The sequence below is a fragment of the Talpa occidentalis genome, unplaced genomic scaffold, assembly GCF_014898055.3.
Source record: "Talpa occidentalis isolate TD23 unplaced genomic scaffold, MPIMG_talOcc4v2.1 talOcc4.17, whole genome shotgun sequence".
Lineage (NCBI taxonomy): Eukaryota > Metazoa > Chordata > Mammalia > Eulipotyphla > Talpidae > Talpa > Talpa occidentalis.
This window is the reverse complement of record NW_023601754.1, coordinates 45,762,115-45,899,225: the sequence shown is the minus strand read 5'-3', so window position 1 is coordinate 45,899,225 and position 137,111 is coordinate 45,762,115. Positions and strand designations below refer to the sequence as shown.

Here is a 137,111-nt window from a genome sequence, read left to right as displayed (position 1 = left end):
GTGGCAGGAGAGGTCTGCTCACCATGTGGGACCCTCACCCGGCGGCTGGGGATCGAACTGGCGCTGCAGAGGCTGCGGGCAGCTTCGCAACCCAGCGCTCAACCACTATGCCACCAGGGAGGTCCTCTAGTTTCTAAAAAATGTTTTACATTATCAAATTGCCTGCTATGTAAATGTTCATTATTTCTCATTCTGACTTATTTTGTTGCGCATAATTCTCTCAAATTTCCTCCATGTTTTTGAAAATGACTGCATCACATCCCTTCTTATGACTGCAAAGCACTCCACAATGTGGATATCCCACATCTTGATCCAATAGTTAGTTGGTGGCTGAACGTGTAGGCAGCACCCAGGCCCCAGCTATGGTGAGTTATATGGCCATGTGTCAGCTTCATGTTCTGTGGACTGATGCCCAAAAGCGGGTTGCAAGGTCATTCAGTATTCCCATTTTTAGTATTTTGAAGCTCAATTAGGAATGTTTGGAAAGCCTATAGGTGCCTCTTTCTTGTTTCTCTTAACAGTGATAATAATCAAACCCACTTCTAACTTGGTGCTCACAAGACCCTATGTCTGTGCCTGGCACACAGTAAACCTCTGAATGTCAGCTGTTTTTTACCATTCACTCTCACTGTGACAATAAAAATGATAATAATAGTATACTATAATATTATTTTCAAATAAAAGCAACATGGATTACAGAAGACACAGAACATTCTGTACCAGACATTGTCAAGTTTTATTCCTTGGATGCTAATGTTATGACATGTGTGATTGACCCTTAAAAACAAAACAATTTCAGATTATTGACAAGTCCTGAATGTGTGAATTAAAAGAAATGCAGGATGAGTTTGATCCCCTGCCAGCCAGGGAGCTGACCTACATGGCGCAGCAGACTTCTCCTGTCTCCCCGCTGCTCCCCTCAGCAGTGGATTTCAGTACATCAACCTGTTCTGCTCCCCACTCTGTCTCTCGTGAATCCTCTCACCCCCTACACTTCTGGCCTGTTCTTGTATGCATAAGAACTGGGAGGCCCCTGTCTTATTTCCTTTTGAGTGACGTGGCTTTTATATCTCCACCTTTGCTCTAAGTGGGTCCATTGAACTGCACCTTTGGGTTACAGCTAACACAAACCAGACTCTCTTGACATGACTCTAGCAAGAGTATATGGTAAATCTTGTAAATGTTTACTAAAGACAACAAAAGATATGGAAGACAAAGACTTACTGCAGTTAGTTACAGGACATCCTGCCCACTGTGTTTTTGATCCGGCACAAAGACCTGGTTCTCAGGAATAAACACAACATTGTTCTTCCTTCTTAAGGACACCCTGTTGGCGTTCACCACTGTGAATGGATCCACGTATAACACAATTCTATGACTCAAGACACAGGGGGTCATGTTAGCCTTAATCTTCCACCGATCAAACTCCTGGGTTCATTTCCAAGCATTGAAAAGATTAGCTCATGATGGTGGCTTCAGCAGAGTTATGTATGAATTCAGGACAATCCATGTGGATGTCTTGCATGAAGTCAGAATTTATCAACCAGTATTTTCTTTTGGTTTCAAGGACTGAATTATCTCTGGTACATTTGAGGCATTATTAACTATTTATCTACACAGAGTTCTGACTTTCTACCTCCATTTTAAGTTTTATTTGAATAAAAGGAAATTTTCTCCCTTATATAGACAGAAAATCAAGATTGAATGGGTTTTATCCCACATTGTCAGTTTATATGGAAAAGTAAGTCTATTTCTATTTTGCTGTCAAGAAGTAAGTTTTGCATGTGGGGTTGGATTTTCCAGAACCATTTACTGAAGAGACTTTTCTTGTTTGCTATATATTCTTTATATACATACACAAATGCATGTAATAATACATGTATTTGTATATATTACATATACATATTAAATGTATATATCTTAAAAATTTTTTTTAAAGATTTATTTATTTTTATACAAGAACCGGGGTACAGGCCAGATGTACGGGAGGGTGAGAAGATTCACCAGAGACAGAGTGGGGAACAGAACAGGCAGACTGAAGAAATACACTGCTGAGGGGAGCAGCGGGCTAGACAGGAGAGGTCTGCTGTGCCATGTGGGACTCTCCACAGCTATCCGGGATCAAACCTGCACTGCAGAGGCTGCAGACAGCTTCACAGTGCAGCGCTCAACTGCCTGTACCATCAGGGAGGCCCCTAAATGTATATGACTTTTTGGCCACATGTAAGGTAAATTTCCTCCAACATTTTCCAACATTTACTGGGCACTGTGTTATGTTTTGGCTACATAAAAGTTGAGTAAGAAGTACTTAGTTGAGCAAATAATAGTAGCAGTGGAAATCTGACGTGTGCTCTTACAGACAATTACTGTGACTATACAAAAGAAATATCACCCATTTATTCCAAGAAGGAAAGGAGTATTTGGCACATTAGTGGGCACTAAAATTGGTTTTAAGAATGAATAAAAATGATCCTTATGGAGATGATGAAGAACGAGATATTAATGAGTTCTGTATGTGAAAAACAAGATATGGGAACACCTCACCTAGACAACTCACCCCCTGAAGGAGTGTTAGGTCAAGTGCAGGTGATTCTCAGCTGCAGAGAAACATCTAAATTTGTGTTTTACAAACTGTTATTTAGTAACTAGAATGATTGTTTGAAATGAAATCCTAGAACCCGGAAACAACTGGGTTCAATAGCAACACCTTCAGGTGGGTTTGAACCAGAGCAGTGAAAATGAGGATGGAAAGCTCTGAGGGAGTGGTGCTGAATTCAGAGATAAGCCACACATCAGAAAGCTCCAGGCATTCTGTGTACAATAGAACCTGAACTGGGGACAGCTTCCAGCTTTGCAAAACAACTAAATATGCTAAGAGTTCATAGTTTGAAGGTTGACACTCCATCCTAAAAAAAAATCACTGACTTTTCTGTACCGGGCAAAGAGCTCATCCTACAAACATATCTCTGGGCACTCAAGGAGCATGGCTTTTTTTTTCCTTAACAAGCTTTTATTGGATATTAAAAATACCACAAATAGCTTCGAGGAAGCATTCAGTATGTAATTGGGTCTGCAGCTTTTCAAGTTCACCATCTTACAAAAACACCTGATGAATGGTTCCTTTAATCAGACACAAATACTATAGGCAAACTCATGATCTTATTTTGAATTGAGGAGACATGAATTTGGGTACAATATTTCTGAGTTAGAGGTTTAGATTCGGCATGATCGGAGCAGAAAAGTCTTTTGAAAAATTTGTTTCAGAGATGAAAGTGTATACAAATAAAATCAAAGAGAAACTTTGGGAGAACGATATTTAATAGGTGAAGTCTATACTCAGAAAAATATGATGAAAATGTCTTTTACCAATGATTTTTCATCATAAAAAGATTTATATACAGCAAAATATGACAACAATGTCCTTCAAGACATATTTTCAGAAAGGAAAAGATTATATAGAGCAAAATCTAAGACAAATATCACTAGGGACATTTATTCTGAGGTAGAAAGACTATAAAAAACAAAACATGAGGAGAAAAGCTTTTGGAAATGCTTTTCAAGGGTAAAGGGTTTATGTAGAGAATAATCTTAGGAAAAAAATTATTAGCAGATAGCTTTCCCTGATGACAGTCTACATAAAGCAAAATAAGAAGGAAAAAGTTACATGAGGTTGCTTTGAGCGCATTTTCTATACGGAAGAAAATGAAACGGGAAATAACACTGGATAGATTCACGGAGACGAAAAATCAATAAAGGGTAAAATCAGAGGAGAAATGTCTTTTGGGAAAGCCGTTTTAGGGTGAAAAGCTCAAGGAGAGGGACTCCCCGGTGGCGCAGCGGTTGAGCGCTGGGTTGCGAGGCTGCCCGCGGCCTCTGCAGTGCCGGTTCGATCCCCGGCTGCTCCCCGGCCACCAGAGGAGGGTCCCACATGGTGCGCAGACCTCCCCTGCCGCCCGCTGCTCCCCTCGGCAGTGTACTTCAGTCCTTCTGCCTGCTCTGCTCCCTGCTCTGGCACTGGTGAATTCTCTCACCCTCCCGCGCTTCTGACTGTACCCAGTGCTTGTATAAGTAAATAAATAAATAAAACAAAATAGATCTTTAAAAAAAAAAAAAAAAGCTCAAGGAGAAAAATCAGTGTAGAAAGGTCTTTTGGATGTCTTGACTAAGGTGAAGAGTGTTTACAGAGCAAATCTGAAGAAAAAGTCTTTTGGAATGTTTTTTTCTGAGGTGAAAACACCAACAGCACAAAATCTCGGGAGAAATGTATTTTCGGGAAGTGTTTCTGAGGAGAAATGTCTTTTGGAGATGTATTGCTAAGGAGAAAACTCCATATACAACATAACCTGAGGCGAAATATCTTTGGAAAAGGTTTGTCTGAGGTGAAGATTCCATATAGAATAAAATCTAAGGTGAAATGTCTTTGGAGAAGAGTTTCTGAGGAGTAATGCCCTTATAGAACAAAATCTGAGGAAAATATCCACTGCAGAAGTTTTGTCTGAGGGGAAAGTTCAACATAACAAAAATCTGAAGAGAAATATCTTTAGTGGATATATTTCTGAGGAGAAATCTCAATATAGAACAAAAAAATGAAGTAAAATGTTTTTTCAGGAAGATACGTCTGAGGTGAAAATTATACATTGCAAAATAATCGAAGGAGAAATGTCTTTGGGGATGTATGTTTGAGGAGAAATCTCCATATACAACAAAACTCAAGGAGAAATGACTTTTGGGGAAATGTTATCTGAACGAAAATTCTATACAGCACAAAATCTTTGAATAAATGTACTTAGAGGATGTATTATGGAGGAGAAATCTCATTATTGAACAATATCAAAGTAGAAACGTCTTTTGGAGAAGGTTTTCAGAAGTAAAATTTCGATATAGCACAAAACCTGAGGAGAAAAGTCTTTGGGGGATGTTTATCACAGAAAAATCTCCATATAGACAAAAATGGAGAATAAATGTCTTTGGGGGAAGCTTCGTCTGAAGTGAATTCAATATAGCAAAAAATCTGAGGAGATACGTCTTCAGGGAATGTAATTCTGAGGAGAAATCATCAATTTGAACAAAAGCTGAGGAGAAATGTCTTTAGGGAATGTATTTCTAAGGAAAAGTTTCCAAAGAGCCCAAAATCTGAGGAGAAATGACTTTGGGGGATGTCTTTCTGAGGAGAAATCTCCACGTGGAACAAAATCTGAGGAGAAATGTCTTTGGGGGAAGTCTTTCAGAGGAGAAATCTCCACGTGGAACAAAATCTGAGGAGAAATGTCTTTGGGGGATGATTTGTCTGAGGTAAAAATTCTATATAGCACAAAATCTGAGGAGGAATGTCTTTGGGAGATGTCTTTCTTTTTTTTTTTTTTTTTTTTTTTTTATATATATAGAGGCATGCTTTATTTATTTGTTTGCTGGTTTCTTTGTTTGTTTTGTTTATACATGCACTGGGTACAGTCAGAAGCGCGGGAGGGCGAGAGAATTCACGAGAGCCAGAGCGGGGAGCTGAGCAGGCAGAAGGACCGAAGTACACTGCTGAGGGGAGCAGCGGGCGGCAGGAGAGGTCTGCGCGCCATGTGGGACCCTCCTCCAGTGGCCGGGGAGCAGCCGGGGATCGAACCGGCGCCGCAGAGGCCGCGCGCAGCTTCGCAACCCAGCGCTCAACCGCTGCGCCACGGGGGAGGCCCGGGAGATGTCTTTCTGAGGAAAATTTCCACGTGGAACAAAATCTGAGGAGAAATGTCTTTGGGGGATGTTTTCTCTGAGGTGAAAATGCTATATAGCACAAAATCTGAGGAGAAATGTTGTTGGGGGATGTTTTCATTGAGGTGAATATTCTATATAGCACAAATTCTGAGGAGAAATGTCTTTGGTGGATGTCTTTCTGAGGAGAAATCTCCACATGGAACAAAATCGGAGGAGAAATGTGTTTGGGGGATGTCTTTCTGAGGAGAAAGCTCCACGTGGAACAAAATCGGAGGAGAAATGTCTTTGGGGGATGCTTTCTCTGAGGTGAAAATGCTATATGGCACAACATCTGAGGAGAAATGTCTTTGGCGGATGTCTCTCTGAGGAGAAAGCTCCACGTGGAACCAAATCGGAGGAGAAATGTTTTTGGGGGATGTCTTTCTGAGGAGAAATCTCCACATGGAACCAAATCGGAGGAGAAATGTTTTTGGGGGATGTCTTTCTGAGGAGAAAGCTCCACGTGGAACAAAATCTGAGGAGAAATGTCTTTGGGGATGTTTTCTCTGAGGTGAATATGCTATATAGCACAACATCGGAGGAGAAATGTCTTTGGGGGATGTCTTTCTGAGGAGAAATCTCCACATGGAACCAAATCAGAGGAGAAATGTCTTTGGGGGATGTCTTTCTGAGGAGAAATCTCCACATGGAACCAAATCGGAGGAGAAATGTCTTTGGGAGATGTTTTCTCTGAGGTGAAAATGCTATATGGCACAACATCTGAGGAGAAATGTCTTTGGGCGATGTCTTTCTGAGAAGAAAGCTCCACGTGGAACAAATCTGAGGAGAAATGTCTTTGGGGGATGTTTTCTCTGAGGTGAAAAGGCTATATGGCACAACATCGGAGGAGAAATGTCTTTGGGGGATGTCTTTCAGAGGAGAAAGCTCCACGTGGAACAAAATCTGAGGAGAAATGTGTTTCTGAGGAGAAATGTCTTTGGGGGATGTTTTCTCTGAAGTGAAAAGGCTATATAGCACAACATCGGAGGAGAAATGTCTTTGGGGGATGTCTTTCGGAGGAGAAAGCTCCACGTGGAACAAAATTGAGGAGAAATGTCTTTGGGGGTGTCTTTCTGAGGAGAAAGCTCCACGTGGAACAAAATCTGAAGAGAAATGTTTGTGGGGGATGTCTCTCTGAGGAGAAAGCCCCACGTGGAACAAAATCTGAAGAGAAATGTCTTTGGGGGATGTTTTCTCTGAGGTGAAAATGCTATATAGCACAACATCGGAGGAGAAATGTCTTTGGGGGATGTCTTTCTGAGGAGAAAGCTCCACGTGGAACAAAATTGAGGAGAAATGTCTTTGGGGTGTCTTTCTGAGGAGAAAGCTCCACGTGGAACAAAATCTGAGGAGAAATGTCTTTGGGGGATGTTTTCTCTGAGGTGAAAATGCTATATAGCACAACATCAGAGGAGAAATGTCTTTGGGGGATGTCTTTCTGAGGAGAAAGCTCCACGTGGAACAAAATCTGAGGAGAAATAGCTTTTGGGGGATGTTTTCTCTGAGGTGAAAATGGTATATAGCACAAAATCTCAGGAGAAATGTCTTTGGGGGATGTCTTTCGGAGGAGAAAGCTCCACGTGGAATAAAATCTGAGGAGAAATGTCTTTGGGGGATGTCTCTCTGAGGAGAAATTTCCACATGGAACCAAATCTGAGGAGAAATGTCTTTGGGGGATGTCTTTCTGAGGAGAAAGTTCCACGTGGAACAAAATCTGAGGAAAAATGTCTTTGGGGGATGTCTCTCTGAGGAGAAATCTCCACGTGGAACCAAAGCTGAGGAGAAATGTCTTTGGGGGATGTCTTTCTGAGGAGAAAGCTCCACGTGGAACCAAAGCTGAGGAGAAATATCTTTGGGGGATGTCTTTCTGAGGAGAAATCTCCACGTGGAACAAAATCTGAGGAGAAATGTCTTTGGGGGATGTCTTTCTGAGGAGAAAGCTCCACGTGGAACTAAATCTGAGGAGAAATGTCTTAGGGGGATGTCTTTCTGAGGAGAAAGCTCCACGTGGAACCAAAGCTGAGGAGAAATGTCTTTGGGGGATGTTTTCTCTGAGGTGAAAATGCTATATGGCACAAAATCTGAGGAGAAATGTCTTTGGGCGATGTCTTTCTGAGGAGAAAGCTCCACGTGGAACAAATCTGAGGAAAAATGTCTTTGGGGGATGTTTTCTCTGAGGTGAAAATGCTATATGGCACAAAATCTGAGGAGAAATGTCTTTGGGGGATGTCTTTCTGAGGAGAAAGCTCCACGTGGAACCCAAGCTGAGGAGAAATGTCTTTGGGGGATGTCTTTCTGAGGAGAAAGCTCCACGTGGAACCAAATCTGAGGAGAAATGTCTTTGGGGGATGTCTTTCTGAGGAGAAAGCTCCACGTGGAACCAAATCTGAGGAGAAATGTCTTTGGGGGATGTCTTTCTGAGGAGAAAGCGCCACGTGGACCAAATCTGAGGAGAAATGTCTTTGGGGGATGTTTTCTCTGAGGTGAAAATGGTATATAGCCAAAATCTGAGGAGAAATGTCTTTGGGGATGTCTTTCTGAGGAGAAATCTCCACATGGAACAAAATCTGAGGAGAAATGTCTTTGGGGGATGTTTTCTGTGAGGAGAAATCTCTACATGGAACAAAATCTGAGGTGAAATATCTTTGGGGGATGTCTTTCTGAGGAGAAATCTCCATACAGAACAAAATCTGAGACTTGTCTTTGGGCCATTCTCCTCTTGGTGAAAATTCTATGTAGCACAAAATCTGAGGAGAAATGTCTTTGGAGGATATCTTTCTGAGGAGAAATCTCCACGTGGAACAAAATCTGAGGAGAAATGTCTTTGGAGGATATCTTTCTGAGGAGAAATCTCCACGTGGAACAAAATCTGAGGAGAAATGTCTTTGGGGGATGTCTTTCTGAGGAGAAAGCTCCACGTGGAACCAAATCTCAGGAGAAATGTCTTTGGGGGATGTCTTTCTGAGGAGAAAGCTCCACGTGGAACCAAATCTGCGGAGAAATGTCTTTGGGGGATGTCTTTCTGCGGAGAAAGCGCCACGTGGACCAAATCTGAGGAGAAATGTCTTTGGGGGATGTTTTCTGTGAGGAGAAATCTCTACACGGAACAAAATCTGAGGTGAAATATCTTTGGGGGATGTCTTTCTGAGGAGAAATCTCCATACAGAACAAAATCTGAGACTTGTCTTTGGGCCATTCTCCTCTTGGTGAAAATTCTATGTAGCACAAAATCTGAGGAGAAATGTCTTTGGAGGATATCTTTCTGAGGAGAAATCTCCACGTGGAACAAAATCTGAGGAGAAATGTCTTTGGGGATGTCTTTCTGAGGAGAAAGCTCCACGTGGAACTAAATCTGAGGAGAAATGTCTTTGGGGGATGTTTTCTCTGAGGTGAAAATGGTATATAGCCAAAATCTGAGGAGAAATGTCTTTGGGGGATGTCTTTCTGAGGAGAAAGCTCCACGTGGAACCAAAGCTGAGGAGAAATGTCTTTGGGGGATGTCTTTCTGAGGAGAAATCTCCACGTGGAACAAAATCTGAGGAGAAATGTCTTTGGGGGATGTCTTTCTGAAGAGAAAGCTCCACATGCAACAAAATCTGAGGAGAAATGTCTTTGGGGGATGTCTTTCTGAGGAGAAAGCTCCACGTGGAACAAAATCTGAGGAGAAATGTCTTTGGGGGATGTCTTTCTGAGGAGAAAGCTCCACGTGGAACAAAATCTGAGGAGTAATGCTTTTGGGGGATGTTTTCTATGAGGTGAAAATGCTATATGGCACAACATCTGAGGAGAAATGTCTTTGGACGATGTCTTTCTGAGAAGAAAGCTCTACGTGGAACAAATCTGAGGAGAAATGTCTTTGGGGGATGTTTTCTCTGAGGTGAAAAGGCTATATGGCACAACATCGGAGGAGAAATGTCTTTGGGGGATGTCTTTCTGAGGAGAAAAGCTCCACGTGGAACAAAATTGAGGAGAAATGTCTTTGGGGGTGTCTTTCTGAGGAGAAAGCTCCACGTGGAACAAAATCTGAGGAGAAATGTTTTTGGGGGATGTCTCTCTGAGGAGAAAGCCCCACGTGGAACAAAATCTGAAGAGAAATGTCTTTGGGGGATGTTTTCTCTGAGGTGAAAAGGCTATATAGCACAACATCGGAGGAGAAATGTCTTTGGGGGATGTCTTTCTGAGGAGAAAGCTCCACGTGGAACAAAATCTGAGGAGAAATAGCTTTGGGGGATGTTTTCTCTGAGGTGAAAATGGTATATAGCACAAAATCTGAGGAGAAATGTCTTTGGGGGATGTCTTTCTGAGGAGAAATCTCCACGTGGAACAAAATCTGAGGAGAAATGTCTTTGGGGGATGTCTCTCTGAGGAGAAATCTCCACGTGGAACCAAAGCTGAGGAGAAATGTCTTTTTTGGGGGATGTCTTTCTGAGGAGAAAGCTCCACGTGGAACCAAAGCTGAGGAGAAATGTCTTTGGGGGATGTCTTTCTGAGGAGAAATCTCCACGTGGAACATAATCTGAGGAGAAATGTCTTTGGGGGATGTTTTCTCTGAGGTGAAAATGCTATATAGCACAACATCGGAGGAGAAATGTCTTTGGGGGATGTCTTTCTGAGGAGAAAGCTCCACGTGGAACCAAAGCTGAGGAGAAATAGCTTTTGGGGGATGTTTTCTCTGAGGTGAAAATGGTATATAGCACAAAATCTGAGGAGAAATGTCTTTGGGGATGTCTTTCTGAGGAGAAAGCTCCACGTGGAACTAAATCTGAGGAGAAATGTCTTTGGGGGATGTTTTCTCTGAGGTGAAAATGGTATATAGCCAAATTCTGAGGAGAAATGTCTTTGGGGGATGTCTTTCTGAGGAGAAAGCTCCACGTGGAACCAAAGCTGAGGAGAAATGTCTTTGGGGGATGTTTTCTCTGAGGTGAAAATGCTATATGGCACAAAATCTGAGGAGAAATGTCTTTGGGGGATGTCTTTCTGAGGAGAAAGCTCCATGTGGAACCAAATCTCAGGAGAAATGTCTTTGGGGGATGTCTCTCTGAGGAGAAAGCTCCACGTGGAACCAAAGCTGAGGAGAAATGTCTTTGGGGATGTTTTCTCTGAGGTGAAAATGCTATGTGGCACAAAATCTGAGGAGAAATGTCTTTGGGCGCTGTCTTTCTGAGGAGAAAGCTCCACGTGGAACAAATCTGAGGAAAAATGTCTTTGGGGGATGTTTTCTCTGAGGTGAAAATGCTATATGGCACAAAATCTGAGGAGAAATGTCTTTGGGGGATGTCTTTCTGAGGAGAAAGCTCCACGTGGAACCAAATCTGAGGAGAAATGTCTTTGGGGGATGTCTTTCTGCGGAGAAAGCGCCACGTGGACCAAATCTGAGGAGAAATGTCTTTGGGGGATGTTTTCTCTGAGGTGAAAATGGTATATAGCCAAAATCTGAGGAGAAATGTCTTTGGGGATGTCTCGCTGAGGAGAAATCTCCACGTGGAACAAAATCTGAGGAGAAATGTCTTTGGGGGATGTCTTTCTGAGGAGAAATCTCCACATGGAACCAAATCTGAGGAGAAATGTCTTTGGGGGATGTTTTCTGTGAGGAGAAATCTCCACATGGAACCAAATCTGAGGAGAAATGTCTTTGGGGATGTCTTTTCTGAGGAGAAATCTCCACATGGAACAAAATCTGAGGAGAAATGTCTTTGGGGGATGTTTTCTGTGAGGAGAAATCTCTACATGGAACAAAATCTGAGGTGAAATATCTTTGGGGGATGTCTTTCTGAGGAGAAATCTCCATACAGAACAAAATCTGAGACTTGTCTTTGGGCCATTCTCCTCTTGGTGAAAATTCTATGTAGCACAAAATCTGAGGAGAAATGTCTTTGGAGGATATCTTTCTGAGGAGAAATCTCCACGTGGAACAAAATCTGAGGAGAAATGTCTTTGGGGGATATCTTTCTGAGGAGAAATCTCCACGTGGAACAAAATCTGAGGAGAAATGTCTTTGGGGGATGTCTTTCTGAGGAGAAAGCTCCACGTGGAACTAAATCTGAGGAGAAATGTCTTTGGGGGATGTTTTCTCTGAGGTGAAAATGGTATATAGCCAAAATCTGAGGAGAAATGTCTTTGGGGGATGTCTTTCTGAGGAGAAAGCTCCACGTGGAACCAAAGCTGAGGAGAAATGTCTTTGGGGGATGTCTCTCTGAGGAGAAAGCTCCACGTGGAACCAAAGCTGCGGAGAAATGTCTTTGGGGGATGTTTTCTCTGAGGTGAAAATGCTATATGGCACAAAATCTGAGGAGAAATGTCTTTGGGCGATGTCTTTCTGAAGAGAAAGCTCCACGTGGAACAAATCTGAGGAAAAATGTCTTTGGGGGATGTTTTCTCTGAGGTGAAAATGCTATATGGCACAAAATCTGAGGAGAAATGTCTTTGGGGGATGTCTTTCTGCGGAGAAAGCGCCACGTGGACCAAATCTGAGGAGAAATGTCTTTGGGGGATGTTTTCTCTGAGGTGAAAATGGTATATAGCCAAAATCTGAGGAGAAATGTCTTTGGGGGATGTCTCGCTGAGGAGAAATCTCCACGTGGAACAAAATCTGAGGAGAAATGTCTTTGGGGGATGTCTTTCTGAGGAGAAATCTCCACATGGAACCAAATCTGAGGAGAAATGTCTTTGGGGGATGTTTTCTGTGAGGAGAAATCTCCACATGGAACCAAATCTGAGGAGAAATGTCTTTGGGGATGTCTTTCTGAGGAGAAATCTCCACATGGAACAAAATCTGAGGAGAAATGTCTTTGGGGGATGTTTTCTGTGAGGAGAAATCTCTACATGGAACAAAATCTGAGGTGAAATATCTTTGGGGGATGTCTTTCTGAGGAGAAATCTCCATACAGAACAAAATCTGAGACTTGTCTTTGGGCCATTCTCCTCTTGGTGAAAATTCTATGTAGCACAAAATCTGAGGAGAAATGTCTTTGGAGGATATCTTTCTGAGGAGAAATCTCCACGTGGAACAAAATCTGAGGAGAAATGCCTTTGGGGGATATCTTTCTGAGGAGAAATCTCCACGTGGAACAAAATCTGAGGAGAAATGTCTTTGGGGGATGTCTTTCTGAGGAGAAAGCTCCACGTGGAACCAAATCTCAGGAGAAATGTCTTTGGGGGATGTCTTTCTGAGGAGAAAGCTCCACGTGGAACCAAATCTGCGGAGAAATGTCTTTGGGGGATGTCTTTCTGCGGAGAAAGCGCCACGTGGACCAAATCTGAGGAGAAATGTCTTTGGGGGATGTTTTCTGTGAGGAGAAATCTCTACACGGAACAAAATCTGAGGTGAAATGTCTTTGGGGGATGTCTTTCTGAGGAGAAATCTCCATACAGAACAAAATCTGAGACTTGTCTTTGGGCCATTCTCCTCTTGGTGAAAATTCTATGTAGCACAAAATCTGAGGAGAAATGTCTTTGGAGGATATCTTTCTGAGGAGAAATCTCCACGTGGAACAAAATCTGAGGAGAAATGTCTTTGGGGGATGTCTTTCTGAGGAGAAAGCTCCACGTGGAACTAAATCTGAGGAGAAATGTCTTTGGGGGATGTTTTCTCTGAGGTGAAAATGGTATATAGCCAAAATCTAAGGAGAAATGTCTTTGGGGGATGTCTTTCTGAGGAGAAAGCTCCACGTGGAACCAAAGCTGAGGAGAAATGTCTTTGGGGGATGTCTTTCTGAGGAGAAATCTCCACGTGGAACAAAATCTGAGGAGAAATGTCTTTGGGGGATGTCTTTCTGAAGAGAAAGCTCCACATGCAACAAAATCTGAGGAGAAATGTCTTTGGGGGATGTCTTTCTGAGGAGAAAGCTCCACGTGGAACAAAATCTGAGGAGAAATGTCTTTGGGGGATGTCTTTCTGAGGAGAAAGCTCCACGTGGAACAAAATCTGAGGAGTAATGCTTTTGGGGGATGTTTTCTATGAGGTGAAAATGCTATATGGCACAACATCTGAGGAGAAATGTCTTTGGACAATGTCTTTCTGAGAAGAAAGCTCCACGTGGAACAAATCTGAGGAGAAATGTCTTTGGGGGATGTTTTCTCTGAGGTGAAAAGGCTATATGGCACAACATCGGAGGAGAAATGTCTTTGGGGATGTCTTTCTGAGGAGAAAAGCTCCACGTGGAACAAAATTGAGGAGAAATGTCTTTGGGGGTGTCTTTCTGAGGAGAAAGCTCCACGTGGAACAAAATCTGAGGAGAAATGTTTTTGGGGGATGTCTCTCTGAGGAGAAAGCCCCACGTGGAACAAAATCTGAAGAGAAATGTCTTTGGGGGATGTTTTCTCTGAGGTGAAAATGCTATATAGCACAACATCGGAGGAGAAATGTCTTTGGGGGATGTCTTTCTGAGGAGAAAGCTCCACGTGGAACAAAATCTGAGGAGAAATAGCTTTGGGGGATGTTTTCTCTGAGGTGAAAATGGTATATAGCACAAAATCTGAGGAGAAATGTCTTTGGGGGATGTCTTTCTGAGGAGAAATCTCCACGTGGAACAAAATCTGAGGAGAAATGTCTTTGGGGATGTCTCTCTGAGGAGAAATCTCCACGTGGAACCAAAGCTGAGGAGAAATGTCTTTTTGGGGGATGTCTTTCTGAGGAGAAAGCTCCACGTGGAACCAAAGCTGAGGAGAAATGTCTTTGGGGGATGTCTTTCTGAGGAGAAATCTCCACGTGGAACATAATCTGAGGAGAAATGTCTTTGGGGGATGTTTTCTCTGAGGTGAAAATGCTATATAGCACAACATCGGAGGAGAAATGTCTTTGGGGGATGTCTTTCTGAGGAGAAAGCTCCACGTGGAACCAAAGCTGAGGAGAAATAGCTTTTGGGGGATGTTTTCTCTGAGGTGAAAATGGTATATAGCACAAAATCTGAGGAGAAATGTCTTTGGGGGATGTCTTTCTGAGGAGAAAGCTCCACGTGGAACTAAATCTGAGGAGAAATGTCTTTGGGGGATGTTTTCTCTGAGGTGAAAATGGTATATAGCCAAATTCTGAGGAGAAATGTCTTTGGGGGATGTCTTTCTGAGGAGAAAGCTCCATGTGGAACCAAATCTCAGGAGAAATGTCTTTGGGGGATGTCTCTCTGAGGAGAAAGCTCCACGTGGAACCAAAGCTGAGGAGAAATGTCTTTGGGGGATGTTTTCTCTGAGGTGAAAATGCTATGTGGCACAAAATCTGAGGAGAAATGTCTTTGGGCGATGTCTTTCTGAGGAGAAAGCTCCACGTGGAACAAATCTGAGGAAAAATGTCTTTGGGGGATGTTTTCTCTGAGGTGAAAATGCTATATGGCACAAAATCTGAGGAGAAATGTCTTTGGGGATGTCTTTCTGAGGAGAAAGCTCCACGTGGAACCAAATCTGAGGAGAAATGTCTTTGGGGGATGTCTTTCTGCGGAGAAAGCGCCACGTGGACCAAATCTGAGGAGAAATGTCTTGGGGGATGTTTTCTCTGAGGTGAAAATGGTATATAGCCAAAATCTGAGGAGAAATGTCTTTGGGGGATGTCTCGCTGAGGAGAAATCTCCACGTGGAACAAAATCTGAGGAGAAATGTCTTTGGGGGATGTCTTTCTGAGGAGAAATCTCCACATGGAACCAAATCTGAGGAGAAATGTCTTTGGGGGATGTTTTCTGTGAGGAGAAATCTCCACATGGAACAAAATCTGAGGAGAAATGTCTTTGGGGGATGTTTTCTGTGAGGAGAAATCTCTACATGGAACAAAATCTGAGGTGAAATATCTTTGGGGGATGTCTTTCTGAGGAGAAATCTCCATACAGAACAAAATCTGAGACTTGTCTTTGGGCCATTCTCCTCTTGGTGAAAATTCTATGTAGCACAAAATCTGAGGAGAAATGTCTTTGGAGGATATCTTTCTGAGGAGAAATCTCCACGTGGAACAAAATCTGAGGAGAAATGTCTTTGGGGGATGTCTTTCTGAGGAGAAATCTCCACGTGGAACAAAATCTGAGGAGAAATGTCTTTGGGGGATGTCTTTCTGAGGAGAAAGCTCCACGTGGAACTAAATCTGAGGAGAAATGTCTTTGGGGGATGTTTTCTCTGAGGTGAAAATGGTATATAGCCAAAATCTGAGGAGAAATGTCTTTGGGGGATGTCTTTCTGAGGAGAAAGCTCCACGTGGAACCAAAGCTGAGGAGAAATGTCTTTGGGGGATGTCTCTCTGTGGAGAAAGCTCCACGTGGAACCAAAGCTGAGGAGAAATGTCTTTGGGGGATGTTTTCTCTGAGGTGAAAATGCTATATGGCACAAAATCTGAGGAGAAATGTCTTTGGGCGATGTCTTTCTGAAGAGAAAGCTCCACGTGGAACAAATCTGAGGAAAAATGTCTTTGGGGGATGTTTTCTCTGAGGTGAAAATGCTATATGGCACAAAATCTGAGGAGAAATGTCTTTGGGGGATGTCTTTCTGCGGAGAAAGTGCCACGTGGACCAAATCTGAGGAGAAATGTCTTTGGGGGATGTTTTCTCTGAGGTGAAAATGGTATATAGCCAAAATCTGAGGAGAAATGTCTTTGGGGGATGTCTCGCTGAGGAGAAATCTCCACGTGGAACAAAATCTGAGGAGAAATGTCTTTGGGGGATGTCTTTCTGAGGAGAAATCTCCACATGGAACCAAATCTGAGGAGAAATGTCTTTGGGGGATGTTTTCTGTGAGGAGAAATCTCCACATGGAACCAAATCTGAGGAGAAATGTCTTTGGGGATGTCTTTTCTGAGGAGAAATCTCCACATGGAACAAAATCTGAGGAGAAATGTCTTTGGGGGATGTTTTCTGTGAGGAGAAATCTCTACATGGAACAAAATCTGAGGTGAAATATCTTTGGGGGATGTCTTTCTGAGGAGAAATCTCCATACAGAACAAAATCTGAGACTTGTCTTTGGGCCATTCTCCTCTTGGTGAAAATTCTATGTAGCACAAAATCTGAGGAGAAATGTCTTTGGAGGATATCTTTCTGAGGAAAAATCTCCATATAGAATAAAAGTTGAGGAGAAATATCTTTGGGGGATGCTTTGTCTGAGGTGAAAATTCTCTATAGCACAAAACGTGAGATTTAATGTCTTTGGTGGATATGTTTCTGAAGAGAAATCTCCACATGGAACAAAATCTGAGGAGAAATGTCTTTGGCGTATGTTTATCTGAGGTAAAATCTCCATATAGAACAAAAACTGTGGAGAAATGTTTTTGACAGACACTTTTTCTCAGGTGAAATTTCCCTGTAGCACTAAATCTGCGCGAGAAATGTCTGTGGTGGATGTATTTCTGAGGAGAAATCTCCATATAGAATAAAATCTAGGAGAAGTGATTTTTCTAAGCCAAAAGTAATATATTGCACATTCTGTTAGGACACATGTTTTTTTTGGATTTTTACAATGTTTAACTGTTCATATAGAAGATTATCTCAGCTGAAATATTCTGAGTTTGTTTTATGTGTTTCTTGTGTTATTTCGTTTCTAATTGTATATACACATCTGATATAAAACATGTTTTCATGTATTTTTTGATGGCGATGTACGGTGTAGTGAACATTTGATTGGATGTATGTTTTGATGTTTTTTTCCTAGGGCCAAAGTTGTATATGGAGTATGCAGCACTACTCAAAATCTTCCTTTTCCATAACTTAAATCATTGAGTGACCTTTTTTCTTGCTGCTCTTGCAGTTGCACCTACCCTCTGCTAGTGGTCTATCATCCAAGAACAGTCTAGAATTTCAGGTCGCACCACTCTCCTACTGAATCCAACTCTGGTTTTCAACGTGCCCTCTGTTTCATGTCCACATTGAATTTTATAAAACTTGGACACTTTGGAAAATTCTGACTTCACCTGGATTTCTGTCCTCAGCCCAAACTGCTATAAATCATTATAATCTTTTCTCGTGCTTAGAAAGCCCCACACCTGGGTAGACTCCAGAGTCAAGTAGTCCAAGTAAGTGTGTGTTTTCCTCATTTCAAATCTGTCATCACCTGTGGCTTCACAGAAAACAGGTCTAGGCCTGCCCATCTCCTTGTGGGGCTTCTCAAGCCTGAAGGAACCTTGACAGAAGCCTCCCACTCTGAGTAAACCCATTGGCCAGCATCAGCTCATACGCCCCTTCTTTATACTAGTCACTGGCAAGTGCTCTTTGATGGGCAAACTACAATGGAGAGTAAACTCCAGTTGTTGGCAAGTTGCCACCATGGCAAATAGGTCCAAAGGAGGGAGGATTAGGCCTGAGCTGCCATGGTTTACTTTTTGGCTCCTCCATTCCTTGTAGCCTACTGACCTTGTTGAGAAAGAATGAAAGAGTCCTGGACCATCTCAAATCCATGTCCCTCCTGATCTAGGCCTCCCACCCTCAACCTGAAGCCAAGAACTCAGCATCGGGACCAAAATAATACTGTTTTATTTCAATATTGAAGAACAGTAGTCCAGATGGTTCCTCCCCAATTCATCTCACCAGACTCAGCACCCCATTTCTTCTGTGAATGACCAACTGGGAGGTGCAGTGGATGCAAGTCTCTGGGACTTAAAGAAACACCCAACATTCCCTCCTCTTCCCATCTCCCATACCTTTCCTTTGTGTTTTTTCTGCTCTTTGGTCTACCTGTGCCTTATCCTCCCTACCCCCTGGTGCTGGCTCCTTTCTGTCTCCCTTGCTGATACTACTCCTTTACCACTCCTGCTCTGGGCTTCTTTCTCCCTAGTTTGTTCTCCTTAGCCCAGCTCTCCCCAGATCCTGGTGTCCGCCCCTTCCCCAGCTTTGTCCCTTTCCTTCTGCCCTAGCCTCACCCTGTCTACCACTTCTCAGTGCACATTTCCTCTGAGGGAAGCCCTCAGGATCCGCTCTGCCTGCCATCATCTTCCACAGCGGTGACTCCAGGGCCTCAGAGACCACTGTCAGCTTCCCGGCAGACCCCGAGAGGCACACTGTCAAGATGAGGACCCTGGATGACTCAGGAAGTGGCCAGAGGGACTGATGTGGCCTTAGCCTTATTATCTTTGGGATCGAAGCATGCCCTTCCATCCTCAGCATGGAGGGTGGTGAGCCAGGCCCCGCAAGGTCAGGGTTCTGGGGCTCTCCCCCAGCAATCCCTGAGCAGGTCCATGTGGAATAAGGCTGCCCCGGTGAGGAGGCGGGCTGCGAAGAGGTGGCGGCAGGGCAGACGATGGGCAGCATGGATGGAGCAGCTGCAGCGTGTCAGGGCACTGTCCAGGAAGAAGTCCGAGGTGCCATCCTTAAGGGCAAAGCCAGCTCCAGTCCAATGGAAACCTCGGGTCCCGTGCTGCCTGGCAAAAGCCAGCTCCTCTGCTACCAGGTCTGCCAACTCTGGCCCGCAGGCTGCTCGGAACTTGGCCAGGGGCTCCCAGTCGACTTCCTCCTGTCCAGATGGGCAGCAAGGCCTCTTTGGTTCCCTGGGGCCGCCTCCTTCACCTCCTTCCTGCAGGCTCTGCCCTGAGGCCAGGTATACTCTCCTTGTCACTGCCCATTCTGGTTCACCCTCCCACACAGGCCCTATGGTGGGGCCACACACGACTTCAGTCCCCAGTCCTAGACACCTCCCTCCAGTGTCCCCACACTCCATCCCTTGCCCTCCTCTGCTCTTGGGGCCCCCAGACTGGGCTCCTCCCCCATCTCCAATCTCCAGATCTGCTCCCCGAGAGTCCCCTAGCTGGACCAAAACCACATCCTCCAGATCCCTTCTTTTGGCTCCCTCTCTCACTGCACCCTCTTCTCTAATCTCTGGTCCTCTCTGCCTCTCCTCTCTCCACTGAGGTCCCTGCTGGTCTCCCTTCTCAGGGACCAACTCCAGGGGCTTCTTCAAGTGCGCCCCCCTCCAGTTTCTGACCTCCATACCCCTCCCCTTCTCTGTTTCCAACAGCGGACCCTTCCAGTCCCTGGTCTTCAGGGTGGTGGCCCTATCACTGTGCACCTGAGCCCCTCTCCGGGCGCTACCCTTCGGACTCCCGGCCCTCTCCTGATCAGACAGGGCCCTGCTCAGTTCGGCGGCCTCCAGCACCCTAGTCCTCCCATCCTCCAGAGGTCCCCCGCTCCGGGTGTACCCTTCCAGCCCTCTTAGCCCCTGCTCCTCCAATTGGGGGCCCCTCCAGTCTCGGATCTCTGGCACTCTCGAGTGCCCCTTTTCCAACTGGGACCCTCTACAGACAATCCCCTCAAGCCCTCTCACCTTCTGCTTTTCCAACTGAACATCTCTCCAAATACTTCCTTCTTTGGGGGCCCCTCCCCATTCTCCGGCCACCCTGTCCTTGTTTTCCACTGGGGCTCCCCTCCCCTCCAGCCAAGGTCCTCCACCGTCTGGGCCATCCGGCACCACCTCTCCCACTGCATCAGCCCACTGCATGGCCACCAGGTCGCGAAGGCACTGCGCCACGCTGCGCGAGGGGCTCAGGCGGCGCAGCAGACGCCGGCGGTGGCTGCGCACCAGGGCGCACGCGTCCAGGTCGCGGGCCACCTCGAAGGCGCGGAATCGCACCCACATGTCGCGGCGCGGCGCCCAATTGCGCTCGAAGTAGTCGACGAAGGCGGCCGGGCCATGGGCGCGCAGCTCGGCCAGCGCCTCGGCGTAGGCAGTGGGGGACGACGCGCCCGCCAGGCGGCACAGGCGTGGCCACAGGCCTGGGTCCTCGAGGCCGGCGCCGCCCAACTCCTGCGCCTTGCTGAACAGAGTCTCCAGGCCCTGGGCCCGACATATCTGCACGCGCGCGCCAGGGAGTAGCTGGCGCACAGCGGGCAGCTGGGCTGCCACCTCGGGCCCCGCGGTGAGGCAGCGCACGCGGCCCTTGACATCCGGGGCGCTCTGCAGCAGCGAGGCCAGCGCGAAGCGCAGAAGGCTCGGAGTGCCGGGGCGTGCCACGCAGCAGGCGGCCTGGCGCGCACGGCCCGCCCCGTCCACACACAGCACAGCCAACAGGTCTAGGGCGCCCTGCAGCCCGGGCAGCCGGTCCACCAGAAGCATGCGCGGAAAGCGCCGCAGCAGTGCCCGGGTGCGCGACGTCAGGAAGAACACGGTCTCCACTACAGCCTGGTCCTCCACAAACACCAGCTTCACCTGCGGTCGGGGACAGGGACGCATGGAAAGTGATTAGGGGGTGCCGGGATCGCTCTGCCCAGCTCCCCATCTCATTTCCCCTCGTTTGCGCATGTGTGCAGTTATTGTCTTGACCGGCAGGAGGCAGTGTAGGGAGGACAGTTAAAACTAGGGCCACAGATAGAGTCAGGTTGCCTAGGTTTGGGATCCTGGCACCACCCCTAGCTATACTGTTGCGCGCTAGACGGCCTCTCTGTGCCTCGGTTTCCCTAATGGGTACTACTCATTCCTTTACGTACAGAGAGGCAGTCTAAGAGAAGGGTTCCCAAAGTGTGGGCCCTACTGCTGCCGAGACCTTAACAGAAATTCATATTCTCAGGTCCACCCCAACCCTCCTGAACAGAAATTCTGGAAGAAGGGCCCAGCAATCTGTTTGGATGTTTAAGTTCAACAGCCACTGTCTAGTACTACAGAAGTGCAGCACAGAGACCGTGGAGCCAATGGCCTAGGGTCCCGGCTCCACTTCTTGCTAACCTGTGCCTTAACCTCTCTGGTTTCCTCCTTAACCGCCTCGTTCCCCCTCTTGAGAACTGAATATTCATTCCCTCGTGCATGGAGAGTCAGGTCCAGCCTCTGGAACCAGGCTGCCAGGTCCCAGATCCAGGAGCCCCCTCTTCCTGGCCAGGTGGCTTCTGGCCACTTCCCTGACTTCCATCTCATTGTAAAATGATAAGGAGGAGGCTTTCTCTCATCAAAGCATTGGAGCATTTAGAATATTGCCGACACAACCACTATCACTGTCACTAAACAATATCCACTTGTCAAGTAGTAGGCTCTCTGAATATGTTCATTATTTCCATAATTATTATCTTTGCTCAAAGACCACGTGCTCCTCAAGGTCTCTGCCCACCCCATCTCAGCCAAATCTCAGCGCCTCCAGCCCTGCTGGCATGGCACTTCTGCCCCCTCCACATCCTATCTTCATTTGCTGACTTGCTAGTCTAGCCTGTTTGCCCTCCCTAAGATATTGTTTCATTCTACTTTTGTGTCCCCCTTTTGTGAGCGTGTGTGTGGCCATGTATCCTGAGTAGAGGTTCGGGATCAAGTCTAGTTCTGAATCTTGACTTTGCCTCTTACTGATTAGTTGTGGGACCTCAGGCAAGTGGATTCCCCTCACTGAGCCTCTGTTTCCTTGTCTGCAAAATGTCTCCATCTCTTTGACAATGTCTATTTGACAGGGGCATGGGGAGGCTAACGTGATCATTCGTGTCCAAAGCTTGGCACCATGCCTGGTGTGTGTCAAATCCCAGCTACGGTACTCTGTCACCTCATAAATGGCTGGCCTGATATAAAAATAGGGCTCACAGCCTAGAGAACACCCCTCTGAGACTCATGGAGAAACAGAAAGGCTGACACTGAGCTGTGACTGCAGCAGAGGGGGAGACGCTAGCCAGGTTCAAACAGGATGGCTCTGGGAAGCCGCAGACACTCAACCCTCTGTCGGCACGGGTCACTGTGGCCAGTGCCCAGGAATCTCCCAGGCTGGGGCCCCTGGCAGGAGGCATTGCTTCACGGCTAGCGGTCAGGCCGGGTCCTTGACAGATCTGGTAATTAGGCGGGATATATTCCCCACCTTCCTGGGTACCTGGGTGACTCAAATGAGCCCCAATGACTCATGGTGGGTGTGGAGTATGAGTAAAGAATGAACTTCATTCGTTCAGTCACTGAGCCCCACTGGCCGTTACTCAGGCCACCCTGGTGAACAGAGTCAAAACATTTACCAGGCACCTCCACTTATTCTCTTCTAGAGAGAAACACGTCGAGACTAGTGTTGGCTTTTCACTTCCTCTTTAAAATGTGTCTGAATGTGCAAAAAGCCACAGGGTCTGAAAGTCAAGTAATACAGTCAAGGCCATTTAGGGACCCTCTGATCCACAATGGATGACATCTACAATGGTGGCACCCAGAGGTTGTACCCTCCAGCCCAGGTGACCCCAGCTTTAACACACCTCTGTTCTGATCATTCTCCTCTACCTGCAATTCTGACACACACACCAGTCTCTCATCCCTAGATTCTCCTTAAGTTTCTTCATGTGGATACAAACAAGCACATTTGTTATTTTCTGTTTGATACTCAGAACAGCCTATTAGGGAAACTGCTTTGCACTTTTTTATTTTATGAAGGTGTCTGAGAGATCTGATGGGGTCAGTGCTGGTATGATCACGCTCATCGAAAAGTGGCCTAGGTCCAGGGCCAGGAGCCTTTTCAGGCTTCTGCTTTCGCAAATGCCATGATCAACCTTGTCTGTGGGAGGTTAGGTCAACAGTGTGTGTATGTGTATGTGTGCCCATCCCATTCAGGTCCAGATGTTCACCTTTCTCAGAAGGCAAAGCAAGCTGACACATAAGAGAAGGTGGCAACATTTCCATGAAGATGCATCTCTGTCCAGAAAGCTAGCCTGCTTGCTGGTTCCCCTGAAGCCTGCCACATATGAGGTAATGAAGACATGACTAGACACCTTCATTCCAGAAGTCACAGCCTCAGGGCATATTATAAAAGAACTTAACACCTCCCTGGTGAAAGCAACTACTCAGTCTTGCCCATAAATGCGGGTCTTGCCCATAAAGGCGGCAGTGGCTTTTGGGTACACCTTTCTTGTCTGATCCCCTTCTAAGACCAAGTAAGCCAGCCCAACTCAAGGCAGTCCCAGGCATTTGGCTTTTCAAAGTAATTACTCCTTCAGCAGACTGCTGGGAAGCAGAGAGAATACCTGATTGTTCCTTAACTTTGTCTTGGAATGAGAATGACGAGTTCTCCATTATTTAAGATAATTATAATGTAGAACCCTTTTAGTATACCTCCTAAGTGAAACAAGTCAGGTGACACACCCATGTAAAGGTGAGGGGCTGAACACACTTATTATGCTCTTCCCTTAGCCTTTCTGTAGAAAAGGGGTGCTGTTTTTGTTTTTAAAGACAGGGGCAACAGGAAAGGAGACAAAAGGAAGCAATCTGGAAACTGGAAAGTTAGATGGACAAACTAGTCACCCCACTCCTTTTCTCCCAAAAAAATAAAGAAATCCCCCAAACTTCCCAAGCCAAAAATTAGGTCTCCAAAGTGGCAGCCTGGGTGGTGTAAGGAGAGTAAAACAGGAGTGTAGGACTGCTGAGCAGCAGCTGCATCTCCAGCTCCTTTCCCTTCACCCCTGAGTGACTGGAGACCATTCCAAAGCAAGAGTCATTGACCCTGGGGAAACGGTGCCCATGTGACAGGGATGGGGGTATGCATCTTGCCAGCTCTTTTCCCACGTGGCTCCCAGAAGAGGCCTGGACTTTATACCCAGGCAGGAGGCAGGAGTTTTTTCAGGAGGATTTGCCCAGCCCCAGAGGAAGACCAAAAGATGCTGACATTTGGCGGGCCCATACATGAAAGCAAAATGCAAAAACCTGTGTATAATATGCTACCTTTGAGGGGTGGATAGTGAGCAAGGGGAAAGAAGGTTAAAAATAAAGATAGGCAAATGAGCTGTGCTGTTCAACACAGAAACCACCAGCTGGGGGCTATTTAAATTTCAATTCATTACATTAAACTCCACATGTGGCTTCTGGGTCGCTCTGATGGCATTTCAAGTGCCCACTAGGCCAAGGGCTCCCATGCTGCACAGTGCAGACACAGATGGCTCCTTGCAGGGCTGTGGACAGAAAGCTACAGAAGATGTACAAGCAACCAGTAACTCGGGTGGCTGCTAAGGAGGGGACCGGAAGGACAAAAAGTGTCAAGGGGACTTTTCGCCAGGTATTCTTTTGAATTTAGGATCACATGCATGTGTCACTGATTCAAAAAGTCAATATTTAATTTTTTTTTAAAAGGAATAACACTCTCCCTGGTCTGCCTCTGGGCTTTCTAGAACTTCTTCCTCATTTTTTAAAAAAGCATTGAGGCAGGCCAAAGTGCAGACCCAAAGTGCCATCTTGGTTTGGCCTGGATTCCAAGATGGCCTCCAAACTAGAAGCTTCAAGGATAATCCCTTTACTGGAAGGCTGTCATTTATGAAGGATTCACTTCTCCTGGGGGCAGCCCTACCTAGTGTGTTCCCAGGGAGGAATAGGTGAGGCTTATATATTCAGTGGTGGACAAGTAATAACCGTAAATAGCTCTATGAAGACCAGTGGTGTGGGGGGCGTATACCCACTGAATTGGGTTAGGCCCTCAACCCCCTGAGGCTAAGTGACCGCAAGGGGTCTGACTTTCATTTCCAAACTAGGGGATAATCAAGCAGTGAAGAGCATGGCCTGTGTGCGGCTGAAGTTCACCTCTGTTACTAAGTAGCTATGTGGCCACAGGCCAGTTACTTGACCTCTCTGTGCTTCAGTTGCTTTGTAAAATGGAGACAAGACAGGTGGGGGACTCCTTCCTTATACTGCTCAGCTGAGATTTAAATGAATCACAATATGTAAAGTACTTAGAGTAGTGCCTGGCACATAGGAAAGCTAATATTATTATTAATATTCTCTGTGGGAAAGGGCTGGCTTGGCCTGGTGGCCAATCGGGGTTATTGCTGGGCATGAATGGAGATGGGAGAATGCTCCGACCTGATTCTGAAAAGTGGGCTCACCTCTGAGGGGAGGCCCCATCCATGCATGAGAGAAAAGCACTGCCCAGAGGGAGAAATCAGTTGTCCTTCCTTCCCTCCACGCTCATTCTTTACTTTTCTATCCCTGAAGTTGGATGAAAGAAGAGAATGACTTTTCCTGGAGGAGCAACATTCTTGCTGTTCATTCAACATCTGGAACTTATTGTAGCCTCTGAGCTTTTGCACTGGCTGTTCCTTCTGCCTAGAACACACTTCTTCCTTTCTAAAGACAGAAAGATGGTCCCCTCTCTCCATTCTCTCTCCTCCATTTCACCAGCATTTCTCCTCTCGGCCCCCCTGAGCACTCAAAAGAAAACAGCACCCGTTCATCTCATCCTATTCTCCTTTATGATTCTCTTCCTCCATCAAATGACCACATGCAACACCTTCCCTGGTGACTCTTGATCTGGGGGCTGGGTACTGGGGTGTTCCCACTTTATGAACAAGCACCAAACTATACACCTATCATTCGTACATTTCCTAGATATGCATTTTGTTTTTTAAAATGTGGATTTTAAAATAGCACCTTCCCTCACTTCCAATTCCTGATTGCCTAGCACAGAACCCTACTGCCCTCCCATCACATCCTCCTCCCACTGGACATGCGAGGCAATTCTGACAGTGACCTGGCCAAGGTAGCCAGTAGACCTAAGTAGCTGCATACATTGCCATGCATCAAGATGATAGAAAAGTTTCAAATTCAGTTCCTCTGCCCATACTGGCCATATTTTCAGAGGTCAACAGCCACATGTAGCTGGAGGCTCCTATCCTGGGGCCTCCAGGATTCCCAGGGGGAATCAGAGAACAGGATAGCTCGGTGCCCCGGAGACCTCGTAAGTCCTCATCAACCACACGCAAGCACTCAGGAAAGAACCATAGCCATGAATGGATGCCAGGGCAGATGAATAGTGACCCCACCCCTCAGTCGACCTCTCCCCAGATCTCACCTTGGCCTCAGGATCAGTGTGGAAAAGCCCCTCCAGCACGTGCAGCGCGTCCAGGACGCCGTGGTCACGGCCCTTGCAGTAGGAGAGAAGGCGGCGGACGTCGGCTGGGGCCACAAACTGCTTGGAGATCCTGTTGGTCGTGCGCACGGGCAGGCAGGCATTGGCCAGTAGGTGGCCTGGGCGGAAGTAGTAGGCGAACTCGAGCGGGCAGGCCGGGTGTGAGTGGGTCAGCTGGCACTCTGTCACCACAAGGCGGTCTCGCAACGGGCTCAGCTTGACGATGATGAAGGCTGGGCAGCCTGTCTGGGGGGGCCTGTGGGAGGAATGACCATCGCCACTGTCATATCACCCTGCCATCCTCTTCCTTCTCACTCAGGAATTTTTGTCTATCTTTTTTACTGCTGTATTCCCAGCACCTAGAACAGGCCCCTGACCCCTGGGAGGGGATAAGAGAGTGAAGGAATAACTGAGTGAAGGAATCCCACTGAATGCATCCCAGGAAGACCTCATCCTATGAAAACAACAATCACCCAGCCCTGCCCAGCTTGCCTTCTAAACTGTACAAACAACCCATGTGTTTTCCAGGTCACAGCCAGTGCCTATTATAAATTCTTATTCCTGAAACATCCATCACTACACATAGCCAGGGTCACCTCATCCAGGAAGCCCTCCTTGACTCTTCCCTTGGGAAGGCAGATTCCATCACATACTGGGGGGATGGTTTGCTTGATCTGTGATGCAGGATCCCCACTGAATGGGGAGTTCCTCTGCTCCAAAACCCTGCCATCTAAATTACCTGCACCCTGCACATAATTGGTGCTCAGAATAAATCTCTAGGATGAATGGGTAAACAAGCATGGTGCTTAGGACCAAAAAATCTTTAGGGTACTATTGTATTCCACTCTCCTATGAATAAAGCATGATGAAATAAAGATGAGAGGAACAGAGAGGAACAGAGATAAATAAGGGAAGGCAGTGATTGAAGGGATGGGCTATAGGTCCAAATTTTCGTTTTTCCCTCTGATCAGCTGTGTGATCTTGGGAAAGTCCTGTAACCTCTCTGTGCCTCTATCTTTTCATCTGGAAATTGCACCTAATACAACACCAGCCTTACAGGTTCACTTCAAGGATTAAACCAGAGGCTTGAATAATGTCAAATGATGAGAAAAGGGGCTGGTAGGTAGGAGACAGCAAATAAAAAGTAGCTGCTGTGTCCAGTTCAGTTTTTTCTTCTACAAGGACCACAGCTATCATTAGCTTTGCACGCCACAGGCCCACTTTTTCTTGGGTCTTTCGGGTTCTCAGATCTTTGTGTTTTCAAAGGCTGGTGTTTTGATGGAAGAAGTGCTGAGCTCAAGGGAGGGTTGGGGAGATGAGGAGCTGCACAGAGGAGAAATGGGGATGGTGATTTAGAGGAGGACAGGAAGAAAGCCTGGATGTGTGTTCTCTAGACCCTCAGCCCTGGCCCCCCACGTATCTCTCTCCTCCAATCCATCCCCAAGAGGCCCCAGATGGATCTTTCTGCTCACAGCCCTCCTGGGGTTCTCCAGCATCCTGGGATAAAGGCCCAGCCCCTGGACTCAGCGCTGGCCCTCTGGACTTGACGAGCCACACCCCTGCCTTTGCCCCCATACTAACTTTGGACACACGCTAACACCTGGCCCAGACCTCGGCCCTTGGGCTGTCCCTTGGCTGTGGCACAACAGAGGCCCTGTCTGAGCAGAAGAGGCTTGGCGGGGGTGGGGGGGTGGATTCAGGGCCTTACAAGTGATGGGCCCCAAGTCATCTCCTCCAACCAGCTCATCAACCACTCCACACCAGTTTTCCCCAGCCAGGAAGCATCTCACTGTCCACTCTCCCCAGCCCCTCCTGCACCTATGCTCCCTCTGATGTCTGTAGATCACTTGGCACAGTGCCTGCACATAGTAAGCGCCACATGTTTGTTCAGTCTGAGCATATATTAACAACTCAACCCTTCAAGATTCTGAACTACTGGTCTCTTGCAGGAAGACTTCTAGAACCACCCTGTAAGCTCTTAAGCAGAGTGGAACATTCCTCTTTTATTCTTCTCCACCTCTCTCTCACTAACATGAGGCCACTATTTCCAACTTATTTTTTTGCCTATGTCTCCTCTGTTAGGCTCTGAGCTGCTCAGAGGCAGAGACCCTGCCCAGCGAGGAATGTGCACAGACTAAGGGCTTCACTACCCATCTGTAACTCTGAATTGGATTCTATTAACAGAGATTCCAGATGGAGCTTCAGCTCCATGCAAGCTCTCATGTTTTAGAGTTCATGGTGACTGTGTGTGTGATGCTGTTCTGTTCCCAGACCTCTATGCCCCTGTTTCTAGAACAAGCAAAGATAATCTACCATCCCACGATAAATGCTTAAGTCACCAGGGGTGAGTCTCACCTGAGAGAGTGCTCACTCTGGGCGGGACACTTCCCAGCGATTTGTAGGGATTGGCTCATTTAATCCTCATAAAACCACGACTTCTCCCATTTCCAAGTGAGGAAACTGAGGCCTAGAGAGGTGAAGGCACTTGCTCAATGTCAGCAGCTAATGGGTGGTAGAGCTGAGGTCTGCACCCAGGCTGCTGGCTCCTGAGTCTGTGTTCCTGACCTCTGTAACCACTGTGGATTCCTCAGCCAGCCTGTGTTCCAGGCTCCACGGAAGTGCCTTCTTGGGCAAGGTCTCATGGCAACCACATCACAGCCCCAGGCGGCAGGAGCTGCCCCATTCCACAGATGAGAAAATTGAGGCTTGGAGGAGAGTCCATTGCCCAAAGACAGGATGTGGTAGAGTTGGTCTCAGGCAGCCTAAAGCCTAAAGGGGCTGTTCTCAACAGCCCCACTCCTGTCTACAGGGTCCCAGATGAAGGTTTCAAATTCACCCACTTAGCGAGGTCAGGTGGACAAAATAAGGAAATGGCAGTGCTAAGTGAGTGGTGCCAGGGAGCTGGGGGTCTGATACCTGAGTGCCAACGTCCTATCTAACTGGGATGGCTGTCTCCTCCTCTGTAAGTTTCCCTCTTTGACTCACCTCTGTGCAAGGTGGATTGAGCTGTTTTAGTGGGCATCCCTCCCTCCAGTTTCTGATTGGAGGGGGGTGATCCCTCCCCCTAACATTCTACCCTACCCCCCAGCACCCAGCAAGGCTTCGGCTTGGGCTCAACGCACCCCACGGCAGGCCGGCTGGGCGCGCGCACATCCTTGCATACAAGGCGAACGTAGCTGTACTTGAGCACATCGATGAGCGTGTAGAGCGGGGGTGCACTGGCCCAGCGGCAGCGTGCCAGGTGCATGGAGCTCTTGACGAAGAAGAGCGCCAGCCGCTGCTGACACCATGCGTCGAAGAAGCGGCTGAACTCAGCCCATGAGAAAAAGGCCCGTTCCCGAAGTTCCTGTTCCTCCTGCCCCACCACTGTGCAGGGTGGGGGCTCTGGCTGCTCCATCCTGGGGCACCTGAGTGAAAGAGGGGAACACGTGGTTATCAGATCCCCTCACCCTAGTTCCTCCCTTCTCTACCTGACTCTTGGGTGAAGGGGCCTATATCCAAGTGGAGTACAGGACCTGATGCAGCTGTCAACCTCTCAGTATGAATCTCCACACCTTTTTTTGGCTTCCTCCTACTCTGTGCATTATTCCTGGGACAGTTGGAGCCTGTCATCCCGGTCCCTAACTCCAACTCTGGTCTCCTCTGTGATGTGACTACCTAGGAAGTACAGTTTGGGGTCCCCTCTCCCAAAATAACCCTTTAGTTCAGTTGTGGACACCTCCTTGAATGTGTTCCCAACTTTCAGCTATCGTCCCTCTGCCAGGAGATGTCTCCTACACTGGGCAGTAACCTCTAGTGCCCGGCTTCATAAGGACGCTTGGTTGCAACCCACGGCCCCCATGCCTCTCCCAACTCAGATCCCCAGAGGTGCTCCATAGACACCCCCTCCTTCGACCCAGTCATATTCTTCATGCACCTGTAGGGCTTCCTTTCCAGATATGCAGCTGTTTCCCCTCTTCCAGATGTGACCCCAACAGGTCGCCACATTCAGCTGTCCCCCCCACATTCAGTATGAGCCCTCTTCCTACAGGTGTGTGCCCCATTCACTTGAGACCAATTCTCACAAGTGTCACCAATCTGTGGCCCCTTCCTCCGGGCAGCCATAATCCGCCTCAGATGTGCGACAGGACCTAGACCCGCCCCCAATCCTCCCATGGTCTTCATCACCCCAGATGCTCCCCCATGTCCAGCTGTGTCTCCCCCTGTCGCGCAGCCCCTCCCAACTCTCTCCTACTTCCCCAACCCCTCCCAGCTCCGCTGGCCGCGGCCACTCCTACTCCCGCTGTCCCAGCCAGCTGTGCTTCTCCCCTCCCCCAGATGTGCACCCTTCCCGCCCCTCCCCACTCACCTACCCGCCCCGGAGCGGCGTCCACCTCCCACAATGCCCTGCGCACCGAGGCCCGGCCCGGCCCTTGCTCCCGGGATGCCCCGCGCCGCCTCCCGCCTCTCTTCCCGCCGTGCCTCGCGCAGCGGCTTCCGGGTCTCCTCCTTTCCCCGCCAGTCACTCCTCCGACCCGCAGCCACACCCGCTCATCCACAGCGAGAGAAGGCGCAAGGCCGTTTCCCAGCGTGCTCTGCGGGTGTTCCCCACCCCCTTCTCCCGCTTTCCTGACGACCTCCGGCTCGGGAGACTCCAACTCCCGGCGTCCCCCGCGCCGCAGCCCCGGCGCAGGAGTCGGCGGGCCCCGCCCCCAGCTCGGCGCCGCCCCCGCCCCCGAAGTCTGCGCGCGAATTCTGTGGCGCGAATTTGGGGCCGTGTCGGGCGCCCAGAGGCTTCGGGTGTGAAGCCCAGGACTGCGGCGCGCGCGGCCTGCGCGAGGCAAGTAGGGCCGGCAGGCGGGGAGGGTGTGCGTGTCGTGCCCCCGGGGCCCGTGACCTCGCCGGGCCCTCGCCTGCAGAGGAGCGGGCGGGGGCCGCGGCGCCGGCCTCGGGCCCCTGGAGGTGCACGGGCGGTGCCGCAGGAGTGTGCGGCTTGCCTGGAGAGGGGACTCGGGGCTGGTTGGACCCGGGAGAGTTTGATTAGAGGCCTGGAGGGGCGGGGACGCGAGGAGAGGGGCTTGGTCGGGGCGGGACGTGAATAATTATGGTGGGCGGGGCTATGGGGAAAAGTTGGCGAGACTCGGTCGGCCTTAAGGGCTGGGCCCAACTGGCCTGGTAGAGGTCCGTGGCTAGGCCTATAGGTGTAGGTGAAGGTTGTATGAAAAGCCGGGAGTCTTCTGGACTGGGAGAAGTCAGCAGAAGAGGGGGCGCGCTAGAAATCCTCGAAGCCGAGACCTGGGCAGGGGTAGGGTCAAGGAGAGGGTAGATGAAAGGTCTGAGCTTCTACTTACTCAGGGGTGGAGAGAGGGTCTGAGGAACTTGGGAAGGGAAGAGAAACTTGATGCCCCTAGGCCAGGGGGAAAAACTTCAAGAGAATGGGAGAAGAACTTGGCGGGAGGGAGGGGCAAGTGGAAATGGGAGCTAGCATCTGAAAGTTAAAGGGAGACTTGACACTTTGGTCTCCATCCCCTTTGGAATCACTGACTCCAGTGGCAGCCTAAGAAAGCAGAGGGAAAGGCTGAGAAGTTGAGTAAGACGGTCTAGATTTCATGGTATCTTAGGATCCCCCTGGAGCTAGGCCTGCAGATATCCCCCTCTGTTCCCAGAACTTCTGATTTAGTAGGTGGGAGTGGTATAGGGAGATCTGAAACTGAATTGTCTTAAGCTGAATCCCAGGTGGTCTCAGAACTTGCATTCTCATCCTCCTAGCTATGGTTGATTGGCTGTGTGGTCCTGATAAGGCCTCTGCGGTCTCAGCTTCCTCGGTTGCCTTTTGAGGGTGCTCAGCTGTTTTAAACCTCAGATGAGGACAGAGAGTAGCAGATTTAGGGGAAAGGTGTAAAGTGTTCCCATAGGTGAGGTGGGGCTGCGGGAGCTTTCATTAAGTCCGCCAGGTTTGGAAAGAACCTGCTTATGAACCCTCAATTCTTTTTTTAAAGATTTATTTATTTTTATGCAAGAGCTGGGATACAGGCCAGAGGCACGGGAAGGTAAGAGGATTCACCAGAGACAGAGTGGGAAGCAGAATAGGCAGACAACAGAAATACACTGCTGAGGGGAGCAGCGGGCGCCACAGGAGAGGTCTGCCACACCATGTGGAACTCTCCCTGGCTGGCCAGCCGGCCAGCCGGGATCAAACCCGCACCGCTGGGGCCTCCCCGGTGGCACAGCGGTTGAGCGCTGGGTTGCGAAGCTGCCTGCAGCCTCTGCAGCTCTGGTTCGATTCCCGGCTGCTCCCCGCCCACCGGAGGAGGGTCCCACATGGCGCGCAGACCTCTCAGGCCGCCCGCTGCTCCCCTCAGCAGTGTGCTTCGGTCCTTCTGCCTGCTTTGCTCCCCGCTCTGGCTCTGGTGAATTCTCTCACCCTCCCGTGCTTCTGACTGTACCCAGTGCTTGTATAAATAAATAAATAAATAAATCTTTAAAAAAAAAACCCGCACCGCAGAGGCTGGAGACAGCCCCACAGCACAGCGCCCAACCCGCTGCGCCACCGTGGAGGCCCGAACCCTCAATTCTTTAGGAATGTTTCCATTATCCTGGTTTTTGTGGAACCGAGCATAAGTATTCTTAGCCATTGCTTTGTCATTTTGTGTGTAACTGCCATTTTAGAATTTCAGGTCTTGCAGGTCTTGCTGTCCCGGGAAAAGACTGCATTCCAGAGATAGTTTGGACCCTCACTCCACCCTTACTCTCTGGTCACCAATGAGGATGAACTTGCTGTAATTGGAGCTGCAGGTTGGAGCTGCATCTTGGCCTGGCCAGTCAGCTTAGAATGATAGCCTGGCAAAGTTGGAGAACGCATCCTTGTAGCCAATGAGTAACTGCCAGCATAATTTAACCTTATTAAAAGACCCCTGCTTCCTTTGTTCGGGGCTCTCGGTATCTGCCACTGCGTTGGTAGGTGCCTTGAACCCGGACTCGAGTCTGAAATAAACTCCCTTTTGTGTTTGCATCAGCTGTCTTTGGGTTCTTGGAGGCTATGCTCGCCGAGTCGGCTGACCTTGGGCACAACAGTTTTCAGTAAACAAAGACTTGTGTATATATTGCTTTTAGGTCCTGCAGTCATTATCACTGAACAAAATAGATAAATTCCATCTAGATGAAACTTACACTTTAGCCCTCACCGCTAAATGCAGTGGCCACTAGTCATGTGTAGCTCATAACATTTAAATAAATTAGAAATACACAAAAAAATTAGCTCTTTGGTTGCACTAGCTGCATTTCAGATGCTCCTGAAGAGGGTTCCTAGACCCAGTGCAATGTGGGTGTGTGGGTGCCCTAGAATTCAAATTGACTCAGACACTGTCTACCAGAAGAGAGCTTCTGATCCCATGATTAAAAGGCTCCATCTCCCAAGACCACCCTCCGCTTCAGAGGCCAGCGGCAAGCCCAGGCTCTCACCTGTGTTTCCAGTGACAGGGTACAGATCCTCCTTAGACTTCAGGTGCCAGTTTGCAGCATTTAGACCAACTAGCTCTAAAGAAGAGGGTTCCCAAAACCCCCTTCTCAGGTTTGACTAAGTCGCTAGAGCGACTGAAGAGAACTCAGGAACAGCCTGCTGAAAGAGGGGCGTAGGGCGGGGCGAGGTATGGAGAAAGACGAGCAGCACCTTGCCCTCTGTAGGTGGATCACTCAGCCAGCACTTCCTCCGTTTACCCGCCCGGAAGCTCTCTGCAGCTCTCTTCTAGGGTTTTTATCAAGGCTTCATCAGTGTCTTGATGGAAGAACTCCTTAGCTATTGGTAATTGATCCAACCTGGAGGTCAGGGTGGGTGGGACTAGAAGGGCAAACTCCTAATCATGTGGTAGGCCACCAGCCCCCATCCCCTTTCAGGTACTTCCCATAATTACCTTACCTTCATTAACATAACAAGAGATGTCTTTACTTAACCACAATTAGGAAATTCCAAGAGAATGGGGGGGGGTCTATGAATTAGAATTGGATGATGATTAGATAAATATACGAGAAATGTGGTTTTTTGTTTGTTGTTTTAATCTGATAGGTTTCTTCCCTTTGGTCTCTGTACAGCCAATCTTCTCACCAAGAATGTGCATTTCTGTTTCAGGTACAGCTAACAGGAGAAGAAAAGACGAGGGGAAGGGAGGGGTCTGACGCCATCATCGCCATCATGCAGCGAAGTATCATGTGAGGACTCCGCCCTCCCATTCACAGCTTCTCTTTCATTTTCTCTGTGCTTGGCGTTTCCAGGAGTTGAGCAGCACATTGAATGTGGGGTGTGGGACATGGAGGAGGGGGAGTATATGAACCAAAGTTTCTCAGCTGCAAGGGGCAAACTCGTAACCCATCAGCAATGGGTTCATCCCCTCAGGGAATATATGGAGTGTCTTGAGAAGTTGGTGATTGTTCCAAGTGGAGGAGAAAGGGGTTTCCCATGAAGCTGTAGTGGATAAAGACCCTGCAAGCATGCTGCCTCAGCCAGAGTAACTCTCCCTCCTACCCCCGCCCCCAGAGAAATAGTGATTGCCTAGATGTTAGTGTGCCAGCCGATGCTAGCTGGCTCCAGGAAGAGAGGAACAGAATGACTTGTGTGGTAGTGAAAACTTTCTGGACTTGGAGGTTGGATCCATTTGCCAAAACTTCGTCCTCGGGAGCCTCTCTCGCCATCATTGAGCTCTACCGTCTTTGCTGCTGTGGCACTTGGGCAGGCTCTTCCTAGAGTTAGCAGTCCCCCAGAGCCTCCCACTTCCCACTGCCCCATCAATAGCAAGAGTCAGATTCCACTGGCCCAGTTCAGGCCCCTGGGATTGTCACCTTAGCCATGGGAATGCAGGACTCTGATGTGCCAAGCCTGGGGCCTCTGCCCACCCTGGGAGTAGCGAAAGCAGGCCTTTAGGGTTGAGATAATTTGGGGAAAGGGGCACCCCAAGAGGACAATGAAGGGACTGCCAGGAAGAGGGAATGCATTCTTGACAAACGCAGACCTGGGCAGACCTGGCTGACAGCCAGAGAGCCCGGGAGATGGGAGGTGGCGCCTGCGGAGACCCCAGGCTGCGTGTTTCTTGAGTGGTGAGAAAACTGTCCAGGTTGAGGGCTTTCCACTCCCCTTGCTTTGCTGTATTTATTTGTTTTTTAAAATTAAGCAAACTTTTTGGGGGTGAAGAGCAAAGGAGGGAGGATTATGGATGCTTTGGTGGTGAGCATGGTGTGTGGTGACCTACACCTGAAGAGGGTGAGCTTTTTTACCCTTAAATCATACACGTGTTTTAAACCAATGTCACTGCTATTTAAAAAAAAGATGGTTAAAATAAAATAAAACATTTATTTGGGAAGAATTTTAAGTGTACAGAAAAGTTGCACGCTTAAGAATGTCAAGCATACAGAAAGGCTAGTACAGGGATTCCTGCAGATCCCCCACCCATCTTCCATCTATGACAACTAGCATGGGTCCATTCCCATGAGCTGGATGCCACACTTCATTTGGATTTCTGTGAGCAACCTCATCTATTCCGGGATCTGATTTGTAGCACCATGCTGCATTTTGTTCTCATGCTGCCTCCTGGTCTCTGGATAGCCTTATCTCAGACTCACTTTGTCCCCCTATCTGGCCTGTCTGGTGCCATAATTGGGCTGGGGTGGTGGGCTATGGTGTGAGGTTCCCTCTCCCTTGGCCAGGGAAGTGCTGGCCAGCTTGCTCTCCCCACTGTCAAGTTGCTATTTTTCCTTCTCGGTTTCGTCTACTCTGAACACAAGCCGGTCTAGCCAGTCTCCTGTGGAGGGCTCTTGCTTTATTTAACCTTTTCAGAACATTTCATGCCTCCTGACATTTTATATTTAGTTACTTGCTCAGTATTTGCCTCCTCCCCTAGTGTATCAGTTGCTTGAAGTCTGGGACTTGGGGTCACCACTAAACCTTCAGGGCCCAGCACAGGCTCCGGTGTATTATAAGTGTTACTTAATACTTGTTGAATGAAAATTGGGATGTGTCTATCTCAGGGGAGTTGAGGCAGACAAACAGCATTGCCTCTGTGTAAGCCCCCTTTTCCTGATCAGTCAAAGGGAGTAGCTTGAAATCCTGTTCCGAGCTGGGATAGGAACAGGCATAGGGAATGGTTGAATGCAGTACAGGTAGGGAATTATTGATGCTGCTATTGTTCCCTTGTCTTCCACCATCTTCTGTTCCTCCAGGTCATTTTTCCAACCCAAGAAAGAGGGCAAAGCGATGAAGCCAGAGAAGGAGACATCCAACAGTACCAGAGAGCCAGAGCCCCCTCCAAAGTATGTAATAGGCACGGGGCCAGGATGTGGGGGGTCTAGTCTGTGAACAACCAGAAGTCTCATGGCTGCCAGTGGTACAAGCCAGCTCAGAATGCCTGGATGCCAAAAGGAAGTTTTTTGGTTTTTTTTTTTAAGATTTATTTATTTATGCATACAAGAGCTGGGGTACAGGCCAGAGATGCAGGGGGTGAGAGGATTCACCAGAGACAGAGTGGGGAACAGAATAGGCAGACTGACTGAAATACACTGTTGAGGGGAGCAGCAGGAGAGACCGGGGAGGTCTGCTGCACCATATGGATTGCTCCCTGGCTGGCCAGGGATCGAACTCGTGCTGCAGAGGCTGCGGATTGCTTCATAGTGCATTGCTTAACCCCTTGCGCCACCAGGAAGGCCCCAGAAGGAAGTTTTTGACTCCAGTAACTGGGACATCTAAAGGTAGGTTCAGCTTCAGGCGCAGCTAGATCTAGGGTCTCAGCATTGACCCAGGACTCTGTTTCTCAGGTCTTGGCTTCATCCTAGAGCAGACTTTGACCCTGAGGCAAAGAAGCTGGTCACTGGCTTCATCTTGATCTGAGTAGACCAAAGCATTGTTCTCTGCTCCAAAGTCCACATCAGGTATTTTCCAGATGATCCTGCTTGGGTCATGTGAACACTCTGGGCCAGTTAGCTTGCCACATTTCCTTCACATCTCTAATTGGGATTCTGGGCAAGGAATGTCCCCTTCCTTGCGTGTCCCAGTATCCTTGCGTGTCACAGGGGTATCGTACTCTCTTTCAGACTTTTGTCTGGGGGTTCGGTAAATCCACATATAGCAGCATGTAGACTGGTGCCTGATTTGTAATAGGTGCTCAGTTAGGTAAGAATCAAGAATTTGCCCAACTCCTGATCTATTTTAATGTAAAAAAAGTTTACAGGCTGTATTATGTATAGTGTGGCTCAACTTAGGTCATGTGACTTAGGTATTTTTCTGTTCATGAGCACAGGGCGCTCGGATCCTTTGTTCCTTCTGCCTTGTATCACACTGTATGGCTAGTCTGTGGAAACTAGTTCGCACTCCCCTTCTAATGGGTCTTTAGCTTATTTTCAACTCATGGCTGACAACAACCTATGTCACCATAAATCATTTCTATGTGTATCTTCTTGGGCATGTGGTTTCTGGCAGAGGTATCGATATTTAGAATTACATGTGGTAATTGTTAAAATACCAGCTCAGAGAAGTAGGTGAAGTAAAAAGGTGAAGTCCTTATAATACTCTCTTCAGCAGAATTACTTTACCCACTTAAGATGTAGCTTTCCAGACCTCTTTTCTGTGCATCTAAACATATGTTCTTATGGTACAGTTATGAACACATAAAAGGTGCTCACTAAATGTTTGTTGAATGGCTAAGTGTTCCCCATAATTATAGATGAGGTAGCAGGTCCTTTGGTCCCTATTACTTCTCAAATCACTGATACATGTCCAACATAATAGCTACTTGGTAGCACATTCCTTAAATTTGTTTTTAGCAAACTAAAGCAGAACATGCAAGTTGCAGAGATCGATGGATGCACTTTTCTCTATATTTTTACATTCATGGAATCATACTATATAGATTCATTTACCCAGCAAATACCTATGATCATCTGCATGCTAAACCCTGTTTTAAGCTCTGTGGGGTTAGCCATGAATAAAATCGATAGCGATACTTTAGTTTCACCCCACAAAAAATGTCCTAGAGCCTCTCCCAGGACACTTCATCTGAACCTGCTTCATTCTTGTGAATGACATTCCGTGGAATGAGTGTCTCTTTGTGAACACATTGGTTTCTTCGTCCAGACTGGGAACTCCGCACATGCGGGTTCCTGTACAAATCAGCATGTCCTCAGTGCCCTAAGTGACTACCATTGGCATGCACATGCTTGCTGTATTTTTGTGGGCTGTGTTCCTCCCCACCACAATGTGGGCTCCTCAGAGCCAGTGCTAGGTAGCAGTTGGGTTGTTGAACCAGCAACCGAAGCCATAGTTACTTGAGGAGATGAAAAGCTGCCATTTCTCACTTGTCAGACTCTGAGGTATTTGGCTGAGGGCAGGTAGGCGGCTCTGTTCTACTATGTCGTCCCAGGCTCTTTCCTGCCCTCTTTCTTCCTCCATCCCCTTCTCTCTGCTCTGCCAGGCCCACTTCTGCATTGTTTAAAGAGGTCTGCGGGTCCAAGTTTCAAGAGTAAGATGGCAGTTAGGACAAGTAGAAACAAGTTGTATGTGTCAGTCATGCCATTTACTCCCCACTGACCAGAACAGCCATGTCTGGCTGCAGGGGAGGCTGGAAAGTGTAGTCCCTAGCTGGGTGGCCATGTATGGAGCTGAAACTGAGGAACTTAAGTGACTGAAGTAAAGAGGGTCTCCAGGTGGATGTTGGAGGCCAGTCTCTACCCGAAGAAGATTCTACCTCTGTGCTTTAGCATCACCTATCACAGGGTGAGCACCTACGAGGCCTCCAGAGTAGTTTGATGAATGGCTGGAGGATTAAGAGTTTATGCCAGGAAAAAAAAAAATAAGAATTTATGCCAGGGAGGCTCCCAGAAAAAGTTCATTGAATGTTTTAAAGGAAACGAAGGGAATGAAACATTGCGAAGGAGCTGGAGTGTAGGCAGCATCCCTACTCTGCCTGCTAGAAAAGTCTTATTTTCCCACCTTTTAGAGTGGCACTGAAGGAGCGGAATGGAGTGGTACCTGAGAATGACTCACCAGTCAAGAGGCCAAGGAGGAAGTTAGCTCGGGTCCTGGGCAGCGAAGGAGAAGACGAGGAGGAAGCCCGCACGCCCCCCAAAGTCCTGGTAGGTCCCTATCAGCCTGCCTGTTTTTACCAGAAGAAACCATAATTCCCTTTAGCCTTTGGAACTGAGAGCCGCAGCTGCTCCAGAGAATTCTGGAGACCTGCCCCAGGAGGTGGAGGAGTTTGTTGGTATGCCCTAGGGCAGACCTGCAGCCTGGTCTCCGATTACCCCACCTGTAAGGTGCAGTGCAATTCCTGATAACAGGGCAGCTGTGAAGATGAGGGGATCAATCCTCACACTGCTCTGAGCACAATGCCCGGTACACACAATAAGGCCTCAGAACCACATCCCGACTCTCCTGCTGTCAGAGGTCTTTTTTCAGTTCTCCAGATACATTGGCTTACTCCTTTCCCTTCCCCTGTTTAAAAGTCAAGTAATGCCCATTCAGCGCTCGGCAGAAAGAAAACTTCAGTGTAGTGCTTTTCATTCTGGGGTGGGGGGGTAAAGGGAGAAGGGAGAGCTTTCTCACTGCTCCAGCCCCCAATGTTGGCAGCTCAGGCCAAAGCCTGTTCTTACAGGGACCCACAAAGTCTCCTGGGCTGCCTCCCCACCTCATCTGCGACTCTTCCTTGGCTCACTCTGTCCTGGTCTCACATGCACCCACTGGGCCTTGTGCTCTTCCCTGCGCTTTGCTCTTCCTCCTGAGTACACATGTGACTCTGTGCCCCCCTCTCTGCGGACTTTGCTCATATGTCACCTCAACAAAGCTTTCCCTCACTACTAGCCTTAGCTGCCATCACATTCACAAATGCACAGGCTTGAATCAACATAATTTTATTTCGGTTGGCTCTGAACAGGGGTCTGACTCTGGCCTGTGGAGGCCAATGTTGAGGTGTGAGCAGACCTGTGTGACTTCTGGACGCTGGGGGGGTGAATCCCTTTTCTGCCTTTTCCAGCCCTTGGAGACCTCTTTCCTCCATTTTCAAAGCTAGCGCCTCTGTGCCTTTCTTGTGTGTCGTAGCTCATCTCTTTTCAGCTCTTCCGCTTTCTAAGCCCCTGTGGTCACATGGGGCCCCCTGCACCGTGCAGGATCATCCCCCCATCTTATGGGCGGCTGATCTGCAAGCGTAATCCCCACTGCAACCTTAACCACCCTGTCTGTGTCACTGAACATGAAAGATGATGAATTGTCAACCGGGTGCAATGTTAGCAACTAGGTAACGGAAGAGACAGAGGGAACTTGAAGGCCTTATGGAGGTAGCAACTGCAGGTGCTACTGTCATGCCTCTGGCCATGGAGCTGAATCTTCATGGTGGGGATGATGGTCAGTGGTTGCTGGGACCTCTGAGCCTGGAGGGAGTACCCTTTGGACCTAGGGCTCAGATCTTTAAGGAAGGGACACTGGGCAGGGGGTGTGGTATGGCTAATGTCTCCATTGGGGCACCACACAGCGGACCCTACAAGTGTCGGGAAGTGTGAAACATTATGTAGTACTGAGGTTCATGGCCACACCCAGCTGCAAGGGAGGCTGGGAAATGTAGTCTTGGACCGCCCTAAGCCTAGCTAAAAATAAAAAATTCTATCACTTGAGGAAAAAGCTTTATTATTGGTGTCCACAATGGGGAGGGTAAGGGACCATGAAACTGTACAGGAGGGTGGCATGATGGCCCTAGTAGGAGAAGCTGAGGAACCGGGACTGGGACCAGGGGACCAAAAAAAGGGTGGGCACTGGGAAAGCGAGCTTCAGAGTCTACTCTACTCTCAACTAGCTGGGAACTGAGATTGCGAAGTGGTCCCACCTTCTCCCCTAACTCTGGAATTGTTTTCTTTCCCAAACTTCCAGAAACTTGCCCCCGACTCCCCGCCAGTGTCCCCTCCCAGTCCTGTCACCTTTCCTGATAGCAACTCTTCCCCCTCGGATACCTCTGCTATGGGCATCTCCCCATCTGGGATCCCTAAGCGTCGCACAGGTAAGATCATGTGGGCCTTACTTAGCCTTTCAGCGGCCCCTCTTCACATTGGGACTTTACCCCAGCGGCCATCCTCTTGCTGGCTCTGCTTTTAGTGTTGTGGTCAAGAGCAGGGCTACAATATCCACTGGCTGTGTGACCTGCAAGTGATTTAACTTTCTTTGAACTTCACTTGCTTCCTCTGTAGAACAGAGGGTGATGATTGCAATACCCACCTCACACAGAGGCGCTGGGAGTATTAAAAGTGAATATATGTAGAGTGCCTGGGACCGAGGCTGGTCCCTAGTAAGTGCCAGAGAAGCCATCTGGTGACCATGTGCCGTGATGGAGGTGGCACAGGTGATGTCTGGCCATAACTCAGGGAGACTTCTCAAGGAGAGATTAACCTAACTGAGCCCTGAAGGTGTAAGAGTAAGCAGGGACCAAGTATGAAGAGAGTTCTAGGCAGGGAGTATAAGAGTTGAGATGGCCTTTGGGCTGCTGATGACCCAGCGTGCCAGTGTGTAGAACACAAGGTCAGGGGCTGTGAACCATGGGACCAGAGATGGCCTGGACACATGGAGATGTAAGAACTTGAAGGGGAGTTTCGGGGGAATGTTCTGAGAGCATCTGCTAGAGTTGGGTACTGGGCCAACCACCTACTGTCCTCACTTATTTTGGGGGATTGTTCCCATTCTGCAGATGTGGAGAATGAGGTGCAAGGCACAGAGAGGTTAAATAACCTTCTCATGGTCACACAGCCAAGAAACTGCAGAGCTCAAAGGATAGGACTTGCGTAGGGGTTAGTGGCTGTGAGCAGGCAGAGAGAGGGAGCAGACCTCAGGAGCCCCATCATCAGTGGACTTGAGCTCTCTGGAGTGGGGGCAGATGGGCCAGTGAAGCAGTTGCCACATTTGCCTTCCCAGCCCGGAAACAACTTCCTAAACGGTCAATTCAAGATGTCCTAGAAGATCAGAGCCAGGACAAGGAGAGAGATGCCAAGAAGAGAAAGGAGGAGGAGAAAGGTGAGACACCAGGAGGAGGAAGGGTGTGTGTGTGTATGTATGTGTTGCCTGTGTCCTCCAGATGCATGTCCCACTTTCTCTTCTATTTCTAGGCCTATTTGATGACAATTGTTTTCCTTTAAGTGATTTCTTTTTCCTTGTGAATTTTACCAGAAATCAGAGTTCCCAACCTTTCCCAGACGCCCCTAGTGACTTAGTAATGTGTTCATGGCATCCCGAGAACCTTAATGGTTTGTTTCTTAATACATAGTTAAGGTCAAGCAGCTAGCTGTCTTCTTGCAACTTGGGCATTTGAGAAAGTAATAGTTATACAATGGAAGGAAAAGTAATATTTTTATTTCATTTTAAAATAAGCAATTAGGCCATCTCAGGGGCGTGCTGCACAGTTTCTCACACTCTGGAATCCAGTTGCAAACTGCTGCTGTCGCTTCCTATTCCACGTTGATTTTTGTGCAACTCTTGCCTTTTATCCCAGCAATCACTGAAAGCCCAGCTTTGTAAGAAATGCCTCATTAGGAATGACAGCGAATGTGATCTAGTATTACAGGAGTGAAATACCCACAGCTGGTAGTTCACACAGTGTCCACCAGATGTCCCAGTTTCCTTGGAAAATGTAACCTCACTTCCTGGCAATCTGAGATTATAATGGTGGCGATTGTTGCTGTTTGTTTTTTTCCATAAGTTGTCCTTAGGAGCCTCACCTTCCCAGAGCAGATTTGAACTTGGTGGAGATTTGATTAGCTGTTGGCAGGTTTTAGCACTATAAAGGGTCTGTCTCAGAGGTGCCCGCCTGGCTGGGGGTTGACAGTGGGCTCCTTACACCTCCCGTCGCACGAAGGAGAGAACAAGCTCGGACAGTGTCCTGGCCTTGAAATGTTCTTGGGGGGTCACAGTGTTTTGTATCTGATGTTTCTCTCTGTCACCAGAAACAGACCCCCCAACAGAAAGCCTCCAGCATCCTGAAGTGACAAGAAAGAAGGGAGCAGAAGAGGAGCACCAGCCCACACCACCCCCTGAGCCCTCAAAGGCCGCCAGTGAGTTTCTGATCACTGCAGGCCCATCTCTCTGGTTTTGAAGTCAGATGTCTTTGGAGGACAATTGCTCTATCTTTTGATTTAATTTTTTAAACCACCATTCCTTTTGTCCCTTGCTTCCTCCCTCCTCCTTTTTTGCCTCATGGCTCTCACCATGTTTATTCATGTTCACTAGTTTTTGTAAATACTTTATCATATCATCTGCTGCTTTATCAAATGTCCAGGATTTGTTTTTACCATTCTGCCTTGTTTAACTACATATAATTCTCTCACGTTCCCTTGTTTTAAACAAGATATAGATCCCCAAATGTCAATTGAGAATTCTAAGGAGACTTGGGTTTTATTGTTGCCATTGTTTTCGCTGTTCTAAAAGTCATCCTGCAATAAAATAGAGCTCTCAGCGATCACAGGTATTAAGCATTAGCCATTGAGCAGTAGTTTTTAAATGAGACAGCCATGCTGAGTTTCAGATTTTGAGTGGTTCATCCTCTGCTGTCTGGCTAGCCCTAAGACTCAGGTCTTATAACCATATGGGGACATTTTTTGGGTTTTGATTCATATCTGATTTTCTGTAATTGTTAAAGTGGGAACATTTACTTCTAGTCTAGTGGCTGGACTTCCTTTCCACAACCATTCAGGCCAGTGGACTTAGTGGTGAAATTCCACAAGTTAGTCCAGCAGTTCACAAGCGACTTCCTTCGTATGATGTCGTTTCATTCAAAGTGGTCTTGTTATAACACTGAGGAGAAAAATGAATCCTGGCCGACATTGAACAAAATGACACTTGAGGCCCTGTGTTTGTTACACATCATTGCACTTCAAGTCACAGTTTCCCAGAACCTAGAATGATGCTAATTAACCGAATAACATCAGGCCTAAGAGGCCCATGACATAGCTGCAGAAGGACAAGGGCAGGGTTGGGAGTTCAGACAGCGCCTCATCCTCTGACCCTTCATGTTAGAAACAGAGCCTCTGGCAGAAAGCATCTCAGAGCCTGAGGTGGCGATGAAGCAAGAACCAAGGGAGGAAGCCCAGGCGCCCCCTGCCTCGAGAGCTCCCAAGACTCTCAGCAGCTTCTTCAGTGAGTTTCTTCCCCTACTTCACCTTCTGCCTGACCTTCTGCCTTATCTCCACCTCATCTCCACCTATCCTCACCTTACTTCACCTCCCACCTCCCCCATCCTCCTACCTCACCTTCACCTGTCCTCCTACCTCCCCTCACCTCCTGCCTCAAACTCCACTTATCTTACCACCTCACTTCCCCTCTCCTCCCACCACATTTCCAGGGTTGTGCAGGAGCAGGTGGTGGGTGGGCCTTTCTCCAGTGAGTGCTACTAGTCCCTCATCGCCATCACCCTCTCCCCAAGAACCTAACATATTGGGCCAGTTGTGAGGGATGACAGAAAAAGGAAGGACCCACAATTTTCTTCATCCCCAGCCCCCCGGAAGCCAGCAGTGAAAAAAGAAGCAAAAGAAGAGGGATCTGGTACGCCAAGAAAGGAGGAAGCCAAGGGGTGAGTCACATACAGTAAGCGTCTCCTGGGCGTGACCCCCTCTCTTCAGTCCACTGCTTGGTGCTTGTGTGGGCGCCCCTGGAGCAGACAGCTGCCCCCTGCCCCGGCCCTCACCAAGCCTATGGGGGTTGCAGGGCACTGAGCAGATTGGGGTAGAGTTAACCACACTGCTATAACTGTGTTCAGTGCTTTGAAGAGAAAACACCTGAGCTTGCTTTGTTTCCATTCACTTCTGGCTTGGAACCAGCACTGGCACATCGTAGGTGCTAAATAAGTACTCTTTGGAGGACTGAGTGTCCCAGTTGACTCTTCCTTCTGCCTCCACAGACCCTTGGACCCAGCCAGCTACAATCCTGCTAAGAACAACTACCACCCTGTGGAGGATGCCTGCTGGCTGCCAGGCCGGAAGTGAGACATTCCCCGATTTGCCCCCAGACTGTCCTCACCCAGCCCTGTTGCCACAGGAGGCCCTCCAACCCAAGCCTTCTCTGGAGGGGACTCTCTCTGTCTCTGTGTTTTGGGGACACAGTTGGCCACACTAGAGGGAAGAGAGAACACTCTGTTCTCCCATGACATGCATCAAGAGGATGGTGTGAGCAGACTGTCCCCAGGGAGGTGTGGGAAGCCTGGGGTCAGTAGGTGGTTAGGACAACATGGCTTGTACATATTCATATCTCTTTCTCCCCAGGGTACCTTACCTGGCCGTGGCCCGGACATTTGAGAAGATCGAGGAGGTTTCTGCTCGGTACTAGATGGGGGCGGGGCTGGCCTTGGCCAGGCGGGTGCCCCTCGGCTCTGTCCTTATCCTATGTCTGGTGTCCCATGCTGGGAGCTTGCTATACCTCTCGAAGCCTGATCCTTCTTTCACTCCCCCATGCACCAGATCACAGCCACCAGAGGGGCCTCTGTGCGCCCAGGCTCAGGAGTCTCTGCTCCTTGTTGTGTTGGTCTGAGCAAGATATGGTGGTAAACCCAGAGTCCTGGTGTGGGAAAACCACTGTAAGCCCGTTGGCTTTTCGCTGTGTGAGCCGGAGGAGTCCCAGGTCTGGGTTATCAGGAGAGCCTCCTACAGGGCTCAGCAACCCTTTTCCCCCCTCCCTATCCCTGGTACCCACTCTTGTATATCAAGTTTATGTCAGTGTTCTCAGGGACTTTTCATTCTGCTCCCCACTTTTACTGTCAGTGTGGTTTGCAGATGATCTCCGTGGGGGTGTAAGCAGACTCCAGTTGTCGCTGCTCCTTGGCCATGACACATCTCACGTGTCACCACTCCCTTCTCGACACAGTGGAGCAGTCATGCTGTTTTCCAGCGCTTTGCTCTAAAAAACCTGTGTCTTTGTGAATAGGGAAGGGTCCTACCCTGGTGTGTGGCCCCGTGGTGGGGCAGGTCACACATGTTAAGGGCACCTGTGGGTGGCTGCAGTGTGCAGGCCAATTCACCAGAGCCTGGTCCAAGAGACAGTGGCTGGCCCAGCTCTGCTGCTTCCTGGTGTGTGACCAAAGGCAGGTGGCCTGACCTCTCTGAACTGAGGCTTCCTCATGAGTAAAATAAAGGTTGTCCATGTCAAGTTTGCAGTGAGAACTGTGATGTCCAGAAGTTCATTTACTTCTCAGGAGTTATCAGACAGCAGGTCAGAAGAACTGTAGGTGACTGTCCAAACCCCGTAATCCAAAGGTGGGGTTTTAAATTTCTTTTGGCTTTTTCATAACAATTTTACACTTACGAAAAACCCTGTAGAAATGGCAGCGTGTCCCCACACACCCATGGCCAGCTCCCCCTCGTGTCAGCGTCACGTCCCAGCACGAGGATCATCTTAAAAAACCGTGTGCCGTCACTGAGCAGGTGCCCTTGGTTCACGTCTCAGCTCAGTAGTTCCTTGCGCTGTGACCTGGGGCAAGTGACTGCATCTTTCGTTGCTGTTTTTCTTCCTCTGGAAAACAGAAACAATGATGGGTCTCCACCAAATAGTGATGAGAATTTGAGAAGTTAAACCCTGCAAAGCTTTCAAAGCCAGCACCTCCTATGTGGGAAATAGTCCAGCCACCATTGCTGTTGTTTCTCTGTAGATAGTTTCCCCCACCCCCAGCCTCTTGGCCATGGTGTAGCAAACCCAGTAACTGAGCTGCCATCGGCCGAGATGTGCTGTGGCTGCACTCACACACCTGATACTTTTTTGAGCCCTTTCCTAGGTCCTTCTTACTCCCCCTGGTGCCCCTGAAGTCCTCAGCAGTCACATCCCTGTCACCTCTTCCAGGCTGCGGATGGTGGAGACACTGAGCAACTTGCTACGCTCGGTGGTGGCCCTCTCCCCTCCGGATCTCCTCCCCATCCTCTATCTCAGCCTCAATCGCCTGGGGCCACCCCAGGAGGGCCTGGAACTTGGTGTGGGGGACGGCGTCCTTCTCAAGGCAGTGGCCCAGGCCACAGGTAAGCAGGGGTATGGGGGAGAGGGCAGGGGGGCAGCCCTCAGGGGAGGGCAGAGGTCCAGTGCACATGGCTTGAGAAGCCCGTTCAGGGAAGGGAGACTTGTAGCCATCTGCCTTCTCAGACTCATCACCCCGTTTCTCTGCACCCCAAGGTCGGCAACTTGACTCAGTCCGGGCAGAGGCTGCAGAGAAGGGTGACGTAGGGCTGGTGGCCGAGAACAGCCGCAGTACTCAGAGACTCATGCTGCCCCCGCCCCCACTCAGTGCCGCTGGGGTCTTCACTAAGTTCCAGGACATCGCCCGGCTCTCTGGCCATGCTGTGAGTGGGGTGGCCTACACCCCAGACCCTCGGCTCTCTGTCTCTGTGCAGGAGTGGGTAGGGAGGGACTCAAGGCATATGTGTGGCAGGATGACGGCTGGGGAGACTCTCTGGTTGCATGGCCCGAGTTCTGCATGTGGGTTGCCGAGCTTTCTCTCCTTCCATACTCAAGATGGGTGCTCCTCTAGAGATCCTCACACATGCACTGGTCATGTGCTGGGACTCAGCGAAGATTTACTGAAGAAAACCAGTTGGAGAGGCAGAAAGAAGAGCTGACCTTTCTTACCACCCAGAGAGCAGGACCCATGGAGTCTGGAATTGGGGGAGAAAAGGGCAGGTTTTCCAAGGGTGGCTGGGAAAAGGTATGGCGCGGCAGTTCACACCACATTACTGGCCGCTCTTCCCTCTCCTCAGTCTACAACCAAGAAGATGGACGTCATCAAAGGCCTCTTTGTTGCCTGCCGCCACTCCGAAGCCCGCTACATTGCCAGGTGAGGGTGTGGGCCTGTGAGTTTAGGGAGCTGGGCAAATGGGGGGCACCAGCAGTTGCAATCATGCAAGTGTTCTGAAGGTCTTGAAAAAGCAACACCAGTGAGGGGCGCGCTGACCTTGAGGGACAGAAAGGGAACACAGGTACCACCTGAGAAAGGAGTTTGGGGCTTATGGGCAGAGCTGAGATGGATTAATGATGTCTGCTGTGGCCTGCAAGTGCCGGGACAGTGCCTGAACCCAAGAAAAGAGAGTAATGGAGCTCATATTCTACAATATTTTTTGGGTACCCTGCCTTTGGCCCCTTGATCATCAGTCCATCCTGTATCTGTGAGGGTAAGCCTTAGTTTCCTCCTCTTTAACTAAAAGTGGGGCCTGTGCCAGGGATAGGTCCTTAACCCTCATTCTTCAGTCCTTACGCCCCCACCCCCAGCTGCGGTCTAGATCAGGCCTGGCTCTGCCCCTGCTTCGCCATATCCCAGCCTCACCATCTTCTCAGAGTGCAGCTGAGTTGAGGCAGAGACGGCCGAGAGGCACCCCATACTGTCCCCAGGAAATGCCAGTAGTCATGATCATGACTGGTTAACCTCAGTTTTCTCCTCTGTTAAGTGGAGGCGTGGGAGCTTTTGGTTTCTTTCCAGCCCTGGCTTTCTTTAGTAAGTCTTCACTGAGTCCCAGCACATGACCTCCTTCAAAGGGTTAAGGAGGGGAAGATTAGAGGAGGTAGGAGTAAGGTATGGTGAGCAGGGTTGAACATGTATGGACAGGTCCCCCCATTATTCTCTCCCCAGAGCCCTGAGTGGACGGCTGCGCCTTGGGCTGGCAGAACAATCCGTGCTGGCCGCCCTGGCCCAGGCTGTGAGCCTCACGCCCCCAGGCCAAGGTGAGCCCCCTGCCAGTCCCACTTTCCCTCGCCACCCCCCCCTTCCTGTTCCCTTTGCCACTCCAGGTTTCTCTCCCCTGAGGGAAAGTCCTCCTCTTTTGTCTTGGGTGGTGGCTGTGTTTACCTACTCTTGAGGTACAACACAACACCCACTGTGCATCCTGGGGTAACTGAGTGGGCGGGCCCATCCCAAAGCCTCTTCTGGGTCTTCTCTTAGAATTCCCACCAGCCGTGGTGGATGCTGGGAAGGGCAAGACTGCAGAGACCAGAAAGACGTGGCTGGAGGAACAGGGCATGATTCTGAAGCAGACATTCTGGTGAGAACAGAGGGGTCAGGCAGCCAGGGGACAATGGACTCAGCACCAGGGGTGACAGGAGACCTGAGAGGGGAATGGATGGGGCATGAGAGGTTACAGGGAGTATTCCACAACCACCTCCCAATCTTAGATGTTTCTCTAGAGGCTATTACTGGGGTTAGCCTCGTGTACCTTTTAGGTGGTCTCAATGCCATTTCTTATCCTGGGGAAATGTTCTTGGACAACATCTGGGAGCGGGGGAGGCAGCGGAAAGTGCGTTCCAAAAGCAGGGCCAGGGGCTGCTCCAGGGTCATTGCCTCCCCCCACGCTGCCTGTGACCTCATGTCTGCCCCTGCCAGCACCTCAGAGCCTGTGGAGGCAGGGCCCACCTTGAGGAGACTTCTAATGTTTGTTCCTGGATGGAGAGTCGCTGGTCCCATGATGACTGATGGGGAAGATCTAAACCAAGGGAGTCAGTGATATTACTGACACTGAGGGAGGACCAGTGAAAGGCGGGTGGACAGGACAGGCAGGAGCAGACCCACAGACCTGGTGACAAGCAGAGACAGATCTTGCAGCCAAAGAGCAGTTACCAGGCTGCCTGAGTTCTGGAAAGAGTCTCAACTTGTTCTTCCCCCCACTCACCCCAGCGAGGTACCTGACCTGGACCGGATTGTCCCGGTTCTGCTGGAGCATGGCCTGGACCACCTCCCAGAGCACTGCAGGCTGAGCCCAGGTACATCCCCAGGGGCCCCTCAGGCAGCACAGCCTTCCCCCACAACCTGTCATATGTCCACCTTATCTGTGGTCTCTCGGGGACTAAAATGTCATCAAATGACATGACCGTCATCCCAAGTGGGGAGATCAGGCACCCTTCTGAGAGGGGTGTTGTCTTCATCGGTGGTGAGGGAGGAAAATGGGTCCAGGCCTCACTCTGACTCATCACTTACCCCCCTTTCCCTTCACATTCTCTCCTCCTCTTTCAGGGATCCCCCTGAAACCAATGTTGGCTCACCCTACCCGGGGTGTCAGTGAGGTGCTGAAACGCTTTGAGGAAGCAGCTTTCACCTGCGAGTACAAATATGACGGGCAGAGGGCACAGGTATGGGGTGGGCGGGTACCTCCCTTCAGACCTGAGCTGCTGCCACAGCCTCCCACACACCCTGCATGCCTCTCAGGGCATCAGTCCCCACCTGAAACTAAGAAGGTGGTGGGCCTCCCACAAACAGGGTTGGGGGTGCTGTTTGAACAAGGATGCATTTAGGTCGCTGTACCCATTCCTTTTCCAGAGCTTCTAAAACTTTGTCCAGGGAAGGTGGGGATCAGAAGAAAAAGGAGGGGCAGCCAGTGTGGCCTGGGCTCTGATTTCCTCTCCCTCCCCCACTGTTCAGATCCATGTTCTGGAAGGCGGGGAGGTGAAGATCTTCAGCAGGAACCAGGAAGACAATACTGGGAAGTACCCTGACATCATCAGCCGCATCCCCAAGGTGGGCATCTGCTGTTAGGAGCACCAAGAGCTGAGGCCCAACTTGCGGGGGTTGAGGGTGGGGTCAGGGGTTATTGTCAGGGGAGTGAATGCATTTTGCAAATCATGGAACAGCTGACTCACTGGCCCTTTCTCAAATCTGGGGCCAAGCACCCCAAGGCTGGCCCTGATGTATCCTGACTCCGCCCATACCCCTAAACCCAACTCATTCCTGTCTCTGTCTTCTGCTGTTCCCCTTATTGGCTTTTCACTCCAAACAGCTGCCACACTTCCAGACAGAAAGAGGAGAAGGAGTTCCAGCTTCTGTCTCCTCTCATGAGGAAAGAAATCACTGTCCTAAGTCCCTTCCAGCACACCTGGCTGTGCCTGGCTGACTCCACTTGGACTTCTGGGCTAGCAAGGGCCCGTGACCACCCTGGGGTGGCAGTGGAGGCTGGGGAGCCAGGATCTCACTCTCCAGCCAGCATGACAGTGACCTGAGAGAGGGCTGGGTGCTGACCAAGAAGAGCCACCTTCTCTGCAGGGGCCATGGGATATTTTTTAACAGGGATGTGCTGTGATGATATTTGGGGTTCCAAGAACACTGTAGTTTCTGAGGACATTAGGTTATACAGGTGCGGGACCAGGAGACCGATAGAATGAAGAAGTGTGAAGGGCGGGGTGTGGACGCCTTAGAATTTCAGAGAGGACTTGCACAAGTACACTAGGGAACTGGATGTGAAATGAGAGGTATAGGGAGACAGTAGAGGCTCCCAGCATGTGGGACCAAATAGTAGTCATGGGAAACTTCATTTTTTTCCCTTCAGTGTGTGGAATAGGAGACAAGGATCTGTGTTCCTGAGTGTCTCTTTGGGGTTGGTGTCAGTTCACCTGTGGATTTTGACAGCTGTGAAAGGAAAGGAAGTTTCTGTCCCTGTGTCTGTCTTTTGGCTTTTTCCTGCCTTCTAACTACTCTTTCCCTTCTAGATTAAACTCCCGTCAGTCACATCCTTCATCCTGGATGCTGAGGCTGTGGCTTGGGACCGGGAAAAGAAGCAGATCCAGCCATTCCAAGTGCTTACCACCCGCAAACGCAAGGTAGCCTCAGCCCCTCTCCTCTCCCTGCCATGGCCTCACATTCCCTCATCTTCCAGAAGGACAAAGTCTGTCAGACAGGATGCTGTTGTCTCTACCATTTGCATTATGACTGCCACAGCTCCAGCCATTGCATCTTATTTTAAGCATACGAAGCAGGAAGGGAGTTAGGTGGAAGGGATGGGCCCTTTTCCTATATCTGTTTCATTATGAAAAAAGATCTGTTCCAGGAGCACCCCCACCCCACCCCACCCCAGTCTGCCCCCACAGCCGAGTAATTTACTTATTCTTATTGGCTACTGTTGTGTCAAGTACCACTGTTAGTTGCATGGCAGTTTGGGAGGGCAACTGTTAGCTACATGGCAGTTTGGGAGGGCAACTGTCCACAAAGGGAAATGAAGCTGGGATTAGCCAAGAGCCATCAGCCCTCAGGGGCAGGACCAGCATCCTTGCCACCCTCACCAGTGTGCAGCCTATTAGCTGGGGATAAAGGGAGGTGACAGCAGTGTCTGCTTCAGACCCCAATTCTGTCCCTCACTCCTGCTCTCTGTTCTGCCCCAATTCAGGAGGTGGACGCTGCAGAGATCCAGGTGCAAGTGTGTCTGTACGCCTTTGACCTCATCTACCTCAATGGAGAGGTGAGTTCCCCCTTCATGTTGTGGGGCAGCTGAGGTGGTGAGGTATGAGCTCGGGAGCCAGCATTCTGTGTTTGATTTCCGTCCGTGCCACATCTCCAAGCTAGGATGCCACTCTCAGCAGTTGTTCCCAAAGCGTGGTCCCTGGACTCCTGTGGGTCCCTGCGACCCTTCTAGAGTGGCCTGTGAGACTCTCCCTTTTCCAGTCCACATCTGTGTGACGCGGATTTACTTTGTGCGTGGCAACCAGAACACTGTCTTGCGGCCCTCTGGGCTAGGAGCAGCTGCAAGAACCCAGCCTCTATTAGGCCTGACACTAAATGCTTTGCAAAAATGTACAAGAGTGGCCCTTTTCTGATTATTTTAAAATGCAGGCCTGTTTCATAAAGAAATATGTTTTTGGCTTACCTTTAGATTTATTATTTTTAAACGAACAGTGTTTTTAACATCCTTGCTTTTAATCTGACAGATGTGGACACGTGATGTAACAATATGTGGTAACTATCATGTGACGTAGCCCATACACACACAGGTTTTCGAGTGAGTCCTCAGTAATTTTCAAGAGTTGGAAGGGGGCCCAAGATGGAAAAGATTGAGGAAACCGCTGCTCGTGGCATTCATTTTCTATTTCCACAATGACGATAATCCCTTCCTCTCTCTCCTGCCGCCCAGAGCCTGGTCCGAGAGCCCTTTTCCCGACGCCGCCAGCTGCTTCGGGACAACTTTGTGGAGACAGAGGGTGAGTTTGTCTTCGCCACCTCCCTGGACACTAAGGACACGGACCAGATCGCTGAGTTTCTGGAGCAGTCAGTGAAAGGTAAGAGTGTCTGGGGCTGCTGGGGCTGGGGCTTCCCTGCTCTCCTTGCTGATCCAGCCCCAGCCAGCTCACCTGGTCCAGACACCTGCCTGCCCCCATCACCAGAGCATTGCTTGTGTCTCTTCAGACTCCTGCGAGGGGCTGATGGTAAAAACCCTGGATGTCGATGCCACCTATGAGATTGCCAAGAGGTCGCACAACTGGCTCAAGGTGACCTCCCACTCCCAGCCCCCAGCCTAGCCTCCCACCCAGCCCAGCAGATGGAAGTCTGTCCCTACCTGGTGGTCCCTATTTGAGCTCAGGGGCCCTTGTGCCATCCCAACTGTTGCAGTCCGACTCTGATTTCCCTCTCTCCTCCTGTAAGCCCATAGTAAGGAATCCACCAGTAGTGGCTTGAGCTGCCAGGAATCCCATGGTGAGAAAGCCAGATGAGGTTTCTCTCCCCACTGAGCTCACCACCCATGTTGGGCAAGGTTGACAGGAAGGAAGTCAGGTGGGACTTGAACCAGACAAAGTTGGTTCACTGAGAAGAAAGCAGGTCAGCTTAGGCCAGGGAGGGTATTTGGGAAAAGCCCCTTCAGAGGTGATGTTCCCGTAGAGATACAGATGATAGGATGTAAAGATGGGCGCTGGGGATTGGCAAGGGCAAAGGCCCTGAGGTCAGACAAACTCAGCATATGCAGGGAGCAAGGGCCATAGAGGTGTGAGGTGTGGAGAGCAGGTCCTTGATCACACAGGTGTCGGGGGCCTTGGTAAAATAAAATTAGATTTTCCTCTAAGGGTTTTGGGAGACCAGCGGAGGCATCATGAGCAGGAAGTCCTGTGGCCAGTTTGTCATTTTGCCCGGGTCTTCTGACTGCTGTGTGGATGGTGATGGGTGTGGGGCTGCTGGGCAGGAGGCTGTTGTCTGGTAAATGAGGGTGGAGGCTTGAATAGAGAGGTATGAAGAGGGGGTGAGGTTGAGCCATCCAGGCCTGCCCATTAGGCTTCCCAGTCCATGCCTGCCTCCCCTCCCAGATGGTAAGCAGCAGCAAGAGCATGAACCTTTCCTGCCTCGGGATGTGTTCTCTGTAGCATTCCCACACCTGAGCACTTGCTGGGGCACACATTGGGCATTTAGTGAATATTCTAGGGGGATGGATAAATGTTCTCTGTGTGAAGGAGCAAGGGGAGCATCTCCATACTGAAGGAAAAGGAAAAAATCCAGCCAGGGCCTCCCCCTCTTGCTCCTTCCTGCTTTTCTATTCTCCATCTTCTTTCCCATCTGCCATCCACTCTTCTTGAGCCCTAGAATCCCCGTCCACATCCCATGTCCTCAGGGTGGCTGCCATCAGGCTGCTTTATGCCCCAGTCCCTCCTCAGCCCTGAACCTGCAGGCACAGGATCCCCACCTCATCTGCCACCCTTTGTCCTCCAGCTGAAGAAGGACTACCTCGAAGGTGTGGGTGACACCCTGGACCTCGTGGTGATCGGCGCATACCTGGGCCGGGGGAAGCGGGCTGGCCGCTATGGGGGTTTCCTGCTGGCCTCCTATGATGAGGAGAGTGAGGAGCTTCAGGCCATATGCAAGGTGCTGAGGGCCAGACCGCAGAAATTGGGGGGAGATTTGACTCACCTGGGGAGGACCACAGCAGGAGGCAGTCACATCCTCCCATGAGGGATTATCTCTCCTAGTTTTCAGTGACTTTTGGGGTTGGTGGGAGGCAGGGGAGCCCACAGGGTGACTTTCTAGGCTAGGGAGATGGGACAGTTGGGAGCATTTGGGAAGGTGACTCTCCATAGGAAGCTGGAGGAAGTTCAGGCCTTTGGGAAGTCCCTGACCTCTTGTCTCCCCACAGCTTGGCACTGGCTTCAGTGACGAGCAGCTGGAAGAACATCACCAGAGCCTGCAGGTGAACATGAGGGCCCTGCCTCGCCTTCTCTCCCCTAATTGCACCTCAGTGGGTGGGGGACTCTTGGCCTCCCCTATCTGGGGCTCAGGGCCAGCTGCCGGTGAAGCAAAGCAGGCAGTGCTGCTGGCTTTGGCCAGATCTGCCAGCCACTTGCCAGTTATATGGGGCAGGGGGCCTCTTATCCCCCAGCTCAGTGCTTCTGGAATGCAGGACAGTTGTGGGGTTCCCTGAGGTCCTCTCGAAGAATGCTGGATAAACCCTTAGTAATAGGAGTGTTTGTTGTCATGGTTATAGGCTTTTTGGGAGCAGGGGTCAAACTTTTTATCATGAATTGGTGTCTCTGGGTCCTGTCTCTGACCCATTCTGTAGTTTTCTCTCTCTTTCTCTGTGTCTGTCTCCCCTTCTCTACCCCTGCCCCCCTGCCACCGGGTCTCTCTAACACTCTCTCTAGGCCATTGTCCTCTCTCTCTGGGTTCCTGTCCTCTGGGTCTCTGCCCCCCCCCCGCCTCTTTTTGCCTTTAATCTCTTGTCTCGGGGTCTCTTTCATTTCTTCCCATTTCCTCTCAGTTTTTTACTTTTAAGGGGTATCTATGCTCTGTCTTTCCCCTTCCCCCATCTTCCTTCCTCACCCCTCAACCCTCTGCCTTGATGTTGAGACCTGACCCCTTCTCTTCCTCATTCCCACTCCTACCTGCCACAGGCCCTGGTGCTGTCTGGGCCCCGCTCCTATGTACGGGCCGATGGCGCCGTGGCCCCGGACCATTGGCTGGAGCCCAGTGCCGTGTGGGAGGTGAAGTGTGCCGACCTCTCCCTGTCCCCCATCTACCCAGCTGCCCGCGGCCTGGTGAGTGACAGAGGTCCATGGGGAGGTCTCCCTGAGGAATTCATGTGGGAGGTGGGGAAGGGGCTGGGAGCCCCTGCTCTCCTTAGGGGTGAGCAAGAAAACTGGAATTTGTGCTATATTTCAGTGTCAGATAATGGGGTCCACGGTTTTACTTTTGAAAAAGAGAAAGCAGTGACCTGGCCCCTGCTCACGTCATCCGCCCCTAGTCCACTTTCAAGTCATTTTTGAAGACCCCCCTTCTTTCATCTAGAAGTTTAGCAGGATTCCTACCCAGCTGCTCCGTCTTCTCAACCACAGTGAATGTTTTGAAACTCCTGTGGCCAATTCCTTGTGCTTCAGTCTCGGTTCTGGCTGAAGTCCTAGCAGGGCAAACCCAACCTGTGTCCAGCCCTAAAGCTCTCAGCTTCTCAGAACAGACCCCACATATTAAAAGCAGATTCTGTGAGATTTTTTCTGATTCTTCCAAATCAAGCTACATGCTCTTTTCTTTTTTTCTTTTTAATTTTTTTAATGATTTATTTATTTATGCATACAAGTTCTGGGGTGTAAGCCAGAGGTGCGAGGAGGTGAGAGGATTCACCAGAGAGAGTGGGCAGCAGAACAGGCAGACTGACTGAAGTATACTGCTGAGGGGAGCAGTGGGCGAGGCAGAAGAGGTCTGCTCGCCATGTTGGTTGCTTGCTGGCCAGCCAGGGATAGAACTCGTGCTGCAGTGGCTAGCGATAGCTTGATAGTGCTGTCTTTAACCCCTGAGCCACCAGGGAGGGCCTACGTGCTCTTTTCCAATGAGAAGCTCACTTCCATTTAAAGGCGGAACTTATCATTGCCATTTAATTTTGCTTTTGAAATGCCCCTCTTGCTCAACATTTGAGATTCAGGGTCCATGGGATGACCAGTCACCAGACCACCGATTTCTGAGACTTTGGTGGGGCAACGCCATGCCAAAAAGCCTGCCACTGTGTACATTGCCACTATGTGCACTCACCATGTCCTCACAGAAGCACTCAGCATCCCTATTATACAGATGAGGAAGTAAAGTCCCAGGGAGCTAAGTAGCTGGTCCAGGTCCTGTGGCTCTTGAGAGCTGGGATTTGAACCCCAAATTTGCTTCTAGAATCCACAACTCTGCCCTTCACCTAATAATAACAGCTGCATCATCAGTAACTGCCATGCAGCCGGACTTACCTCAGCCCTTATGATGCCCAGGTGTGGTCCCTAAGGCACACTGTTGGCCTTATTTAATCCTCACAACCATTTCTGAGCCCCGTTATGGGGCTCAAGAAACAGACCCAGGATGCAGGAGCATGGACACAGAGGGTGCCTGCCATCATCCCTGTCTCCCCCAGGTGGATAGTGAGAAGGGGATCTCCCTTCGCTTCCCTCGATTTATTCGTGTCCGTGAAGACAAGAAGCCAGAGGAGGCCACTTCCAGTGCCCAGGTGAGGCTCCCAGAGGAGGGCTGGGCCCCCCAGGGTGGCACCTTGGAGATGGGGTTCTGACCTGCTCTGACCAAGGTGGGCAGGAGGGTGTCCCAGGGCTTCTGACTGCCACTCCCACTCTTTCCCCTCAGGTGGCCTGTCTGTACAGGAAGCAGAGTCAGATTCAGAACCAGCAAGGCGAGGACCTTGACTCCGAAGGGGAGGATTTCTACTGACCCTGCCCCCTGCCAGGAGAGCACAGCAGAAGAGCCTGGGGGTCTTCTCTCTGGTGCTCAGCAAATCGCTGTCCAGTCCACTGGGTTTGGGAAGTCAGGTGTGTGTGTGTGTGTGTGTTTGTGTGTCTGTAAGGGGGTGGAATTCTGCTGCTTGGTTATTTTCAATAAATAATTATTGAGTACCTACTCTGTGTCTAAGCCTCTGCTCAGCTTGGGGGATATGGAACAGTCTGACAGCAACAGTCTATGCCATCCCCTTCCTCCAGAACTTTCCACAGCAATGGAAATGTTTCACATCTGCACTGTGCACATAGCAGCTGCCAGCCACACATTGTGACTGGTACAATTGAGGAGGCGCATTTCATTTAAATTTTTGTTTAATTGTTATCTGAACAACCACAAATAGGTAGTGGCCATTGTGTTGAAAAGTGATAGCTTAAGCTCTTGACACATAAATATATATGGGTTCATCAGATCTCATAGCTCTCTTCCTAGGTGGGCTCTGTAGAGAGCTCTGTTTCGCAGGTGAGGACAGAGAAGGTACATAGCTTACCTGGGGTTACTATTGGGGACTCAGAGGTCTGGCTCTAGGCCTGACCTCAGAGTCCTCAACACCATTTTTTTGCACCACATGAGGTAGGCAGGGCCTGGACCTGTTGGGCTTACTCTGCTATCCCTAGTCCTTAGTGCAGAGCCTGGCCTGTAGTAGGTGAAATTTTTCCTGACCCAAAAAGCTGCCCTTTCCTTCTTCCTGCCTTTGCTATAGATGTGATGGTTGGAGCTGGGGCTGCCACTTTGTCATCATGAGGAATAAGTCAGGTGCATCCCAGAGACATCCCTTAACTAGTGAGTCTAGGGCGGCAGCTGAGTCTCTGGGCCTCACGTATGTGGGGGAAGGAGATAGGTGGTGGGGGGCCAAGGGGAAGAGAGTAGGAATAGCTAAATCCCAGTGTGATTATGCCTCTGTCACTTTGTTTTTTGTTTCTTATAACTAAAAGAATTTTTACTGATACTCATCTACCCTCAAGGACAAGCAAATTAATGTGTGTTCATACTTATCAGGTTCAAATCAATGGTTTTGGTTTTTTATTGAGATACAAGTTTTATGACACTAGGTTTTATATGTGCAGTTTTTCATATCAGCAACCATATATCACCTCACGCCTACCACCTAGTGTTCATTAGTACCCACCACTAGCCAATCGACCTGACTACTCTCTCACCCCTTTTCTCCCTCTGGTAATCACCACTCTGTGATCAGACTAAACGTTTGTTTTATGTTTTGCTTTTTTTCTTTGTTTTCCATATATTAGTGAAATCATCTTTCTTTCTCCTGACTTATTTTACTTAGCATCATCCCCTCCAGGTCCATCCATTTTGTCACAGATGGCAGGAGATTTCAACCATTTTATTGCTGAGTATCCTATTGTGTATATAGCCCACATTTTCTTTTTTTAAAGATTTATTTTTATTTATGCATACAAGAGATGGGGTGTAAGCCAGAGACAGAGTGGGGAACAGAACAGGTGAATCTACCGAAATACAGTAGATCCACCTAAGGAAAGCTAAGGGGAGCAGTGGGCGAGACAGGAGAGGTCTGCTGCACCCTGTGTGGGTCAACTCTCTGGCTAGAGGTCTAACTCAGGCTGTGGAACTCAGGCCACAGCCGTGATAGCACTGAAACTTAACCCCTAGGCCACCAGGGAGGCCTTAGCCCACATTTTCTTTATCCACTCATCTCTCATTGGGCAGTTGGATTGTTTACATCTCTTGACTGAGTAGTGCTGCAGTGAACATAAGGGTGCATATGTCTTTTGAATTAGTGTTTTCATATTCTTCAGATGAATACCCAGAAGTGTGATTGATGGATCATTCTATTTTTAACTTTTTTGAGGAAACTCCATATTCTCCATAGTGCCTGCACCCATTTACATTCCCACCAACAGTGGATGAGACTTCCTTTTTCTCCACATTCTCACCAACATTTGTTTCTTGACTTTTGGAGAATAGCCGTTCTCATGAATGTGTGGTGATACCTTATTGTGATTTTAAATTCTTGTGCCTGTTGGCCATCTGTATGTCTTTGGAGAAATGCCTATTTAGATTCTCTGCCCATATTTTAATTGGTTGGTATGCTTTGTGGTTGTTGAGTTACATGAGTTCTTTATCAAATAAATATTTATGGCAAAATGATATCTGATTAGGTGTAAACTATTGTATATCTGGCATCTGCATGTCTGTGTGGCTCTGGGGGAGCCAGTGAAACCCAAACCCAGCCAGGGACACACTCCTCCCTATGCCTGCAGGGTCCTTGTGAACAAAACCATTATCAGCCAAGACAAGCACATCCTCACCCATCAGCAACCCTCATGACGACCCACTAGATGTGGGCACCTTTATTGTCTCCACTGAACAGGTGAGTACGCTAAGGTATAGGGATGTAGTTACTTTCCTCAGGTCCACTATCTAGTAGGGGACCAGGACTTGGTCCAGGCCATCAGCAAAAAGCCCCCCACTTGTGGCCTCTTAACTGCAATGCCCAAGTACAGGGTCGTGAGTGTGCCCGCGAGGTTGTGGAAACTTACCCCTAGATAGGCCACTGACCCCTAAGGTCCAGGATTGAAAAAGATCAGTTTAATGACCAGAAGATGCGGACAGTGAAGAGAGGAGTCTGGAGTAGGCAGTGCATAGAGACCCCTGAAATCCTGTTCTAAAAATTGTTGATGCTTCAGTGGAGGGAGAGCTATGGTGATTGCACCTGAGGGGGCATGGCCTATACTGTCAAAACACTGGCAAGTATATGGAACAAGGGTACTTCAATAACAATAAATAAATAAAAATTAAAAAGATACAAATTGGTGCCTCATTGATGGTGTCAAGGGATGCCATTCCCACCCACTGACTGTTTCAAGTTCCCCCAAAGTTCTTCTCTCTTTCCTTTCAGAGTTCTGGGAAGCATTTCTTGAGTTTGACAAGGACCAAGATGGGTTCATCTCGTGTAAGGATCTGGAGAATCTCATGAGGACAATGGGTTATTACATGCCCACAGAAATAGAACTGACTGAGCTGGGCCAGCAAATCTGCATGAACTGTGAGACCCAAGGTTGAGAGAGGGTGGGAGGATGACTGGAGTTAGGAGAGGACGAAGGGTAGAACTAGGAGAGCTGTGGAGGGTGCATAGTAGATTGGAGACAGGAAGGGAAGTGTACGAGGGTCTAGAAGTTTGAAAGGAAGCAGTTCAGACTCTACTTTGGGAGGCAGCACTTAAAAGGATGAGAGGCATCTGGGTTCAAATCCCAGTTCAGTTACTTACTATTTGTGGTGATTTTGAGAAATACAATGAACCCTCTTTTGAGTCTTTTCCAATCTTTTGAGTAAAGATGCTATGTCTCCTTAGCTCATGGGTTTTTAGGAAGGATGGTATGGATTGTGGAAGGAAGGGATAAAGGTATTGATGCAGGTAAAAGCTTATCCAGTGGTAAATGCTTATTAAGTGTAGGTTATCAGTGTTCCCACAGAGATGCATCAGTGGAGCACAAGATAGGACCTGCCTCTGACATTAGAAACAAACTTGTATTTGGAGGTAGCAATGATGAATGTCATCATAGAGGGGATGGCCTTTTAGATGGTGACCAGAACTGATTTTGAGTGTGCAGCTGGGTTCAATTATCTTTGTTTACTGAGTAAACAAGGTTGAATTCAAGGACATGATAGGATGCATATATGAAAGATTTGGTGTTCATTCCACTCATAATCTCCAATCTACAGATGAGGGAACAGAGAACTAAGCCAATTAAGAAACTGGTCACATGGACAGTTCTTTCCACCCTACTGCACCCTGCCCACTCAGATTAGAGGGACAAGAGTGTTCCCAGACAATCGAAAGATAAAGCTCTTGGGAGGCAGAAGGATTGAAGCAGATCTATTTCTTAACAAACTTGAAAGGCAAAATGGAAGCTATGGGAGGTTGCAGGCTATGGGATCTCACTAAATCTGTCTCTTCTGTCCTCAGTGGGTGGCTGTGTAGATTTTGGTGACTTCGTGGCGCTGATGGCCCCTAGGTTGCTTACAGAGACAGCTGGGATGATCGGCATCAAAGAGATATGAGATGCATTCAAGGAAGTGAGTTCAGAGTTTCATAAAATTGAAAGTTATTGAGGACATCCTGAAGGTCTATGTTTAGTCATTAACTGTGGACAGAACCCACTAAGGCCAATTGTTTTTTCCTAATGATGGTAGATTATTGGGGAAAGAAAACAACATATTCCAGCCACTTGCAATGGACAGGGTGCTCTATATCTTTCATCCAATATAATCCTCACACACAACATTAGCAATAATGAGTCTTTTTTCCCTATCATACATGGGAGGAAAGTGAAATTATAAATTTTCTCCAAGATCCCACCATCTCCCAAACACGTTAGAGCCTCTAGCCTTTGTAACTGTAACAGGAAAAAGGAACAAGAGCACTCTCAAGAAAAAGAGCAATCTCAAAGAGGGAACTCAAAGAGCTAATCTGGTTTAACCCACATATAGAAGAAGCACTTCAAACACAAGATGCAGGGAGGATAAGAGGCTTGCTGAGATTCACTGACATGCCCTGAGAAAATGCTTTCTTCATTCAGAGCACCTTCAAGAACATGAGGCTAGAATTCAAGGACATGAGGCAGGAAAAAATAATAGTGTGGTGTTTGGACACAAAGGCCTGGGTGCCAGGGAAACGGGGGTTCAAACCCCTGGATATCGATGCCTATTTGTGTTGCCTCCCTGTTTCATCAAATGATCTAAAGCTGCCTTGACCAGTTCCTCGAACAGGAAACACTGTGTCTCAAACCTGGGCCCACAGCGCTGCTGAACCCTATACAGGTGGCGAGTGTGAGACTGTGGACCCAAATTTTTAATTGTATCTCACCTTGTTTTGTTTCAATTAAATTACTTCATTTCCAGTGACAGTCAACTGGATATAAATCCGGTTCCTTTCTGTTTATAAACACATACTCGAATCCCATTACTGGAGAGCTTCCAATTGGAGCAACTTGGATATGTGAATCCACCTTGTCAATCATACTCATTTTTTGAAAACTAAATAGGCATCAAATACTTCTGATACAATTTAGGTCTGCAGATGTAAAATACACCTGGATGAAGACTTAGCACACTTTGCTCAAGCAGCCTTGTTTGACAGCATGTTAACTAGCTCTGCTAAGCACATGCAAAGGACTTCCCAAGGTCATGGCCTGTGTTTTATGGAATCCAGTGTGCATAAAAAGAACGCATCACAGCTCATTTATAAGTTTTAAATCTGTTATGTGCCAAAATGGTAACATATGGGAAATATTGACTTTAATAGAAATGACAATTAAAATTTTATTTCAATTGTTCCTTTTAAATTATTTTTAACATGGCTGCTAGAAAATTTTAAATTAGCCACAAGGTAACATTGTATTTCTCTGGGACCATGCTGTGCTAGAGACTCATATTCCAGACTGAGGAGCAGGTGAAAATGCTGGAAGGTGTATTTGCAGGAGAGCAAGGAGCCTGGGGTGCTTGAAGTGGAGAGACTGGGATGCTTGAGTTGGAAAGAGTGTGACAGGAAAAGGCATGGTTGGTTGACACTAGTATCCAGAGGCACGATCTAAAGATATGGAGATGGAGCCCAACAGACCCCAAAGGTAAAGATATGGAAATTGAGCCTATTGTAGATTCGGTCCCTTTCAAATTCTACATAGTTATCCAAAATTAGCAACCAATTTGACAACTCACAAGGAGTGACCCCTCCCAAACAGAAGAAGACTATATCAGTTCAGTCTCTGCACAGGCTGGGGGCAGCACTCCCACTGCCCACCTGTGACTATCCAGGTGGCTCTTTTCACCAATTCTCTCCCTCTATTGGGCAGCAGCCTTCCTGCCTGACTATGACCTGTCAAGGCCACCTGCCTGCAACCATGCAGGCCTCTCTTAGCAAACCTGTCCCTTCTGGGATAGCTCTTCCTGCCTGCTTGTGTCTATGCAAGTGTCTTTAGCTGTTTTATCCCTTCCATAATAAACCTGCCCTTTAAATATTAAAAAAGAAAAAAAATTCATGCTTTTTAAAAAATTATTACAGTCGCATGAAATAAATGAGGTCTCAGTGTTGCCAAGTACAGGGCCCAATCATGTAGGAGTTTGCATTCAGTGTTAGGATTTTATTCTGAGTGGGGCAGGAAGCTACTGATGGGTTTTCAGCTGGGGAGTGACAAGATCTGACTTATGTTTGAAATGAATGTAAATGTGAAGTCCTGACGTGTGAAGAACAGACTAGAGCAAGGTCATGGTGGGAACCAGATTGAGTAGGAGGCAAGCAATGATGGTGCCTCAGCATAGCTCAAGAAGAGTATTTGGCTCCTAGACAAAGTTTTAGAGATAAAACATGCTCGGCTTTCTAGTAGATTGGTTAATCATGTGCAGTGTAAGGATTTGGAGGTAGTTCATTAATACAACAAATATTTAAGCCCACAAGTAGAAGGTACTCTTTGGGCCACTGAGTCCAGAACAGTGAACCAGACCATCCAAATCATCTGCCCTTGCAGAAATGACATCCCAGCAGAGGGTGAGCAAAAGTTCTTTTTTTTTTTTTTTTTTTTTTTTTATAGAGGCATGCTTTATTTATTTGTTTGCTGGTTTCTTTGTTTGTTTTGTTTATACATGCACTGGGTACAGTCAGAAGCGCGGGAGGGCGAGAGAATTCACCAGAGCCAGAGCGGGGAGCAGAGCAGGCAGAAGGACCGAAGTACACTGCTGAGGGGAGCAGCGGGCGGCAGGAGAGGTCCGCGCGCCATGTGGGACCCTCCTCAGGCGGCCGGGGAGCAGCCGGGGATCGAACCGGCACTGCAGAGGCTGCGGGCAGCTTCGCAACCCAGCGCTCAACCGCTGCGCCACCGGGGAGGCCCAGCAAAAGTTCTTAACTTAGTTTTTGACTCACAGTGAGCGTCCATGAACATCGCTATTATTATTATTATTGCCATTGTCGTCATCATTGTTGTTATTTATTCCACCCCCTTCTGCTCCTATTCAGTTCGACACCAATGAAGACGGAGAGATCACCGTGAGGGTGCTGCAACAAGCCATGCACAGTCTTCTCGAAGAGAAGCTCACCCCCTAGGAGATCTCCGAGGTTGTCCAGGAAGCTGATGTGAATGGAGATGGCACCGTCAAGTTTGAAGGTGGGGACAGCGGCTGTGGGAATCCACTTCCACTCCCCATGTGATTTGTAAGTTGGTCATTCCCTCACTTTGAGGTGATAGTGGTAGCAGGGGAGTGAGGGACCTTCTCAAAATCATCTCTGCTCTGTAATTCCCAACAAGGAAAGTTAGTCCATGTCAATTGCATGATTGCCACCTAATAACTTTTTGCTGGGCACCAGCTTACCTGCTGGATGTAGCCAGGCCCAGGTGTCCAGTGGACATCAGTGGAGATCTGGAAGAAGAATGAGAGATTTTTAAGAAGGATCCTCAGGCCACCCTAAGGCAAAGGAAGGACAGGTTGACCTCAAAACTTGGATGAAGCCAGTAAGTTCATCTGATTTTAAGTCATAGCTAAGTCAGACACCATCTGTGTCCATCCCAGGGTCCACTATTCACTACCCAAGTAGCCTCAGGGTTATCAGTTCACCTCACTGACCTCTGTTTGCTTCTCTATAAAATGATATTTACCTGCTCCAGAACTGGTTGAAAAGATGAAGTAAGAGGGCCTCCCTGGTGGCGCAAGGGGTTAAGAGACAACCTATGAAGCTAACCATAGCCACTGCAGCACAAGTCCAATCCCCGGCCAGGGAGCTGACCCACATGGCGCAGCAGACCTCTCCTGTCTCTCCGCTGCTCCCCTCAGCAGTGTATTTCAGTAGATCTACCTGTTCTGTTCCCCACTCTGTCTCGGTGAATCCTCTCCCCCCCACACACACACACACCTCTGGCCTGTAACCCTGTTCTTGTATGCATAAATAAATAAATCTTAAAAAAAAAAAAAGAAAAGAAAAGATGAAGTGAGATACTCACAGTGACTATTTAACACATAGTGTGTCCTGTGGGACACCTTAACTAAGGGTTAAGGTTTTAACCTTTAAAACCCCTGTGATATAAGGAACAATCCCAGAACCCCCAGGAGGGAGAAGGGACCAAGTCATTTTCCAAAGATCATGTGTGGTTCCCAACATAAGGTCTTGAAAAGAGAATGCTGACAGATGCCTCACCAGGGACTTTTCTTGGCAGAGTTTGTGAAAATGATGTCGTGCTTAGAAATTTCTTGAAGTCCCAGTCACACTCCACCTGGTCAGCACAAATTGGCCACTTTGGAGGACCAGATCCCCACAGCGGAGGGTGGGAGGATGTGTGGGACCTGCCCTTGCAGCAGTGTGGATGGAGGTTAGCAGTGTGGATGAGAGTGTTGCCGGGTTGGGGGATGGACAGGGGCCAGGAGAGTCCAGCTCTAGAACTAGATTAAGAAGGAAGACTAGATGGACATCTGAACAGTACCTGGGTCCAGTGGCTGCTCCAAAAATTCCAAGGTTATCTTTGATTAGCCTTAAATCCCTAAGACCTGCCAGATTCTCTCCTCCAGCTTCCTCCCGGGTTAGAATAGGCTTTTCTCCTGTCAGACTGTCAAAAAGTTCAACATCCCCTCCCTGCTTCAGCTCCTTCAAATTCCCTCGGTATGGAGGAGGCCTATCAATCACACGGGCAGCAGCGGGGCTTCTCACTCAGCTGGCTTAGAGATGGTTCATCAAATAAGACTACTCTCCCCTTTTCTGGATTTCCTGGAAGTGCAGTGTATTTCCCTCCCTCTGACATTCTACTTCCTTCTCTCTGAGTCAGACATGCAGGTCATGGAATTAAATCACAAAGCTGGATTATCTAGATTTAGGGTGAGGTGATCACTGGAGAATTAATCCCTTGCAGAAAGGCCAGGATCCTCCCAATCCTCAGCTCCACCAGGTGGCCAGGAAGCCGTCCCTGGACTTCATGCCTGTCTGTCCTGCTGCTCAGGGAGGTCACCCCTGTTAGCTAGGAGTCCACTCCACCCCTCTATGGTGACAATGAAGCCAGAAGGATCTCTTCCACCTTCCTCACCTCTGCCTGCCAGCTGCACTCTCAGGTTCCTCCCAGAAATGCCCTCAGAATAAAGGATTCATTTCACACCTTCCTCCAAGTTTTTCCTCCCTTGGGGAATATGAAGTCAGTGTATTGAATGGATGATTGGTCCAGTAGCCTCATGGTCTATCATTTTGATGGACAGCAGTAGGAGACAGAATAAAATATTTCCTAATGCCAACCATGGCCACTCTCAGTCAGTTTGCAAATGGTCCTAAGACCATGTTCTTTGCAAGCTTCATACCTTTCATTCATTCTTCCCTTCTTCATCTCCCATCTCTCCCTCCTTCCACACTTCATTTACTCAATAGCACTATATGAAGAGCTTGCTGGGTGAAGGCAATTTTCCAAGCAAGGGCTATAGCAGTGAATAAAATATAATAGACAAAACCCCAGGGAAAGAAGGAAGAAAGAGGATAAGGCAAGAAGGGTAGAGAGAGGAAAGGGAAGGAGGAGACAGGGAATAACTACATAAAATTGTATCTGGGCTCACAAGAAGTAGATTCTATAATCCATTATTTTTTTAAAGATTTATTTATTGATGCATACAAGAGCTGGGGTATAGGCCAGAAGTGTGGGGGAGGTGAGAGGATTCACCAGAGACAGAGTGGGGAACAGAACAGGCAAACTGACCGAAGTAACTGCTGAAGGGAGCAGCAGGAGAGTCAGGAGAGGTCTGCTGCGCCATGTGGGTTGCTCCCTGGTGTGCTGCAGATGCTGTGGATTGCTTCGTAGTGTGGTGCTTAACCCCTTGCGCCACCAGGGAGGCCCCTATAATTCATTATTGTTGTCTGCCACGAACATGGGGCAGGGATAAGTGGTATTGTAGTGGATGTTCTACCCTACATTATATATCAATTTATTAATGATTTAATAAGTACCTATCATTGTTCACCCAAATCTTGGATTTCCCAGAAAGAGAGCTGGCTGCAAAAACATTTCCCAGGGTTTCTGGGCTGAGAGTCCTGTCTCCCTGCCATGAGACACCAGCTCAGTCACCATTGTTCCCCTCACCACACATTCAGAAAGCTCTCATTCTAGGCTGAGGAAAAGAGAGCTGCCAACTTAATTTTGGTCACCGTTATTGGTGGTGATGCCACATTTTCCCTCTGTTCTCCTCAAAGGATGAAATGATTAGGCAAGATACTAGACAGAGTGTTTCTAGAAGTGACTGTTTGAAAGGGGCAATGAAAAGGGTGAAGCAGGTTCCTGGTTCCATTGGTCTGTCGTCCTCTGAAGATGTTTCTCCTCCCCTTGAAAATCTTGAAAATAGAATCAAAATTCAACATTCAGGTAATGGGTGTGCACTGACTCAAGGGGCAATGTCAGTTGTCAGTAAAAGTGACTAGACGTTTAGCAGTGAGCCTAAGGTAGCAAATACGGATGTTGATTTTTAAGGCTGAGACCTAGGCAATGCTGTTCTACCCTGCATTATATAACACTTCAATGTTATTGTTTTCCTTATGATTTCATGTTGATTTTCAAGACTCAAGGAAGAGGAAGCAGCTGAATTGAGGGTAGTTACACACCCTCTGCCCCTCACTTGTCTCATTGGAGCTAGAAAGTCCATACTCTGACCCCAACTTCACCTCTTGTGATAAGTTTGAGGGAGAGGTACCTGCAAGAAGACAGCTTTTCTCTGTTGGGTAGAAGATGCAGGCTGGGCACTGAAAATGCTTTCAGTCCTGCCCATGGACTAGGGAGCTCTAGGTATTTCTAATATCCACCCTGAGATGGTCCCCAGAGTCCCAAACCCACTTCTTTGCCTCTCCTCTGTTCAGGGAAGATAATTTTCATGGCCAAGTCTAATTTCAGGAAGAATCCCTAATTTTGCTGTCATAAACTGCATGTGTATGGTGAAAGGCTAACCACGCTAGTTTCCCTTCCTGAGGGGAAGGGGTGGTGGAGTTTTGGCCACACGTCTGATGAAATGGCTTCACCTTACTTTTAAAGTTTAGAAATTAAAGAGTGATTGGGCCAGTTGACCCACGGAGGACATGTAGAAAGAATCCCTATAGCCTTTAGACCACTGAAGCCAGAAGGGAAAGTTAGAAAAAAGGGGGGTGAAGTTGGTTCTGCAAATATATTTGATGGCTTATAGGCTGAGATGGAGGAGGGCACCCAAGCAGTCAGGCAAGGAAGTAAACCCTGTCTTTTACTTAGCTGCTTGGTGGTGGGGGTGATGCTTGTAACACGTGGCTCCATGATTACAGGGGTCCAGGGCAGCCTGGATTATCACCCTTAGGGATTATCTTCTCATCTCGTATTCTTATTGAAGAAAGTCTACTTTCCTAATCTTTCACCCCCTAAAATCTCTCAGATCTAAAACTTGGAATGATACCTTTCTGGGCCTGAAAAAGTGTGCCACCTCCTTCCCCTGTTCTTTTGCTTCACACAGGCACCCCAATTTCTTCTAGTCTTCCAATTTCTAATTTGGGAGCCTTAGTCCCCTTACCTGCCCTTGTCCCCACCCTTCCTACCCCAGCCCCCAAGACATACATGTAGGTGCTGGGGAATTCATTTCGTCTTTGGGAAATGGAGCTTGTCTTGCTCATCAGCCCTGCACACCCAAGGGTGCTCCCTGCTCTCACCTACCTTTGCATCAGCAATACACCCAGGTGTGGTCCCGGTCATAGTCATAAGAGGTTGCACACCATAAAAAGTCCTCGTTTAATCCTTTGTTAGTGCAGTTAAAATAATTTTTGTTTTTATAGTTGAACGGGAAGTGGCAGGGAAAGCCCGGCACCAAGGAGGAAACTCCTAGGGAGAAGAAGAGAGGAAGATTGGTGATAGGCAAGCCTCCACCCTCTCCTAGGGAATGGAGTGGGCACCAACTATGGGGGTCAGAGGGCAGGGCCCATGGCCTGCGAGGGCCTCCTGATTCACAGATCCCAAATTTGCCAGCTTGCCTACTCATTAAGATTTCTTTGCAACCCCCAAATCAAAGCACGGGGTACTTCTGCTGTCATTTGTGGACACACAGAGTGGTGAGAAGTTTGTCACCCACATTCCTCGTGCAATTCCCACTGGGCGAAGTCCTGCCTTTTCTTTCAGCCCCCATTCTGTTCCCTCCTAGGTAGCCTAGGAAGCCCCTTCTTTGCCCCAAGCAGAGCGCTGGGGGAGGAGTGGGGACTGTCCTAAGCACAGCAATACTGCGATGCGCTGCACAGAGAAAATTCTTATGAGTTGAGCTTTGTTCAGGCATAAATTACAGTGCTGTTGGCAGTGAACTCAATGGGAATACTGTACATCATATCAGGTATTTTTGAACAGAAACACACATGAAACCAGGTTATATGTTTTTGACCCACTGAGAAAATGTGCCCAAAGACTTCACGGGCACCCAGTTTCCCCAAGAAACCGTGGCACGATGGATCCACCACGGATTCAGAACCCAATAAACTTCAATGACCCAATCCTAGCTCACGAATCCCCAGGTTCATGCAAGACCCAAATGGAGAGTTGGGAGACTTAAAAGAGAGAGCCTGTCCCAGGACTCAGGCCACCCAAACCAGGATCTGCTGACAGGAATGGTAAAGAGGAAGGGTTGTGCTTTCATTTGTGAGTGGCAGCTTCCCTGACTCCGTGACTCCCACCCCATCCAATCTACATCTGTTTATCCCAAACTCAAAATGGGATCCAAGGGTGACCTGTTAAGAAGTGTTGGCTAACAGGTCAAGATGATTCTATAGCCACCTATTTTGCAAAGGGCCAGATAATAAATATTTCCAGACTTGAGTATCATGGCGTCTCTGCTACAACCGAAGGACTTTGCCTTTGTAGCCAGAAAGCAGCCACAGACTGTCCCTCCAGGAATGGGCATGACTGTATTCCAAGAAAACTTTCTATGGGGACCCTGAATATTTTAACCTATTTGAATATATGACTATTTAAGATAGCATTCACTTGTCACAGAATATTCTTCTTGCATTTTTCCTCAACCACCCAACAAAGTATGAACTATTTAGATATGGGGCTGAGTAGAAGAGCAGGGTCCAGATTACTGGTGTCAGCACAGAGACTCCATTTCCCATCCTTGTCCATGTTCTCTGTGGTTGGACACCAGAGCTTGTTGCTTTCATTCTCAATGCATTCTGAGATCACACTGTTTCTGTAGATGGAGGGGAAGATGCAGGGTTTGCTGAAAGAATTCCCCCCATACTCTGAAAATGAAGGGGAAAGTTTACAAGTCAAGAAGGGACAATGAAAAAGAGCTTTCATTTATCATACACAAACCAAGCATCGTGCGTTAGCTCATGGAAGTCCATGTAATAGCGATTACTCTCAGCATTGCCCTTGATCCATCTTACAGAGCACCCAAACCATTAACACCCACACAGCTTACTGTCTACACTCACAAGGCTTTACTGTCCCAGAGTCTTTGTCAAACCAATTCTACTCATCTCTCCAGGAAATTCTTGACTAGGGAACATAAAACTTGCAAATGACTTTATCACTCCTCTCAGGAACTTCCTGAAAAACCATTTCAATCAACATCAGATCATTCAACTTTTCAGAAATGGTATTGAAAGACTGTTCTTTTTTTAATTTTTGGGTTTTTTTTTTTTTTTAAAGATTCATTTGTTTATGCATACAAGAGCTGGGGTGCAGGCCAGAGAGATGAGAGAGGGGTGAGAAGGGGGTGAGAGGATTCACCAGAGACAGAGCGGGAAGAGAACCGGCAGACTGACTGAAATAGACTGCTGAGGGGAACAGCAGACAAGATAGGAGAGGTCTGCCTCGCCATGTGGGTTGCTCCCTGGCCAGCCGGGGATCGAAGTCATGCTGCCAAGGCTGAGGTGCAGATTGCTTCATTGTGTGGTGCTTTAACCCCTTGCGCCACCAGGGAGGCCCTGAAAGACTGTTCTTGAAGACTCTGAATCCTTCTCACAAATTTTTATAGGGGATTAAGATTTTTTGAGTGTTAAGGGAAGAACATAATTAGGATTTTATACAGGACTAAGTTTGCTTATGACTAGGTACCTCACCTACATTTCCATCTCTATGGGGGCAACAATGTTAAGTGGGAACACATTAAATCTCATCACCTAGGAGTATGACCTTGGGCAGGAGTTAATTTTACTTGGACAGCCACTAGATGGGAGAAAAAATAACATCACAGGGCTTCATTGGAGAGGGACAAAGAGATATTAGATACGGAGTTTCTGGAAGTCTTTATGAAGAGTTTGTATAGAGTTAGGATGAGAGGCTAGAGGCAGCCAACATTTGATGAATCTTGTTATTGTCCACGGTAGAAACAGAAATACTTGGAAACCAATATCACAATGATAGGCCATGGTTTTAGTTGTCAGGGTAACTAGTTTTTCATTAGCATTAGGGTTGGGGGAACATGGCCTCAGGACACTCTTATCTCTTGTGATGGTCATGGTGTACTTTGAAAAGACACTTGGTTCCTAAAGGATTTCTCCTAGTTGCTCTGCTTTGTATCCTGCCACCACCTTTTCATGAGGGTCCCTGTTATCCACCCGCCTCCCTTGTTCCACTACTTCACCATTTGTTTCACAGTATTTCCACTGCTGCTTCTCATCAAAGCTGGAGGTGACTGAACACCAAAGCTTTCCCAAGAAGCTGCCATCTGTGATGCAGGTGCTGTAGGATTTTCCTCTATAGATGAAGGGGAAGATACATCGGGCATTATCTAGAGGGAAAGGAGTCCAAGGGTGATTTGATTTTCTCTACTCATTCATTTTCAATCACCAATCCATGCATCTGTCACTAAAGTACAGAACACACATCTGGTTGGGATGAGACTTTATACATTCATTTCATCAAGCATTTAATGAAGAAAGTCTAGTCGATGTCCTTTCATCCTCAAAGCTTGTCCAATAGGATTCCAATCTCAGTGGTCATAGTTACAGGAACCCTTGATGGTCTGGCTGAAGGAGACTTAATTAAAAGCAATCTCAGTGGTCATAGTTACAGGAACCCTTGATGGTCTGGCTGAAGGAGACTTAATTAAAAGCAAGTTGGTGCCTCCCTGATGGTGCAAGGGGTTAAGCATCAGGACTATGAAGCTATCTGCAGCCTCTGCAGCATGAGTTCGATCCCTGGCCAGGGAGGTGACTTATATGGTGCAGCAAACCTCTCCTGACTCGCCCACTGCTCCCCTCAGCAGTGTATTTCAGTCAGTCTGCCTGTTCTGCTCCCCACTCTGTATGGTGAATCCTATCACCCTCCGCACCTCTGGCCTGTACCCCAGCTCTTGTATGCATAAATAAATAAATATTTCAAAAAATTAAAAAATAAAAGCAGGATGTTAAACCGTTAAGAGCAGGCATTGTGATCAACACTCGTATTCCATCTTTTTTTTTTAAAGATTTATTTATTTATGCATACAAGAGCTGGGGTACAGGCCAGAGATGTGGGAGGTGAGAGGATTCACCAGAGACAGAGTGGGGAACAGAACAGGCAGACTGACCAAAATACACTGCTGAGGGGAGCTACGGGCGAGACAGTAGAGGTCTGCTTCGCTATGTGGTTTCTTCCTGGCCAGCCGGGGATCGATTTCATGCTGCAGAGGCTGCAGATTTCTTCATAGTGCAGTGCCTAACCCCTTGCGCCACCAGGGAGGCAAGTATTTCATCTTTCAAAGTGTTTTTTCTACACACACATTCATGTGATCAGTTATCTGCACATGTGATAATATTGCCCACATTCTCTCTCATAATCCACTTTAGCACACTACACACCTTCTATCATGCAATACTTCCACTCTCCATTGTAAATCGCTTTGGTGGCACACCAAGGAAAGATGCTATAGGTTTTGGTGCAGGCAAAGTATGCATTCCCTCTGTAGACAAAGGGAAAGACACAGGCATCACTGTTGCCTAAAAGACAAAAGGGAAAACAGGCAGGAATTAGTCTCAACAGGTGATCCAAGGATGAGCCTGGATTTGTTTCTCGTGGTGAAGTGAGGGCTGCCCAGCTCCACTATCATCCAACTTCCTAGTGATATACAAGGACTGAGGATATGTTGGGACCATGGGCATTTTGGGGAAGAGTTTCATAAACAGTGATGGATACATGGTTCAACTACACCACTGCTTCTCAGTGTGGACCCTACTGACATCCTACATGATGCATATTAGTGGATCACAAGTCACATAAGGTAACAGAAAGTCACATGTGAAACAATTTTTTTTAAAGATTTTATTTATTTATTTGTACAAACACTGGGTACAGTCAGAAGTGCGGGAGGGTGAGAGAATTCACCAGAGCCAGAGTGGGGAGCAGAACAGGCAGACTGAGGAAGTGCACTGCTGAGGGGAGCAGCGGGTGGCAGGAGAGGTCTGCGCGCCATGTGGGACCTCGCCTGGTGGCCAGGGATCGAACTGGCAAACCAGCGCTCAACTGCTGCGCCACTGGGGAGGCCCACATGTGAAACAATTTTGAAGCACAATGTCCCTTTTTAACCCAAGAGAATTAGGAAGGACTCAGACTCAATACCTTACATAGATCATAGCTTTGAATAGAATTTAATAGTAAGCTTTTGTTTTCATAGTAGTTGTTTGTATTTGGATTTCCTATTTATGGCAAGTAGTAGTGATTTTATAGATGGTACAGTTGGTGTGAGCTGTTCTTTTATAATTTATTTATTATCAGTCATAAGGAAAGAGGGAAGGCTTCCGTTTACAGCAAAATGGCAGTGAGTTGGAGACGATTATGTGGAGTAAATCAGGTCAGGATGACACAGACAAATACTGGACATTTACATGACTGATGATTGAGCAAAGTAAGAAACTAACCAAAACAATGGACTGTGGTGTCGGCTATGGGAGCTTTGGTGGTGAGAGTGCAATGGTAGCATCACCAGGAGGGAACTCCTATACTACCAAAATATAAGCAAATATAAACCCAAGTAACCTCAATAAAAACTTCAAAGAAAAAAATTAGCGAATGTGAATAAAAGACATGAGGCATCTGAGGCTCAGAGGGTGAGGTATGGGAGAAATGGACAAGGGAGTATAAGGGATGAAGGTGGGGAAAAGCAAATAGATGTATGAAGCTGAAAAAAAGTGAGCACATTTAAAGAAAACTGTTGAGTAAATGATGGTGCTGGTGGCGGGCAGCCTGGGCAAATATTGAGACTGGATGAGTAAAATGTAGGAAACACAACTCCTGACCTTTTTATCCTTCTGTCTGAGGACAGGGACTTTACTTTTACATTATGGGTCCTGAGAACTGCAAATAGTGGCTTGCTCCTTGCAGATGCTTAAGAATTAACCAACAGAGGGCCTCCCTGGTGGTGCAAGGGGTTGAGCACTGCACTGTGAGGCAATCCGCAGCCTCTGCAGCACAAGTTCAATCCCCAGCTGGCCAGGGAGAGACCCACATGGCGCATGCAGCAGACCTCTCCTGTCTCGCCCCCTGCTCCCATCAGCAGTGTATTCAGTAGATCTGCCCGTTCTGTTCCCCACTCTGTCTCTGGTGAATCCTCTCACCAGAGGATTCCCCCTGCATCTCTGGCCTGTACCCCAGCTCTTGTATGCATAAATAAATAAATCTTAAAAAAAAAAAAAGAATTAACCAACAGAATAAAATAATGACATGTAAAAGAAAGTTCAACAGGTTTCTTTAATGAAGGACACATCAGACAAGTCAGCATGCAAGCAACAAGGGATTAGCAAGAGAGCTATAAAGTATATTGAGTTGCCTTGTTGTGTTGTTTTTTTTTTCTACTCAGTAGCGCTAGAAATGGATGTTCCCTGCATCATATGCTTAAGTAAGGCTGTTCTAGCCCAAATTCTTCTGATCATTGAGAAGGAGATGAAGACCCACAGATGATAAGGAATCATTTCAAATTTGTACCCTTTGTTGAGCAGAATAAGAACTTGGGGTTCCCACCTATTAGTCCAGGATCACGGCTTCCCTCCTCAGTTACATCTTGCCATCTCCTTCATGTGTCTCCCCCTCTCCCACCCTCCCTCCATCAGAAATAGGAATATGGGGCCTCCCCGGTGGCGCAGCGGTTGAGCGCTGGGTTGCGAAGCTGCCCGCGGCCTCTGCGGCGCCGGTTCGATCCCCAGCTGCTCCCCGGCCACCGGAGGAGGATCCCACATGGTGCGCAGACCTCTCCTGCCGCCCGCTGCTCCCCTCAGCAGTGTACTTCGGTCCTTCTGCCTGCTCTGCTCCCTGCTCTGGCTCTGGTGAATTCTCTCACCCTCCCACGCTTCTGACTGTACCCAGTGCATGTATAAACAAAAACAAACAAACAAATAAAATAAATAAATAAATTTAAAAAAAAAATTCCTTTAAAAAAAAAAAAAAAAAAAAGAAATAGGAATATGGATTACCCTGAGTAAAATACTGGGATAGGTTATTTGGGTGTGTGTGTGTGCACGAGTATACATGTGTGCATGGGTGTTTGCTCTTGTTGCAAAAATGGTTGAAGCAAAAGTTCCATGAGCTCACTAGACCTCACTTTCTTTTCTTTCTGGGTTCAAACTGGAATCTCTGGCTCCACTTTGCTGCCTAAGTTGGGTGGAGCCATGTGACTGAATTACAGTCCATGTAATGTGGGTGGAAATGATGTTCACCATGAGCTGGTTCAAAAAAAAAGCACCAATCCTTCATGTTCCTTTCTTCCTCTGTCTGTCAACAAAATATAGACCAGTGGTTTTGAGTGAAGAAGAAGGGGCAATTTTGAATCCCCCAGTTCATAACTTTGACATTGGTCAACATTTAAAGACATTTTGAGATGTTAAAATTGGGAGAGGAACAAATTGAGGCTACTGAAGTCTACTGGGTAGAAGTAAAGGATGTAAATATACATCTTATAATGCATAGGACAGCCCTCCAGAACAAAGCCATTCAGCTCCATCAATAGTCAATGTCCTGGCAACAATGCAAAGGTTGAGAAACGCTGACAAACAGAACCCTGAAGAGGCCATAGCGATGGTAGAGCTACACAAAAGAAAGGCCCTGTGTTGCTGAATCACAATAAAAAGGGCTTCCCACCAAATACCCATATTGAAGTGTTGCATGAGTTTGATGTGAATATCAGTCACTGACATTTTGGAGTTGTTACAACAGTTATTCTGTTACTAATACAGGTGAACAAGAGACAGCAGTAACCCCAACCCTTCTTCTGGACCAGATTCTTACTCTGTACAATCTGCCATAGGTGATGGTAGTAATGACAGATGGGTTGGGAGAAAGTGGAAAAGGTGGACCTCCATCTTTGAGCCTCACCAATGCATTGGATTGATGCAATTGTGATCCTCAAGTAATATTGCATTTTTTAGCTCTGGGTCTCAGACATTTTGGCCTTGGTTTTTTAAAGCCTAAACTCATTAATAGCTGCAACATATCTGGAAGAATAGGATAACAGGAACATGATTACTACTCAACAAATATGAACTATTGTCATCATCATCAATGTTTTTTCTCAATTACAGACACCACTGAGTCTATGGTATCCATAGGTGAGGAGGGGAGCATGAAGATACCCCCTGTACATAGAATTAAGGTTATTGTTGGGAGTTGTAAGGATCAATATATATTAGATACTATTAGCCATCTGAAAGGTAATGAGCAGATGGTCTAATCTTCTTAAGTGGGTTAAAATCCTCCATAATCTGGGCCCTGCTGACCTCTCTGTTCACACTCCTGATTAACATTTCCTTGACCCTATCCCATATTCTTTCATGTCTTTAGGATTTTTCTCATGCCCTTCATTCTGCCCTGAATGCCTTTCCTCTCTTCCTACCTTTACATCTTACTAGTCATCCACTAAGACTTGGTTTAATCTGGGTTGATACTCTCCTTCACTCTTTGAATACTCTGAGCAGATATCTACAAATTTACCAACCAATTCTCAAAGCATATAATTATCTATTTGCAGATCTATAACATGGATTAGAAGAGGACATTATGTTAAGTGAAATAAATTTGTCATCATAAACACAAATACTGTATGATTCCACTTCTATAAGATACATAGAGGACTCAGATCCATAGAGATAGAAAGTAGAATGGTGGGTGCCAGGAGATGGTGGGTGCTGAGAGTTGGTGGAGACAAGGAATGGGAATTGTTTAATGGAAACAGAGTTTTAATTTTGCAAACTGGAGAGTGCTGGAGATTGGCAACACAACAATGTAAATATACTTAACACCACTGAACTTTACACTTAAAAGTGGTTAAGATGGTAAATTTTATGTTCTGTATATTTAACCACAATTTTTTTAAAAAAAGAGTATGAAGGGAGAACCTAGGTTGGGGTTTGAAGATTCAACCTATTGGAATCCTATAGCACCCTCTTTTTGAACGAACATATTTACATCTGCCCCCAGTGTGTGCTGAGCATTATGAAAGATGCTTTATCCATCATTTTATTTATTCTTCCAAATAGCCCCATGAAGCAAAACGCCCTTATTCCTCTTTGATAGGTTGAGAACGGACTTCAGAGAGGTGACATTGCTTGGCCAAGATCTGTCTGTCCTACACCATCTCCCCCTTACGTGGATCCAGAAATCTTCACTTTAGCCCCTTCATCTTTCCAGTGCCCGGATCCTCCCAGCATCTCTCACTGTACTCACTTCCACTCATCTCAGAGGAGTAGAGGAGGAAGATTGTCCATCTCAACAGGTAAGTGGACCACTGGTTCATTGCAGCTGGCCTCTTCTCTCTAGAGTGAAGGAAGATAACATTTGTGCTTCTCTTTCTCTCCTGACTTGCAGGTTTAATGTCATGCATGGCATTTCTCTTTCTATCCCCAGAGGGTAAGAGAGAATAACGTAATCTTGTGGAAAAGAAAACATTTATACTGTCATTATGGAGAGGAAAGTGGTGGAAAGTGGAGATATAGCATTTACTGAGTATTTACTGCATTCCAGGCAGAAAGTTCTAGACACTCAGAGAGTTCGTGTGAGGTCATAGCAGTCAGAATAATAGCCACCGCCATTCTCCTCGTCCTCTCAACTTTGCTCTCCCTGTCTCCTTTCTCTTGTCCTACCTGTCACTGAATCTAGTTTGATCATCCATTCTGAATGATTCTTGAATTCATTCTTTTCTCTGTCTCTACTGTGACTTGTCAAAATCCGGTTTTTACCAACTGTCCCTTAAAGGTTATCAGGTTCCTCTCATTAATGTCCTGATGTCACTGATGTTCCATTCTCTCCTCATCCAGTCTACACCGCTGTGCACGGACTCTCCCAAGACGTGCTTTCGTGCATTCATTCAGGAACAAGTGTTTATTAGCAATTACAGTGTGTGGAGTGCAGGCCTATGGTGATGGCATACAGCAGCATGTGAAATCTGCATGTAAATTGCAAACCAGATGATGAGAAGGGTGAGGCCCACATGGGGGAAGCTCCTGTGGTGGAGGGGCTCATGTAGGAGAAGAAGTGGATGTGAAAAATGTTTGCGGTAGAAGAGCTACATGGTTCAGGCAGCAAGTTGAATGTCTGGGATGATGAGTAAGGAGGAGTGAGGCCAGAGAGATGTTTGGTGAGGTGGATGTTTGAAAAGTCCTAAATGTAACTGTATACCACTGGAGGGCTAACAGTCATTTGCCACATAATGGCATTCACATCAATGACAGACCACGTACATATGAAAACAGTGGTCCCTATAGACCTGGGTGTGGAGCAGGTGCTACCACCCAGGTGTGTTTTATTATACTCTATGACATTCGAACAACACCACAATCGCCTAACGATGCATTTCTCAGAACAGATCCCATCATTAAGTGATGCATGATAATGGGGACAAATGACATTCATTCATTCAAAATTCTCCATCATGTTATAATAAAATCCAGTCTGTGGTGTTACCCTGAAGTTCATTCCTCATCCCTGTCCCCTCCCTTGATCAACCCTAGCCTTCTTACCATTTCTTGCCTAAGTTGAACTTACTTGTACCTCAGGGCCTTTGTACTTGCTCTTTTCTCCCCCTGGGATACTTCCCCCCAGCATCCCCTAGATATTTGCAGGGCTTTCCTCTTTGTGCCAAAAAGGATTTTGTGCAGATCTGAGGAGTCGATCTGGAATGACATTCCAAAATGCTAATAAGTGTACTTGAATCAAGCCTTGGATATTAATAGAAAATATTTGGGGCATGATTGGAGACAATAATTGAGACTTAGTAGCCAGACACCCACCGCTGGAACATTCAGGTGAGGACCAAGTTATTCCTTAAGTGCTGGCATCTTCAAACACTTTGGATGACTTTTTGTACAGGGCCAGGATGTAGGGGTGGAGGTGGGGTCAGATTATTGCTGATCTTAGGAGAGAAGGGTGCTGTAGCTCTGGAGTCAAGGCACAGTCAGTGATGGGTGCTGTTTTCCTAACATCCACCTGAAGATCTCATTATAAATACTTATAGATGCTATATAGCAGTTTGTAATTGTTAGGGGCCATACAAATTGGGTATCAATTACTAGTTATGGCGATGGGAGAGAGATAAATTTTGTCACTTCCTCTAAACACTTCAGCACTGCAGTTTCATGCCTATGTCACTGGCTTACCCAAACCCCCAATAGCTATACCTTCATTAATCTAACTATCTCAAACCTTCTTTTCTACCCAAGATTCAAATGCAAAAAATGTTTTTTGCCTATATACTAAGATCTAGATGCTTAAAAGCACATGTCCTGGGTTTGCAAGCTCTGCCTCTTACGACGTTTGCAGGCTTAAGAAAGTCACTCTGTGCTCTGGATTTCAGCTCTTCAATCTGTAAAATGGACACGATGATGGTGATAATAGGATGAAAATTGTTCCTGACTCAGAAAGTTAATATGAGGTCATGGTAGGCAGAATACTAGCCATTACCACCAAAATTCCATGTGCTAATCCCCAGAACTTGCAGATATGTCATATGACATGGCAGGGGATTTTGATGAAGTTAAGGATCTTGAGCTGGGAGGATAATCCTGGGTGACTGGATGACTTGTAGCAGGTCTCCTCTATTTTGCAGTAGAAATCATCCCTAGACTACTAAAAATTAGGAATTGGAAGGATTAAACTCTAACCACCCTCTTGCATGAAACCATCAACACAAAGATGCACCTGCCCCACGTGTTCATAGCAGCATTATTGACAATAGCTGGGACATGGAAGCAGCCTAAGTGTCCATCCATGGATGACTGCATCAAGATGTGGTATATCCATACTGCAGAGTACTTATCATTGCAGCCATTAAAAGAAAATGAAATGCAGCCATTTCAACAAAATGTAGGGAATTTGAGAGAATTATATTCAGCAAAGTAAGTCAGAATGAGAAAAACAAATACTGGACAAAATGAAAAAAAAAAAAAATGCTGTTGAGAGAGTGACCAGCAGACAGCATAGACAACAGCCTCTGCTCTTGGTTGTTTTACATAAAAAATGTCACAGTGGATCAATAAAAAGAGAATGTCACTCAACCAGAGTTCAAAACCCAGTCCTTCCAATTATTTGCTCAGTGGCCATGGGAGGTTATTCCACTTCTTTGACCTCCATATTATTTCCGTGTCCTCATCTGTCAAGTGGGGAATTTAGTCCAACTATGAACGCTGTTGTGAGAACTTCAGAAGGACACGGGCATAAGGTCACTGGAGTACAGTGTGTCTTCAAAATACTGAGTCCTTCTGCTCCTCAGCAGTAAAGGACTTCTTGTCTGAAACAAAACCTTATTGTCAAAGCCCTTCACATACACGCATACCCATAAACACCCCCCACTACAGACACACACCACACACACACACACCCCTCAGACAAGCACACCCCACATATACTCATATCACATACAAATACCCCACTACACACATACCACACACACACATACTTTCAATACATATTTAGACTGTCATTGGAGGGAGAAGCATTGGAATCTCGTGAAGATCTCCTTGAATCTAAGCTTTCTCCTTCATCACAGAGGGAGAGTGACCCTTACCTCAGAAGGATGGTCCAAAGGGTCATGAAATCTTGAAACTGTAAGTCTGTTTCAGGAACTTAATAGTCAACTTACCCAGGCTAATTCCCTTCCCATCTGTTTGCTCCAAACTTGGGATCAGCCACTTTCCTTAGCCTTGCATTGCTCATAACCTGGCTGCTGAGTATAGAAAGGGATCTTCCACCACCACCCCCACTCTATCCCCCAGCACCACCACCTTCTCTGGCTTTTCCTTACTGGAGTCCAGAGATGTGCTGTCCAGTGTGATGGCTGCCAGCCACCTGTTTAATGAGTACTAGAAATGTTCTGATTGTCATAATGAGCTCTGATTTTCATAAATTATAAGTGAAAATATTTACTAGATGCTGAAGATGGTATATTTAAAAAGTAAAAGATCTTGCTCTATTTTTTTTGTGTTGATTCCATGTCAAAAGTATAACCCTTTGGATACCCTGGATCAGTGAATATACTATTAAAATTAATTGTACCAGGGCCTCCATGGTGGCACAAGGGGTTAGGCACAGCACTGTGGAGCTATCCTGCAGCCTCTGCAGCATGAGTTCCATTCCTAGCCACCGCCACATGGTGCAGCAGACCTCTCCTGTCTCCACTGCTCCCCTCAGCAGTGTATTTCAGTAGATCCACCTGTTCTGCTCCCCAGTCTGTCCCTGGGGAACCCACTCACCCCCTGTACCTCTGGCCTATACCCCAGCTCTTGTATGCATAAATAAATAAATCTTAAAAAATAAAATTAATCATACCTTTTTCTTCTTATTTTTTAAAATATGACTCCTATAGAATTTACAGTAACATATAGGGCTCACATTTTATTTTTTACAGAAGTTCACCCTCACCCCACTCTAGTGTCTCCTTCCTTGCTGTGGGGCCCCCAGACACCACCCTTACACCCTCTCTGATTCCCAGGTTGTGGTGTACCTTTAAGAGAGTCCTTATTAGCCCTAGCTGTCGCCAGGAGTTCTCTATTCTGTTCCCAAGATCTCTGAGGATTGGTCGGACTGTTTTGGCCTCAGCCTGCCTATAGAACGAAACTGCAGGTCCCCAAAGGAAAGATTTCTGTAAGTGGTTTCAGGCAGAGACAGTTCAGATGGGCTAGCTTTGTGGTTAATGATACTCCAGGATGAGCCCATGCATATCCACAGGGCCCATAAAATGCAGTCTTGTGTGAAGTAATGAGGTCTTGAGGGGACTGGGGTCATGGACAAGAATATTAATGAACAGAGGAGAAAGTGCTCCGGGATATTCCAAGGAAGAGGAACAGTTTCAATGGAACAATAAAAATGCCCTGGAATTTTCTCATGAGAAGGGAAACAGGGGAGAATTGAAATCAGTCTTCAGAAGCACATTATCTGACTTTTCCTAATTTTAAGTTATATTTGACCATGCTGGAGTTTTTGGAACACATTCACCTACCATAAATAAGGCAGGAGAATAGAAAGTATTTATTTATATCTACTTTGTGTCTCTGTGGTTGTTTTGGATCCCAGATACATTCTATTACACCAAATCTTTAGGAATTATTCCATACAGTGTGCAGGCCTTTTCAAAGTCCTATTTTAGAATCCTTCCAGTAAGGTAAACACAAGTGAAAAGTATGGCAGTTTTGTCCCCTGTCATGTAAACCATGTGAGACCATCTTTTCTTCTAGATAAAGCAAAGAATATAAAGAGCGTGAGAGAAAGAAGAATGTGGCAGAGAAAAACAAGGCACTCCAACATATGTTGTTATTACCAGTCAAACTTCAAAATATCAAATTTTGCAAAAATATTTTGAGAGAGTTCTGGGAGTTAAGGAGTCAAACAAGTTTTTCATATGTTTGCTAGACAGACCAACACAGTTTATTTTTTTTTTTATTTTTTTTTTATAGAGGCATGTTTTATTTATTTATTTGTTTGTTTGTTTGTCTGTTTATACATGCACTGAGTACAGTCAGAAGCGCGGGAGGGTTAGAGAATTCACCAGAGCCAGAGCGGGGAGCAGAGCAGGCAGAAGGACCAAAGTACACTGCTGAGGGGAGCAGCGGGCGGCAGGAGAGGTCTGCGCGCCATGTGGGACCCTCCTCCCATGGCCAGGGAGCAGCCGGGGATTGAACCGGCGCTGCAGAGGCTGCGGGCAGCTTCGCATCCCAGCGCTCAACCACTGCGCCACCGGGGAGGCCCCCCAACACAGTTTAATAGTTGAAGATTTTTGAGATTTGCTTGAACAATTTCTAAATACAACATTCTAGAAAATAAATGGTTCAAAAACTTTTCCCTGAATTCTATTCTGCTGTGCATACAAAAAAATCTTAGTGTTAATATTAGATGTGCTAATTTTTAGCCCGATCGATGCCCAGGCATGCAGAAATAACAGAAAAGAAATTAAAAATCAGCAGCAAAATGGCTTAATGAGACGAATTCAACTTTCATCTCCTTTATTCACTTTCTAAGGGATTCTTGGATCTCACATGGCTAATAACAAAGGAATCTGATTGAGGAGCTATTTCTAGAACAGGAAATTGGTGACAGATCTTACAATTATGATGGATGTGGAACAAAGATGGTGGAGGCAATGATGAATCCTTCAGGATAACAAGTGTCTGCTATCACCATGCTTTGGTTTGGTGTTCATAAATTATCTTTCACAATAGCAGAAAGCTAGTGAGCCAAAGACCAAGTGTTCTGCTGTAGAATATATTTTAGAACTGCCTTATCATGTTTAGCTGGAAGATATTCAAGCAAGAAGGGAAAGCAGCAATTATTTGTTCAAAGCCTGCTTGAACAATAAAGATGCTAAACATGGCAACACCCAGCTCCTGAGTGCTCAAGGATGGACATTGACAGCTTCCTTGCTCTTACAGAGCGAACACTTGGTGTATGGGGACATCCAGACATCCTGAACCCCTATGCTTTGAGAATGGAAGTGCTTTTTATCTGATCCCAGCACAAAAGATGTCATTTTGGGAGAGAAGTTGAAGTGGTTCCCAAAAGATGCACACAAAAGTGCTGATAAAAATTCCTAAGTGACTTTGTCCTCTTGATGCCAGTGGCCTTGTTCTATCGACACATTGGCCCATTTGAGATGCAGGGACAAACTTTCTCAAGTGCTGGAGGTCAGCAGCACTGGCAGGCAAAAAGTGCTTGAAAGAACTGAAGGCAACAAAGCTTTATAATGACTCCATTTCCCCAAAGGAAGAAAAAGTAGGCTTTTACTTCATTAAAAAAAAAAAAAAATACTGTGTCAAATTTGCAGAAATCGTGCCTTTGGGAGATCTGGTTTGATCACTGTCGCCATTTTGATGGTTGTAATTTGAGATCTTTTATACCTTTTTTCCCCAAGGCAATTCAAGTCTTACTGATAAACACAACGGAGGCAACATGATAGTTGTACTTAGTTCTATTCTATTTTTAAGAATAGAATTAAGAATGCAGTGGGGTGTGTTTCAGAATTCCCAACTCTGAATTCCCAATTAACCTTCTGTTGCAAATCTGCTTTTTGCAGAGTTGGGACAGATGGGTGTCCCTGAGCATGACATGCTTATTCCTCAGAAAACTAAGCCATCTGGTGTCCCTCAGGTGGCTCACCAGAGGCTGCCAGGAAGCAGTACCCACTCCAGAGGTTCATGGAGCAAGACAAAGATGCTTGTACGGAGGAAGCAAACCTGCTTCTATAAGCAGCCTCCAGAGGATTTTTTAGTCCTGGCTTTCAAAGACCAGTAAGGTCTAACACCTGGATAAATCCATGGCTGCTCATGTGATCCTCGATGACTGTTGTCTTGGGAACAACTTGGAATTTCTCATTATGCCACTTTGAATCCTTGTCTCTATGAAATGCCAGCTTATTAAGTACTTTTTTCTGTATTTTTTCCTGTGAGAGACAGGTAATGGCTTAGCACTTCGGGGAGAGAGGAAAGCAAGAAAAAGGAGGTGGCAGAGAAGGACGTGGATCAGAAGATGAAAGAGAGAGGGAATAGAGAGAGGAGGGGAGGGTAAAGCAGGAAAATGAGAGGGTGATGGAAGAGAAGAAGAAAGAGATGCAGGAGGTGGAGGGAGAAGAGAAGGAAAGAGGCTTTAGAAATAGCAAGGGCAGCATTATCCACTGTAGCCAAAACATAGAATCAACCTGAATGCCCATCAACAAACAGCTGTAAAGAAATTGTGATGTGGGGCCTCCCTGGTGGCGCAAGGGGTTAAGCACCGCACTATGAAGCAATCCACAGCCTCTGAAGCATGAGTTCGATCCCTGGCCAGCCAGGGAGCAACCCACATGGTGCAGCAGACCTCTCCTGACTCTCCCACTGCTCCCCTCAGCAGTGTGTTTCAGTCAATCTGCCTATTCTCTTCCCCACTCTGTCTCTGGTGAATCCTCTCATCCCCTGCATCTCTGACCTGTACCCCAGCTCTTGTATGCATAAATAAGTAAATCTTGAAGGGAAAAAAAAAAGAAATTGTGGTGTGGGAATATTACTCAGCTATTAAAAAAGATAAAATGGTGTCTTTCTGGACAACATGGATAAATTTTGAGGAGATGGTGCTGAGTGAAATAAGCCAGAAAGTGAAAGACAATTACTGATGATTTCACTCATTGGTGGACTATAAAGAATCAAAGAAGACAATCAGACAAAATGCAAAAAAAAAAAAAAAAAGAAAAAATACAGTCCTAGGGGAGGGGAGGGGAGGCAGGGAAAAGGGTAGAGGAGTAGAGACCATGAAATATGAGCACATGTGAGTGTGCCATTGTGCCTCCACATTATACAGCTTTGTAAATGAACAGCAAGAAAATAAAAGGACTGAAAAGGAAGGCTTAAGGGGAAGAGGAGGAGACTGGAGACAATGGAGAAAAGGATGGGGAGAGGGGGCAGAGGAAGGAGGAAATGAAAGCAGGAGGCAGGAGGGGAGAGAGAGGAGGAGTCCAGGAGGAGAGAGCCGCTGAGGCTGTGAAGTCCTGAGGATGAGGTGTTAGATCACCAGTCCCTGGAAGAAGAACATGTTCCTTCCCACAGGGCTTCTGTTGGTCTGTGTCTGCTGGCTTCCCCATGTGGCAGGTCACCAATCTAAAGGTGAGGGGCAGTGGGACAGTGTCTGTGGGCTTAGACATTCAAAAATTCGGTCTCAAACTTTTGCTGCCTATGTCATCAAATCTGAGGTGACTTGGAGGGTGAGTGTCCTCTTTCAGGCATCCTAAGAAAGAAAAATATGCACTCTGTACTTTTCAGGTAATTCCATTTCATAGACAGGATTCACTGAAAGGCTTTAAAAACCAATCAGTTCAACTCATATGCATTAAAGAATTGGACTGGGAGTTGGAACGTTCTATGAACAGAAGACATATTTTTGGATAATCAGGCTGTATTTTAAGAGCCTGAGGGAGAGGTTTTTAAAATAACACAAATTTTGGAGAAGCCTCTTTTCTTCTTTCGCCAAACGTATATTACCTTTACCAACTATAAGGTGACATTTCATTATGAATGCATCTCTTAATGTGCTATTACCCACCTAGCTGTGAAAAACAATGTTTTAAGGAATGGTTGAGAGCAATCGTTTCTCAAGTAGTATCCTGCTATGTATTATTTCAGTCATCTTTGCAAAATTAACCTGCTAATCAAACACAGTCTATATCAACGCTTTAAGAAAAATATTCTTGATGTAACTACGAACACGGATTCCTTATCAGTGAGAATTTTTATTTTATCCTTAGTGAAAAATAACACTTTTGACTTGGACATAGTTTTTTAACGAGTTACTGCATTTGTACGTACATAAAAAAGAAAATGTAAGTGAAAGAAGTTCTTTAGACGGTACTAGAATATCTCCACCCTCACTGTGTGGGATCCTGAATGATCACTGTCATATTTTTCCATGTGATTCTTATCATTGAGTTTCGGTGACTGCAAAACTTGCGTTACAAGCGCCATTTATATTTTGGGGGATCCAGAGGGGATGATAGCCCAGAAATCCTGTGTGCCCCTGTTATAGAGCAACCCCGATATTAAACGGGTTCCTGGCTGTGGGTCCTCACCCTGGAATTAGCTTTGGGACATCCTTTTCCCCCTAACACCCCCCCTCGCCAAAGGCTGAAGACTCCCTGCCTTCTCCACCCCACTTCCTTCTGCTATGTCTGTCTCATTTCACTTACCATAAAGCCCTCCATTTGCATCCATGTCATCACCTTCTCTTTGAAGACTGAATAGTTTCCATTGTATGTAGATACCATATACATTTTCTTTCTCCATTCATCCACAGGTAAATATTTAGGTTGTTTGCTGCCTTGGCTTTTGCTATTAATGCTCTGAAAACAGGAGTACAGATATTTCTTTGAAATCTGGATTTCAATGATTTTTGGATAAATCCCCAGAAAGTGGCATGACTGGAACATATTATAGTTGTTGTTTTAATTATTTGAAGACCCACCAAACTTGCAAATTCCCACCTAACACACACCATTGCAAATTCTCATCTAACGCACACCAATATTCTCATCAATCTCATGAGGAAGGTATAATTATTGCCATCACTTTATAGAAGAGAATCTGAGGCACAAACTGACCCCTGTGTCCAGAGTCACATAGCTAGCTCATGACCACTGGGATTTGAACTGAAGAGTCTGAGAAAACATATTTCTTTAGCAACAGCTCTGTACTCTCAATTTATATTGTGAATGTGTCCTTCTACTGGAATATTTCCTACTAGTAAATGACTCTTTCATTGCCAATTTGATGTAACATTTTCTACTTTCAGGGGCAGAAATAGTTTCATTTTTTTTTTTTTACAGATTGCGTGTTCAAACTTCACACAAATGCACACCCAAATGCCTGTGTTCTGATCTTAGAAAAGAGCAGTTGAAGATCTGTGAACAATGGACAGTCCATTTACTATGAAATGCCATAATTCTTTCTTTGAGAATTTTGTATCCTCAATATTTGCTAAGTACTGTTCAACTTGATTTCTGGAGCAAATTCTAGTGGATATAAGTTCTCTGTGGTTTGTGAAAATCTATTGCCAACTTGAATTGGTCTTCTCCTACCTGGAAGAGGAGAAAATAATTATGATTATTGTAAGAAGAGAAATCTTTATCATTGCAATAAAATTGTTACCATATGTTAAGGGCTTGCTGTGTGCTGAGCTCTGACATAAGTTTTCATTTAATTCTCACAACAAACCTATAAAGTTAAATGGCAAAGACCTTTCTTCAACAGATGCTAAAACTAATTTGATCTCATTCAAAAAGCAAAGGACGTTTAAGTAAATGTTTGCTTCCAATTGTACCTCTAAGACAGTACTAAAAACAAATAGAATAAAATAAAACAAAACAGAAAATGATGAGTTGATAATACACACACACACACATACCCTGTTTTCCTATTATAGCATGGTTTATTTTGTGGAAAGTAAATCAACTACTTTTGTCTCCTGAATATTTTTATTTTAAAACTAATACTAATTTTTCCTTAACTATATTTGGAAATACAAATAAAACAAAAAGAAAAATTAGAAATCACCCACAATCACACTACCAGAAAGAAACTATTAAAACTATTGAAAACTACTTTTGAGGGCCTCCCCGGTGGCACAGCGGTTGAGCGCTGGGTTGCGAAGCTGCCCGCGGCCTCTGCGGCGTCGGTTCGATCCCCGGCTGCTCCCCGGCCACCAGAGGAGGCTCCCACATGGCGCGCAGACCTCTCCTGCCGCCCGCTGCTCCCCTCAGCAGTGTACTTCGGTCCTTCTGCCTGTTCTGCTCCCCGCTCTGGCTCTGGTGAATTCTCTCACCCTCCCGCGCTTCTGACTGTACCCAGTGCATGTATAAACAAAACAAACAAATAAAAAAAAAAAAAGAGTATTTAAAAAAAAAAAAAGAAAAAAGAAAACTACTTTTGAAATTTTGATGCTTCATCTTCAAAATATTGTTATTACTACTGAGATAGAATTTGGTAAAATATTTTATTTTTATTTTATTTGAGGGTAAATATAGTGAAATAAATATTTGTTGAAAATTTTGTCTTTCTGGAGACTATCCATCTGTATGTGAGTTTATCAAAATTCTTTTATTTGAGTTTCTTTTAAATGTTGTGGCAATGTGGAGTTGTTGAATACTGTATTCCTTTTCCTTGATGGAAATATTTTCATGAAAAAATACTATTTTATATTCTTGCATGTCAGATAAAAACATGTTCCAAGATAAAAATAGTTAAGGAAAAAAGAAGTGGACAAACATAATTTTACTGTTAAATTTTTGAGTGATCAAATAATTTATTACATAAAACTTCATAATATGACTTTCTTTTTTTCCCCAAAGAATAGAATCTTATAGACATAATGAAATAGACAATGCCTTTGTCACCTAAAAATAAAATACATATTTTTCCATATTTATTTGTATATTCATATTCGTTGATACCTATGTTATAAAATTGTGTTTTATTTTAAAATTCCCTTAGAAGTAGATGTTTTTGCATTGATTTCTACTTTTTTTTTTACTATTTTTGGCCATGCAGAAATGAACATTTTTAACCTGAATGTTATTCCAACTAAAACGAAGAAAGTACAGAAGTGTTTATTGTGATGAGTATTAGTTAACACTGAGGAGTAGGGGAGGATATTCTAAGTTATATGATATTGAAAAAGAGGAAATAATTCATAAACCTGCAGAAAATAGCAAGCAAATAATTTTATGACTGTATACTTTAAAACTCCTAGGAAATTTAGTCAAAATCCCTGGTTTTAATGGGAGAATCTATATGAATGGATATGTAAGATGGAAATAGTCAATAGTTTTTCTCTATATGGGTAAGAACCAACTAGACATTGATGGAAAAGGAATTTACTCTGTTTCACATCAATAAAAAACACACTGAAGTTAAATCAGCAAGAAATGTGCAGGACTTAATGTACCCTTGAAACAACATGGGTTTTTGAAGTTCTGTATTCACGGATTCAACCAACTGGGGAAAGGATGTTGGATGGTTGAATCAGGGGCTATGGAACAGGCACCCACAGAGAGATAATTCTGTAGGGATTTTTAATTGCACAGTGCTCAGTGCTCCTAACCCTCATATGGTTCAAGGTTCCAGTGTAAATATTGAAACCTCATTAAAGAAAATAAAGCACCTTTTAAGCAATAGAAAATCATGTCATGTTCTTATTTGGAAGGCACAAGAGCAGTGAAATAAACATCACCTTCAAATTTTATTTTTCAGGAGCTGTCACTTATTTTGCAGAAGTCAAAGGTAAGTTGATCACAAAGTTTTTCTTTTCATTCAGAAAACTTTTATTATTAAAGTGTATTTTCTTTTATAACAATGGGGAAATCAGTAGGGCTTTTGTTCCTGGTAAAAATTTTTTTCTCTTTTCTCTCTTCATCAAATTTGATATAAGTACCTTGTAAACATGAAGAAAGATCAGAAATAAAAGTCATCCTGAACTTTCACTGACACTTAAAGGTTTCTATTCTTTAATTTCTGCCAATCTAATAAAGAATGCATAATTTTCAAATTCACATAGAAAAAATTTCCTACAGTAATTAGAAATTTTATGAACAAAAAATCATGTCAGGTAGATAAACACCTCGTATAATCAAACATTTAAACAAGCCCTAAGATAGTGATATAAATAACATGTCAGCCTAGAGTCAAAAAATAATATTACCTGAAGCTTGCTGCCTCCAAATTCTGCTCATTTTCCCACTATGCTATCTTAGCTCTCTAATCATTTCAAGAAACTTGACTAAAAGTATAGAAAAAAGCCCAGGACATTGTAGAATCTAATATATAATAACCGTATACATGTTTAAATAGTGGTTGATGTTTAAATGTACAAGTTATTTTATTGTATCATCAAGTTGTCCTTATCAAATAACTACTTGGAAGAAAATAAAGTTGCAGCCCAATCCCCCTCTAGCATCATACACAAAACTAAATTTCCATTAAATAAAAATGAAATGTACCAGAAGCAAAATTACTTAAGAAGAAAAGTGGAGAAAAATATAGGCATGTCCTCAAGACCAAAAGATCTTTTAAAATCAGACAACCAACTGTTTTAAAGGTTAGCATTTAAAAGGAAGAACTAGAGTCAAAATAAGGGGGGGGATGCAACTGCATGAGGAGTATAACCAAAATGAAAATGCATACATTGTACAAAGATGAAAAATGATGTAAGAATTATATAAAATAAAATATTAAAAAAATAAAAGGGTGGAATCCCAAAAAATAAAAAAAATAAAAAAGTGTATACATGCTTCCCACTGGTGAAAATTCAGGAAAAAAGAGCACAATGGTGGAAAAATGTGAATGACTATTTTCCTTTTAAGCCAATCGCATTGATATAAAACGTTTATGTAGGTTTCCACCTGATAGTCTTGCTCATAGAAACAAATGCTTCTCGAAGGATTTGCCTGCTTGGAATGTTGCTGTGGCTTTATTTATTGAGGGGGGGAAAACATCTGAATGTGGAAAATATTGAATAAATGGTGTCCAAATACATATCACAGAATATGAATTGAAATTAGAAAGGAGATAGAGTGACAGGACTGAAAAGGGTAAATTTGAAAGGATTTGTAGGATGTGTTAAGTTAGGAGTTCATGTTATGGATGTAAAATATGGTTCATTTGAGGAGGGAACAAAAATGTGTGTATGTGTGTGCTTCCCCCCTGGGGGATATATATATATATTTATTATATATGTATATATGTATATTTATTATATATGTGTATGGTTACTTTAATATGTTTTATGGAGATATATATATATGTTGTACCAATTGATTTATATCCATCTATCCATATATACAGACATAGATTTATCTATCTGTTTGTCTGTCCATCATCCATCTATCTTGATCTCTATATCTGTCTCTCTCTATGTCTCGGAAAGACAGAGGCAAAGAGAGAGAGATCTATATGGGTATGGAGAAAAGTGTGGATAGATACAAACTAAGCTATTTATACACACTATCTGTGCCTATGTCTGTGTTTGATGGTGAAAGAGGGTGAAGAAACACAGTTCATGGTGGGAAGTGGTTTAGCACATCAATGTCTGCATTTATGTTCCTAAATTTGGGGTAGATTCCTAGAACTAGGATTAAATGCAAAACAAAATTTCAAGACCACTAATGCCATGGAAAAGAGAGGAGCAGCAGTGCAGGATAAAATCAATCACAGTCATTAATAGGTGCCCCACAGCCGTGCCATAGAATGACTGAGCACCCTGAGGGAAAATCTCCTGCAGTGGCTCAGACCCCATGGTGGAGCAGGGGGGAGAGTGACCTCTCCACTTACACTGGCAAAGACCCATGATTCTTTTTGCTGTTTGCTTTCTCCAGATGGCAACTGTTCCTTTCCATTCCACTATAGAAAAAGAACCTTCTATGACTGCATCAAGTCGGAGACAAAACACAGCTGGTGTTCCTTAAACAAGACCTACCAAGGATATTGGAAGTATTGCTCAGAAGAAGGTGAGTGTGTGACCTCTGAACACTCCAAGGTGGTGATCTTGGTTGCCTGAGGTTCAGGGAGCTGGACCAGGGGATTCTGGAAAGGGAAACCACGGTCCACAAAATAGTGACAAGGTTTGCATAATTCTCTGACTGAAAATCACATTGCCCCAAAGATAGATGATGTAGAATCCTCCATAGACCACCCAACACCTAATACTTTCCCATATGCTTTTGAGGTGTGTGTGTGTGTGTGTGTGTGTGTGATGGAAAACAGGAGGTGCAAAATGAAAAGATTTCTTATTCTGGTTGCTTCTTTCTTCTCTGTAGACTTTGCAAAATGTGTGTTTCCCTTCTGGTACAAACGCCTGATCTACTGGGAATGCACGGAAGATGGGGATTCATTTGGGAAAAAATGGTGTTCCCTGACCCAGAATTATAACAAGAACAATATCTGGAAATACTGTGATTGATGCTGAGATCTACAGGGCAAGGGGATGAGGAATCTAATTATTCTCCTAGGAAAGAATCTACTCTCTTTGTTGGAAGAGGGGGAGACGGCCCCTTGATTGAAAGGTGGTTTCCCCCACCCCCTGACACATGAGTTGAAGGTAACCTGGATATTAATAACTTGGGGTTTTCATTATGGGCTATGGAATTTTGATATGGGAACCTACTTTCTAGACTTAGCACTTTTACATGCTGCTGTATGAAAAGAGCCCCTTAAAAAAAACCTCATGGAGGGCCTCCCTGGTGGTGCAAGGGGTTAAGCACCACACTGTGAAGCAATCTGCAGCCTCTGCAGCATGAGTTCAATCCCCAGCCAGCCAGGGAAAAACCCACATGGCGAGAAAAACCTCTCCTGTCTCACCTGCGGCTCCCCTCAGCAGTATATTTCAGTCAATCTGCCTGTTCTGTTCCTCCCTCTGTCTCTGGTGGATCCCCTCACCCCCCACATCTCTGGCATATGCCCCAGCTCTTGTATGCATAAATAAATAAATCTTTAAAAAAAAAAGTCATAAACCTTGGGTGATAATGATGTCACTGTAGGTTCATCAACTGTCACAAATTTAACTACTCTGCTGGGGAACACTAAGAGTGGGGGAGGCTTGCATCAGGGGACCAATGGGTCCATGGGAAATCTATGTCCTTCTGCTCAATTCTGCTGTGAATTTCAAACTGCTCTAAAAGTATAGTCTATTAAAAATGCATTACCTTAATAAAGAATATTTTTACACTGATAGGTAAATATGATTGTCACTATTCTCAGAAAATGCAAATCAGGTGGATTAACCAATTTTCAAAGACTTGCAGGATGACAAGACTCTTAAAAATATAAAAAAAGGTAATAAGATAAAAAAGCTAAACAGAAATCCAGAAATTCCATTCCTGGGCATATACCCGAATGAATTGGAAGCAGGGACATGAGCAAATACTTTTGTGCCTGTGTCCTTTTTAGCATTATTCAGAATAACCAAAAGGAGAAACAAATCTAAGAGATTAACTGGACCTTTTAGGTACTGCTGTCAAATACCTTAAATTGGCTCTCAGCTCTTCAAAACTAGAAATACTTATTTCTCATAAACACATATTGTTAGTACAGAGGGCATTTTATTTAACTTCTCTACTTCTGTACGCCTCTTCTCTACCATTGTTTGACTCTTCTTTTAGTGTAAAGATTGCTTAAGTACATGAATCCTCACTTGATCCAATTTACTTTGACTTGTTGCTATTCATGACTTTTGGGTCATTTTTATCTTAACTCAGGCAATGACAGAAATACTTGACACTGAATTGGGTGCTTAGAGTTTACCTATTGAGAAATCAAAAATCTGTTTTGTTCATTTGAACAATAATTACAGATGTTAACTATCGCAAACAAGAATATAATGAAGAGTTTAAAACTAATGAAATGTGTTAACTTATCCAGTTAGCACTAAACTACCATCTTTTTTTTTTTTTTCAGGATAAATGAATACCTTTTGGTTAGCCAAGTAAGGGTGGGATTATCTCATTTAGAAGACTTCAGTTACTCAACTCTTAAAAACCAACAAATTCTAGTGAAGGCTGTTTTGTCCAACTATGAAACACTGATCTTAAACAAGTCCCATAAAGAAGTAGTTAAGTTACTTAGTTATCGTGTCCCCAGCTAACAACTGGAAAACCTGAGATTTGAAAAGTGAGCCTGTTTCGTATCAACCCTCATATATTTTCCACAGGTTCTAGAACCGACATTGCAAGTAGAATTTCTGAATCCAAACCCAGGGCTCTCTCTCTCTTCATTTTGGCACAAGCTAAAACTGGACCCCACATGCTCTCCTCTCTGCTAGTATCATTGGTTAACATCTTTCTATTTCCCTGCGATTTGCAGGCTTTATGGGACAGCTGGCGAACCAAGTCCAGCTTGGCCACCTGGTCTGTTTATGACCTTGGTGTGATTTTTCTTTCATCTTCATCTTAACCTCCCAGTAGAGCAAGCAAAATACCAAGATTTGTTCTGAAAAATATTTCATCACAGTTGATGGTGTACCTTGGGGCACAAGGACTATTAACTTGAGCAAGAAAAGAATAATGGGTTCTCTGTGATGTTTGCAGAGCGTCGGGTTCTGAGTCTGTTCAGAGTGTCCATGGCCAAGCTTGCAGGGTGAGTGTATTTCTAGAACTGATCTCACCCACTCCACGTATTTATTACCACCTCTACAAACTCATGACCAGTCAGGGATATCACTTCCCATTATCTTTGGGAGAAGTTAGAAATAGAATTAAGAGCATGAAAAAGTACTCACAAAAAAAAAAAAAAAGACAGTTAAAATCAAAGATGCACAAATATTACCTAATAATGAACATGAAAGCAAATATCTGCCACAGATAGCAGCCAATAAAATAAAAGATGAGCAGTGCCTCCCTGGTGGTGCAAGAAGTTAAGACGCAACCTATGAAGCTATCTGTAGCCACTGCAGCATGAGTTCGATCCCCCAGCGAGGGAGCAACCCACATGGTGCAGCAGACCTCTCCTGTCTCTCCCGCAGCTCCCCTCAGCAGTGTACTTCAGTCAATCTGTCTGTTCTGCTCCCCACTCTGTCTCTGGTGAATCCTCTCATCCCCCCCACACCACTAGCCTGTACCCCGGTTCTTGTATGCATAAATAAATTAATCTTTTTAAAAAAAATTCAGATTACTGGCACGCAGGCTAAGAAAGCAGGGCCAACGCCCGAAGCCTTGGAGGTAACCAGCAGCAGAGACAAAGTTCTGCCTTTAGGATGGATGGAGTAAGATCTGAACCTGTGACTTGGAGGGGCCAGGCTTTTCATGGAGCCTCTTCACCTCTAAGACCTTGCTAACCAAGGGTAAGAACAAGATGTCGAAGTCAAGATGCCTGAATTGCTTCTATGCTCTTCCACTTCCACAGGACCCATGTAACCCGGACAGATGCTTTGACTTCTTAGAGCCTCAGTTTCCCCAGAGGTCGAAGCAGGGATGGGTGGTCCCACATGTGGTGGTTGCTTGAGACTTTGCTCAGCTGGTGAGGATGAAGCCCTAAGCTACTGCTTCCTCATGGTTAATAGTGGACCTCGTTACCTGCAGGGAGCTGGAAGGTGGTGTATAGATACACGTGCCCAGCAAAAACGTGCAAAGCAAGGAATCCCATGTCAGGCAGGAGCCACTGGGCTTCTGGCTCCCTGCCCTTATCAGTTTCTCCATTTGTCTAGCATTCATTTTCTCATCACTCTGAGACAAAGGAAAATGTGTTTCTAGCCAGTTTCTGGTCCCCATATGCTGGCAGATGGAGAACCAGAGGATGTAATGTCTGGAAGGATCTAAGCACAGACAGATGCTGAGGGATGAGTGTTAAACTCTGTCCTGACGTCACCTTGGATTACCCTGGAGATGGGGGGCATCAGGCCAGCTACATCCAGGATACCCACCTTTTTCTTCTCTCTCTCATGAAGTGCTCTTGCCTCTCCTTCTCTCTCCAGATCCCTGGATGCTGAAGAAGGGAATTCCAAATGGGACCAAACCCAAACCTGGGATATGTGACTAAGATCTGTCCTTTCCAGGTACCGGCTGGCCATGGGCTCTGTGCATGATCTCCCAGGGCTCACTTCTGCAGGAAAACCAAACTGGAGTCCTCTTTTTGGCTGGGATTTCATTTAAAAACAATAATAATCATGGGAGTAAATGATATCAAATGGCTATGAAAGTAATTGGCAAGATATCGAGCAGGGGCACTCGAACTTTAGCAAAGGTGGGGAGGGTGGGGAGCTCATCCCACCCCCAGGGCTTCAGCAGTTTGGCTGTGGAGCCCAAGATTTTGCATTTAAAAAAAAAAGATTTAAAATTTTTAAAATTGATAGATCTCCCTGGTGGCCTAGGGGTTAAGTCTCAATGCTATCACTGCTAAAGCCTGAATTCAATCCTAGGCCAGGCTGCTAACCCACTCGTGCTGCAACAGACTGCTCCTGTCTCGCCTGCTGCTCCCCTTAGCAGTGTATTTCAGTAAATCCGCCTGTTCTGCTCCCCACTCTGTCTCTGGTGAATCCTTTCAATGTCCCCCACCCCATTCTTCTATAACATAAAAAATAATAATAATAAAATTAAAAGAAAATGAAGTTAAAAAAATTTTCATTGAGGAGGGTCAAACAGAATCAGATACCACATTTGCAAAAGGCAGCTATAGAACATTCTGAGATCCACATTGTTCATTTTTTATGCACTCTCAGATTTAGGGCATGGGAGAAAAATACTATGGAACAAATCCCTGAGCTGCGGGGGAGGGGCAGGAATTGGAGATTATAAAGCCAGAGGCAATGTCCCTACAGTACAGACAGTCTTCAGGTAGTTGGAGGTGATGAAAAGACGGACCAGCTGGGTGTCCCTGGTTCTCTATGTGTCTGTGCTGAATGCAGGTGAGATGGCAAGGTGTGGGGGCTAGGGGGAAGAGAGGACAGAGGAAGTAGGAGAGGCATAGAAGGCAGTGGGTTTTGGTAAGAAGAGGTCCAAGGACAGATTCCATCGCTGCCTATAATGTCTTTTAAGTGGTTGGTATAGAAGAGCGTATTTGAGAGCTCTGGGTTCCAATCCTGGTTCTGTGAACCTGCTTGGGCACAATGCTGTCACCTCCCCTTTCTATGGGGATTATGCTGTTACAGTTCTTCCCCTGGGTGTGTGTTCCAGGGCAAGTCACTTTAAGCCTCAGTCTTCTTGTGTATAGAAGATTCAAGATCCTCTTTAAGAAAGAGGGAGCTTGGCAATCTTGCCTTAGGTGACCCCATGAATGGTTCTGGAGGACACCACACCAAAGGAAGTAAACCAGTCACAGAAGATCAAATACTGCACAGCTGCACTTATATGAAGCATCTAACATGGTCAAATTTGTAGAAACAGTAGAATGGTGAATGAAATATCTAACTCATGGAAGGAGGGTGAGAGGAAGGAGGGTAGGTAGAAAGTTCCAGTCACACAGGATGAACAAGCTCTAAAGATCTGAAGGCTAACACGGAGTTACAGTACTATCATAAGCATTTAAAAATTTATTAAGAGATAGATCTCATACTATAAAAAAAAAGAGAAAGAGAGAAGAAAGGGAGAGCTTATTATGTATTGCTTTGGAAAATTCTCCAAGATCCGTTAAGGAAGCAAAGTTCAAAATAAGCTGTATGAGGCTAGGCTATGTGGGAGTAACGCATCGTTCATACAGGCACTGGAATATTCATAAACTGGGGGTTTCACAAGGATTGCAAATTTGGTTACCTGTTCGGGGGGTGGGGAGAGGGAGTTCAGGGATGGCTGGAAGGAATTTGTATGTTTTGTTTTGTTTTTTAAACCCTATAATGTAGGGCCTCCCCGGTGGCGCAGCGGTTGAGCGCTGGGTTGTGCAGCTGCCCGCAGCCCCTGCAGTGCCAGTTTGATTCCTGGCTGCTCCCCGGCCACCGGAGGAGGGTCCCACATGCGCGCAGACCTCCGCTGCTCCCCTCAGCAGTGTACCTCGGTCCCTCTGCCTGCCTTGCTCCCCGCTCTGGCTCTGGTGAATCCTCTCACCCTCCCGCACTTCTGACTGTACCCAGTGCCTGTATAAATAAATAAATAAATCTTAAATATATATATTATAACTTCTTTTTTTAAAAAAAGATTTATTAAATCTTAAATATATATATTATAACTTCTTTTTTTAGAAAAAGATTTATTTATTTATTTATACAGGCACTGGGTACAGTCAGAAGCGCGGGAGGGTGAGAGGATTCACCAGAGCCAGAGCGGGGAACAGAACAGGCAGACCAACAAAATACACTGCTGAGGGGAGCAGCTAGCACAGCAGGAGAGGTCTGCATACCATGTGGGACCCTCGCCAGCGGCTGGGGATTGAACCGGCACTGCTGAGGCTGCAGGCAGCTTTGCAGCTCAGCGCTCAACTGCTGCACCACCAGGGGAGGCTCATTTTTAAACCCTATAAATTGCCTTTTTGGAAGACAAATTTAGCAGAGAACATGTGATCTTTAGTTCTCACAGTGTTACAGGGAAGAATGAGGGGGACCACATGATCCCCAAAACTGCCCGCTCTAAATAGGTTCTGCCATCTGCCATCTGCCACATCAACAAAAACATACAGCAGTGCGTAAGACCATCAATAGAAAAGAAAAATTAATATAATTAGTGTGCAAAAGAGAAAAGAGAAAAAAATAGTTTCTTTTTTTCCTTTTTTTTTTTTTTTTTTGTGGGACCCTCGCTGGTGGCTGGGGATTGAACCGGCGCTGCAGAAGCTGCGGGCAGTCTCACAACCCAGCGCTCAACCGCTGCGCCATCAGGGGAGGCCCAGAAAAAAATTGTTTCTAAATGAAATATCCAAAGTTACCCATCCCCTTATGGGTAAATGCCCAGCCAAACAGGGTTGGTCCAAAGGAGGCCCACTGAGGCCTTGAAAGCTTGCCACACAAGTATAAGGCACCTTCTGGTGGGGACCCGTAGGAAAGGGGCAGAAGGGGTCAGGCAAGCCTGGGAGAAAAGAAAGCAAAATCAAACTCCAAGTCAAGATAAGGGCTGCCACTGCCAGCCTCCCATGGGTCTCTCACCCATGTCTCCTTTAAGTGTTTCTTTCCACGTCCCCCAAGTCCCTGGTACAAGTCCAAGACCTAGAGGCAAGTATGGTTTCTTTTTCAAATGTCTTTCTGCTCCAAATGCCTCCTCCAGTCTTCTTCTTTTCCCATCTCTCTCCTCTTCTTGCTCCTTTTCTTCAGCTTCTCAGCCCTGCTTGGCTCAAGCTTTCCTTGGTTGGGGCAGGGAACCCAGACCCTTGGCTTTCCCTGGGGACCACCCTGTTACAAAAGTTGTCAGGATCCAGAAAGGGTAGAAAAGGTAAATTTTAAACTCCTGGACACTGTCCATGTCTTCCTTCCAGCCCACACTCGCCAGAAACACTCAGGTAGAGGGACAAAGCACTCTAGCCTGGAGATCCTGAGGTACTCGGGGTACCTGAGCAAGAGGGCTTTAGAACCTATTTTAAGAAGTTGGCTCCAGTAGGGGTGTTGAGATGACTGGTGTTCATATAACTTTGGATGCTCTTGGAAAGAGCATAAGAGGTGCTCTTAAGCATAAGAAGCATTGGAGGTCATACTATGACTTGAAAGATCAACAAATATCTGAAGGGGAGGCAGACTAAAGAGAAAATGAGTAATGAGACAGCCTCCAGCACTCATTTCAGCCAAGGAAGAGTCTGTGATCAGTCATTTGTGACATTGTGACCTTGCTTTGGCCCATGTTTACACAAACTTCATAACCAGGCTTGTGACTACTAATTTTCTCAGTAGCTCAGCCGTTAACCTCCTCTGAGGCTGACATTTATTACCAGCTCGATCCCAAGGCCAGGTGCCTTCTGTTTTCTTTCTCAGGACACCCCTCCTCCCCTCAGCCAGTCGTGATGTGATGGTGGTGATGTTTCATAATCAGCCATCATTCACTGGAAGAGGAGGAAGAACAAATGATTTTTTAAAAAGTCACATTTGGCCAGAGGTGTGTGCAATGTGATAATGACACAAAGTCCATGAGAGAGGATCTGGAAGGATTTGGTCACAGGCAGCATTATTGTTAGCAGCTGAAATGGCAAAGGAACAAATCTGGGAACTCCAGGGCCTGAAAGGAATATTATTCCCTGGAATCTGACAGAGTTGGGCTACCCACTGTTTTTACTCTGCGGACACTGTTTAAGTGAAGCTGTCTCTCAGTCTTTTTTTGGTCAAGTGAGGAGAGAGTTGTGGAGATGAAGGACAGTAGAAGTGAAAGCTTATAAAAATGAAGGGCCATGATGGCAAACTTCGGAGAGCAGGACTCTCCGAAGAAAACTCACCCAATGCTCGTTAGCGTTGAAGTATTAACTCCCATGGTTTTATCCCCAAATGATGCACTCTCACCATTTGCACACGGAGACAAAACCCTCTGACAGGGTTTGACGGTTCAACAACAGCGAATCCTAGTGTCAGGATTAGCTTAAAGCCTCATTTTCTGGAGCCCAAGTGCAGGAACTGCTGCTTAGTTCTATGGTTTGGAGGAACAAATGATTTTTCTCTCCAAGCCTCCAATCCTGTACCTACAAATGAAGATGGTGATAATGTAGATCAATCCTTTATAATTATAATGTATATAAGTATAATTTTTACTGATACTGACTTAACAGGAGTTGTGCAAACATCAGCTTCTGAGAAATAATTAGCAGAAGGCTCCAAGGATAGAGGCCGGCAGGTAGGACACCTGCCTATTAGTCGTTTATGTAACCATGTTTCAAAAAGTTGAATCTCCTTAGTTACTTTCGAAAGAGCTGGGTGGCTGCGCTAACAGGGACACTGGACTCATGTGAGCCTATAAATTAGCTTCCCTATAGAAAAGATTAAAAAAGAAAAGTGAGGCATGTGGGTTAAGGTATTTACACAGGAAAGAGACAGTTGCAATATCAGTATGGTGTTTGGAAAGGGAGTTGACTTCCTGACTTTGAACCTACTTCCCATGGATTGGTGGGAAAGCGGGGGTGTCATATAATTTCTAGTCATTGTCTGTTGCCTAAGTTTTCTCATCAATAACAAAAAAAAAAAATCATAATAGGCAAAACCTGGAAACAACCCAAATGCCCAAAAATAGATCACTGGATCAAGAAGATGTAGCATATATACATCATGGAATATTTTACAGCAATCAAAAAGATAACTCATGGGACTAGAAGGAATTGTGCTCAGTGAAATAAGCAGAAGGAAAAAGAAGAATATTGGAGGGTTTTGCTTATAGCAGGAATATAGGAGAACCAAATAAGATATCAGTGTAAAAAAAAATAATAACAGTACAAAACACAACAAAGCAAAAATGGACAATTATAAATCAGAGACATACTGCAGGGGAGGAGGAGGGAGAGGGAACAGAGGAAGGAGGGAGGAGCACAGGGGACTGAGGTGATGGTGCACAGGTGCATTGGTGAAGGAAACTCTATGGGAACTCCACCTGAGGGGGTGGAGGGAAGTAAATATTGTTTAAAAATGAACAATGATGTAAAAAAATAAAAGAAGTTAATATAATTTTTAAAAAGGTTAAAAAAATAACCAAAAAACAAAATCAAAAATCTTTGAGGTGGGGAGGAGAAGAAAGGTCTAAGTTGTAATTTCTCTTTTATGGGGCTGTTGTGAATTTCAAATGGGGGCAGTGACCAGAACACAGGAATTGACTGGCGAAACATGAACAGATATTATTGGGTAACAGGCCTAACTATTTTTCTTTCTCCTCTTTAATCAGGTCTAATCTAGCTTTATTTGAAAAAGTTATTGAAGTAAAATTGGTTATCAACACTATATATGTTCAAAATATGTTACATCTCACCTACCACCAAAGCACCCATAATCCTCCAGTATAATCATTGGGTTCCATCCCCTTCTGGTAGGCTACGTTGTACAGATTTAAAGGGTTTGTTCTGGTTTAATTTTTTCCTTTTGCTCCATTTGTTTATATCCCACATATGAGTGAGAACTTCCAGTATTTGTCTTTCCCCATCTAATTTACCTTGCTTAGTTAGCATCATCCTCTCCAGTTCCAGCCATGTTGTCAACAATGGCAAGATTTCAGCTTTTTTATAGCTGAATAGTATTCTTTTGGGTGTACATACACATTTCCTTTATCCACTCACTCTTAAATCTCTATCCAAAGAATGCAAAAACTTTAAGTGGAAGGAATTATGCACTCCTGTTCATTGCAGTACTATTTACAACAGCCCAGATATCGAAACAACCTACATGCCCAATGACAGGTGAGTGACTAACCTGATATTTACAGCAGGGCCATGACCCAGACTGACACTCCCTGAAACTGGCTTGGGGCAAAAAGAGCAAAATGTTCTAGGAAGCACAACAAAACAAAATCACCTAGGCTTCTGGGACTGTTGAATGTCCAACACTAAACAAACCAGTTGACATATGGGTAAATACGCCCTCTAACTTCATACTGATGGAATTTCAATTAATGAGTAGCAGTTGAGTGAGATTGGATAAGATGGATTTACTCTAAATTCAGTCAAAGACCCTTGAAAGAGTTGAAGCTCATACCTGATTACCAGGACTATAGGTAGGCTTGAGGCATCCCCATCCCAACATTAGAAGTGATCATAGGTGATGCAAATGTGATTTTCCTGGAGCAGGAGAGTTGTGGGTACATGAACTTCAATGCACTTTGAATAGTCATTATTCCAGAAATGGAGTATTTTGGGAGGTGGTCCAAATCTTATCCCTTTTTTTTCCTCCTTCAGATTTTGTTGCCCGTGTTCAACCTCCTGCTCAAGGTGAGGAGATATCTCTTTATCTGTTAGCATTTCAAATGTTAGCCTTTACCCATGAAATAACATATTCCTGAAAGTTCCTTGCACTTTCCTGCCATTTTACTCTTTCTATTGATATTTTTCTGGCATAAAATGCCCTCCATGGTCACAGCAGCAAATCCTATATTTCAAGATCTGGTCCAGTCCAGCTTCCCTGATTTTATTTCCTGCCCCTTCAGAAAAGAACTCTCTTAACTGTTCTAAATAACATTGGCATTTTTGTTACTTTTAATAATCTTCTATGTAGAGACATCACCAAATACAAAAAAAAAAACCAATCCACTTTTCAGCTGAATTTTTAAAAAATCAATTATTTTTTTTGACAACATCAATATATTTATTTATTTATTTATTTATTTATTTTATAATAAATTTTATTTTTATATTCCCCCATACAATTGCAAACGCCCCATTCTGACCCCAATCCTTCCTCCCACCCCCCCCCAAAAAAGTGTCTCTGGTTCATAGTTTTTTGTTGATTTTGATTTTCACTTTCTTATATTCATTTTCCTGGTCCCTTATTTAAGTTTTCTAGATTCCTGCTATGAGTGAGACCATCCGGTATTAAAATAAATTTTTTTTTTAGTAAATTTGCAGAGCAGTGTAAACATCACCACAATTCCAATTTCAGAACATCTCCATCATCACTTATCTATTTGTCATCACTCCCCAAACCCATCTCCAGACCCAGGCAACCTCTAATCTACTTTCTGTCTATATAGAATGGTCTTTTTTAGATTTGTTCATTTAAGTGTGATCTTTTGCATCTGTTTAAGTTAAACAGTTAATTCTGGAACTCATGCCAACTCACTATAGGTAACTTTGCCTCTGGGTCTCAATTCTTGCAAGAGTTGAACCAGACCCACATTTAAATAACTAGTCTTCAATTTCAAACTCTTGCTCTCATGAAGTTGGGGTTTTTAAGAGAGTGATAAGAGAAAAAGATAAAATAAAGAAGTTTTTTTTTAAAGATTTATTTATTTTTATACAAGAACTGGGGTACAGGCGGAGGCACGGGAGGGTGAGAGGATTCACCAGGGACAGAGTGGGGAGCAGAACAGGCAGACTGACTGAAATACACTGCTGAGGGGAGCAGTGGGCACTATAGGAGAGGTCTGCCACACCATGTGGGAATCTCCCTGGGCGGCTGGGAATCGAACCCGTGCTGCAGAGGCTGCGGACAGCTTCACAGCACTGCGCCCAACCCGCTGCGCCACCAGGGAGGCCCTAATGAAGTTTAATAATAATAACATGCAGACCTCCTGTCTACATGAAGAAATCTAACAAAACTGAGCAATTTGCCACATGACTTCATTCATGTACCATCTTTAGGAGCTTAACTAAGACAAGAGGATGGGGATAAGATGGGCTAAAACAGAAGGGCAGTTAGGGAGCTTACCAAAGGAGGCCAGTAAACAAGGGTATGCAAGTTGAAGCTCTGCTTTCTCCAGTGAAAAGAGATAAGGAGATTAGATCTAACCACCCTTGCAGAAATTTACTGTAGATACCTTTTTCAAAAGCAACCCCCACACAGCCTTCAGAGCCCCTCCCGTAAAATCAATCTTTTGCCAAAGACATATTTTGGGGTGGCAGATTTTTGCTCACTTGCAGTGACTGTTTTTGATGCCCAGACACAGGGAGTGGTAGTTAGGGAGACCAGCCATGGACAAATAAATAGGAGGGGGAGGGGGCGGAGACAAGCAAGGTGCAAATAATTGTGATGGGTGTTTAAAAGTCAATTCCCGGGCCTCCCCGGTGGCGCAGCGGTTGAGCGCTGGGTTGCGAAGCTGCCCGCGGCCTCTGCAGCGCCGGTTCAATCCCCGGCTGCTCCCGGCCACCGGAGGAGGGTCCCGCATGGCGCGCAGACCTCTCCTGCCGCCCGCTGCTCCCCTCAGCAGTGTACTTCGCTTCTGCCTGCTCTGCTCCTCGCTCTGGCTCTGGTGAATTCTCTCACCCTCCCGCGCTTCTGACTGTACCCAGTGCATGTATAAACAAGCAAACAAACAAATAAATAAATAAAAACATGCCTCTATAAAAAAAAATAAAAAAAAAAAATGTTTAAAAGTCAATTCCCTTTGTAAACTTGTCCCACATTCAGCATATTCGGTCTTTTTCAGATTTCCGTAATTGTGTCTTTCCTTTTACTTATCGCAATGCAATCCATCACAAATGCATCTCCATCCACAGTGATTATGACTGGTGCTCTTTGGACAAGGATTTTCAAGGCAGGTGGCGGTATTGCACTGGGAATGGTGAGTAGCCCAGTGATGACTAGGATCTCAGAAGCCATTGGTTGCAGTTGGTTACACGATTTCTTGGTGTCAGGGAAACCTGAGTTCAAACACTGACTTTTGTTCATGTTTTATCCCCTTTGAATAAAAAGTCTGGTGTGAAAGAAAAAAAAAAAAACAGTATGCATTCTTATTTTAGCAATGGTTAATCCTGTGTCTTTCTTCCTATGTTACTATTTCTCTGTCTGCTCCTTCCTTTCTCTGCAGACCCCCCAAAGTGTTCCTTCCCGTTCTTATTCAAAAAAGAAGTCTTCCACCACTGCACCAAGAAAGGCTTTGTTCTGAATCGGAGTTGGTGTTCCTTGACAGAAAATTACAACGAAGATGGGAAATGGAAGCAATGTTCTCCTTACCAGTAAGTTGACTGGGGAAGGGTGGAATGGGGGCTCTGCAGAGCTCTTAAAGTAGAAAATCCTCTGTATTAATGAAAAACGAGGCTTGGGGTCTGGATTATCTAGTATTAAGTTAGACCAAGGGTCAGTCAACATTTCCCCTGCCCAGTTAGGGACTCACTAATTAGCATTTTAAGTTTCACACACCATAGTCTCTCACATACAAACAATAAACAATAAAAAGCAATTAAAAATTAAAATAAACAATAAAAAACAATTAAACAAACAATTAAAAAGACAGTATTCCAATAAAACTTTATTTATAGATCCAGAAGTTTTCACCTCCTATAATTTTCAGGTGTCACAAATGATTAGCCACCTTTTGATTTTTTTAACCCACCATTGAAAAATGAGAAAACCATTGAGTCATAGTCATACATAAACAGACAGTGAGTTGCGTTTGACCTCTGGGCTCTAGTTTGCTGTTCCCTGGCTTGTATAATCTGTCCTTGGCCCCCATGCTGATGAAGAAATGAGATTATTTACCCTGGAAAAGTAGACATGGAAGGAGAAAGCAGGGTCAACAGACACTGGTGATTTCACCCATCTCAGTGCTCTTGAATTACAGTGAGGCTTTTGTTGAGTTCTCAGTAGTGTCTCCTTTAACCATGGTGATGACCTCAGGAAATGATAAGAGATGCTGTTATTCCCATATAAAAATGAGGATGCGAAGGCTCAGGAGGTGAGGTTATATCCAAACCCAGTGCCATAAGTCATTACCTTTTTTTTTTTTATTTTTTTTTTGATTTATTTATTTGTTTGTTTATACAAGCACTGGGTACAGTCAGAAGCACGGGAGGGTGAGAGAATTCACCAGAGCCAGAGCGGGGAGCAGAGCAGGCAGAAAGACCGAAGTACACTGCTGAGGGGAGCAGCGGGCGGCAGGAGAGGTCTGCGCGCCATGTGGGACCCTCCTCTGGTGGCCGGGGAGCAGCTGGGGATCGAACCGGTGCTGCAGAGGCTGCGGGCAGCTTCGCAACCCAGCGCTCAACCGCTGCGCCACCAGGGAGGCCCCATAAGCCATTATCTTAATGAGATTTGGTACAGTAAAAATAATTGGTTCCACTAAATTAGCCCCACCATAGGTTCTGTTGTGAGGTTTGTCCACTCATTTCTGTCCCCATCAAAATGCCATTTGTATGGACATTATTAATATATTGTTAAGATGAGAGTGGTGCATCTTAGCCAATCAGCTAGTAAGAGATAAAGCCGAAAACTTGGTCCGGACTCAATGGAGGTTAACATGAGTATTCCTCCAACTATGCATCTATCAAAATTCATACAGTCATTAATTTGGAAATGCCTTTGGGAGTCATTGCCTACAACATCACTGACACACAGATAAAGACCCATGGGGGCATTTCACTCAAATCTAGACAGAAACACAGTTTTTTCCCCTATTTTCATTGCAAATCTAGAATGCAGCCACTTGACCTTTCTAATTGGGCTTCCAGAACAGTTACAATTTGTGGGATTCAGACATAGCAGCTATGTAATTTAGATATATGCAAGGATTGGAAGAGTGTCCCATTTTTTGCCCCCAACTAACTTTGTTGAACCTTGAAACTTCTCTAGTGTTTGGCCAGTAGTGTTTAATTCTTGGTTAGTGTAGGGCACCAACTCCTTGCTTGCCCAGGTTTTAGGAATCCAGGTCAGGAACTAACTACATGCTTTCTTGGAGAGGCAGGAGATAAGATACAGGTAGGAGGGACATTTATAGCATCTACCGCCCTAGGTGACCCCCTCAGGTCCCCTTGGGCAGACTCACTGGCACCACCATCCCCACCCCCAACCAGGCAGCAACGACTGCAGCAATCAGTAGTAGTTAGTGGCCATAACCTCCCCAGGCTGGGGCCACAGTCTCAGTGCCTACTCAGTACTCAGTCGGTGGCAGTGGGTGATGGCAGCAGGAAGGCCCAGTAGCAGTGTTTCCCATAAGTGCCCCCTCCCCAAGGCACCCTATTAGCTTTCATATGACTTATAGACAAAGCTGGCACAGGATCAAATCTATGCCTAGGTGACAGAACTGTTTTTGTGCCTTTGAACTACACATCAAGGTTACATATTATTGGGCCTCCCCGGTGGCGCAGCGGTTGAGCGCTGGGTTGTGAAGCTCCCTGCGGCCTCTGCGGCGCCGGTTCGATCCCCGGCTGCTCCCCGCCCACCGGAGGAGGGTCCCACATGGCGCGCGGACCTCTCCTGCCGCCCGCTGCTCCCCTCAGCAGTGTACTTCGGTCCTTCTGCCTGTTCTGCTCCCCACTCTGGCTCTGGTGAGTTCTCTCACCCTCCCGCGCTTCTGACTGCGCCCAGTGCATGTATAGACAAACAAACAAATAAATAAATAAATAAAATACGTGCCTCTTTAAAAAAAAAAAAATGTTTAAAAAAAAAAAAAAGGTTACATATTATTTACTGCTCTCCGCACAGGCAGACTGCATCTCAAGGTTACATGTTATCTGCTAGGCACCTATGCTGGAAGGTCATGGCAAAAAACAATCCGAGAATCTCTAAGAAAACTATGCTATTTCACAGGCCCTACAGTTAATCTGAAGTTTCACGTTTTGGTCAAATGCCAAGAAGGCTCTCTGGTTTGCAGCTTGGCTTTGCTCACCAGCAGCCAGGGAGCTGCATGGGTGCTCAGCTCTGGCCAGCCAACCCCATCATGCTGTAGTTATTGTTTCCCCTGGACGCCTCACATTCCTGAAACACTGAACCGACTCATGTGTGCCTCTCCAATGGAGTTTGGTTTAACAGTGAGAAGTTTATTTTTTCTAATAAATTTATTTATGTATACAAGAGCTGGGGTGTAGGCCAGAGGTACGGGATAGGGGTGAGAGGATTCACCATAGACAGTGGGGAGCAGAACAGGCAGACCTAATGAAATACACTGCTGAGGGGAGCAGCGGGAGAGACAGGAGAGGTCTGTTGCACCATGTGGGTCAGCTCCCTGGCCAGGGATCAAACTCACACTTCAGAGTGGCTGCGGATAGCTCGTAGTGCTGAGACTTAACCAGCTTAACACTTGCACCACTAAGTAGACCCTAACAATAAGAAGTTTAACAGCTGACCACCACCTGCGCCAGGGCAGGTATATGGCCATGCAGGCATGTTCACCTATCACCAGTGCTCTCCTGCCCATCACAAGATGGCGGTGGTCCAGCTCTAAACCTCCATCTTACACCAGCTTTGCTCCACCACACCATGTTCTAAAAAAGAGTATGAAAACAGTACTAAAAATAGATACATGGGTTGATATTTAATGACATGGGTAATGTTAGAGGTAGCTATCTTTAAGAAACATAACCACTTAAAAACCCACCCAAATATTTGTTATAAATATAGAAGAGAAGATTCTGGACAGGCAAGTAGGAGGAAATGTTAATACTCGTCACTTTTGCTTTAAGTGTCTGGCAAATTCCATATTCTTACACTATCTTTATATGATGTCTACATTCGTAATTCTGTGCATGCATATCTTTCATTTTTAAAATATTTATTGACACAAGTCATATGTGAACAAATGCCCATTTAAATGTTGGAGCAACATGATTTTAGGGAGCAAAATGCTGTTGCTTCCTCTCATACTCCTGTCAACTTAAAAATTCAAGAAGCAATTAAAAGGCAAAGCATACTTACCAGGATCAAAGAATTGTCACTGGGTATATAAAGATTCTAGTAAAAACCTAAAATGTGCTCCAGAAGGGACATAATCAGGACTATTTATGGGAGGAAAAGAGGAGGATGAATTATGTGTTTAGGGAAAAGAGAAAATGAATGGGGTTATATGATATTGGTGACCAATTCTCTCAAAGACATGAAAAGCAAACTAACTGATGGATTGTATCCTCCAGCTAAGAATCCATAATCATCAGTTCTCAACTAACTCTTTGCTTAATGGTTTCTTAAAACAATTTCTTTTGATCTAGTACAAAAGACTGTGACCAAGTTCAAAGGTCCTTTAACCCCATCGAGACAAAGCAGGGCATGCAATTTCTCTGTAACGGTCCGCCAGTACCATATTAAAAGACTTCACAAATGACAACTTTTCACACAGAGTTCTGCTGCATTCACAGAAGAAGAGACAACTAGAAATTCATGTTGTGTCCTTCCAGTACATGCTACACATTTTCATGAATACAAATTTTACGGTCTTTTTAAAAGGCAAAAGATGTATGCAATCTGAAGAGAAAGCAGAGTATTTAAGGTGTTTTAAAACATAAATGAATTTGCTATACACTTTGTTCTGTGACTTGGTCTTCACTGAAATATATACATTACAGATTTTCCATGTGGATGCAAAAATCTACCTCATCATTGTTCATACTTTTCTTAAATTTCATTAATATGGACATACCACCCCCCCATTAAAGTATAATTTGATTATTTTTTAAGTATTTTGATGTTATGTTGACCAAATGGGCACCTTCTGCATTGATTTGTGAATAAGTGTGCAAAGGCATTATTATTTTTACTGGGTGAAATCATTGGACCACAGGATGCCTACATGTGACATTATTACAAATTATCCTGTCAGTATTGTGAGTTTGCTCATTTTTAAAAACCTCCCTAACTTCACTAAATGATCACTTTAACAAATTTGTTCAAATCATGGATATAACACCGACATTAAAACATCAGTAGAGACACATTGAATTTGAGAGTGAAAAGAAATACTCTCCTCCTCTTTAAGTCACTCATCTCTAATGCTTCTCTAACTTTTGCCTGTTCCACTTAGTCACGCTATTGAATTCTTAGGGGTAGACCAAATCCCCCACAAGGGAGGAGACAGGCTCAGTCTACGCTGGAGGGTGACAGACGGTGACACTGATCCTGGCCTGTTTCTCTTCCACAGTGTTTAGATAAGTCTTGGTGTTCTGGAAGGGATGGAAGCTTTAAGATTCATCAACTGGGCCTCCCCGGTGGCACAGCGGTTGAGCGCTGGGTAGCGAAGATGCCCGCAGCCTCTGCAGCGCTGGTTCAATCCCCAGCCACCGTGCGAGGGTCCCACATGGTGCGCAGACCTCTCCTGCCGCCCGCTGCTCCCCTCAGCAGTGTCCTTTGGTCCTTCTGCCTGCTTTGCTCCCCGCTCTGGCTCTGGTGAATTCTCTCACCCTCCCGTGCTTCTGACTGTACCCAGTGCTTGTATAAACAAATAAATAAAAATCTTAAAAAAAAAAAAGATTCATCAACTGTCTGTCTTTCAGAATATGTCTTTCTATGATCATGCTGTCAAATAAAGATTTGATCCCTCTTCCCTGTGGATGACTCTTTGGCTTGAAAAACAAACAAACTGAATAACACAGGCCAAACTCCATGGTGATCAATGGGCTGCTGAGTGGGATGGGGATTCACGACTCTGCTATCCAGGGCTACAGTTGGGATCTCTGTAAATTTGGTAAAACATTTACAAAATATCCTTTTGGGGTCAGTTTCAAAAAGTTTCTGTACACTGGTGATGAGAGCTGCATGATGTGCTTAAGATTAATGAGGTGGGAAGCAGAGTTTGGTATTTTGTTCTATCTCTCAGACGCCTGAACCATTCTGTTCAGAAATGGGGACTATATCTGCAAATGCCAGTAAATGACCCACTACGGATGAACTTAATTGCAGGGAGGCCCCAGACCTTCTCTCTGTTCTGCCTACTCCCTGGTTTGCATTCTGCATATCTGCATATTCTGCTGATTCTGGGCAAGGCTGTTGGCCTGAAAAGCTATACAAAAGTCTCTGGATTTCTTTCAGACGCAACATTCATTTTTGCATATGTCCTTAGAGGATCATACAGAATAGAGGTTCTGTTTTTATTTCTGGAATCTGTCATCCCTTTCCGGCATTCCATGGACTAGAACGGCAGACATCCACTAGAGAAGTTTAAGAGTCTGAGTGGCAACAGGCAGTTCTGACTTCACACAGTGGAACTGATGCGATCAATCGATAGGGCTGGCTCAGGGAGCTCTGGAAGGAGCAATGTATTGAATCAAAGAGCCCAATGTTTGTTTAACATAAATAACAGAAACACAAGTTTTTGCTTCAATCTGAGAAACGTGCTTCTCATCATCTTCCTCAAGCTACTTCTGGCCAATCCTTTATGGCTGCCTCAAGAATTTCATTTTCCCCCAGAGGCTTTTGTGACACATTTAGCAACCTTAGGTCCCTGCTCCCTTACCTTCCGGTCATTACAATTTCGAGCCACAAAATGAATGTTCACTGTAGTGATTTCTACAGTAGTGTTTTTCTCTTCTTAGATCAGAACAAAGGCTCGCAGAAGAAAGAAAAATAGAAAGCATTCTTGCTCTAAGAGGAAGATCTGTGATTCCAAAGTCCTTCCAGTTACAAAACCCACTTTCTTATAGTCGTCTCTCTGTATCGCTCAGCAGATACTAATTATTGAGATAATACTTTAAAAGATATTGTAAAATCTGTGTGCTGTTTAAATATCAGCTATGGTAAGCTCTCTTACTTGATAACACCCCCAGGATTTGAAATCAATCCCTTAAACCTTTGTCAAGTTCTCCTGAGTTTTTCTTTGCTTCATCCCAATCAGAGATGTCAAGGAGCCTTTCTAAAGTTGCTTTGGAAAACCCAGGCCCTGTGTTTTAGTTCTGAATTCGACTATATTGGCAACTCCATGCTGATTCATGCATCTTTTGCATCCTTATTGCTTCCTTCTTTAGCTCTTCCTCTTTCTTCCTCCTAGTCACATCCACCCCAAATTCTTCTCAGTTCTAGATGTCTTCCTCTCCCTCTGCCTAATTTTGCTCTTGCGTTCTTCTCATCTTCTCTATGCTCTTTCTCTTTAATGTCATCTCTCTTATTTTTTCTTCTTCTAGGACACAAAAATTCTATAGAGAAGATCTGTGTAGGGTAAATGAATTAATCGGGCTTTTGACACCACTAGCCTCTGTGGCCATCACCTGCACCTTGATGGTGTTAATGCAGAAAGCGTTTGGGAGCATGTGTGTGGGGCATGCGTGCCTTATTGTGGACACCTGGAGTATGGGTGGGGGCATGTGTAAGTGTGTACACCAAACATAGAGGCCAGGGCTGTAAGGGTGGCATCACTCAGAGATGCTAGGAGGAGACGAGTGACATAACTGCAAAAGAAGTGGAACCACTAGACGATGGCCAGAGAGAGCCCAGAAAAAGAGCATAAAAGATTCATAGGGGGCTGGACCATGTGCATCAGCTCCCTGGTCAGCTTGGGGTCGAATTCGTGCCATACTGCGGTGGCTGGGGCTAGCTTCATAGTGCTGCGACATAACCCCATGCACCACCAGGGTTTTAATTTATCAACACTCACTGCTCATCACCCAGAGAACTTTACCAGGGTTCCCCCAGTAATTAATTTTATGGCATTCTAGCTTTTTTAAATTTTGCAAGGTTTCATGAATACAGAAATAATATAAGTATTACCCAAAATGATGTTAAATATTTTTTATCAATAATGAGAAATGAAACAACAGGGACAGTTAAGGCTCCTTTTTCTTTCCATCACCTGCATCTCCATGGTTTATTTTTATTCTGACCCTGAGGTAAGAATTCCCAGCCTAGCGTTGCTCTCTTACTGTGTGATATTTGGTCATAATCAATATGTGGTATTTATGGAGGCTCTGAAAACTTAGACATATGGCATATTGTATAACGCATCCATGAATTTACATTTCCACGCGGTATTTTATATTTGGGCTTCATCCATGTTGATTCTATAACTAGTTCAGTATTTAGTATTAAGACTCATAATTTAATTATTCATTCTCCTGAGGATAAATTTGGGTGTCTTTCTCACCATTACGGATCTGGCATTACTTGGATCTGGCATGTGATCCATCCCGAAGAATGCTAAACAGAAGAATGGAGAAAGAAAATGGATATACAAAAATGGGATATGAGTGAGTCATAAAGTAGATTCTGCCAACTTCCTCAACAGGGAAGAGCCTGCAGGAGACTGTGGTCAGTCTGTCAGCCGGTCAGAAGGACAATAACGCATGATTCCACTTATAGGGGAGATCCAGGACTGTGAGGTCATAAGATGTGCGTGCTTTAGGATTTTGATGCCATAGATTGTTTTTCAGAGTGTCATTCTGATTTAAATTTCTGTAAGTTATGGTTCCAAATACTTACCAAATGAATACTTTGTACTTGTTTGGATTTAGCTTTAATTATACGAATGGAAATAAATACGTTGTTTCTGGATCTTTATTCCCTGCTTTTCTCCCTCCTGTCATATCTAATGCTTCTCCCACTGCACCCAAAGTTCCTTGTGCTGAAATGGTGGTGCCCACTGGTGTCCCTGGGGCATCAAACTGGATATATGCCCCCTAGTGACCGTAGGGCATCAAAACAGATATATTTGTCTCTCCCAGACCTGTCATTGTCCCTATGAACCAAATCTTCATCAGATCCAATTGTGTCTCTAGGCACATTACTTGCTGCAACATTCTCTAAACAGTACTATTTGGTAGTTAATTCCTATTAGGCATTTTATTTAGAAAAGTGTCAGATGAAGAGTCAAATGACATGGTTATAATTTTTTTTACTAGCAGGATAATATCTAGATACTGTATTGATTTACTATAAAAACAATAAACATTGAAAATCTTTCTTTTTATGGCACTTGATTTATTTAGATGGGTTTCTGCAAAAAGAGACAATCGGCGCTAACAATAAGGGATTTGTGTGTGTGTGTGTGTGTGAAATAAAATCTTGGTGTTGTCTTTAAAATGACAGTGCTAGATCAACGTGCTGTGTCCATTAGCTCCTCAGCAGAGATTCGGCTGAGAGCAGTTCTCATGCTTTGCATATTGGAATCCCCTGGAAGCTTTAAAACATGCTGGAGGTTGCATGCCACCCAGAGACACTACTTAATTGTCCTGAGCGTGTGAATGATACAGCTCTCCAGGAGGCTCTGAAAGATCAAGAACCATGATTTAGAGCAGCAGTTCTCAGCAGCTGCAGCAGCCACATCACTTGAAATCTGAGAGACGCTAAGTGCCAGGCACCAGCCAGATGTTCTCAGCTAGAAACTAGGTCCGGGGATCAGGGATGAAGCAGGGAGTTTAAGCAAAGAGACATCGCTGGCAGAATTGGAATTTGTGGGAGTTAGTACCTTGGAGGTAGGGTGTTTTGTTGGATGGAGGACTCCTATGAACAGACTCCAGGTTAAGACAGGTGAGGTGTAATGATCCTCACCTTCCCTCTACCCAGGGTAAGGAGCCAGCACACCTGGGTCTCAGGTGATGTTTCTGTGTGACTTGAATTATTCTTCATCCCATCCTCTTCACCAGCCAGAGAGAGTTTGTTACTGCTAGAAAATAGGTGACCTCTTCTATTTTCTCCAATTCCCATTTTTTTAGCCTAAGAATGGGACTCCATAGAAAATTGGACTGTGACAGCCACTGGCCTACTCTTCTAGACATCTGAGCAACGGATGCATTCTTTGTATCTTGTCCATAGTTTGACCTACTAGACAGAAGGACTGCAGATATCTCTGGATCTGAACCCATCCCAGGCTATATCTATGCCTAGATGGGTTTTCTCTTCACCTGTTGGTTCAGAGACCCGTCTGTCCTTTGGGAAATTGGTTCCCTCACTCTCAAAGTCTTTCCAGAATTTCATTTGATCTTCTTCTAACCGCTCTCCAATCCTCCAAGACAAAAACACTGCTACCTGCGCCATCTCCATCTCTACCCCAAAGCCCCAGTACAGAAGGAAGCTTGACATTTCCATTTTCATTGATGGTACAATTCCTTCTCTTTGTATATATACCTTGAGTCCTTTCCCTGCATACCCTGTGCCTGTCGAAAATTTTCACCTTCAACAACGTAAAACATTCAATAGATTCATAGCTTTACTGGTGATATCATGGAGATCAATGGATCTACAAGGATCATCCCAGAAACCAAAGATGGACCACCATGAATTGTAGGGTCCCACAGAGCAGCAGTAACATTCTGATTGATGGTGCGTTTTTCTTTTGCTGTAAGAAGGGAAATTCTTGCTCTAACACTCCCTGTGGAAGACAGATATGGGGAAATTCAAAGTCACCGCCTCCCTTTCCTCCTTCTTGAGCTGAGCAGGAAATCAGATGCTGCTGCTGGATCACTCAGGGCACAGCCTGGGTGTGAAAGAAGCAATGAAGTAGCACCAGGGAGAGCTTCCTAAAAGATGACAAGACTCCCAAATTCAGATGGGGGTGAGGGATGCTGGGACTGCTAGGATAAAAAGATGCAATGAGGGCCTCCCTGGTGGCGCAAGGGGTTAAGCACTGTGCTATGAAGAAATTCGCAGCCTCTGCAGCACGAGTTCAATCCCTGGCTGGCCAGGGAGCAACCCACATGGCGCAGCAGACCTCTTCTGGCTGCCCTGCTACTCCCCTCAGCAGTGTATTTCAGTCAATCTGCCTGTTCTGTTCTCCACTCTGTCTGTGGTGAATCCTCTCTCCCCCTGACCCCCCCATCTCTGGCCTATACCCCGGCTCTTGTATGCATAAATAAATAAATCTTTTTTTAAAAAGGGCAATGAAATTGAAAAATGAGATAAGGGTTAATCATGTTTTACTTGATCCACTCACTTTTAACTAGGGCAAAAGCAAAGTCTGTCTCCATTGTTTAAAAAAAATTAATCCATTTCCCATTCATTCCTGGTCCTATGGAGGCCCCCAGGGGCACCACCCTTCCTCCTCCCCACCCCAGGGAGAGTCTGAGTCTTCTCTCCCTGCCCCCAGGATGTCTCCAGGGACTTCTAGGTCAGCTCCCGCACCTAGGAAAGATGGTAAATTCAATTCCTCCCTCTGCTCTCCCATTTCAGGATGTGGCCAGGATGGGTTCAGCACCAATGTCTATCAGATAAGCAGGGAGGGCTTCCCATATATCTTGGTCATCTGGTAACCCCAGCCCCATACTCTCCTCCACAGCATGTCACATGTGTGCCTTACCACCACCACCCCCACCCCCGCCAAATCTGATTTAATTCTCTCTGCTCTGCTGAGGCTGCCCACGCTAAGAGGATTGGAGCATTTACTAATTGGGACCAGCACAGGGTCGGAGAGCTGCTGCGGGGAGACCCGGGGACCAGGATGGCCACAAGGGGGTGGCAGAGGTTTCAAGAGAACAAGGGACAAAGAGACAGTGTGAAGGCTTGGGGAACATGGCAGGGGTAGGTGGGGGCACAAGTAACAATCACTGCCTCAGCACAAAAGAATATCTACAAATTGACCATGAACTTTATTAGTTTTCAAATTACCATGTCCATAACAAAGTGAAGTTATTTACCAGAATTAAAAAGGCTTGAGCCAGATCTTTGCATACAGAATAAATGTCCACTAAGACCTATATATATATAAACAGATATTTTTAACAAAGAAATCTAAAATTACAAGCAATAATAAAAATGAAGTACTGAAAATAAATCTGAGAAGACCTGGATTGTTATTACTTAACACTTCATAGACAACTTTGTAAACAGTCAAATTAATGAAGTTTAGGAGGGATAGCTCAGTATTCAAGATGTCGAAATCGTTTCCCAAAACATTTAAATGTAATGCAATTCCAAGTGAATTCCCCAAAAGATTGATGAAATCCCTTTAGAAAGCTCTGGCAGCATCCACTAGATGGAAGCCTGCCTGGAGCAGCCATAGATTTCAGGCCCGACTCAGGAGCCAACAGAAATGCTCCCAATGGCCCTATATAGCCTGGCCAGGACATTCAGACGCCCTCACAGAAGCGCTGAGGTCAAGAAGCCCTTGACCACAGCAAGGGCCATCTGCAGATTGAGAAATGGAGGTGACTTGGCCCCTCGGATATCACAGTTCCCTCTGGCCCTGTGGGAATTGCAGGACTTTGCCAGAACAATCTCCCTCAGAGATTTAGGAGCATTTTGGGATCTGAATCATTCTCAGTCACAAAGACATCTCCCTCCCGGTGCCCAGAAAATGAGGATGTGGAAGAGGAGGAAGAGGGTCCCTCAGAGGGATCTAGAGATGACAGGACAGACGGGAAATTAGTAGTCACCCCAGATTCTGACGAGAAGCATGCCACATAGGAGGACGGAGGCCAGGCTGGGGCTGGAGCGGAAGCTGGACCTGGGGGTGGGGCTGGGGTAGCTGGAACAGACACATGGATGCCCTGCGCAGGACACACCCAGGCCGGACCTTGGCTGGATACGCAGGGTTCTGCTGGTGGGAAGATTGCTGGTGGCCTGGGTAGGTAGGGGCTGCAGAAATCAGAGTCCTCCAGGAACACAGGGCCTGCAGATGAAGGGGCTAAGGCTGGAGCTCCTGGGTTAAGTAAATCCCCAGGGAACATGGGGTCTGCAGATGAAGGAGCCAAGGTTGGGGCTCCCTGGCAGCAGAAATCTGAGCCCCCTGGGAATGCTGGGCCTACAGTTGAAGGAGCCAGTGCTGGGGTTCCCAGGTTGCTGAAATCTGGACCCCCTGGGAACACTGGAGGCACAATTGAAGGAGCCAGGGCTGGGGTTCCTGGGTTGCTGAAATCTGGGCCCCCTTGGAATGCTGGGCCAATATTTGAAGGGGCCAAGGTCGGGGGTCCCGGTTTGCTGTAATCTGGGACCTCTGGAATCATTGGGTTGACAGGAGGATGGACTTGGGCAAAAGCCGTGTCATATGCTGGACAAAGAGCACCAGCTACAGCAGGGGTTCTGCAGGCAGAGCGCAAAACCCCTGGCCTCCGACCTCGGCCCCTGGACAGTCTCTGCAGCTTGGAGAACTTGGCTCGCTGGTTCTTGAACCACACCTGGGGAACAGAAGAAACGGGGAGGAAACGCCTGTCAGGGAGCAGCAAGAAGGGCCAGCCTCATACCTGGCCCTCCCACCACAGGCCCCTGGGGCTTAGGAGGCTACGAGGGAAGGGTGCAGGACGCAGGCCCTGGGCACCCAGGAGCAAGGAGAGGCTCCCCTATTCCACCCCGAGGGGTCTGGCTGCAGGAGACCCCATGGGGCATTGTCCTGAGCAGATCTCATTGGCAGATTTGTACCACACAAGGCACAGCTGGACTGAGGGTCCAGTTCTGGTCACAAGGGGCACCTCTTGCTACATGACCCTGCAAGAGTCTGGGCTCTCCTGCTGAGGATCTGGGGAGGGAAGGTGCTAAGTGTATGTTGGGAGGTGGGGTGGTGTGTGTTGAGGAGGGGTGCTCACCTGCACTTGGTGCTCCTGCAGCATTAGCCTATCCGCCAGGGCCTGGCGATCCTGGTAGGTTGGGTACCGGTTGGTTTTGAAGTATTTCTTCAGCTCCTGCTGCTGTTCAGCGGTGTACACCGTGCGCTCTTGTCGCCGCCGCTTCAGGGGGCTTGAGCTTTGTGGGATCTCTGATGCAGGGGGAAAAGGCATCGGAGGAATTCCCCCTGGCCCAAGGGCAAGGGGCAGCACTTAGGTGAGAGTATGGCATCCAGACACTCGCTACCTTGGCTCTCAGCTCAACCTCAGTCCCTGTCTGGCCTTCACATTTTTGAAGTAGGCCTCTTCCAGGCCCACTGCCATGCCCTAGGGTCCTGCGCTCACCCAGGTTGGTGACTCAGGTTGGCTCCTACTGCTCCTGCTACCGCAGCCTCCCATCCCAGGTGGAAGCCACCCTTGTCACTTGCAAGGCCCACTATTTGCCACAGGATCCCACCCGTACAACTTCACCCACCACCCAGATGCTCACTGCCAGCCCAAGCTCACCCGAAGTAGCCCCCGGGTCCTGCATCCTCTTGCCTGCTCTTCTCCCTTTGCTTGAACCTCTGTCCACCAAGCCTGGGGCTTAAATATCACCTGTGCTCTGTGCTCGCCCAGACACACCCTAGAGTCCTGGGACCCACCCAGTCTAGCCCCACCCCAAGCCCCACCACCTACCACAAAGCTTTAATTGATTATCAAGCAGCTAGTGGGCTCAGGGTCTGGATGGGAGCCTGGGGGGAGCCACAGTGAGTCCAAAGTCAGTCTTGTTCTTGCCCCTTCCAGGGCTCGAGCCCAGGGAAACCCAGGGTTACAGGAATCTGACCCCGCTGAGATGTATAGACCTGCGTCTAAACCACAGACTGAGCTCCTACCTGCTGGGATCACCAAGTCAGGGGAGAGGACAACTATGATGATCACCCCAGGGAACTTTTATTATCAACAGTGTGAGATGAAAATGAAATGGGTGATCAAATTCAAAGTGAAACCAACCAAAGACATCCCATTATTCCAGGTCGTCTCTCTCTCATAGCCACTTCGTATCTCGGGAGGCATCTGTGATAATTGGCCCATCACCCTGTTCCTTCCCCACAGAACGCTGCCATGACTGACATTTTCCCTGCTTCTTGGGCAGCTGGGATCACGTTGGTGGCCGAGATATCAATGGTCCTTCGGGGAACCCAGGCTCATCTAGCAACCTCCTTGATCGGTAAGATGCAACGAGGGGCCATCTTCTTGCTTGTGTTTTTAAAAATTAAAAGTAGCAATTTGTTAATTATATTGCAAAATTGAGAAAGGAAGTATGACAATCAAAGACGTGCAACCACTAACCCAAAAATACATAGTCGACAGTTTAAACTGCAGCACTATTTACAACAGTTAGGACTTGGAAGCAGCCCAAGCATCCATCAACAGATGATTGGAGCAAGAAGATGTTGTCTCTCCACACTATTGAATATTTTTCAGCCATAAGACGAAAGCAGCCATTTTCAGCAAAATGGAGGGAGTTCAGGGAAATGATAAAAACAAATGCTGGGCTTTTACATAGCAGATGATTCAACAAAATAAAATGTATAAGAACTCATAGGAATTAATAAAGGCAGTGAGGCTTCTGAGGTTATGAAGAAGGGGGTGAGGGCCTCCCTGGTGGCACAAGGGGTTAAGTCGCAACACTGTGAAGCCATCTGCTTCGCAGCTATCTGCAGCCACTGCAGCACGAGTTCGATCCCTGGCCAGGGAGCTGACCCACATGGTGCAGCAGACCTCTCCTGTCTCCCCAGTGCTCCCCTCAGCAGTGTATTTCAGTCCATCTGCCTGTCTTGTGCCCAACTCTGTCTCTGGTGAATCCTTTCATCCCCCCAGGCCCGCATCTCTGGCCTGCACCCCAGCTCTTGTTTGCATAAATAAATCTTTGAAAAAGAAGAAGATGATGAAGGGGGTGAGAAAGTTGTAAGCAGGTAGAAAGGATGGTACTGGGGAGAAACTGATACTGACTGGGAAAGTGTATTCACAGTCAGTTTAAGTTACCAAAGAATAGCTTTTGGAAAACAGGGTGTCTATTTTGAATCATTCTTAACCCATTATTTGGTAATATTTTAGGAGATACTCTTCAAGTATCATTAGCAAATGAGGTTAACCCTCCCCCAAAAAAATTCTAAGAGGAAAAATGCCTATTTCTGTATTTAGAAACAGAGAATTCCTGCTCTTTTCAAAATGTTTCTGGAGGGCATGAATGGAAAATAAAATAGCTTAAATGCGTAGTTAATCCCATTTGTTAAGTCTGGGTTTTGTCTATTCTATCGTTACTAAATGTATTCATTCGTCTTCACATTCAGTTTGCCAATCAGTTTCAATATTTCAGTAAGATAAATTATAACTAGTTAATTGCTAATTTGTTCACCCCTTTCCATAGTGTGGGTTTTTCTCCCCAATTTGTTCATTACGTTATGCTCTCCTCTTTTTCTTTCTGAAGATGGGGATGCAAACTGAGAATAAATATCAGTCATGAAATTCCCATGTAAGATAAAAGCCAAACAGCTTTTCCTGCTTGTGAAATTAAATTTAATATTGAAGTGAGTGGGGAGAGTCAGGACACATGGAATAAGAGCCCTAAGTAAAATGTGAAACTCATCCTGAACGAGCGCAACATGAAAGTGAATATCATAGGAAGAGAAGCCCCTTTTGGAGTTAGAGAAATTATGTTCATTTTGACCCTTCCATCCACTTTGGGGTAACCATGGTGGAGTTAATCAGCTAACATCATATTCATCGCAGCATTATTCACAAAAGACAAAGGTGAAAGCAACACAAGTGTCCACTGGAAGACGGCTGAAGACAAAGACTGTGGCGCATCCATGCAATGGGATTGAGTATTAGTCTCTGGGGCCTCCCTGGTGGCGCAAGGGGTTAAGTCTCAGCACTGTGAAGCTATTGGCAGCCACTACAGCACAAGTTCAATCCAGGGGCAGGGAGCTGATCCACATGGCACAGCAAACCTCTCCTGACTCGACCCCGCTGCCCACCCCCAGCAGTGCATTTCAGTAAATTCATCTGTTCAGCTCCCCACTCTGTCTCTGGTGAATCCTCTCACATCCCCTCTTTCCCCCGTACCTCTGGCCTACACCCCAGTTCTACACAAAGAAAAAAAAGAGAAGTATAAAAAGGAGATGCATGGATTCAGCAAATTCTGGTGACCCCTGTGTGCCAAGAGCAGGGCCTGAGCAGCTGGAAAACCCTGCAGGTCAGTCAGTATCTTTATCTCTGCCTGACCTTGGACCAAACTGTTCTCCACAGTCAGCCTGAGTTTCCCAAGCCTGCAGAATGGGATTATCAGATTACAGCCAGGTTTGTCCCAGACGTGCCTGGGAGCATCCCAGCTGCTTGGAGAACCCTCCCCTGTTCCCTAAGGTTTGTCCCCAGGGCAAAGTCCCCAAAGTGCTCTGCTCTGCCCTGCAGAAAATACAGATCAAGTGACATTGCAACAAAGACGAGAAAACCATCAGTCACCTGGAATTGTCTAAGTCAGGAATTTTCAAATTCCACTGTGCAGCACCCCCACCTAGGGCTTGTTGAAACCCAGAGGACAATTCCTACGCCCCAGTTTCTGATTCATAGGTCTGGGATGGGGTAGGCATGAACGTTTGCATTTTCTAACAGGTTCCCCAGATGATGCTAAGAATCACACTTTGAGAACCGCTTGCTGGGAGCACCCACCAAACCCACCTCAGCCCAGAGCTTGGCTTGCTTGAGGGGCAGAAGTGGGGAGGGGAAGCCGGGATCAGATCCTGCTGGGTAGTGGAGGAGCTGTGTTCTTTCCATGAGAGAGAGAGGGAGACGGGGAGCAGGGGAGAAAAGGGAGAATAGAAGAGAGGTAACAGAGATTGGAAGAAAGATGAGAAATGGAGGCAAACAACAGCAACAACAAAAAACAATAATAAGAGAGAGAGAAAGATTCAAATACATTTTTTCTGTGCCAGACACTATTCTAAGTGCTTTATAATTATTGACTAAAGACTCAGTTTGCTGGATCCCTCTCCCTGCCTCCCTCCCTCTGCCATGACTGACTGTCTCTATCCTGCGCACCCCTCCCCGGGGCTGGGAGAATTAGATGCTGTTCTCTATACCTCAGAAGATTTCTATCACTTCATTCCATATCAACCCTCTCTTTACTTTTGTGTCCTCCCAATCATCTCTCTCATCCTCCAAAATATCCAGGTTCTAAATTCCCATATATTGATAGATTTTAAGATGATGTTTCCTTCTATCTACCTGAAATGGAGGCTAGATGATTAAATTGGTCTCACACCCTGAAGTACAAGAAAGAAAAAAAAATGATCTAAACCTTTTTCCTAACACTTGTTTTACAAAGGATGGAGGTTTATCCACAACCTTGAGCTCAATTCCAAGGTCAATTGGAGACTAAGCATACAGGGGTGGGGGTGCTGCCCAGTAGAGGAGGGCCCTACAAACTGAGATTTTAAACTCCAGTTATCTGAAAAAAAGCCTCCTCATGCTTCATTTTGAACTGTCCCATAAGTAGACAATGAACTTCAACCAAGTTCACAGTTCTTTGCCTCTAAACTGCTTCTCAAGCAATAAAATTCTACTTCTTTGTTCTCAGTCATGGTCCCCAAAATCTATATAACTTCATTCCTTTTTCTTTTTTTTTTTTTTAATAGATTAGTGTTTATTTACCTTGTTTGTTTGTTAGTTTTTGTTTCTAATGCTCTTCTCAAATACCTGATATCATCATCCGATCTATGCACATCAGGTGGAGGGACCCATTGCTCAGTAATACATTCATCCGTCCTTCTATATCCATCCATCTAACCATTCACCCACCCATCCACCCGCTTCACTGCGGGTCTTTGCAACCCAGCGCCAACCATCTCCCATCTGGGAGGCCCTACTGAGAACCTTTTTCACTCAGGGAGGTAGATTAGTGTTTAATTCACCAGAGCCAGAGCGGGGAGCAGAAGGCAGAAGGACCGAAGTACACTGCTGAGGGAGCAGTGGGCGGCAGGTGGAGGACCCGCGCCATGTGGGACCCTCCTCCGGTGGCCGGGGAGCAGCCAGGGATCGAACCGGCGCCACAGATCCGCGGCAGCTTCGCAACCCAGCGCTCTACCGCTGCGCCACCGGGGAGGCCCGAACAGAAGTTTCATAAACCAAATTTGAGGAGCAAAATGGAGAGGCAAGGAAGCATAGAAAGTTGAAGAGGACATATGTACAGCTTTGCTCCCATGTGCACAGCCTGCATCTAGGAGGACATTCATGGCACTCGTTGGAAATTCCCCAAAGTTACAAATTACTAACGTTAAATAAAATAAGATCTCTTTTTTCTTAAATAAAATTGGTTCCTGACCTTTCTGCAACACATTCTTTTCCTCCTAGGAATGAGGATCATCTCCCTTAAGTTCATTTGAATGTCAGGTTGATTTCATAGGAAACAGTCCTTTTCCATTGAATGCTCTATACCCCAGATTTTCTCTGAAAAATACCTCCCTGTGGGCTCACGAATCTATGCCTCTTTTTTATCCCCCACACCTCCCCCCACCCCAGTGGAAATGGGCTTCAGTCTCTACAGCAGGGAAACATTAAAAAAAAAACAAAAACAGGGTAGTCTGTCAGGGCGGTAGCAGAGTGCAGACACTGGGCTTGCCTCCTCCACATATTCACAACTAAATTACAACAAAACAAAGTCAACAACCATTGGAAGGTAAGCAGACAGCTGTAGCATACATAGGGGAGATGGTGTGGTGGGAAGGGGTAGGAAATAATGTAATTAAACTGTTGTCAAACCAGGGCAAAGCAATGCATGAAAGGGAGGGAGGCTGCTGTATGGAGTCCTCTGCTGTTGTTCACTCAGGAGCACAGGTCCATATCAGAGATTTGGGGGACCTGGAACCACACTGGAGAAGAAGGTACACAGAGTCGGCATGCGGGACAGAGGGTGTACTGGAGAACAAGAGGGATGATTAAGAGGGATGATTGCTGGGCCTCCCCTGGTGGTGCAGCGGTTGAGCGCTGGGTTGCGAAGTTGACCGCAGCCTCTGCAGCGCCAGATCGATCCCTGGCCACCGGTGAGGGTCCCACATGGCATGGCAGACCTTTTCTGTCATGCCCACTCTCCCCTCAGCAGTGTATTTCATCAGTCTGCCTGTTCTGTTCCCAGCTCTGGCTCTGGTGAATTCTTTCACCCTCCTGTGCTTCTGACTGTACCCAGTGCTTGTATAAATAAATAAATCTTAAAAAAAAAAAAAAAAAGAGGGATGATTGCTGACTTGAGCCTGCCACTCCCAGTCTAGAACAGTGGAAGCCTGAACCGGAGGGGAGGGCAGGGTCAGGTCACCTGTGTCTCCTCATGGAAGGGGCTGTTATATGCTCATCGTCACTTACCATCAAGGAAATAAATGCCCAAAAATAGATGACTGGATCAAGAAGATGTGGCACATATATACCATGGAATATTACTCAGCATTCAAAAAAGATAAACACATGCAATTTGCAGCAACATGGATGGCGCTGGAAGGGATCATGCTCAGCAAAATAAGCCAGAAAGAAAAAGAAAAATGCCGGATGGTCTCACTCATAGCAGGAATCTAGAAAACTTAAATAAGGGACCAGGAAAAAGAATAACTATAAGAAAGAAAATATCACAATCAACAAATAACTATGAACAAGAGACACTCTATGGGAGGTGGGGGCGGGGAAAGGAGGGCTTGGGTTAAAAATAAGGGGGTTGTAATTGTATGGGGAATATAAAAATAAAATTTAAATTAAAATAAATAAATAAATAAAATACATTTTTAAATAAAAAAGATAACAGAGTTTATTAGAGAGACCAAAAGTATGAGAATTTTCAACTTCAAACTGGTTTATCGGGAAGGAACCCCTTCCCAAGTGGAGAATGAGCTGTATAGTTGCCCAACTCATTAAGCTTTACAGCTAAGATGGTGGGTTTTATATCATATAAATTGTACCTCAATACATTAGAAGGAAAGAAAGATGTACTGAGAAGGTTCTATTTGTCAGACTGGTGAACACAGTCCTAACTTAATTCTCAGTACAACCCACCAGAGAGAAGCTATCTTTTTTAAAGATTTATTTAATCATCTATTTATAAATTAAGATTATATATATAAAGATTTATTTATTTATGCATACAAATAAATAAGATTTATTTATTTATTTATTATGTGTAGGCCAGAGGTGCCGGGGGTGAGAGGATTCACCAGAGACAGAGTGGGGAGCAGAACAGGCAAACTGGCTGAAACACTGCTTAGGGAAGCAGAGGGGAGACAGAAGAGGTCTGCTATGCCATGTGGGTCAGCTCCCTGCCCAGGGATCAAATTCATGCCACAGTGGCTGGAAATAGCTTGGTATTGCTGTGTCTTTAACCCCTGTGCCACCAGGGAAGCCAAAGAGATGCTATTATTATCCCCACTTCACAAATGAGAAAATAGAGGCAGAGGGTGGTCAGGTGACATGCCCATGGTCCCACAGCCAGGAAGACATAGAACTGGGATTTATGCTCCTCTTGTTGGGGTGCAAGTCCACTGGGCCCTCCTACCATCCCCTCCATTTTCAGTCCTGCCTTCCATTTCTGCTTCTCTCCTCCCTGTTTCTTCCTGCCTGGGTCTCAGGCTCAGCTATATTTTTCTCCTCTCTTTCCAGCCTTCCCTCACCCCCATATGTCTCCATCCTTCCTCCTATCCTCCCATGTCTAAGGCCCTCCCTGCTATTTCCTCAGTCCCTGAACAGGACTAATTTAGCAAATGTTCCAATCCTCTTACCTGCTTTAGTCTCAGCAGAAAGGGAGGGGAATTAGTGGGGATTAGGTTCTGACTCATGGCCCATGGGGGAGGGGGCTTCATGGAGGCAGCTGAGTTTTATTTTTTTTAAAGATTTATTTATTTATTTATACAGGAACTGGGGTACAGGCAAGATACGCGGGAGGGTGAGAGGATTCACCAGAGACAGAGCGGGGAACAGAACAGGCAGACTGATGAAATACACTGCTGAGAGGGGCAAACGTGATGCAGTCTGAGTGTTCCTGAAGCTTCTCAGGTTGAAGATGGGGGATGGGAGTGGAGTGGCCCCAGGCCACACAGTCTACTAGTATAACCCCAACTAGCTGGCTTCAAAGATATTGCTTTCATTCTCTCCAAGGACGGGGAGAAAAAGGGGAAGAAGGGTAAGGAAGAGGAATGGAGAAAGAAAAAGAGAGAAAGGGAAACAAAGTCATAGAGGAAGAGGAAGGGGTAGAGAAAGAGAAGCAAAGGTGTGTGAAAATGAGAGTTAGATGCATTCTGAGAAGGAGAAGAAAAAAACAGATGGCAAGATTAAGAGGGAAAGAGAGATAAGACACAAGCCTGGAAGGGTTGAAGGACACCACCAAGTTGTAAATCAATCCCCCTTCACCATGACAGAACCCAGGGACCCCTACAGCAATGGAGGGTTGGGAGTGACTTTCCCACCAGGGAACCTTTGAAAACAGATGGGAGGGGGCAATGGGAGTGATGATGGGGAGACTGAGGGTCGGCAGCTAGGACAAAGGCATGCCTCTGAGGTCAACAAATGACTCAATTCCTGATTTTTTTTTTTTTAAGATTTATTTATGCATACAAGAACTGGGTATAGGCCAGAGGTGTGGGGGGCTGAGAGGATTCACCAGAGACAGAGTGGGGAGCAGAACAGGTGGACTGGCTGAAATACACTGCTGAGGGGAGCAGCAGGGAATACAGGAGAGGTCTGCTGCGCCATGTGGGTTTCTCCATGGCCAGCCTGGGATCGAACTCGTGTTACAGAGGCTGCGGATTGCTTCATAGTGCAATGCTTAACCCCTTGCACCACCAGAGAGGCCACCAATTCTTGACTCTTTTAAGAGGTTCCTCTCCTCTGGTCTCGATGGACCCCTGATGCTCCTGAGCACAGATGTGCGGTCCTTCAGAGAAGCTGAATCTTCTCCTTCTCTTTCACACCAAGTGTCATGGGACCAAGAGGTGGGGAAGGCTCCCAAAACCCTATAAACAGAGTAATAGCCAAAGGAACAGAAAACCTAAGCTAAAATCAATCCTAGAAATCTGACTGAGAGTTGAGGCTACCAAAGGGTGGGGTCATGGAAAAGAGCAAAGTGGAGAGGGGTCCTGATAGTGGAGAATTATGGGTAATCTGGTGGTGGATATGGAACCACAGCACCACCCAGCTATAAGTTCCTTTTGTTCCTTTGCAATTAACCCCATTCACTGAGCCCAGGTCCTGACCACCACTATTTATTTCTGACCCTCAATTTTACCTTTTCTAGAATTCCCAAGAAGTGGAATCATACAGGATGTACTGCTTCCTGCCTGGCTTCTTTCACTCATGATTTTTGATGGAATTGCATTGTTATGTAAGCTAGAATTCATTTGTATTTATTGCTGGGAATATTCCACTGTCTGGCAGTACCACAGTTTATTCATTTGGATATTTGATGGACATTTGGATAGTTTCCAAATGGGTCACTAAGTGGCACAAGTACAAGCTCAGCAAAAAAAAAAAAAGATAAAACTTAGGGCCTCCCCTGGTGGCACAGTCGTTGAGCGCTGGGCTGTGAAGCTGCCCACAGCCTCTGCAGTGCTGGTTCGATCCCCGGCCGCCAGCGAGGGTCCCACATGGAGCACAGACCTCTCCTGCAGCGTTCACTGCTCCCCTCAGCAGTGTATTTCGTTAGTCTGCCTGTTCTGTTCCCAGCTCTGGCTCTGGTGAATTCTTTCACCCTCCCATGCTTCTTACTGTACCCAATGCTTGTATAAATAAATAAATAAATCTTTAAAAAAAAAAAAACAAACTTATAGCAAAATGGTTTCATTGTCCATCCGTGTTGTCACATGTATCAGTACTCTTGCTTTTGTGTGTTGGGTAATGAATATTCCTCTTCCTGGTTAATCCAGATTTTATTTACCCATTCATGAGCTGATAGACATTTGGGTTGCTACCATCTTTGGGTTATTGTGAACAGTGCTGCTGTGAACATGAGTGTACAAACTTTTACTTGAGCACCTTTTTTTAATTCTTTGGGGCATATAGTTCAGAGTGGAATTGCTGGGTCACCATCTAGTTCCAGAACTTTTTAGTCACCCCAGATAGAAACCTCATACCCATGAAGCAAGGACTCCCCAATCCACTACCACCACTACCCACAGTCTTTGGGAATCACTAATCTGCTCAGCAGATTTGCCTTTTTTGGGGAGATGACCCACACATGGTGCCCCAGGCCTCTCCTGTCTCCCCGCTGCTCCCCTTAGCAGTGTATTTCAGTCAATCTGCCTATTCTGTTCCCTGCTCTGTCTCTGGTGAATCGTCTCACCCCCTGCACCTCTGGCATATACCCCAGTTTTTTTATGCATAAATGGATTTATAAACTATGTGATATTTTGTGTCTGGTTTCTTCCACGATTGTACTGAATACCACAGGATTGCACACTTTAAAAATGGTAAAAATGGTCCATTTTGGGGGACTGTGTATTTTACTTCAAAAATAAATAAACGTCTTTTAAACAAAGAACGAGGCTTCAGGCTGCATAATTAATATAGTGACTTCATTTAATGAGCTTGAGGGAGGCCTGCTCCATGCCCCATGTCACAGGTAGGGAAGGAAAGAATTGCCCAAGACTATACAACCAGAACAACTGAGCCAGACACGGACATCAAGTCTGTTTGACCCCATCAACCCTGTGAGACAAACACACATGCACCTTAACGTAGAGAAAGGAAAAGGCAAAAATCCAGCAAAAAGTAATGGGGCCAGAGAATGTGAGAGACAATAAATCAGGAAGGAAAAAAACCAAAATGGAGAAGACATGAGAGAGAGAAGATGGGAAACTGAAAGTGATCAAGGAAGGAGGAGAGATGGAAGGTGACTGAGAGGGAAGGAGGAAGAGAGAGGAAGGAGGTGGTGCTGCAGAAGATTGGCAGCTAGTGGGAAGGGCTTCAACCCTATATGGGTCATAGAAGCAAAGTCACCACCAGCTTGAAGAAGCTCAGTGGGGGCAGGGAGCTCACCGTCTGGACCTCAAGTTTCTGCTTAATTGGCTTTGAAGCTTTATCAAGGAAAATACAGTGACCAGACAAAGAAAGCACATGGTTGGAAATAACCCCAGAGACAGAAGGTGACAGAGGGAAGAGACAGAACAATTTTACTTGCCAGGGAAACAAACAAACAAAAAAAAACCACCCAGACTTTAGGAGGAACGCAATATTTTAATTGTTTTTACACCTCCAGAGAAGAGGAACTGGCATTCCAGAGTGGGAAATGGGGGTCTGATACAGGATGAGGGGGACCCCTAGCCTCTTCCTTCTGTCCCCACTTCCCTTGTCCTTCTTTGTAGCTTTAGGCAGTTGAAGCTTTGACATCCCCAGTGAACAGGGTGACCCTCGGGGGTTTAGACTGTGTGAGCTGGGCCTCAAAAGTCATCTGATGCCTCCCAGCCTCTCTTCACACAGTGCCTTCCTCTGGTCATCCCTCCCTGAGCTGGGAACCTGGAAGCATTGAATGCTGACTCCAAGCAGAGGTCTTGGGAATCTTGTCCCAACCCCAAATGCAGTGACCTCAGGTTGATGCCTTGAAATTGGCCATGGTGGGTGGGAGTATTTACTCCCCACAAATGGGGAAATGAGGGCTTTTCCTCTCCCCTGGAGAGCACATGGGTAAACCTCCACCAGTCCACAACTGGCCTCCTGCCCTGTTTCCTTCTACCCTTTGCCTTGTAATATCCACCAATTAAAGGCTGCTGCCTAACCACCCCCCAAAAAACAAAAAATGAAAGAACTCATCCTAACATGTTTGGCAGAGCGATACCAAATGTCCAAAGGGTGTCAAAACCCCTGAATGTTCTAAAGATCTCAGTGTGCCTCTGTCCTCGTGGATCAGATTGGATGTAAAGAAATGCAGTATTTCTGGGAAAATGTCCTGAGGTCAAGCTCTACAGTGCACTCCCAAACCAAAACCAAAAAAGTTCTAAAAGTGCATGGTGTGTTTGAAGCGGCAGATTTGTCTCCAAATCCATTTCTCTCTCTTCTCTTTGGTCATATTTACTAATCAGCGGCCACCACTATTACTGACTCACCCCTAGAAGCCACACAATCCCACCCCCGTTTGGATGGAGTTCACCTTTAGAAAATCCTAAAACCAAGGGGGAAAAAAACAAGTAAAAATGAAACAGACAACCAGCCATCCATGCTCTTCACAACTGGGCCAATTCCCAACCATCTAATAAATAAATGATTGAGTGGTGAAGTCTCTCAGAAGAAACTAAGAAACCTACCGTGTAAACCTGACCTTTGTGAAGCCTGTGAAATTTCGAAATGAACTTTTTCAGTTTAACTGTATCATTGGCCTAAGTTTTCCTGACGGGACCTCTTGGAGTCTGTCTTTGGAATTTCTAGAAGGATCTCTACTCATCTGCTAAAGCTGTGTCCCCAGAGGAAAGTTACAGAGTCGAGCCTCCCTATCTGTCTGTTCAAGGGCATTGTGACCTAAATGTTACCCCCAAATCAGTTGCGAGTTTGATTTCGTTTCGTCCCCAGACCTAAGCTGGGGAGAGGCAGAGTTACACAAGAGATGGAGAAGATGGCAAAGTCCTTCTACAAGATTTGAAACTTCCAGGCACTCTGGTCCTTGTAGTCCAGGGCATCCAGGGGGTTATAGGTGAATTTCCAGGTGCCTGCAGGGTCTTTGAATTCCAAGCTGTCCATGGGGCCGTAGGTGCCGTAGCTCTGGCCTGACAGAGAGGTGGGCGACTGGGCCAGAGAGGGTCCCACAGAGGGGCCGGAAAGGGGACTGAGTGCCGGGCCCCCCAACTGGGGCACCATGGGAGAGAGGTAGGGATCCAGCCCGCTGAAGTAGGAGCTGGGAGACCCGTAGGCTGAGGGGGAAGAGCAGAAAGCAGAGGCTGGGGCATAGGTCATGGCATAGGGCGCTGAGGTCAGAGAAGGCCCCGAGGCCATTAGCCCAACCCGCTGGGCCTCAGGCAATGGGGACTCTGAGGCAGGACTCCAAATGGACACAGTGGCCAGTGCTGTGGTGGGGGAGCCTGAGGGACCTGGGAGAGATGGGCTGTAGGAATCTGAGATGCCAAGGGGGTCTGGACAGACATCAGTGGAGGGTCTGGGGGGTGTTCCTGTCTTCCTCTTGGCAGGACGAGCCTTGGCTGTCGCCCCTGGGGGCTGTTGCTGCTGTTTCTGCTGCTGCCGCTGCTGTCTACATTTAGCCCTGCGGTTCTTGAACCAAACCTGGGAGTGGTGGGGAGAGGGAATATCAGGCGAGTGAGTGGAAAGGAGGCCCAGGAGAGTCCTCATGGCACACAGGAATGAGGGTGTTTTATAGGTGGGACACACCAGAGTCACTCCTCTCCAATCAGTTATGAGACACTTTATTCATCCACCTATCCATCCCTCCGTCCGTCTGTCCATTCATTCCATCATACACACATATATATACATTCATTCATACAAACACGCATACCTACATCCACACAGCCAGTCATTCATCTAATTACGCATTACATATATCCAGTTAGCCATACAAACACACATTCACACAAACACACATCTCTCTACCCATTCATCTAATCAGCCACAATACACATTCATGCAATTGTACATACATAGATACATCGTATATACAGACAAACATGTGTGCATTTGTCCGTCCATGCCATTAATAAATATGCCTTAACCATCTTCTACTTCAGGGATGTATCAGTGGAGCTGACATTGAGTTGAGACAGATTATGCATAAACAGTAAGTCCTAAATCACATAGGATTTTAGGAGGTGATTAATGCTATGGAAAAAACCACTTGGGGGAGCAGTAGAGTTGGGGGTGGGGGAAGGCTGCAGATTTAAATGAGGGTGGGTGCCGGTCTTACTGATTGATTCATTCATTGATAAACAAGGATTTGAACCAGGTGACAGGGAATAAACTTCCAGGTAAAAGAAACAAAGCATGCAAAGGTCCTGAGGCAGGAGTGTGTATGGTGGGCAGATTAGAGAAAGAACCAGGGTTCATTGACTGAACTGGAGTGAGAAGAGGCAGGAGTGTAAGAGAGGTCAGGGAAATACAGGGATTCTTAGGGCCCTCTAGGACTTTGGCTGTTACTCTGTGACCTCTCCTTCCTCCCTTCACTCTGAGTTCCAGAAACACCAGGAGGGACTCAGGGGTCAGAATAGCCCACCTGAACCCTGGATTCAGGCAGATTGATCTTCAAAGCCACCTCCTCACGGGCGTAGACATCTGGGTACTGGGTCTTGGCAAACAGGGCCTCCAGCTCCTCCAGCTGGCTCCGAGTGAAGGTGGTCCGTTCCCGCCGCTGCTTTCTTGGTGCACCTGGGCAAGCACAGCAAAAGGGAACCCTTGTGTAATTAGAGTCTCCCTTTTTCTTCACCTGCTGGTGGGAGGCCCTGACAGTGCGGAAGACACAGAGAAGTCCTCTCTAGATACTCCTCTGCCCAAACAAAGAGGATGCCTGTTCTTGGATCTCCTTGACCTCACTTTGCTCCCTGGGAATTGTCCCCTTAGTCTGTCATTTGGGGGCTGATGCTGCAATTGCATTTAACCCTGTAAAAATATGGGCTTAAACAAATATGTGAGTTTAAGTTTGTCCTTCTTCTAAAATGTCTGATCTACTAAGACTTGCTCAAGTAGGCTATACTATAACATTGCAGATATTCAACCACTTCTAGCCTATGAAAGTGGCAGATCCAGGCCTGTCTGGTGGCTCTGGGGCTAAGTCTCAGTGCTAGCACCACTGCAGCCTGAGTTCGATCCCCGGCTGGGGAGATGACCCACACAAGGTGCCCCAGGCCTCTCCTGTCTCCCCGCTGCTCCCCTTAGCAGTGTATTTCAGTCAATCTGCCTATTCTGTTCCCTGCTCTGTCTCTGGTGAATGGTCTCACCCCCTGCACCTCTGGCATATACCCCAGTTTTTCTATGCATAAATGAATAAATGAATCTTAAAAAAAAAAAGAAAGAAGTGGCAGATGCATAATGTTCAACTTCATGCAAAAAAAAAAAAAAAAAAAAGCCCCATCACCAAAAACTAAGGCCACAAATCAAGCTTTGCTAACAGATGGAAATTCACCCTCCTGGTTCTCATCTCACACCACCTCTCCCTCACTCACCTCAGAGGGAACCACCACCTTGAACATCTACAAAAGCCCATCTGGTTCCCTGCACCCCAAGTGACATGGAATAGGATTCACACTTGCAGACAAACACATATGGTTGGAGTATGGCCCTGATGTCACCCTGGTGCTCTTCATCCTAAGCATAGGAGACCTCCGAGGAGGCCTGGGGTATTGGGAGAAGATCTACTCACTCGGATAGGACACGGCTTGGCGCATCAGATCCACACTGGGGCCACTCAGGGCCAATGCGTTGACGGAATAGTGGGGCCCCGGGTTCATATATGCCATCATGTCTTCAGGAGCACTGTGGCCCTGGTCAGTGAGCCTGCAAGAGAAGAGGTGGGGGTGGGGAGGTGTGTTCAGTTACTCATCTTGTGGTGACAGTCTGGCTCAGGTTCAGTCCATCGTGGGTTTGTTCTTAGGCATGTGCCCTTGGGCCATGTAACTCACCTCACTGTACCTCAGCTTCCTCCTTTATGAAATGGCCCTCAGTTTAGGGTCAGCAACTCTTCATGGACACTGAAAAGCCAAGTTGAATCTGTCATGGGAATTCCAAACAGAAGCTCTTCTTCCCACCCTGTCCCTTTAAAACTCTTATCCCACCACATATCACCAAGATCCTATCTTTCTACGACCCCACCCCCACCTCAGCCTCCTGGAAAAGAATGTTCAGCAACATGCAGAATCAGACTGTCACCTGGGATGGAGGGTCCTCAGTACCAGAATGGCCCCAAGTAAGAAGCCCATAGGTTGTTCACCCTCTGGGAGAGTCACATTACAACAAGTCAGCAATGCTCTTCCACGACCTCTTGGGTGGGCTAGGAGCAAAGAGGACTCCAGTCCTGGCCTCCATGCGGGGAACTGGTGCCTTGTCAGGTCAGCAGGAAGGGATTAGAACCCTTCAAGCAAGTAACATGCCCGGACTTTCTTTATCCCAGCAATTTATTTTCCCCGGTGTGCCTGGGTCACCTCACTAGGAAATAGGAACAAAGACTGCGCATTTCCATCTTGAGGTCGCTGTGAGGGTTAAATGCCTTATTATGTGTCAGGTGCTTAACCTTTCCTTTTATTTGCAAGGAGATGCTTGCATGGACTTTACACTAAGATGTTTGTTTGCTTACTTGTTCTGTTTTAAGGGGTCTAACCATCCACACGCAAATGTTTAATGCCATGTATTTATAACCTCTAAAATTATGGGAGCAGCCTATGGGTCCACCAAAGGTGACACCTTAAAGGAATGATGCAAATTAAGTAAATGCTATGAAAGTAGGTCATGGCACAGCAGGACGAGGGTTGTCATTAAAGTGTAAGGCCACTCCCTACTGACTTTAAAAACTCTCAAGTCAAAAAAAAACTCTCAATCCAGCAAAGTCAGGGCTAGGGGAAACCTTACAATGGTGGGGATTTACACTGGTTTGTGGACCCTGAGCCCAGAAGCTCTCGTTCTGCCACCTGAGGCCCATCAATAGGCTCTCCTCCAATATGATTTCTGACATCTTGCACTTGCCAAAATGCAACTTTCCTTTCCTTTTTCAGGGGATACAGGGTGGCGAGGGTGTGTGTGGGTGTGCAGAGGATTAAACAGACTTTTCTGTTATTTTGGCTCCAAAAAGTCTAGCAGATAAAATGGGGGAAGGGGAAATAATCACCTTCAACAAAGATTTTGTTTAAATATTTTTATCTATGTACAACAATCTGTAGATAGATAGCTAGGTAAGTAGGTAGGTAAGTAGATAGGTAGGTAGGTAGGTAGGTAGGTAGATAGATGTCTCTATATATTTGAAATTATTAAATCAGTTTTTAAACAGAATTTTACCCTTGAGATACTATTTGTCAGTTTCAAGAAAGGTTCAAAATTGTAAAAATTAACTATTTTTTTAAAAAGCTCTCTCATATACCTACAGTTAAGAAAAATTATCCTAAGCTTTGCAATAAGACGAGAGGATGACTCTCAATCATCCTGCAGCCCAGTCTCATGGACCCCTGAGATCAT

At 46.1% G+C, this 137,111-nt stretch overlaps 6 protein-coding genes across 10 annotated transcripts; 2 read left to right on the top strand and 4 right to left on the bottom strand.

Annotated features, from left to right (window-relative positions):
• Positions 1 to 18,160: 18,160 nt before the first annotated feature.
• Positions 18,161 to 30,825, bottom strand: ZSWIM9 (zinc finger SWIM-type containing 9). 2 transcript variants are annotated; one of them, XM_037516880.2, is made up of 4 exons: positions 30,802 to 30,825; positions 29,576 to 29,860; positions 26,397 to 26,709; positions 18,161 to 20,836 (listed from the first exon to the last, which is right to left on the bottom strand). In XM_037516880.2, exons 2-4 carry the CDS (start codon positions 29,848 to 29,850, stop codon positions 18,830 to 18,832), a joined length of 2,595 nt encoding a protein of 864 aa, XP_037372777.1. In that variant the 5' UTR covers positions 29,851 to 29,860; positions 30,802 to 30,825; the 3' UTR covers positions 18,161 to 18,829. The 2 variants fall into 2 exon arrangements, with proteins under 2 accessions (XP_037372777.1, XP_037372778.1); XM_037516881.2 differs by having other exon boundaries at positions 30,806 to 30,815.
• Positions 30,826 to 31,166: 341 nt separating this feature from the next.
• Positions 31,167 to 58,006, top strand: LIG1 (DNA ligase 1). 4 transcript variants are annotated; one of them, XM_037516879.2, is made up of 28 exons: positions 31,167 to 31,272; positions 34,558 to 34,637; positions 36,639 to 36,728; positions 39,407 to 39,542; positions 41,326 to 41,452; positions 42,358 to 42,456; positions 43,383 to 43,490; positions 44,452 to 44,571; positions 44,929 to 45,004; positions 45,332 to 45,412; positions 45,693 to 45,749; positions 47,260 to 47,432; positions 47,584 to 47,750; positions 48,165 to 48,241; positions 49,031 to 49,122; positions 49,340 to 49,439; positions 50,069 to 50,154; positions 50,405 to 50,520; positions 50,810 to 50,905; positions 51,871 to 51,981; positions 52,545 to 52,616; positions 53,286 to 53,430; positions 53,558 to 53,640; positions 54,848 to 55,000; positions 55,269 to 55,322; positions 56,023 to 56,166; positions 57,513 to 57,605; positions 57,737 to 58,006. In XM_037516879.2, the coding sequence occupies exons 2-28, from the start codon at positions 34,621 to 34,623 to the stop codon at positions 57,818 to 57,820; spliced, it is 2,757 nt and encodes a 918-aa protein (XP_037372776.1). In that variant the 5' UTR covers positions 31,167 to 31,272; positions 34,558 to 34,620; the 3' UTR covers positions 57,821 to 58,006. The 4 variants fall into 4 exon arrangements, with proteins under 4 accessions (XP_037372776.1, XP_054553245.1, XP_054553244.1 ...); XM_054697270.1 differs by lacking the exon at positions 31,167 to 31,272 and adding an exon at positions 32,804 to 34,233 and having other exon boundaries at positions 44,458 to 44,571; XM_054697269.1 differs by lacking the exon at positions 31,167 to 31,272 and adding an exon at positions 32,806 to 33,227.
• A 2,109-nt stretch (positions 58,007 to 60,115) lies between these two features.
• On the top strand, positions 60,116 to 93,919 carry BSPH1 (binder of sperm protein homolog 1). The gene is made up of 8 exons (XM_037516877.1): positions 60,116 to 60,236; positions 60,765 to 60,911; positions 61,833 to 61,942; positions 64,875 to 65,022; positions 78,355 to 78,553; positions 91,029 to 91,058; positions 93,149 to 93,280; positions 93,590 to 93,919. Exons 4-8 carry the CDS (start codon positions 64,996 to 64,998, stop codon positions 93,730 to 93,732), a joined length of 531 nt encoding a protein of 176 aa, XP_037372774.1. The 5' UTR covers positions 60,116 to 60,236; positions 60,765 to 60,911; positions 61,833 to 61,942; positions 64,875 to 64,995; the 3' UTR covers positions 93,733 to 93,919.
• On the bottom strand, positions 69,548 to 78,574 carry ELSPBP1 (epididymal sperm binding protein 1). Its single transcript, XM_037516876.2, has 5 exons — positions 78,505 to 78,574; positions 73,656 to 73,793; positions 72,458 to 72,604; positions 70,950 to 71,108; positions 69,548 to 69,705 (listed from the first exon to the last, which is right to left on the bottom strand). The coding sequence occupies exons 1-5, from the start codon at positions 78,572 to 78,574 to the stop codon at positions 69,548 to 69,550; spliced, it is 672 nt and encodes a 223-aa protein (XP_037372773.1).
• Positions 93,920 to 118,488: 24,569 nt separating the features above from the next.
• Positions 118,489 to 120,480, bottom strand: LOC119248669 (tetrapeptide repeat homeobox protein 2-like). The gene is made up of 5 exons (XM_037515543.1): positions 120,456 to 120,480; positions 119,931 to 120,100; positions 119,465 to 119,525; positions 119,157 to 119,398; positions 118,489 to 118,536 (listed from the first exon to the last, which is right to left on the bottom strand). Exons 1-5 carry the CDS (start codon positions 120,478 to 120,480, stop codon positions 118,489 to 118,491), a joined length of 546 nt encoding a protein of 181 aa, XP_037371440.1.
• Positions 120,481 to 132,575: 12,095 nt separating this feature from the next.
• Positions 132,576 to 135,409, bottom strand: CRX (cone-rod homeobox). Its single transcript, XM_037518195.1, has 3 exons — positions 135,310 to 135,409; positions 134,167 to 134,318; positions 132,576 to 133,223 (listed from the first exon to the last, which is right to left on the bottom strand). Exons 1-3 carry the CDS (start codon positions 135,407 to 135,409, stop codon positions 132,576 to 132,578), a joined length of 900 nt encoding a protein of 299 aa, XP_037374092.1.
• Positions 135,410 to 137,111: the final 1,702 nt, after the last annotated feature.

Bases quoted from the DNA above. Each gene is read 5' to 3' on its own strand.
- ZSWIM9 (XM_037516880.2), bottom strand. From the start codon at position 29,850: ATGGAGCAGCCAGAGCCCCCACCCTGCACAGTGGTGGGGCAGGAGGAA. The intron at 26,710-29,575 runs GTGCGTTGAGCC...TTCCTCCCACAG, and splicing joins CCCAGCCGGCCTGCCGTGGG to GCCCCCCCAGACAGGCTGCC. The intron at 20,837-26,396 runs GTGAGATCTGGG...CCCCGACCGCAG, and splicing joins ACACTGATCCTGAGGCCAAG to GTGAAGCTGGTGTTTGTGGA.
- LIG1 (XM_037516879.2), top strand. The intron at 50,906-51,870 runs GTGGGCATCTGC...TTTCCCTTCTAG, and splicing joins TCATCAGCCGCATCCCCAAG to ATTAAACTCCCGTCAGTCAC. The intron at 53,431-53,557 runs GTAAGAGTGTCT...GTGTCTCTTCAG, and splicing joins TCTGGAGCAGTCAGTGAAAG to ACTCCTGCGAGGGGCTGATG.
- BSPH1 (XM_037516877.1), top strand. From the start codon at position 64,996: ATGGAGATGGCACCGTCAAGTTTGAAG. The intron at 78,554-91,028 runs GTAAGTGGACCA...TTTATTTTTCAG, and splicing joins AAGATTGTCCATCTCAACAG to GAGCTGTCACTTATTTTGCA. The intron at 93,281-93,589 runs GTGAGTGTGTGA...TCTTCTCTGTAG, and splicing joins GAAGTATTGCTCAGAAGAAG to ACTTTGCAAAATGTGTGTTT.
- ELSPBP1 (XM_037516876.2), bottom strand. From the start codon at position 78,574: ATGAACCAGTGGTCCACTTACCTGTTGAGATGGACAATCTTCCTCCTC. The intron at 73,794-78,504 runs GTGAGTACAGTG...TTTGTCTTTTAG, and splicing joins CTCCTCTGAGATGAGTGGAA to GCAACAGTGATGCCTGTGTC. The intron at 72,605-73,655 runs GTGTGTAGTGTG...CTTTCCCTCTAG, and splicing joins GAAGTATTGCATGATAGAAG to ATAATGCCCGATGTATCTTC.
- LOC119248669 (XM_037515543.1), bottom strand. From the start codon at position 120,480: ATGCAGGACCCGGGGGCTACTTCGG. The intron at 120,101-120,455 runs GTGAGCTTGGGC...CCCCTGCATCAG, and splicing joins GGACCCGGGGGCTACTTCGG to AGATCCCACAAAGCTCAAGC. The intron at 119,399-119,464 runs GTCGGAGGCCAG...CTCTTTGTCCAG, and splicing joins GAGACTGTCCAGGGGCCGAG to CATATGACACGGCTTTTGCC.
- CRX (XM_037518195.1), bottom strand. From the start codon at position 135,409: ATGATGGCATATATGAACCCGGGGCCCCACTATTCCGTCAACGCATTG. The intron at 134,319-135,309 runs GTGAGTAGATCT...GTGCTTGCCCAG, and splicing joins CCAAGCCGTGTCCTATCCGA to GTGCACCAAGAAAGCAGCGG. The intron at 133,224-134,166 runs GTGGGCTATTCT...CACCACTCCCAG, and splicing joins TGCCTGAATCCAGGGTTCAG to GTTTGGTTCAAGAACCGCAG.